This window comes from Urocitellus parryii, chromosome 12 (genome assembly GCF_045843805.1).
Source record: "Urocitellus parryii isolate mUroPar1 chromosome 12, mUroPar1.hap1, whole genome shotgun sequence".
In the NCBI taxonomy this organism is placed as follows: domain Eukaryota; kingdom Metazoa; phylum Chordata; class Mammalia; order Rodentia; family Sciuridae; genus Urocitellus; species Urocitellus parryii.
This window is the reverse complement of record NC_135542.1, coordinates 77,593,702-77,737,880: the sequence shown is the minus strand read 5'-3', so window position 1 is coordinate 77,737,880 and position 144,179 is coordinate 77,593,702.

The window sequence follows — 144,179 nt, the reverse complement described above, 5'->3', positions numbered from 1 at the left end:
CTGACAGTACTGGATTCTTTTTTACCTGCCTGTGTACTCTAGTATACACACCTGCCAAATTCCCTAGAAACTTGATTCACTCTTTAAAGATGAAACTCAAGTACCAATCCTTTTAGGAAATCATCTTTAGTGTTGGGGAGGGAGAGTACATTTCCTCCCTCTGTACTTCTTTAGAATTGTGTTCTTCCTCTTAAACAGTGTAATTTTCACTCTAGTTTTTTTTTTTAAATTATTACATGTATAGCTCCTCCACTGAAGTTTGGGGGTACATGTCGTAAGTTCAGAGCAAGGTCTTTCTAGTCTTTATATTTGGGGAAAAAGCAGAGTTTTAAGAAATGGTGTAAAAATCAGTAGATACATACATTTTAAAAATAAGCAAAATTAACAAAGTCAGGAAAATTATAGCAGATGATTTTCCTAAAGCTTCAAAAAGTTTGAAATGTTTTTAGTACTTGTAACTTCTGTACTAAAAGTTTTATGAGAGATAAAAGCGAAATAAAACTTGCAAAATAAATCTATGAACAAATATAGTTTTTTAAAGTGATCATTACTTTTTCCAAGACAAATTTTATTTCAATTCATTTTTAAATGATACATGATCATTTAGTACAAGGAAATGTGTACATATGAAAAAAATATGGTATAAGAAAATAGACTAATATCTAGAAATAAATTAACATGGACAAAAACATTTCTTGTCATCACTTTTTTTTTTTAATAATAGCACAACATACTGGTAAGGACATTCCAGCATACAATGTTTGTATGGACAGACAGTATTTATTTAAAAACTATGAAATTCTAACAGACAACATAATTGACATTTCCCTCAAAAAATCTTTCAAATATTTAATTCTTTTTTAATATGTATTTTCAGATTCAAATTTACAAATTCAGAAACAATATTTTATCCAGTTCAAATGGACAATGGTATTATATAAATAAATGACCCACTCAATGAGGACAAGTTGAGGCCATTTTTTCAGAATTTGCTATGGCAAGGAGATCAGCCACCATCACTTGTGTCTGGCAGAGCTTCAAAGGTAAACAGGCCAGTGGGAAAACTTTAAGGAAAAAAAAAAAAGGATGATTTTAGGAGTGTTCTGAAATTTGTTGGTAGGATGATGCTGGAGTTGTCCTCCTAGAAGCAGGGCTTCTCATATGATTGGTTTGAGGAGCATAATCAGCTTTTCTAATTGGTCCTGAAGTGGACAAAGTAGTACTGAAGCAAGACCAAAAGATAGGGAAGCTGGAAATTATTGACCAAGCACTGACTATTCTCAGCTGATGGATGCAAAGATATGGTTTGATTCCTGGACTGGTTCTTGAAGAAACTGTAGGTCAGGCTTCTGTCTTCACATATGATCTGGACATTTTCCATTCATATCAGTATTCCTTCACCCAGGCTTCTTTTGAGCCATTTGCTTGCTTACACAAGTTTAACCAACTCAGTAAAAAGTAATGATAGAGATCTTCAATGCTCAGGTATTGCCTAGTTAATTCTTCTGCAGGATTTTCTGTTAATTCTACTGCAGGATTTTCTTGGCTGCTTTGTTGTTGCATCACCATGGCAATCACCTGGGGAGAAAGCAATTGGGTAGAGGTATTTAAGATTCTGCATAGGATTCCATGGATCAGTATCATCACCACTGTGAAAAAAATAAACGTAATAATTAATAGGCCTTGAAAGATACTTCAGAATCAGAAGCCCCAGTTGCCCACTCCAGGCAAAACGAACAAATTCTATAGACAAGGAGGATAGACCCAAGACTTGGCTCTCGAGAGAGAAATTTAAGGTGATAGTAGCTCATTCTACCTTCCTGTTTGGTTGATTCAATTATAGCAAGAAATATTACTTCGACACGGATGACTCTCTCCCCAAAACAAAAACAAAACAACTCAGAGAGATGTGATTGCCTATCACTTCTTATGCCAATGAATTGAGATGGGAGTTTTTCCAGATAGGACAGAGGTGATATCATTAGGAATGACACTCAGAGTCAGTGGTATGTTTCTCACAGGCTTTTCTATTTGTATGCACCACATGAATGGAAACACAGCTTTGATTCTCAAAACCAGGAGTTACCTTAAGTGTACTACCTCAATAATTAAGGGTGACCATATATTGGAACTTGCATCTGAGTCGGAACTTTCTGAATTAGTGATTTACAAAATTAAGAAATTTGTGTAGATGTGTAGAAACCAGTCTTGGAACATGCATGAGGAATTTGTATGAAGCAAACAGGAGATACAAGTGTCCTGACCTCTGAGGAAATAGCATCTAGTGGGAGCATACACAGATCCAGAATAAAAGGAGTTATTCACAGCACAAAGCTAGAAACCAAGATCTAACCTTAGCTAGCTTGTGCATTTGGTCCTCTATTAGTTTCTTCTAAGTAAAATATATTTGTCCATTGCCCTATGAAGTATGTGTTGAATCCAAATTTAGAATTGTCTTTGTTGTAATAAATACACTATAATAATTGATTTTTAAAATTATACTATAATAATTGTTTTTTCCTGAAAAACAGACACTAACAAAGCAATAGATTGATTTGTGCAGGGTCATGTTTCCATGTAGTTATAGGTGGAGATGCCATTGGCTGTAATTTCTTAAGGACTTATTTGATGGCTTCAGAATTGCTCATAATATTTTTTTAATCAAGGGAATATAGTGATGGATGGCATATTCAACAGTCATTAAGACTGAGGGTAATAAACACCATTTGAGATAACCTAGAAGAAGCATTAGAATAGGAATATTTTAAATTAAAAATTACGGTGAAGTGGAAGTGAAAAGGCAAAGAGTCTCATTACTGGTTATCCACAGGGATCTGTAGAGAATAATGAGAATGATGATAAGCAACTAGATCAATAAAAAATAGAAATAAGTGGAGGGGTTAGTTCAACATCTAGGGCAGAAGCTGTCCACCTTCCAGGCCATCTGTTTGTTCCGGAAGTCTTATGTCAGTGGTCTTTTTTCAAAGACAAGTTGCTTCTAGAGGAACTCTTGAGTTTTTACTTGTCATCCTTTCTTAGAATAGTTTTCCAGTTGTGCCAAATTCTCAATTGCTTCTTTAGTTGTAAAATGCAAATTCAAGGATTGACTCCCTGGAGTTTCAGTGTTATGTTAGAAAAGTATGTACAGTATCTAATGAGGTCCAAACTGAGGAGAGTCAACAACACTTTTGTCTCGGATCTCTCTTCCAACATACAAACATCTTGGTTGAAAATCAAGAGCAGCCTATTTAAGCAGATGTGGGCAAGCAGGCTTAATGCCTAGAGTGCATAGGACTATACATGGGCCCCTTGTAATATTTTCCCATGAATGCATAGAATAGGGTATTTTAGTCTGAATGTAAATTCTCTGATATCTCTTTTCAGTTAACATTTATAGACCTGTAAGTCTCTTGAGATGGTGATATGGTCATAATCACTACTAGGAGTCCCTTTGGCCCTGGATATTCATGCATTTTTGAATGTTTTGCTAATTTAGTTTAGGTAGGGAATTGATCCTTACAAACTTTTCAGAAGGTTGTTGGTGGTAAAAAAAAAAAAAAAGTTTAGTTTTTAAGTAAAGAGTAACTTTTTGCATATATATGTGTGGATAAGATCTAGGATATTTGAATAGTCTTTAGCTCATCAGAAAAGATTATCTTCCACCCTGTAGATAAGTCATTACCATCATATGGACTGTGTTTGGACAAAATTATAATTTAGTTTTTGAAACTTGATGTTCCTTTTTGGTAAGGCTGAGAACAAATAAGTGGAATTCTTTATGAAGGCTTACTTATTCTCTGAACAAAGTAGGAGAACATATGCATATTGCATCAGAACAGATTCACAAGGGGAAAATTCAGATGTGTTATGTCTTGGTTGAGAACCTAGGGATATTAAATAAAAGGAGGCTTCAGTGATCCCCTGGGGCATTATTATTCAAGTTATCGTTGTCCTGCTCAGGTAAGATATTGCTAGTGCTGGACAAAAGACACACCAAAAGTGGAGTAGACTAAGGAGATCAAGAGAGTGTAATGAATTTGACAAATTTATATATGCTGGGTGCATATATAAATATATCACAGTGAATCCACCTTTATATATATATAAAAAATCTCCAATCAAAAATCAATAAATAAATGAGTGAAAGGAAGACCAGTATACTAAAGGAAGGAGACTAGGGAAGGGAATTGGGGAGGTAAACTAGGGGGTACTGAGTACTGAATTGGATTAAATTAAATTCCATGCATGCATGATTTTGTTAACATGAACCTCTTATATGTAGAATTATAATGCACTAATAAGAAAAAATTTAAAATATAAAATATTTTTAAAAGATGCAAAAGAAAAAGACATACTGAAAAAGGAATATCAGAAATCAATCACAATGAAACAATTAGCTTCAGGCAGAATTAGAAACAGTATGCTATTTGTTTTAGGTGCTATCAGGAAGCAAATAGTGACTATTTCATTGATGGCTTAGAGGTCCTTGCCCTTTTAGTTTCATTGCTAGTACCAGAGAAGATTACAAGGCTTAGAGCAATTTTGAGAAAACTTCTGGGCACAAGCCCTTTAACTATAGGTTGAAGCTCTTCCTTTGATACTGATTTCAAGGGATATTTGGAGAGCTTAGGTAAAATTTGGTAGAATTTATCTAGACCATAGTAGGCTCTGATCAATTTATTTTTACAACATTAATGAAATATTTAAGTCATAGAGTATCAACTATATTGCCAAAATCTCTGTGATACATATGAAATTTAATGGAGAAAGTAAAGATATATATATGTATATATATATATATATATATATATATATATATCCAGATCAGATAAAAGTTGGTAAGAATAAAAAAGACCTCTGAGACAGCAAGAAATCATCCCTCATAATTCCATTTGCAAAGTTGGCACATGAGTGGTATTGCAGGAAAGGAAGTAATGTTTTTCTATGAATTTGTTTTGGAGTCCACAAATAAGTGAGAACATTCAGAACTTGTCTTTCTATGCTTGGCTTATTTCATTTAGCTTAATGCCCTCTAAGCTCATCCATGTTGTCACAAATGACAAGCTTTCCTTCTTTTTAAAGTCTGAATAGTATCCTGTGGTGTGTGTGTGTGTGTGTGTGTGTGTGTGTGTGTGTGTGAATGTATGCACTTGTTCATACCAATGACATTTTTTTCCCTCCATTCATCTGTTGATGGATATTTAGGTTGATTCCATATCTTGGCTATTGTGAATAATGCTGAAATGAACAAAAAAATTTCAGGTGAACCTTCAACATACCGGGATTGCTGAATCATAAAGAAACTATATTATTAGTTTTTGAGATCCCTCCCTACAGTTTTCTATAATGATTGTACTAACTTACATTCCCACCAACCTTATACAAGGGCTAACTTTTCTCCATATCCCTGCCAATATTTATTATCTTTTGTCTTTTAGTTCATAGTCACTCTAATAGATGTTAGCTGATGTCTCAATGAAGTTTTTATTTCAGGGTAACTATATTAATATCTGAAAAAATAGGATTCTGCACAAGGATAATCACTGAATGTAAAGAAGGAGATTTTATAATAACAAAGGAACATTTCTGCTGGAAGACCTAATTATCACATTTGTGTATGTATTTAATAACATTGCTCAAAATACATGAAACAAGAATGGTGGAACTCAAAGGAAAAATAGACAGTTTTTTATTATAATTGGGATTTTAATACTCCTCACTCAAGAATTTTTAATACTCCTCACTCAAGAATTTATGGAATAATAAGCAGTTAATGGAAGTCTTGATAGGTTTTGTGAGAAGAAAAGTCTGTGTAATGGAACCTAATAGAGTCAATCAAAAGGGCCACATGTAAAATAAGTTATATGGCCAACAGAAGAGATTAATTGGAGGGTAGGAGAATCATGGAGAGGAAAAATGAACAAGAAAACAGAGTGGCACTTAAAACAAGGATATGAGTTGTAGAATACATCTTTCTAGAGAATTCCATAAAAGTGTGCAATTGCTGTATTCTCCTACCTATTACTATTTTCTGAATCTTTTCTCTGTTTGCTTTTCTATATTATTTTTTTCCTTTAAAGAACAGGGTGGAAAAGGGCACAATCATGAATGACAGAAAACATAGAAAAATCAAAGTTAGCTAATCAATTCTCATTTAAACTTTATTTATAGGCAAAAAAGAAAAAAGAATATAAGGACTGCTCCACCCAACAATGGTACATTAAGTATCAGGAGTTTGGAGGGTTTGCCAGGGTGGAGAAAGGGTATTTGAGAATACAGTTGGTAAAAAATAGAGGAGAGGAGGTATGCTACAGGCATACATTCTCTTCAATCTCAGATTTGTAATGAGTGTCTACACCACAAAATTGTGAATAGAAGTCCTGTGGTTTGTTGTTGTTGTTGTTTCTTTCACTCATTTGTAAGTCCTATATGTAGACTTTGATCTGTAGACTAAAAGAAATTTTATAGAGACTATGTTCTGATTTTCATTAACATCATTTTTCACTGTATGAGCATTTATCTTCTTTGGACCATTTTTGACAGGAGGACATTAAGGTGTAACACATAGACCTTGTTATGGTGTCTTCAAGAGGATTTCAAAGGTGTGAATGGGCTCATGCCTTTGGGTACATATGAAAAGGAGAAGCAGGAAAAATTGTTGATTTTGCAAACCTGGATGAAATTATTATCATCCATACTGCTATTCTGATTTCCAAATAATAAGACATGCTAATTCCAAAATGAATATTGTCTTCATTGTCTTTTGACTGACTACTTAATAATATGGGATGAATCAGTGTCCACAGCTGAATGCCATGCAGGTAGAATTTCTAAATCTAATTACTTCTTGAATTAGGCTTCCCCTCTAAATATCTGTTGTCTCTGAGACAGGAACCATCTTACTATTTTTTGTCTTTGCTCTGTACTTTGTCTATGCCATCCTTCCCTGTAGCTGCATCCAGCCAGTTCACTTTTGTTTGGAACATCACAAAATCAGTGGAAGAGGGTTTCCATGGAGAATTTTATGCCATGAACCCTTTTCCTGTCATCTATTACTTGACCTTTAAAGCATGATGCAAAACCCAAAAGTTCAGATTGTTCTTTCATTTTTGGACACAAAAACATCTAGTTCCTATGACTCTGGAGGCTTATTTCAAGAAGTCATCATTTTCATTGTTATTATCATTGTTGTAAATATCTGTGAGCACATTTGGAGCTTCTTGATTAAAGAAAAATAACTATTGAAAAGACTGTAAGCAATTATTGAATATTATCCAAGGACAGAATTTTAAAATCATATATTACATAAAATCTTCAATTCCAATAATAATACATTTGTAGAATATACTTTTTTGGCTATTTAGTATCTTTCTTATTTAATTAAAAGTGATAATGCAATGTTAAAACTATTTAAAAAATGCCTTTTGTGCATTAGATTTATAGGTGTAGCAATTACTTTATAGTCTAAATGCCACTTCACTAATTTCTGATGAACTATATATTTTATTATTTCTGAGAAACAAAAATTAAAACATGGGGACAGGCAATTCATAGACTTGTGGAAAATTGATGTATATTTATATAATAAAAAGGTTTACATTATATAAAAATATAATTGAAGGAATCACAGAATATTATAGATAATTCATTTCAAGTTATTAAAGGCAATCACATTTAATTTTCTATTTTTTCAGTTAAGGAAAATGCTGACATATGAATTACTTATAAATTCGAATACCTTAAAAGCAAATATCCAAGATTTTGTGATTTTTAAAGCATAATAATCACAGTTATGATTAAAATATTATCTCAAATTTACTATATATTATATGTAATTGTACAAATACATGTGAATGTATAAAATTAACTAATAACATGCATAGATGATAATTTTTAAGGTTGTAGTGAAAGTGAAAATTTTTATATTTCTTTTAAGAGTATAATATGGAACACATTTTGTGAATAGCAATTTATTAGTATGTGTTGAAAGCATAAATGAGTTCATAATTTTGAATTAAACAATTACATTTCTAAGATTTATAATATATCATGTGTCAGGTTTAGTAGAACATTTTCTTAAGTATGGATATTTAAAAATGCAAGCAGTGTAGAAGAGTTTAGAGAGAATGTAATTCTATATAATCCATTTGCCTTATGTTTCCCTGTTCTAAATGCTGGAGACAAACACTATTTATATTTTCTGAAGTTATTGTCTAGAATTGTTTTATGTATGCATGCACACACACATGCAAATATTATAGCTTAAATATAAAGAGTCTTCTATACATACTATTGTTATTAAACATTTATCTAACTTATTCTTCAGAAGTGTTTATATAGTTTTCTACATATGAAAATACTATAGTTTATGAAACTAAATTCATCATTGATTGACTTTTAAGTCATTATAGCTTTTTGCATTTATAAATATACTGGAATACAGTAGAATGGAGGACATAATTTTCCTATATTCATATATGAATATATGATCAGTGTAATTCCATATCATATACAATCACAAAAAATGGGAAGTTACACTCCATGTATGTATGCTATATCAAAATGCACTCCACTGTCATGTATAACTAAAAAGAATAATTTTTAAAAATAAACAGTGTAATATCTATATCTATCTATCTATCTATCTGTCTATATATATCATGGTGAGTTTTAAAGGTGTGGAGGATCAAAGTCTTCTCCAGATAGAATTGCTAAAACAAAGGCGATATGCATTCAAGTTGTCCATAGTTTATCATTACTTGGACCACTTTTCAGTCCCATCAGCAGTTTATAGAATTTTCCAAGCACTTGCCAATTTTTACTATTGCCAAAATTTGAAATAAATGTCAAATTAACAAAAAAGAGCCAACTATGTTAAAAATACAAGCTTTGAAATTGTACATTCAAAGAAAAAGCTGAAGGGAATGTTTCCCATGTGGTTCAAGTATCATAAATTATGAGAGACTGATTAGTAGATGAAGTCAAAAAGTTTGGCAAGGTACAAATTGCATAGGTCCTATTAACAGGTAGTAAGATATGAAGTCATTGGAAATACATTTTAAAAATCATCACTGGGCTTAAAGCAGAAAAATAGCATTTAATGTAAGTTCTAGAAATATTCTCTAGCTTATATATAGGGAGTATACTGTAGCAATGGAGAGTGGAAACAGCTATGGAGTTGTACATATGGTGATAGGGTTAGGTATAGATATAAGCAGACACAAAAATGTTCTAAATATTTATTTTACTAACAGCATTAATAAAAAGAAGAAATTTGGTAAATTCAAATTTAAATTGAAATTTCTTAAATTCCTTTGGTATATGAGATTATTCCTTGGTATATGAGATTATTTTAAAAATTTTTCTTTTTAATACTAATTTACATTGATTAGCTTATTCAGTAGTGAAGCAGCTGCATGCATATTCTTGAGTCCATTTTCTTAAAATTTAATTAATTATCTAATTAAAAATTACAGTCGAGCAATGATTTGTGTTTGCTTTTTCCTGTCTTAAGGAAATTTTAACAGTCTGTGCCCTTTTAATTTTTTTTTCTAGTTGTAGTTTTAAATGGTATATTTGAATTGCCCATTCCTGATTTCCAAGTTTTAAATGGTTTCATTTCAGAACTTGATTTGTAAGAGGATTTGTTTCAGTTACTATACTTATTTGCTCCAACTTTTCTTGCCATAAACTTAATTCCAATTTCTATTTACAAGTACTGGTAGTTTGTACCAAACAATTATAACTGTAATATTTTTCCATATTATAAATTGTAGTTCTTTATTCATAATATTTACATTTTTCTTTATTACTAAATCTGTAATTTTTCTCTTAAAATCACAAACTATTACCCATAAAGGCAAAATCTTGACAAAACATGAATCCATTAAATTCTAAAAGGTACCACTATTATAAAGTTTATATTGTCCATCAAATTTTAAAAACTATATAACTTCTATAGTTTACCTGTATTTTAAAACTATATGTGCTTCTCATAGAATTAGGAAAGTATGCTTCTCAGCATGTAATATATGTTTGTATTGATATATGTGGATCTAGTAGGGCCTTTAAACTTCTTCATTATATTCAAAGCATTATAGATTACATTTGATTTATTTTTGTTCCTATTGATGAACCTTTTTAAATTTGATTATTTAATTTGGTTTCTACATGGATATGCATGCTGTATCTTTTTAAAAAAATTTATACTGCCATAACACTATTGAAAATGTTCACGTCATCAACAAACATGAAATTTTCTAACTTAATCAACAATTGTTTTTAAAGCATTAAAAAAGTGTTCCAATTTCATGGGTGAAAATAAGATAGTGTATCTGTGACTTTGTAGTTGAGGCTTATGATTTCAAAATATATCAAATATATTGTAATTAGTAGGCAGTCAATTTGCTTTCCTCAGTGAGGTTTCATTTCACATAATTTTCCACTTTCCTCCTTGATCATACTATATGCTATAGTACACTTAAGTATACTATACATTATATGTATACTAGGGTAACAATAATGCAATGTGTATTTCAATATACATGTTATATACATGTAATATATACACATATCCAATATACATATCACACATATGTATGCATATGTTCAATATACTTATTAATATACATATTTTACATAAAATGTAATGTATATTTCAGTACATATACCTATCCTCCAATAGCAGACCAAAACTTCTTACTCCTACTTAACTATAATTTAGTACCCAGTGATCAAATTCTCCCCATCCATCCTTCCTTCCATTCATCCTAGCCTCTGTTAAACCCCATTCTACTTAATCTCATGCTTGTTGATGAGATGTAAGCAGAGATTTTTCAATAGTGTTTTGGCAGTATAACGACATATTTTAATATTTTTTAAAAATATTTTTTTTAATTTTTAATGGACCTTTATTTTATTCATTTATTTATATGTGGTCCTGAGAATCGAAACAAACCACTCTATCACTGAGCCACAACCCTGACTCCCTATTTTAATCTTCATAACTATCATTGAAGGTATTTTTTTCATTTCATCAAGCTCCAGAAACTGAATGTTTTTTCTGGCCACATAGCACAGAGCACCTGCTTCCAAAATACATGCCTCAAGTTTTAAATTATGTTCTATACCGACCTCCCTTAGAGATTCTTAATAAGCATTTGGATAAAGTAAGAAATATCTACTCTTTAAACAAATTTAGACAAATTTCTAATGTAGTTAAAAAATTATATATTGACAATTTTCATATTGCCTAATATAGGTGTAGAGGAAAATCCTGCTATCTTTTGCATGGAATATCTTTTCCCATGTGTTCTTTAAAATGAGTTTCTTTCAGAAACTATAGTTGGGCTTTGTTTTTTAATCTATTTATCTTAATAGCCTGAAAATAAATACTTCGTATTTAATTAAGGCAGTTTTGATTTGAAGTTTAAATGGTTTCAACAGGAGGAGAGTAAAATTCTATTGTTGATTTTTGTATTCACATCTCACATAAGGACAATATGTGAGATTTTCTTTGGACACATTGAGGTTCTTTGGGTTTGTAAGACATTCAGAAAGGAGGGGAACAGGGTAAAACTGGCAATAACAAACATGACTATAAAATCCCCCTTGAAACCAAGAACTATTCTTAAAATGTCTTACTAACATTTATAAAAAAAAAGTTACAGCTTCATTTTCCCTTCCTACTTCCCTCATAATACTTCTAGAAGTTGCTTAGTTAAGATCTACATATGTTGTGCATATTCATGCTCTTGAATTTACATTAGTTTGTAGGACACTCCTCATATGTCCTTGATAAAAACAGGCTAGACTATCAATTGTGTAACACTTTAGAAGCTCAGGGCTGCAGGATGCTATTCATTTTAATAAAATGACATATCCAACACAAACTGAAACTTCTAAGATAGAGGCATGTAGGAGAGAAAAGTTAAGATTCCGTGGATCAGTTTGTTTAAGCAAAACTTAATTTTCAGAATTAAGATTTAAAAGATTATGCCATTATTATGAGCTTTTTTCTCCTTTTTTGTTTTTTTGAATTTTGAAATTGGTTCTACAAATAAACCTGATGAAATGGAGGAACTGTCACCTTCTTATTGATTACTTTTGTGTAGGCTATGTGGTAAGCATCAGGGTTTAAGAATATCAAATAATTATCATATTTATAAAGTTATCTCCTCTTTTTCTGTGAAAGATAAAAGTAGAATACATAATGTTTAATATTTTATTGTTTATACAATTAGAATCATAAGTATCTATTACAAGGTGTTATTAAGAGGTTAAGCAATTTAATCAATGTAAGTGGTAGCTTTTTTATCTGATAGATGCATTCAGTGCATGAAATAATATCAGAATATCAATAATTTAATATAATGCTCAAAACTGTGACAATAATTAAAATATTACAATATATAAATAAAGCAATTCATAAAACCAAATTGCACGTAATATGAAAACTAATCTCCTAATTAAGTATTAATCTTTTCAAACAGGTGTTTTAAAATTTCTCTACTCATAACCTTATTACTGATTGGTCATTTGTACTAAAATTTAACATATGACTGACAAACATTTAACATTTTCCCTCTTCAAACATGAAATTTAAACTGAATAACTGAAGAATTTCATAAAAGCAAACTCCTGTCTCTTCTTTAGTACAATGGCGACTACCTTATCCCTTAGAAAACATAATAACTGCTAGTAAATTCACAAGTCAAATACAAATGCCACTCAGGCTTTACTCAAGAATTTGTCTTGCAGTGTTTAGCGTTAGCTTTCATTTAAAATTCCTTAGTAGCTGATATTCAGAACTAGAAGTTTTCATGTACCCAAGTACCTATTCTCTTTGTAAGTTAATCTTTGAAGGTTTCAATTTAGTTTTAAATTTGCTTTCAATTCTTGAGGTTTAATGTTATTCTCACCATGCTATGCTTTGGTATGGTAGTATATAATATTTTCTGCTTGATAGAATTCTTCCATCCTCTTGTATTCTGACTTAGTCCTAGCTACCTAAAAAATTTTTGCATTCCATAGGGGGTCATTTCTTCTCTTTCCCAATTTTTAATGGTAAAAATACTGTTTCTATTTTTTGTTTATATATATATTTCCTACTTGACTATTAGTTAAGAAAAGATAAATAATAGGTTAAAGGTAATAAAAATCTTTAAATTTTTAATATTTTTCAAAGTAGCCAAACACCCCCTGTATATATAAATAATATTTTTCCATACTATAAATTTTAGTTCTTTATTCATAATATTTACATTTTTCTTTATTACTAAATCTGTAATTTTCTCTTAAAATCACAAATATAAATATACAGAGATTGTGGCAAAGAGAGCTAATAACTTATCAAATACCTCTTCTCCATACTAGACTCCAAATTTTGTCTTGGACCATTGCATGTAGAAATAAAGACTACGTTTCCAATCTCTCTGGCGGATTGGTCAAGTAAACATAAATGTTGAGAAGGAATTCTGGAAAGCTTCTTTACAAGGGTATGATTTAACTGGGAGAAGCACTACAACACCCTTCTGTCCTTTCATTTTTATATTAAAGTGTTAAGTCAGACTCGACGATCAGAGCATCAACAGTCATCTTGACCTTGAGAATGGAAGCCACATGGAAAGGTGATTGTGTATACTGTTAGATAAAAGGCCAAAGTCATGAAAATATAAAGCTAATGAAACTGACTGGAGAAGGCTACATTCATTTTTTTTAACATTAGATATGAACTCTTTGATATTTTGGTATCTATTACTTTCAGTCAAACATAATTTGTAATCATCACAGAGTTTAAATTAAAACAAGAAGGAACAAAAATGTTGTTAAATGCAACATTTGTTTTTGTGTGTTTATATAAGATTGAAAAAAAAAGAAATTGTGACAGTTCTGGTACTTTTATTTAGTACGTACTACGTACCTGGTTGTTGGATAAAATACAACAACAATTTAACAAACTACCCATGAACATATTTTGGTATAGACATGTTGTGATACATGAGCTATCACTTGACAGCGTTGACTTTGGACTTTTGCAAATGATCTACTTTAGTTTCTAGAATACTATCATCACCAGCAACAATTTCTAATTTTTTAAAACTTTTTCCTCAGTATTGTGTTTGAAATTCTGTTCCCCTACATACTTTCAAATGTCATTGGCTCTGGAGAGTTTCATTCTTGACCTTTTCTCTGTTCATTTGGTTGTCTTTGCGTGATCTCTTCAGCTGACAAAATATCACTTACTTAATTTATGGTTATGTGGATTAAGATCTAGGAGTGCATGTCTAACTCTCTAATGAGCATCTCCATCCTTACACCCTTGAGGAATTTCAAAACCACCAGATGTACAAAAAACTCATTTTGTTTCTGCATTCATTCTCTGGCCCAGCCTCCTAAATTTGTCCTTCCTACAGCGCCCCCATCTTGATTATCTGTGCTACGGTCCTTCTCTAAACTAGAATTTTCATCTCCAGGATTTTCTCTCCCATCCATTATTATTCAGTCCCTAATTTCTACCTCAGAAATGGAGACTGAATTCATTACTTCTTCCCCAACAGCCTTTGAATTAGATTATTCATCACTGGAGCAGGCTCATTACAACTTCCTGCCTCCTAATTCTCCTTTGAATGGCTCATTCTCTACACGTGTAGCTTATCATGCCACTGCCAATTATCTTTGTAAAAAATAAACCAAAATAAATTTGAAGTGTTATTATGTTTATTGGTTTCCAAAATGTCAAAGTTCAGGCTCTTTATCATGCCATGAGAGGTCCATCACAATGTACCTTCAGTTACAGATTTTGTGTCCCAGCTGATATGAACTTCTTTCAAACAAACTATGACTTTTCTTGCCCCTTTGCATCATGTTCATATATCTGTCTAAAACATTCTCTGTTTGCTATTTTGTTTTTTATCTATTGTGCTCTCATTAGTAATTTCAGTTTCATCTGAAAAGTTGTTTTCTTTGCAAAGTCTTAATTAGTTCTCTCAAAGAGTTAGTGAATTTTTTATCTGTTTATAGTAGTAGTACATTATAGTATATATATGATTTTGTCTTCCATACTAGAAATGAGACTTTTGAGGAGATTGGCATTTTAAAAAGTATTATCCCTCATATTTCCCTAAGATTTAAAAGATAAGAAGCACTCCATGTTAAAAAGACCTATCTAACTTTCTTCCATTTTTTTTCCTTTACAGGGAGTAAAATGTAAATGAGAATTTAGTCAGTTTTTATATTTACGAGGCAGATACTCAGGAATGATGTTCAAGGGTCATGAATTGTCCTTTAAAACCAATGTTAGCAGGTTTTTACTGGTCAACTATGACATATAAAGGACATATATTCATAGAGATGTACTGCAAACTTTGAATGGATCTAGAAACTATAGTTTTTATTAAAGCAAAACTCATTCATTTCTCTTGTATTAATGACTGTGAGACTAGGCTCACCACTCTTAAAAAAAAAAAGTATGTCAAAGAAAATTGTCCCATGGGTCAAATTTCCATGATTACTATGACATTTTACTGTCCACAGAATTTTAAATGGATCTTTTCATCTTAGTTTCAAAGTTTGAAGAGGCTGCTCTGTAAGTTTTTCTTTTGTCTGCACTGATTGTATTATTCCTAAAAAAGACTACATTTTTTTTTTCTTTGAAGTCTAGGATCATGATTTAGCCAAAGGAGAGGATGAGAGAAACAGCTTCAGTGGGGTTTTCATTTACAGAACAACCTGACCTGATTTTGAAGCTGAGTAAGTGGGAAGAAGATAATTCTCAATCCCTGTTAATACCATTTGGATGACTGGGCTACTATCCCCTTAGAAATGGAATGGGCAGAAAAGTTCACAAAAGGCTAATAGCAATCACCCACAGTTATCTTTTCAATCAAACCAAGCATCTGATTCTTTAAAAAAAAAAAAAAAAAAACTCCAGGCCATTAGCAAATCTTGATCCTCCCTCTTCAAATCAATCAGTTCTTCTATAAAATACAATGATTCTTTTCTCAGTAACCCCCACCATTTCTTCTCTGAAGAAAGTTTGCAACATCAAAATGAAATGGAGTCAGAAATCAAAATGGGCTATCAGCAAGCATCATAATAATGTGACTTCTTTCAAGGAGACATTTCATTTTCCTAATAGATATATTTGTTCTCTAAAAGCATTAATTCTTAAGAAATTTCTGGTTTTCTCTTTGTACAAAACTTACTACTATATATAAACTCCCCTATTATACTAGTTGAAGGGCAAAAAATGATGTGTTTAACAGTTCTTTATAATATCTAACATTACAGATTTCTGCCCCATAAAGTCAACTATAAGTTATAAAAGAAAAAAAAAACATAAGCAGTATTCAAATATTTGAAAATCTTTAAGTACTTTCATTGTCCAGCCCTAATTACAATAGTTATGAAGGAGATCTTAATAAAATTTTGGTTTTGATCATGTAATAATGTGTATTGTTATGAATATTTTGGTTTACATGTCTTAAGAATCAACATTTTGGAAACATATATCGTTTAGCTTAGGAATTATGATTATCTGCACATAATGTAAAATATATATGTGATAGCCTTCAGCAAATGCCAAAATGAGTATTGTTATAACCCAATTTTACATTTAGATTATATGTTTTACCACTTTATTTTGTCCACTAAATTATATTTTGTTATATGACTGCTGTGACTCTGTTGATAGACTAGACAAACGGACAACGACAGACCATATATAGAAACAGAAACCTGACTCACAACCTGCATCAACCAGTCCATGAAGCCAAACCACTTCCTGCAGCCATTAGAACAGGAAGCCAAAAAAATAACCCCCTGGTGCAATTGTCCATAAATGGCCAACATTTGAACAATAATCAACAGCTTCCTTAGTTATTTTCTTTTTCTTTTTTTCTTTTTTGTTTCCAACTTAGGAACAAATGGAGAAAGCTAAATATATTCTACAAGCTGTCACATTTTGATTGGCTTTCCTGTAGCTTTCTCCTCACATCATCTTCCAATTAGGATACACCTGTAACCTACCTACCTACCTTACTTTCCTTCTTTACCTCCCTCCCTTCCTCCCTCCCTCCGTTCCTCCCTTCTTTCCTTTTCTTAACTTTAAAGCTTTTCCCCTTCATTGCCTGCTTTTGCTTCTCTCAGCCAAATGTAAGCGATGCTGTTTGAGTCCTCTGGCTCTAGTATAATGAGGTCATTTGGGTCATCTTCGTGTATTTCTACAAAATCACTGAAATGCCATATTTCCTACTAAGCTCCACCACCATGAAATAACCACTCCAATAAATTCACCGATTGTCATTTTTAAAAATGTTTCTACATTATATGGATATATCTGTGAATAGTAGCATTTCTTGGCAGGTTTTAAAAATTCACATTTATTCTCATACAGTTTTCGTTCTTATACTTTTTCATTCTTATGTTTTGAAAACTCCCTGAATGTGTAAATATAAGTTGATTTTTCCTACACAATAATATTCAACTTTATGTAAAATTACTCTGAAAGTAATGGGAACTACTTACTCTTAAGTCAACTATATGTTACTTGTATACTCAGACTTTTTAAATTTTAGAAATATGATTATTATTAAGTTGGAAGCCATTATACTGTTACTTTTTATCTCCCTGATGAGACTGAGCATCATATTTTCATATACTTACTGGCAATTTACACCTTCTATGGTAGAAGTTATTTGATCATTTTCAATTACACTATTTGTCATTTTGTTATTGTCAAATAAAAATGCACCTATAAGGTAATAGGCAAGGAAGACTTTATTTAAGACTATTGCAATAATGGAGAGAAATGGAATTTAAGTCTGATGAAAGAAAATGAAGGGGAGAGTTTTTAATTACCAGGGTGGGTTAGTGGGAACATACTAGAAGGTAATAGGGAGTTTGGTCAATGGGATTAGGCCATCAGCTACTTAGTACTTTTAAAAATTCGAGCCCTACCTTCCACAGAGACCAAGAGAGAAGGCAGTGCTTTCTTCCTTGATAACTACATTTTAAAAAATGTTCCCATTCCTTAAGGAGACATTCCTGGACTATGAAACTGACAAGAGGTAGGTAGAAGATTTAGATCTCATAGAGGCATAGAAAGTTAATGCTTTAAGGAAAAAAAAAAAAAAGATCAAGGCTCTATCGACCAAAAGAAATCTGTTAAAATCAATCTAATGGGAAAGTGAAGGTCATCTTAGTCACTATTTAGAATTTTAAATTCTATATAAAATACTTTTCTTGTTTTTATTTATTTTTCATGGTATCTTTTTTTCTTCTAGAAGATTCAACTTTAAATCTATTAGCTCTATCAGCATTTTCCTCAATGGTTTTTGCTTCTTGTTAATTCAACAGTAGAAATATTTTTAGGTTTGCTTCACCTGGAAAGGACTGGAGGTTTACATAGCACCTGTAGTCATGGGCAGTAAATTAAAGCTGAAAGAATATATAGAATTATTTTTCTTGCTATTTTATTGTAGGTGTATTTTTATGTTTCCAGGTGCCATGGTAAATCAGTTCAAATACACGGAATGTTTTATACATCAAGTTTGCTTTACCATTCTGTATACATGGCAGGAAACTCCAGCACTGCGAAATAAGATTTATCTTTTGAAGTGATCATTTTATAAGGCAATAGCAATGGTGACATTCTCCCCTAGATGCCTGTTCTGCTTCTCTCTACCACAAAAAGCAAAAGGACTTGTCTTGTGCAAAAAGTGGGTACAGTTCAGAGGTCAGTAACAGAGCCAGTGTGCTCCAGCAATAGGAAGCAATTCTGTGTCCTGCTACTTCTCTGGCAATTTTATGTCTATGAAAAAGCCTACTAAACTGTCCCAAGGAGACACAGCTCCAAAACTACTATGGAACAAATTGCCTAGTGAGGAACCCACTTTCCTAAAGGATTTTATCTTGGATCAAAGTCTATAGCACCTACTAACTTTGAATGGTGTCCCCATTTCCTTCTATTGTAGCTCTCATGATAGCTACAATTTCCTGAGCTCCTATGATCTACCATTACTGTTTAAAAAAAAAAATTCAGGTACCAGGGATTAAAAGCAGTGTGGCTTGCAACTAAGCCACATGCCCAGCCTTTTAAAAAATATTTTATTTAGAGACAAGGTCTTGCTGAGTTGCTTAGGGCCTCACTAAGTTGCTGAGGTTGAATTTAAATTTATGATCCTCTTGTCTCAGCCTCCCAAATCACTGACATTACAGGCATGCACCATATTTTTTTGGAAGGCAAATGAGGGTGTTTAGCATAAAGTAAAAATTAAATGGATATCCACCCAATTAACTTATTCTCAATTCTAGAGTTCAGTTTTTATCATTAGTAGATGTTAACTTTTTACTCTTGGTAGATGACTTTCATTTCTCCTAGTATTCTTAGAGTTTTTAACAAAAATGGGTTTATAATTATAACAAATGCTTTTTCTGTATCACTTGAAATGCTCATGTGGCTTTTCTCCCTTATTCTGTAACTGTGGTATTTTAAATTGATTTGGTTTTTCTGAAGTCAAACTGACCTTCCATTGCTGAGATAAATTCCGCTTTCTTAGATTCAATTTGCTATTTTGTTTTTGTTAAGTACTTTTGAATCTATATTTATGAGGAAGTTGATTCATGTTTTTCTTTCTTTAAAATGTTTTTGCCTGATTTTGGTATTATGATCATTTTGGCCTAACAAAATAAGTTGGGAACTGTTCTTTCCTCTATTTTCTAAAAGACCTTTTGGTAGAATTGGTGTTCTTTCTTAAAGTTTTTTTGGGCTTTGGGGGGACTGGGGGGACTGGACCTCTGAGCCACTTCCCCAGCCCTATTTTGTATTTTATTTAGAGACAGGGTCTCACTGAGTTGCCTAGAGCCTTGCTTTTGCTGAAGCTGGCTTTGAACTCGCTGGGATTATAGGCATGTGCCACTGCACCCGTCTTTAAATGTTTAATGGTTTCCTAGTTAAGCTATCTTGTCCTAACTTTATGTCAATGTTTTAATTGTGATTTCAATATGCTTAATATATTTATAGGCTATTCGTTTTTCAGGTGTTCTTAAATATGCTTTAGTAAAGATGTTTTGAAAATATTTTATCATTTCTTCTAGGTTGACAAGACTTAATTAATTGGACAATATTTATTTAATGAAATTATTAATATGTTGTATTCCATATTGTTATAATTGTTGTATTCCATATGTTATAATTATAAACCCATGCAATACCAGGATGATTCCTGGTATTATTTTCCTTTCGTACAAATTGGTATCACATTTTACCATAAAATTGTTTTTAATATTCTCTAATTCTTCTTTTTACAATTTACACTGATATTCCCTCTTTAATTCTTGATCACTTTAGAGTTATTTTTATCAATGTCATTATTTTCACAAAATACTTTAGCTTTATTTATTTCTATTTGTCTGTTTTGTGAATTAATGATGATCTTTATATTAGTTCCTAAAATAAATATTTAAATTATGAATTTCCCTCTAAGTTTTAGAGTTTAGTGTTTCAACATCACTCAGTTCAACCTGTTTTCCACTATTTATTTTCTGATCCATGGGCTTTTTCACAGTCTTTTTCATTTCTGTTCTTTCTAATGTTTGTTTTCATCTTCCTGAATTTTGTTTTTTTTCTAAGTATTTTGCTGAATAAATATTAACTGTTATTTCATAAGTTTATTGAGTTTTATTTAATAAATGAGTATAGGAATAGCCTAGTAAATGTTTTATGGTTCCATGAAAAGGGTGTATGTATGTTCTGCTATAGTTGAATGTGGTTGTCCAAAAATATTAAACAGAACAATCTGTTTGATAATGGCAATTAATTCTTATATTTTCCTACTAAATTTGCATCTACTTATTTTTACTATTATTGAGATAACAGTAATGTAGTATCAATAATAATTGCAGATGTTTTTATTTTTCCCTCAGATTTGTTAGCTTTGTCTATGTATCTAGACATACTATTTTAAAGTGCATATGTATTTAGAATTTCTCTTAATAGAGTTACAATGTTATAAAATGTCTCTCTCCTTAGATATATTCATTTTTCTGAGTTTTACTTAGGGTAATATTCACAAAGCCTTTCAATTTCCTCATGATGTGTCTTTGATGATATATTATTTTGTCCTTTTTATTTAAACTGTTTTTAATCTTTTCATTTAAAGTGTGTTTCCTATAATCACATATAGATTGTACAGATTTTTAAAAATCCGGTCTGACAAATTGTTTTGAGTTTTCACTTAGTATTAATTATCAATATGTAGCTGTCAAAGTCGACTATTTAGTTATTTGTTTCCTATGTATGTCATCTGTCTCTAGTCCTTATGTTTCTTTTACTCTCATGTATTTTTTTTTTATTTAGTATTCAACTATATGTTCCATATTGGGCGGTTAGGCTCATTCTTTTTCACATTGTAGCACTTTCTCTAATGCTAAAAATAGATATCTTTAAATTATCAGAGTATTCTCTGAATATTATACTACTTAATGTAAAATGTATAAAATTTTAGCAAATGTCCTTTATATCCTCTTGCATCATTCATACTATTATTATTATACCTTCTTTCTCTACATGTTATAAAACACACACATGCTACACTGCTGCCAGTTTTTACTTAAACAGTTACTTTTCAAGAAAACCAAATGAAGAGAAACTTATTTTCCTTTTCTATACAGTTACCATTTCTGAAATTCTTTATTTCTTTACATATAACCATGCTTCTATCTCCAATCATTTGTTTTTTTACTTGGAAATTTTTTTTATATTTTTTTAAAGGATGGGTCTGCTGGAGATGAATTTTTTTCATTCTACCTTCAAAAGAGTTTTAATAGATCAATGGACCATTTAGAGAAAAGTTGTTAAATTTGTATTGGCACATTTTGTCACTTTTAAAGTATTTTTTTTATCATCTTCTAGGTTGTTTCATTTACAAGAAGGCTGCAGTTATTCTGTTTTTACCTGTTTCTAATGTGCCATTTTTTTTTCTATTTTTCTATTTTTTCTATCTTTTAAATGTTCTTTTTATTCTGGGAGTTTAATATATTGACTTTTTATGTCTCTCATTTTTATTAAAATGATACACTGTTATTATTATCACATAATAAAATTATCCCTCTATTTTACAAAAAAAGTTCCAAATTATTACAGCATGACCTTAAAGTCCTTGAAAAAAAATAGATCTCCTTTTACTTTTTCTTAGGAAAAATATCTTCTTCAATGATCATTTTAACCAGAAGGGTGGGAATAAAGGCAGAAAATAGCTTTTCAGTGTTTGGAAATATATTATTCTAAATTCTCTGACTAAAGGCAATCACCAGGGAGGGAGAGGGTGTTTGTTAAGTCAGTCTTACTCTTTCATCTTGTGTTCCTACTCCTCTTCTAGAGTCAAATCTTCCCTTGTGCCCTTTTTAGGAAGACCTTTGGTGTTCACCCAGATAATCCATGATAAGCTTCCTAACTTTACTTTTTGAAGTTTTGGATTTCAACATGAGAACTGGGAGGAGGGCAACATTTAACCATAAAAAGCTGCAAAGTAGAAAACCATTGACTTAAACTGGCCCTTGTCATTATTAGTGAGAGTTCAGACGGGAGTGGGGTTCTGGCAAAAAAAAACACAGTCCATGATAGAGTCTTAGCTGGGATAACAACCCAGTATTCCTGATTTCTATATCAGAACTCTTTCCACATTATTGGAATTGATTCTGTCTTGAATAATTAGAGATACAAATCTGACATTTCTTAGATAATTTCAGCTGGGCGTGTACTCTAGTAATGCATGTTTCATACAAGTAGCACAGCCTGCATTTAACATTTTCTGACAAGAATTTCAGCCCAAGAGACACTTGTGAGATTGCTTCATAAAAGAAATCTTGGCAGTTCATCCCATTTTGATTGTAATTCTAAAGAAATTGCCCATCAATTTTATATATGCCTTCGTTTCTGCCAAACAACTTGATCATGTCAGAAACGGCAACAATGATTAATTTACTTACATGACAATAAGTCATCAGGGGAGGATCTTACCATTTTCTCCATCTTTGGTATTTCTAGAAAGTGCCTACCCACTAAAACATTTTCAGGCTTAATGAAATTTCTATGATAGCAACAATTTAGCAGCTTAAAAGCCCAATCCTGAGAGCTATCTTCAGAACTCATCAGAAACCAGGCTCAGAATTCAGGCAGATAATAAAGCTTTAAAATAACACGTGACTAGATCATTTTGACAGTGTGAAATAAGTAGCATCTACATTATTTAGATTTCTTCCATTTTCACCTTTTTTCAATGACAAAACCAAGAGATTTATTTATCTGTCTTAAAGTCTGTTTTTGTTTATCATTTATGATGCTCAATATGAAACTAGTTAATAGTATATAGAACAACTGAGAATGTGTTGCCTGGAGCTACAAAGTATTTTCCATAAATCCAACACAGGCCCAAGTGATGTTCGGAAATCCTAGTTGTTAGTGAGACCAAAATAATACATCCAGACCCACAGAGAAGCTCCCTTCCCGCTCAATATTCAATTGTAATGAAACTGGGACCAGGAAGAGTAAAGGGAGCCTTGCTTATGGGGAGACTGAAATGGTATGGGATTGGGATAATTTATTTATTTTTTCCTTTAGGGTAACCAATTTTTTCTTTCTAAAATAAGAATATTTGATTCCTTATCATAGGTTGGATATTGGAGAAGAAACCAGGCATAATTGCAGAACTCTCCATCATTATAGTTTTAAATTGAAGACATTTTAGGCTAACCCTAATACCCCAAAACCACTTAAAATAGAGCAGAAACTCTGCACTTAATAGATTTACTTTCAGTCTTCTAAAGATGATAAAATTATAATATAGATAACATATACATTAAACATATAGAGAAATATTTCAAATAAGAAAAATAAGGGTATTTTTCTTTTTGAAAGCTAAGAAAAAATTTTTCATTAATATCTTGAACCTTCAAATATAAGAAAATATTAAATGTTTAAACTCAAATTTTGATGAGTTGTAGATGTATTTAATGTAGAAAATTAGCATTTTTATAAGTAATATTTACTGCTTATGATTGATAATTTGATAAACTTAAATATTTAATCAAAGGAGATGGAATATTTTCACCAAATTTATATATCAATTGTATATCATGAAAATAAATAGCATTTACTTTAATGTCTTATATTTTGAGAACAAGAGATTAAATTATTATCATTCAGAAAGCCAAACCTTTTTATACCTAACTTGCTTCTTTTCCAAAAGTGGAACTTTTTCTTTTATCCTTCAAAATTGTTTTCATAGAAAACTACATAGGTTTGAATTTCAAGTTGATAACTATGCTGACCAATAATTAGCATTTGAGGAGGTAAAGTATTCATTTACCTCTGAATGTCCTAGGACTGTCTTGTATTCTTCTTCCAAAACTTTTTTCTGTTATCTACCCAAAATGGAAAAGTCAAAATATCTGTCGAAATATTTCCCAAGGGATTTTCTTTATCTATAACAAGGTAGCAAATGTGTGTGCTATAAAAGAAATAAAATGTACTTGGATAGTGTTGCCTAGATATTTTCTGAGAGATTTAAAACTGAAAAGGGACATGAAGATTCTAGGTATATATGTGAGCTAAATTTATTTCCTAAACTCACAAATTCAAATTTCCCCCTGATGAGTTTTAAGAAATGCAAATATACTAGCACCACAGAATGGGTTTATAAAGTAGGAAAATGTAAGGGACTTACTAAAAACAAGTTCTGAGTATATCCTTGACTGTTATTAGAGTCACATAAAAGGAGTCAATTCCCTTAAGAACAATCTGTTTGGATTCTCTCTACCAACTTTGGATGAAATAGAATTCTGTTTTTTTAGCCTAGAGATTTTAACTACCTAATTAATGTCTCATTAGTCATTAAATGGTCAGGATAAATGATCTATAAGGCCTTTATGTTCACCTCTCTGATCTGACCCTTGCTCCCAATCTGGAGGTGGTAGACCCTGTGTCAATGTAAGCCATCACTGCCATAAGCATTTCAAGGTAGCCAACATTTCAATCTTTCAAAAATATTCCATTTTCTATCAGTAAAAGTTAATTCTTTCCTTAAAAATAGTAACAAGTCACATTTTTTTATTTTTACCTTTGAATATAATCTCAGGAAGCTTTATATTTTAGGAAATTGTTATGTTTGCTTCTTAGTAAATCTTAATATATTTGCTTTCAACAAAGAGACATATTAACTTTATTCTCATTCACATGAAAGTCAGATGTTCATGTAAATGTTGTTATTTTTATTTACTTAATAGAGTGGAAAAGGAAATGATAAGGAATATAAAAGAAAACCAGATTAAAGAAGAAAATTGTTTCCTTCAACACTGAATGCCCCTGAGAATATATATCAAATGGAGTAGACAAGTTCTTAAAACATGGATTTATGATTTCACCCTGCTTTGGAGGAATTGCAATGTGAACATGGATGTCAAATTATACCTAAGAATATTCTAAGTATGTTAATTGATGTTCTCATGAGTGCAAGTATCAAACCCGAAGTGAAATTTAAATTCAATAGGGACTTTTTTAAAAAAAGATAAAGGGTGTCCCACTGAAACCAAATATAGAGATATGCCTGGACTTTATTTTAGTTATTTTTATTTACTTAGGACTATTACTGGAAATAATTTCATATCAGATCATACAGATATTTTAAAACTATTTATACAGCTATTATAAATTTCTGTTTTGTCATCTCTATCACACTGCTCATGCCCAGACTTCTTGGAATGGGTATCAATTTTTTTCTAATATTTTCTTTTACATATAATGCCATGACAGTTAATCTTGTGCATGTGTTATTTCCACATAGTATGTATATGTGTTTAGTATGAGTTTTTAGTAAGAGAGGTTAATTTTGTGTTAATTGTCAGATTATTTCTACTGCTGTGGTGCAATGTTTCATTCCCACAAGAATAAATGAGACTACTACTTTCTTTACAGACTTGCCATGAAGCATTTACCTTATTCTTTCTTCTAGAAGCTTTAGGGTTTGATGTCTTATGTTTAAGTCTTTCATAATTTTCAATTAATTTTTGCATGTGGGGTAAGAAAAGAATTCATTTGCAGCAGAATACAACAGACACTAGTATGGCAGTTTGTATAAACCTGGCTGTATAACCAATGTGATCCTGCAATCTGTACACATGGGAAAAATAAGAATTCATACCCCATTTGAATCAAATGTATGGTATATGATATGTCAAGATCATTGTAATGTTTTGAGCAACTAATAAAAAAAGAATTCATTCTGGTTATGTGTAGATACCCAGTCTCCCAGTACCATTTTTTGAAGAGATTATTCTTTCCCCATGTGTATTCCTAGTACCCTTGTCAAAAATCAACTGACTATATGGACAAGTTTATTTCAGGTCTCTTTCTTCTGTTCCATTCATTAGTGTATGTGTCTGCTTTTATGCCACTACTATACTGTTTTAAACACCATAAATATTTATTTTGAAATCACCTGTGATGTCTCCACCTTTGTCCTCTCAAATTTTTTTTCTTTTGGCTGTTTGGGTTCTTTTGTGTTTCCATATGAATTTTAGGAATTTTAAAAATTCATTTGAAAACCCCATTGTAATTTTCATAAACAATGCATTGAGTCTATAGATAGCATTGGGCAGTAGATGGATATTTTAACAATATTAAGTCTTACAGGGGCTGGTTCATTGGTAGAGTGCTTGCCTAGCACATGTGATTCAATCCTCAGGACCACAAAAAATAAATAAATGTATTGTGTCCATTACAATTTAATTTTTTTAAATTATCTTACAATTTATGAACATATTATATTTTTATTTGCTTGTCTTCTTTAATATTTTTATGAATGTTTTGTAATTTTAAATGTACAAGTCCTTTGCCACTTTGCTTAAATTCATTCCTATTTTATTCTTTTTTGGTATTATTGTAAGTGGAATTGTCTTCTTAATTTCCTTCCCTGATTGTTTGTTCTTCTTATATGAGAATGCAACTGATTTTTTTTTCTATTTCTTTTCCTTTTAAATTTTTTATTAACATGTATTAACTGTGCATTTTAATTAAGATAGATTTTACCAGTGCATCTGATTTTTGTTCGTTGATATTGTATCTGACAAATTTAGTGACCCATTTATCTGTTCTAAAAGTATTTTTGTGGCATCCCTAGGGTTTTCTATATATAAGATCATCTCAGGAAACAGATCTTTTTACTTGTTCCTTTACAATTTGAATGACTTTTGTTGATTTTTGTTACCAAAATGCCTTGACTAGGACTTCCTGCAATGTGCCAAACAGAAGTAGCAAGGATATGTTTTTTTGTACTTGTGCATGTAAATCCTAGTTAAAGGATTTACTGCTTTCTTTTGGGGAGGAACCTGTTATCTCTTATTCTAGACAGTGGTGGCATGTTCCACTGCTCTCCTCCATCTTTACCCAGTGGAGAACCCTCAAATTCTGAGCCTTCTACAAATCAGTGACCTGTGCAATGTATAGCAGCTCTTGCTGCTTTCCCCATGTGTTTACCCACTCCCATGCACACGACCTAGGTTAATTCTATAAGCCTCTGTGAAGCAAGACACAGACAGACCCCTCAGGCAGCACACTGGAAGACTGGGTGCTAGAGGCACATTCTACTCTCTTCCCAAACCAAGGCAGTCTTTCTTGGTACTGAGGGAGAAAAGTAATTTCTGATCATTCTTGAAAACTACTATAAATATGTGTCAAGTGAAAATAAAAATGTAATTCCTTTTTTTTTCCCAATACTAATATATTTTGTTTCTGATTTTATACCCCTCAGGACAAAGTCAAATAGTAGTAGGGTTTGTTCCCTGTTTTTTGATATTAAAGGTAATCTCTTTAATATACCATATTAATTAGATTTCTCTTTGTAGTGTTATAATGTATGTATTTCAATATGTTAAGAAGTATCCATACTATTCATGAAGTCCAATTTTATTGTTCATTTAAAAAAATATAAGAATAAATAGTACATTTTATCAATGGTCTTTTCAATATTAATAGGTATAATTGCAATCACTTTTCACAGATTTATTTATATAGATCATTATATTAATGGATGTTCTGATACTGAGCAATCTTTTCATTCCTTGAATAACTCCCTCTTGGTTATTTTTTTTTTGTTTGATTAATGATTGATTTTGACTTTGTTAATATTTGTTAGTATTTTACTAAGATTTTATATCCATATTCATATTAAATATATTTATTATTTCATTTTCTCTACTATCTTTATCAAGTTTGGATATTTAAACTTACATTTACATAATAAAGCTATTAGAAGTTTTACTATGGTAAATTGTATTTTAGTTTTTAGGGTTTATGGGCTAGCATTGGTTCAAAATGTTCATAGTGGATGAACGCTTTAGAACAATATATTGTAACATTTACATTAGCTTGTCTTTAAAGGCTTGGTGAGATCTTTGAACTTGGTGCTCTGATATTATATAGTTCTGTCCAAAATATTTGAAACTATGTATGAACTTAGTAGGTCTCAAATTTCTATAGTTACAGCAATTTATTTTCTTGTTTAATAAAATCTATGTTATTTGCATTACATTAGGTTTCTATTAATATATTTTATTGTTGAATCTGATCTAGTTTATTAATTGCATTTAGTTTTTGTCTCCTTAGTCTCCTATAATTGTTACAGTTTTTCAATCTCATGTGTTCATGAAGTTGAAAATTGTACAGATACTGGAAAGACGTTTTGCAGAACCATAAATCTGTATTTACCTTTTATCTTTTCTCATGAGTAGATGGGGTCTATAGAGGTTTAGAAGAAGCAGTGCAGAGGTGCAGTGCTATAGTGGCTTGTCTCATGGCTTCTTTTCACAGGGTAATGGTATCTATGTGATGTCACTAATGATATTAACTCTGATCCTTGTGCTAAGGTAGTATTTGTTAGGTTTATTTTCTGTAAAGTTGGTATTTTTTCCTTTACCTATAATATTAAATCGTAGTGAGTCACTAAGTTCAGCCAGTTCTCAACGGGAGGGGGAGATATTTTTGAACTCTGTGTCTTTTTTCCCTCATATATTTATTTATTCATCATTTTTATATTAGTTGAATTCATTAATATTTATTTTATGCTTTGAGTTATAATCCAATGTTGCATTATTTATTCTGTTGTTCAAATAATTCCATCTTTGGCCACTGGGAGCTCTTTCAGATTGGCTCATATGTTCTTTTCAGATCTCACCACTTTTTATTTGGAGGGTTTCTCCAGTTTCTTGAACTACAGGTATTCCAAGCTCATCTTGCATATTTCAAGCCTCAGCCCTAAAATCTTCCATTTCTCCACAAAGCCCTGTCTTCATTTGTCCAAGAATGGCATCTGAAACCAAGAGTTCTGCTCATTGCTTCCAGGGTGCCATTGCTTCTAGGTCCACTAAGCAATGGGGTAGAGATAGTTAATCTATGTATATATGATCATTAGCCCTAGTGTGTACACACAGCTAGAATGTTCTCTGCATCTATATTTTTGTGTATATATTCAGAAAAAACTGAGTCCATACTGCAAGATTCATTCTAGCCTGTTCTCTACTATCCTTCTCTAACAGGGAGAAACATAGTACCCACCAATCAACATTTATTTAATTGTTCAATACTGGACACGTAAAAAATTCAGAATTGTTAACTTATAACACAATGAGAAGTAAATCTACTAACTATAGTGATATTAAAGTACAGTTTCTTTGATTTTTTAGCCTGATAATTTTGCAAAATCATGTAGCTCTGCTTCTTTTCCTCCCATTTATTTAGTATGATTGTGTCATACATTTGTAATATTGTAACACAGATTCATTTGCACAATCTACATTGTGTCCTGAGATCCCAGACATCTTTATTGATGCTGCTGGAGTTTTGTTGTTTTGTGGCTTGCATACATTAAGTCATTCATTATGACAAAGAAGTCTGGATATTAAGAAATGCATAAAGTCATTGTATATACCATCCTCGCTTCCTGGGGCTAATTTTGATGATTGAGTTTTCTTAGTAAATTATTCATTTCATCTAAGCTTTGAAATTTATTTACATAAATTTCTGAAAAACAGTTCTATCAATCTATCTATCATCTATTTGTCTAATTTGTTCTTCTCTGTATAATAGGTCTGGTAATTCTATTTGTATTTACTAGTTTAACTGTTGTGTTTGGGCTTAAATTTGTGTAATGTAACTATGTAGTCTTTTTCTGGCTTTGCTAAGTTGGACACTTTGTTTGGAACTAGGAAGACTTATACTTTTAACTAGTGGTTACCTTTGTATTAACAGCTTTTATGTTGTTCCTGGTCCCTTTCTTTGTAATTGATACATAATATTGGAGCATAGTTATGGGGTGTGGCATGAGTCATTGATAGATGTAGTTAATATGTAGATAAAATCAGGGTAATCATCATTTCTACTTTCTCAAACACATATACCTTTTCTATACATTGACAATATTTAGACTCTCCAAATTATATTTGAAACAGAAATACCATAAACTGTTGTACACTATAGTTATCCTATTACACCATAGAACAGTAGAACTAACTCCTCCTTATCCAACTTCCCAGCCTCTACTAACCATTATTCTACTCTTCACTTCTATGAGATAAACTTTTTGGAGTTCTGCAAATGAATGAGAACATATAATACTTGTCTTTCTGTGCATGACTTATCTCACTTAATATGGTGTCTATCAGTTCCATCCATGTGGCCACAAAGTGGTAGGATTTCATTATTTTATGACTAAATAGCATATATAGGCAAAATGAGCTTGGAATACCTATAGTGCCAGAAAGTAAATAAGCCCTCCAAATAAAAAAGAATGGTGTTTTATTTATATATATATATATATATATATATATATATATATATATATATATATCCCCCATAACTCTCTACCCATTCATCTATTGATGGACAGCTTGTTTGATGTTCTATGCTAACTATTGTGAATAGTACTGCAAAACTTCAAGACACTAATAAAGGCAAAGTATTTTATTTTAATAAAACTCTGAAACAATAGGCAACAAATGTAAAAATAGACAAATCAGATTATATCAAACCAACAAGCTATTTTACAGCAAATAATACAGTGAAAAGATAACCTATAAAACAGGAGGGAGAAAATATCTGCAAGCTTTTCATTTAATAAGTTATTAATATCTAGAATATATAAGGAACTCAACTGAACTCCCAGGAAAGTAATTAATTTAAAAAAAGGGCAAATGACATGGATAGTCATATCTTAAAAGAAGATATACAGATGACCAACAAGTATATGAAAAAGTGTACATTTCTAATCATAAGGGAAATAGAAATGAAAACTATAATGATATATCATCTCCCCCAGTCTGAGTGGCTCTTATCAAATGACAAAATTACAAGTGCTGGTGGGAATACAAAGAAAGGGGAACTTTTATTCATTTGTAGGAAGAATGTAACTATGTATAACCATATGAAAAGCTTTATTGGAGTTCTTCAAAAAACTAAAATGGAATTACTGTATTATCAATCAGACCACTTCTGTGTGTATATATCCATAGGAAATAAAATCATGTTCTCAAAAATATACTTAGATGCTTCTCTCCCTCTTTCTTACCTCCTTTTTTCTTCCTACCTTCCTTTCTTTATCCCTTCCTCTATCTCCCTCCATCCTTTCTTTCTTACTTTTCTTTTTTTTAACTTAGATTTCTGTTATGGAGTTTCTCACTTTGAAGTTATTTAATTTTAGCTATTCATATTTATGCAAAGTAGTATGCTAGTAAAGGCTTATTATTCAGTATCTAAGTAGGTTGAGAGGGAAAAATCTCTGGTTTGTTGACTTTCATGATAGAAATATTCCTACTATGGCCAGTGTCAAGCTGTTGATTTGTCTTAGTGTATCAGAAAGAGATGCATTAAATCATACAGTCTATTTTTTCTATTTTTTATTAAATTTTCTCTTCTTTTCTTTCTTTTTTTTCTTTTTTTTTTTGTTTTTGTGATATTAGGGATTGCACCAGGAGTGTTGGGCCTCTGAGCTACATCCCCAACTCTCCCCCTTTAAAACAAATTATTTTGAGCCAGGGTATCACTAAATTACTGAGGCTGAACTTGAACTTGTGATTCTCCTTTCTCAGCCTTCCAATTTCCTGGAATTACACACATGTGCCACCCTAGCAGTGCCTCACTTCTTGCAAACCTGTCTGAGCCCATACCAGTAGGTCATTGCCTCTGCAGTGTTTGTGAGTTCATCCTACTTTTCATTTCTTTCTTTTAACCCCCCAAATTTTGGTTATATTATTTTCTACTTTACATAAACTGACATTTACATGTGTTTGTTTTACACTTGTACTTTACTTTGATTCACTCACACACACAAACACACACGAGATAACATTTACATGTATTTGTTTTGTACTCTAGTTTACTCTGATACACGCACATATAATATCCCTTTTTTTCTTTTTTTTTGGGGGGGAGGCATTATTCTTTGAGTTCTCCTTTGGTGGGAGAAATCTCACCCTCTGGTGAAATTCTTGGGAAGGCATATTGACCAGTGTTCACATGGCTTGGAAGGACAGAAATCCACGGTAGAGTGTTTCTGAGCCCTTTCTACCCTTAAGCTATCTTTTTACAGACTTGATAAGGAAGAGATTGGTCAGATATGAAAATTTTTGGTCAAATTGTTTTCCTTGAGTTACTTGACATTGTTTCATTTTCTGTTAGTGAGTTAGTTATATATACCATAAAGCCAAGATCAGTTTTCATTTTCTTTATATTCCGTTGCTTTCATTATTATATGATTCAGAGTTGGAATTTCAGTTAAATTTTCCAAACAACAATTAGAACAGTGAGACTTTTCAAATGCCATTTCAAATATTCTTTTATTTCTAGAATTTTGAATTATAATTTAAAAATATTAGTTATTCTTCACCACTTGGCTAATTTTTATTTAGTGTCTTCATGTAAACATATATTGGATTGTGTTGGGTACCTGCTATGTCTATCCCTTTTTTCTATGTTCCTTTTAAATTTAATATTTTCTTTTGACTACCCATTTCTATGCTAAGCTATTTTAATTATTTTTCTATTAAATCTATATATCCTTAGGAATCTTGTTATTGACATCAGATAAATATTGGCATCCGATTTGCCATTTTAGGTCAGGAGTCATTCTATCTAAAGTTTCCAAAGTTTCTATTCTGAGACAATGCTGCTTAACTTCCTGTAAGAACATGTGCCTACTAAAACAATCAACCCCACACAAGGTTAAACAGTTTACAATCAACCCAGGTTAAACTCCTAAGCAGTTCATGAGATTCTTCTTGTGGGCTCTAAAGCTGCTCTGTGAGTGCCAACAGGCTGCTGCTCTCCTCGAGGGACAGCCTTGTTGGTATGCCACCTGTTACTGACAATAAATCTCTTGCATGATGTTCAGTGTGTGGCCTGGTGTTTGGACTTAGTGGATTCTGCAAGTGTCCTTTCACTTGTTACTTAGCCATTTCTGAGAAAATTTTGTCTTTTTAAAATATCTTTCCTCTCTGTTCACTATTTCCCAGAGTTTTAACATCGGTGTTCTAAATGTGTTTCCTTTTATATTGTTAAGTTTATGTTTAAAAACATGTAAATTGATTGGGGTTGTCCTGTTAAAGTTTTCTTCCTGCTTCGTAGTTGGGAGATGGAGAAAGAATTCTGTCTCTTTTCTTCCACCGCTACTTTTAAATCAATATTGCCTAATGTTTTCTGTACATTTTTAAATATTTTATGTTTTCCTGCACTAGAAATTAAAGCAATAGGGAAAAAAATGTGTTTACTCATTTTCTAATTTTCAAAAGTGTATTTTTCTGTTGATAAAGTGAAATGCAAATTCTGTACCAAAGAGAACCCTTTTAGAATTGGGGTAGAATTATAGTGTTGGTTCCCTAATGTGATTGCAGTAGATTATCTAATTACCACTGTTTGCTTTTTTATTCTGTGTACTTTTAAGAACCCAAGGATGGTATTCTCCTGATATGTTGCCATCTCTCCTCTGAAAGACTTTCCAGTTGCAGGGAAACATTCACATCTCAGACTTATTCTCAGAATTTGTAAGTTAGAAGAGATGGCCCTCTGTCTTCTGGGTGAGAAGGATTTCTCCTGTTCACTGACAGATACTCTCTTCTACCATCTCTTTGCCAGTATTAAACTACCATCTCTTTTAATGAAGACTCAAGAGCTAGCTCTTTTGGATTTTGACGTTTATCTTTTTACTTACATAATTATTAAAGTTGATTTTGTTATTGGCTTATTTCCCACTTATGAACAGTAAGTCATGTGTAGTTTTATTTGCTCTTCTGTTGCACATCTATGTGCGAATATCTATGCATGGAATTATATGTGGAGCATATGTGAATAGATTTAATTGAACTTCTTTATGAAAGAGAAAACTGGAGGGATATTTTCACCTCATACCCCCCAATAGTGACTTTTAAAAACAAAACAAATTGAACTGTGAACTTATATGATGGATTTTAATCATAAATAAGCAGTTTTCTATAAGATTTTTATAGAACCAAAAGATTTTCATAGAAATTAACATCTCCATAAAAACAAGGAAAAGCATAGATGAATGCTAAAAACTACAGGGAGAAACATAAATTCTAGTTCTTTCAAGAAATTTCTAATAGACAAACCTTAGAATTAAAGGATCCTAGTGGGCACACTTACCATATTTTTGTCAGTGAATCGATAATTTACATTTAAATGGGAGAATTAACTAGATGATAAAAGATCTTTATTAATGCATACAGGTTAGCTCACAACTCACCAAATATTAGAATTAGCAAAAACAAAGCAATAAATATGCAAGCATATGCTTAATTAACATAGATGTAGTCTTAAAAAATGAAGTGGGGTAGGGATCAATCTAAAGAAGTGAAACTCAAATTCTCTGTAGTAAATTTATAGATACAATAAAAAGCAAATAAAATATTTATTGTCAACTAAGTCCAGATGGTGTTGCATTTATGATTTGAACAATCATTCATAAACAAACAAATCAGGACAAGAAAAATAAAAGCATTAAAGATAAAATTGCTAGATCAACATAAACACCAACACAATAGGTACTGGAAACATGATTATAACTTCTTGGCCCCTAAGTGCCAAGAATCATGCTCTTTCTCTAGTATGGGCTAGTGGCCACATCCCAACTCTTAAGTCATGCACTCTACTCAGGTCTCTGAAGAAGTCTTCACCGTGGAGTTCTAAGTTCTTTCCACTGGGATCCATAACCCTGCATGAATGTTCACAGAGGAAGTGTCTCTGCTCCTACTGCAGACCACTTCACCCTTGTGCAGGAGCTCTCAACTCATCACTATAACAGCGGTCCACTTTATGTTTTGAATATTGTAAGGTCAGGCAACTCAGCAACCAAAAGAAGGCAGATTTTAAAAGGCCACTGAACAAGGCTTTATTGAGGCTCCACTCTTGTCTGAGGAGAAATGGAATGACACAAGACTGGAATTTTATGGGGCTTACAGCAGGAAGGGAAGGACTTGGGACAGGCAAAGGGATTTTTAGAGTCCCTTATCCCAATGGAGTTGGTCGGGGGAACAGGCTGAGATCCAGGATTGGCCAGGAGACCCTGCTGATTGACAGGAGTTGGATAAGTGCCTGATTGATATTTCTTTTCTTTCTTTTGTTTTTTTTTTTTTATTTGTTGCTCAAGACAATACAATGATCTTGACATATCATACATTTTATTCAAATAGGGTATGAATTCTCATTTTTCCACGTGTACAGGTTGCAGGATCACATTGGTTATACAGCCATGTATATACATACAGCAATACTAGTGTCAGTTGTATTCTGCCGCCCTCCCTATTCCCCCCTCCCCCACCCTCCCCCTTTAGCACATGCCCTGGTTGCTTGGTGCTTTGTTCCTAAATCACCACCACCAACCTCACAAATATAACACTTGCTGCCCTGCCACTGCAACTTATTTTTACATGGACTTGATTCTTTCTCTTCCTCTCTCCCTGTTTCTCTCTAATGTCTCCCCCACCCCCTAATCTCTGGGGAAACAGGATTACCTTTCTTCCCTATTTTTGGCAGATTTATCTCTCCCTGAGTACACACCCACCATAGGAAAGAAGTAATCCAGACTTGGAGAAGGTACCAGAAGATCTCAGAAATGACTGTCTCTCAAATAAACAAGTGAATTACAACTCCAGACATGTGGAATGTGGAATGTAGACTTTGAATCACCTCTTAAAAAGCCCCCTGTTCCTGCTGATGGGGAGAGTCAGAACCTTTGGGACAGGCGTCCCCTGTGTTTCTCCTTTGCTAGCAAAGCTGTAAAGCCTTCATTTTCCTTTTTCTCAAAACCATGTTCTCATTATTGGATTGGCATCAGGAACAAGGACCAAGCTTTTGGCAACATCTCCTTTGCATATATTTTTCCAATTTCCCTTTGTTCCTGCTGTAGTTAGCTTCCCTATATTTCACTATAGGGAAATATACTTATAGGTTATAATTTCTGAGTTTTGCTTTGTTCTTATTAATATTGTCATTAGAAATATTTTGGTTTCTTCTTGAGTTAAGGATCAATATATATATATATATATATATATATATATATATATATTTTATAAAAAATATATATATTTTAGAGGGGGAGTATTGTAACTATGCACAATCATGGGCTTGGTGGTCACAGTTTTATATATGTATACTATAGAACAATCTACTTTGGTCATTGGTTGCCCCTTTTTATATGTTCTACAATGAAACATTTAAAATGGACTTCCCATTAAAATGTAAATATTTGAAGAGTATGGAGAATTCTTTCCAACACACACACACACACACACACACACACACACACACACAGAGTGTTTGATGATGTTTCCTTTATTTTCTTTTATTTTTTCCTCTATGGTTTTGGGTGTATTCAGTTTCACTATGTTAATGATATTCATCTTTATTGTTGCATGTAGCAAATATTTTAGTATGACTAGACAGCAATCCATTGTATGAATGAGCTAATTTATATTTATCCAATCAACTTTTGGTGGGCATTTGAATAAGTTCTTTTTCTTTCTTTCTTCTTTTGTTTTGGGGGGGGGGGCTACTGGGGACTGAGCTCCCCAGCCCTATTTTTTTTTATATTTTACTTAGAGATAAATAAAATGAGTTGTTTAGAGCCTTGCTTTTGGTGAGGCTGGCTTTGAACTTGAAATTCTTCTGCCTCAGCCTCTAGCCCAAGCTGCTGGGATTACAGGTATGTGCTGCTGTACCTGTCAAGTTCTGAGTTTTGACTATTGTGATTAATACTTCCATGAATATTCTTGAGTAGGTGTTTTGTTAACCATCTTCTTATGTATTTGAATACATACACATTTCTAGTTTTCTTTATATAGATATATTCTTTTTTTCTAAACATGAGTATTGTGTTATATATATATATATATATATATATATATATATATATGCCTATGGTATGTCTTTCACCAATTTTATTATATATCTTGATTAACAGAACTTTTTGATTTTAAGGAAATCTGATTTATCAATTTTTCATGATTAAAACTTTTCAGAACTTGTTTAAGAAAACTTTGCTCACGGTTAAAGAAAATATTTTTTTCTTCTAAATAGTTGGATATTTTTCTTTCATACTTAAAAACATGATCCATCCAAGTTAATTTTAGATAATGTTGTGGAGTAGGGATCATTTTATATTTTATCATCAATATCCAATTTTTCAGCATGCTTTAAAAGATTATCCTTTCATTACTAACTTGAATGTATTTTTATTATATATTAGGATAATATATAAGTGGAGTCTGTATTCCATTGATTTGTTTGGCTGTGCTTGTGTAAATAGCATACTGTCTTTAATTATATTACTTTTATTTTGTTTCAATTTGTGGTAGTATAAATTATCCAACTTATTATTATTATTATTATTATTGTTTTGACTACTTTAGGTACATTGAATTCCAAAAATACTTTAAACTGACAGCTTTTTAAATTCTGGAAAATGGATATAATCATTGTTTCATTTAGTCACAGATATTATTTTAATTGATTGTTTAATTGATCTACTAAATGTTACCAGCAGAAAGGATCCTCTTTCAAACATAAAGAGGGTTTTCACTTTTTCCCAATGTAAAGTAGATATGTACAATATCTTACATTTCCTGAGAATCTGTGTCTTCCACTTTTTTCTTTTTTAAATCTGCTGCCAGTACATATTTTTTTTTCAGTAGTCATTTTTATTCAGCTAAAAGTAAAGAGTTTGTGTCTAGATATAATACTCAGATTTACTGGGGAGAATTCAAATGCTCATAACTTGACAGAGCAAATTTTGGTTTGGGAAACAGCAGGAATCTGAGCATCTCTGAGGACTAGAAAACAATAACTACTACTATAGTCTTATTGCAGGACCAATCTGGTCAGGCAAGTGCTACAAGTAGAGGTGAACTTTCAAAATGACAATTCCTGGAAGGAAATGTCAGATTGGTCAAATTTGTTGGCACGCCCACACTTCTCTTCCTCAAATATGCAAGTAATAAGGTAAAGTTGAATGGAATCTGTCCCTCTCAGCTTTTATAGTGAGTATTTTATAGAAGTTATATTTGTTATCCAGACAGAATTTTATAGAGAGAGGCCAGGGAGCAATTCCTCAAAGTAAAATCAGAATACCATGGGGAAGAGGAACCATATACTTGATGACTAAAACATGACAGATGTCCACTACGGAAATGAAATGACCTTCAGCAATTGAAAAGAATAAGGCATTGCTGTCTGTATTAATAAAAATGTGTCTTTGAGACATAAAGAATGAAAAGGCAAGCCCAGAACAACTTTTAAAGCAATAATATTGCTTTATAAAAATAATACCTATTTTAATCTGTAGGGATCATGGACATATTTATAAACTTAAAACAGTAGAAATTGTTTTGGAAGCCTAATTAAATAAAGGTTGTAAACTACCTATATTTATTTTTTTTCCAAGGATAAAATATTTGTGTACAGTTGTGTAATTTTAATTTGAAATAGAATTTCAGAACAATAGTTTTATGCACTCTTCTTTCTTGGCCTTTTTATCATTCAAGTCCAAGATAGCCTCTTGCTTTTTTTTGACATCTGTACAGTCCTAATTTGTCTACTTACTTCCTCCTCCTATATCCAATTTACTCTTCACTTTTCTTCTAGAATTATGCATTAAAAGCAAAACTATAATTACTTCACATTTCTAAAGAAATGACTCCTTAAAATGATTTCAAAACCCAAAACTGTAAAGTCTGATTGTTTTCTCTGTCTCCAGCCTAAATTTTCCTCTTTGAAATAGGGCCAATCCTTATAAAGCACATCTTATGATGCATAAAATTTTATGCAATATTATTTTTATCTATTATGAAAATATTGCTATATAACTTGACTCCTCATTTTAGTAGTGAAATAGCTAAGAGTGGTGAAACAGACATCTTAATTCATTAGTTAAAAGCAACTCTATGTTACTTATGAAGAAAATTTAAATTCTCAAATAATCACCATCTCTATAAAAGCCTTGGAATGTCTCCAGGAGGAAAAAAATGATCCATATTTATATGAATACCTACCTGAATATCTAGCTCTCCAATAGTCGATTTTCTATCTATAAGGACAAGGTAGACAAGCAAAAGAATATCTTAATTCCAAGATGAGGTTAAAGTTGTATTTGTTTCCCAAGTGTTTCTATTAAATCATAGTTCTGTGAACCTGAGATAGTCTGTGGGAACCATGATAGACATTTTTTAATGTAATTTGTCTGAAATATAAACCTCAGAAGTCTGATTGACTTCTCGACTTTTCAATCAACATACCTAAATTATGGCCTCAAAGGAGCAGACAGTTTATTCTTTAGGTCTGACACAAATGTGGTTGGCAGGCTGCTCATCTTCCCATCTACCCTTCTACTTCAGTTACTAATCCATCAATCCATTTTAGTTGCATGGAAATAAGGAAAAGAGATAGTACCTCAAAAGAGAGGTAATTGCTCACTAATTCAAATTAAATCCTTTGGTAATCAAACTTGAAGATTATCTGAGTAATTATTAATATCTCTCTTTCTCTCTCTGTCTCTCCCATACACACACACACACACACACACACACACATACAATGGAATTTTCCCCAGCCTTTAAAAGGAAGATCCTGTCATTTTTGATTATGTATTGGCCTGTGGGGCATTATGCTAAGTAGAATAAGCTGGCCAAAGGAAAAAAAAAACTGCATGAGCTTACTTACATGAGGAACCTAAAAATGTTGACTACATAGAAACAGAATAGAACATTGGTTACTAGAGAAGTGATGGGGGGGTGGGTAGAAAGTCTAAAGTTACCAAGTTTTACTTGAGTAGAATGAATAAGTTTAGAAATCTAATACATAACATCATTACAATAGTCAATAATATTGTATTACATGATAAATATTTGACAAGAGAATAGATTACGAGTGTTCTTTTTTAAAAAATATTTTTTAGTTGTCAATGGACCTTTATTTATTTATTTATTTATTTATTTATATGTGATGCTGAGGATCAAACACAGTGCCTCACACACTCCAGACAAGTGTGCTACCAATGAGCCACAGCCTCAGCCCCAATTACAAGTGTTCTTACCAAACACACACACACACACACACACACACACAAAAGTAACTATGTAATGCGATGGATATTTTAATTTGCTTTACTCTAGCAATCATTTCACTTTGTATAATGATTGTATCATGTTGTATACCTAAAACATGCAATTATATAAAGCAATCATTAGAGCAGGAGGGGAATGGAATAGACAGCAGTCTTACGTTCTCTCCCCTACAAGGTTCTATATTTACTCTAGCCTAGCTTTAAAAATGATAGCAAGTTTTCTGATTGTGGATTTATTTGGGGTTTACATAACAAAATATTGTATATATGCACTCATTGAAAATTACTAGATAGCATAGATTAAAGTGGTTACTGCTGGTCATGAGGGGCACTGAGTAACCTAATTGTCCCTAAGGATTTTGTCTTGCTTTTATGGCCAATGCTTACTTCTTTTCCTACTATTAAAAACAAGCCTTTTCTCCTTCGTCTGAGTTGTAATCTAAGATCAAGCTTGAAATCTAAGGATATTTCCTTAAAATTTAGCAGAATCACTAAAACTTCATGTTATCTTTAGTTCTATAGTTTAAATCTTCTCTCACTTAAGGGTTATTAATTATTATTGTGCTAAATTCTTATCTGGAGGCAACATTCATAGAATATTATCTGCCAGAAGCTTAGTATAACTAAATGGATTGAGAATCATGAATTTTTAAAATATCATATTGCCTAACTGATTTTGTAAAGATAAGAAATACATTTCAGTATACATAATAAAAATCATAACTCAGTGATTTGGGAGAAGTGATTCCTTTTCTCCTTTTAAATAGGTGCAATAGTCTCTTTAGTTAGATTTACCAATAACAGAGGTATGGAGGAGGCCAGTAGCAGTAATGATCAATAAAAGCAGATATTTCACATTTTTAAATAATATTTTAGAGGGTTTATAAACATTTCTGATAATGAACATCAATTGATCCTTAAGATTCCAAGGCAATTCTATGATGCTTCTGCAATTGACTTACTGTCCCAAACAGAATTTAAAATGTTTGTCCATTCTTCTCAAGTTATCAACTTCCTTCCATAATTCCCAGAAACCCACAGGAATAATTTCAACCCTTCCTGACTCAAGAGGGTTGAAGTTTGTACTGAGTGCCCAGTACTTCCCTTTACCTCTCCTTTCTAGTACTGCTATGATCTTGGAGGCATCTAAATTTGGATGGGCAGAAATTTAAAGGGAAGATAACAAATGGTAGAACTATCCCCAAAATGTCATATTTCTTAAAATAAATTTCAAAAACAATTTACTGTTAGAATCAAATACCAACTGAATTTTGTGGTTATTTTGTAAATTAAAAGAACAATGAAATTAAAAGAATGACTCAAGTAGAAAAATGTATGGGATGATTAAATTTTTATCCAAATGGAGAAGTAAAAATTTCCTTAGGGAATAAAATGTCAAAAATCATCCGGGAGACAAAAGTCAGGTTCCATTTTGATTTTGTTGTGAGTTGATACTACTCAAAACAATTGTTAAAAGTAATGTACCATTTCTCTTCTTTTTATTCTCCCCTTCTCTTCACATCCTTTCCTTTTCCTTTCTAAATAATGTGGTGGTTAAGATGTTAGGTGGAACAGAACAAGATAGGGGTCTGTGTTAGGGAAGGAGGGAACTTGGTGACCAGGGGCAGGGTATCAGGGTCAGATTTGGGAGTAAGAGGCTGAACAGAGTAAGAAAGGCATCCATGTGACCAGAGGGCCAGTCACCGAGTATTGAAGTCCAAGAGGGCAGAGGGGTCCATTCACTGGGGACAAGGTGATCAGCCTGCTACTGGGTGTCTGACCCCAGGGAGAGTGAGGAGAGTTGTGGACCTCCGCGCTTCATTATCAGGTGATTGGATGGACACCTGTGATTCATAGGGATTTCTTGAAGTCAATATCTCTGTCTCCGATATCAAGCTATTCAGTTTATCCAGAGAGTTCCTGGGAACTAAGTTATCCAGAGAATTTGGGGAGCTGAATGATAATGATCAGAGCGCTTCCTCTATACCTATATTTGACTCCAAATCTTTACCTCTGCTTTCTACCAGCCACCAAATCAAGACCAACCTCTATGTAATTTATCCCAGAGAATAAGTTTTAATTTCTTCCAAGGTGAGGCTCAGTTGTTGCCTGTTGCATAGAGATAGAGAATGTATCGTTAAAGGAACATTAAAATGTTTTCCCATTGTCACCCCTACCACTCAGGATCCCTGTCTTTTTTGAAGCTCCTATCTCTAAATTCCTATTGTTTTCAGGGTTTTATAATGCATATATTCTCTCTTCTGACTTCTTCCTCTGAAGGTTCTTAAGTTTCCCTTTCTGCTGCATAGGTACAACTTATCCACCCACTTTCCTTTTACCAAAATTTTGTTGATCCTTGTCTGCTATTGTTTTCTATCATGTTCTTTGTATGCAGAACTACGTCCTTTTAAATTAGGTTTGGAAATGTTTACTCTGGCTTAAATGGTTTGGGAAAGGGAGGAGGTAGTGTGAGCACTCCATACTTCACATGTACCTGCTTTTTATTCATTCTTCCCAACAGACTCCTTACTTCTCTGACTTTAATTTTTCCTTATACAGCATTGCAACTTGTCACATTTTTATTTTGCAATGAATTGTTTCAAATTGTTGTTCTTTGAGAGTAGGATCAGGGTCTGTCTGGAAAACTTTATTATAGTCCCTTTTTAAATTTGTTTTTAACATATTCTCTATTCCAGGGGTCATCAGATATTTTGATAAAGAACCAGATAGCAAATATCTTAAGTTTTTTGAGTATTATATATTCTGTCACAACAACCCAACTCTATTGGCACAGTGTGAAAGAGGCTGTCAGTGATGCATAAAGTAATAGTTTTATTTATGGACAGTGAAATTTAAATACTATGTAATTGTCTTAATTGTCTCATGCCACAGATTATTGTAATATTAATAATATGGTACATTATTCCTCCTGCAACTTTTCAACAATTCTTTTTTTTAGAGAGAGAGAGAGAATTTTTTTTTAATATTTATTTTTTAGTTTTCGGTGGACACAACATCTTTGTTTGTATGTGGTGCTGAGGATTGAACCCGGGCCACACGCATGCCAGGCAAGCACGCTACCACTTGAGCCACATCCCCAGCCCTCAACAATTCTTAACTTGTGGATTGTATAAAAACAGGCAGCAGGCTAGATTAAATTGATGGGACATATTTGATGGCCTCTATTCCAAATTACTTGTGATTTTGATATTCAAATTTAACACTGGTTAAAATAGTGTCTTTGTTTGGAAATCTGTGGATTAAATTTTCCTAGGTAAGCATTTTAACAAATCTTTTCAATCTTCTGTATTTTATGTTCCAAATCTGGATAATATTGCCTAAAAGTATATTTACTTGGGGCCTTAATTGAATTAATTCATGTAAAGTAATTAAATAACATACACTAACAAATAATTCTTAGTCATGATCACTCTTGTTAGTATCTGAATTCAATAATTCAGTATGGGAGATAAAGATCTTCTAAATAAAAGTTAATATTCACTATCAATTTCAAAACATTGAAATTCATAAGTCAAAGTGGGAATGATTGAAAACAAATGGTGTGTTTGTTTTGGCTGTTGATATTGACTTTGGAGTAGATTAACTTTTCATTAAATCTCAGGTTAAATACTTTTGACCATGGTCAAAAATAAAAATATAGTTACATTCAAATCTCCTTTGTGACAGGAGTAATTAGTTATATAATGTAGTGTTCATTGTACTGTACATTGTACTTCATGTACAAGGAAAATTGTTAAGCATTATACTTCTGGAGTAAAACAACAGAAATCTAACCAACAGGGTTATTCTGAAAAGATATAAGGCAGAAAGAAAATCATCATTCACAAATAAATAATTCATTTTTATCTGTTTATTTTCTCCCCACACCAATTCCCTCCACTTCTCCCACCATTTCTGCAGAGAGGATAAATTGCCAAAGGGCTAATTTTTGAGCTAAACTGTATGGTTTAAAATTATTGCTGAAATTGCATCTTGTTTGGCTTTGCATTTGCATTTTTATTAAATATTTATTGTTCTTCCTCCTTCTAAAAGAGCATTATTTAGGGCACATAATTTGTATATATTCCCACTTTCTTCTAGATTACACATATAAAAAATTTTCTCCTTAGAAATAAATGCACTCAATCATTTAAGAATCTTAATCCTCAAAGCTCCTGAAGCACATTTTCTAAGATTTCATATTCTTAAATACATTTAGTTCATTTCCGTATTTCAGATTCAAAACACTATTGATATATGCATGAGTACACAGTATGGACAAATAGTTTCCACATTTTCTGAATTTTTCCTTTAATTTGGAGAAAAGATATACATATAGAAAATCCTCTTCAAGTGTCAGTGCTAAATGACCCAAAATATATTATGCTTTTATTTCTATACCAGGGAGATTTAGGAAGAAATGCCATTTTTAGAAAATGGTACTATAAGCAGATTGTTTCAAACAACATTTTATGGCAGTTCTTTGAAGTTCTGACTTGCTCTGTCCAGCTTACCAAACCAACCCTGCTGAAAGTGGTCAACTGTCATAGTAATAACTTCCTTTAGTTGATAAGCTCTTGACTGTATAGAAAAAATGTCTGATTAAGTTGTTTATTTAGCAATATACCAAGTTAGATCATTCAAATAATGTTTTCATTTTTGCTAAGCCTCATACTAATTTTCATGGCTTTTTTAAAAATAAAATTTTAAGGACCTGGGGAACACACCTAGAAAACTAGAATCATATGTTTCCCACTTTTGCATTATGGATTAGTCATTATTTCTCCTAATGAATGGCTTGGTTGACTGAACATAGTTTCAAGCCATGAAGAATTCTTTTCACTAACTGAGATAATGATGGTAGTGTTTGGATCTGAAGTGTCCCTCAAAGACTCATGTGATGAAGGCTTGGTCCCCAGACCAACAGTATTCAGAAGTTGGGCTTTGGGGGTAGTGACTGGATCGTGAGTGTTCTGACCTCATCAGTGGATTAGTAGGTTGATAGCTGAATGGACTACTGTGAGGTAGTCGAAACAGAAGTAGGTCACACACGGGGTTTGCCCTACCTGGGTATTACTTGGGTATTACTTCTCCATCCCCTGTGTTTCCTGGCAGCCATGAACTGAGCAGGTTTTCTCCATGGTCTTCTGCCATGATATTCTGCCTTATCTCAGGCTCAAAGCAATGGAACCAACCAACTATGGACTGAAACCTCTGACACTGTGAGCCCAAATAAATTGTTCCTCCTCTAAGCCATTTTTCTGAAGTGTTTTTCATAGCAACAAAGAGCTAATGAATACATGCTATCTCAGTCTATATTGTTTTTGGAAACTTTTGTTGTCTTAGTATCTTATCATAATGGGAAACTATGAGGAATAGTCCTAGATGAAACTTTATAAATTTTGTTGTAAAAGGCCAGCAAGCTTTTAGTGCCCAGAAAGAAATTGCTTAATATTTTCCTCAGAGATGAACTACAAATTAGTACTGTTTTTATTTATTTTCAAATTGTTTCCTGTACCATTTTGAACAGCAGAGGTTCTTGAGAACTAAAATCTCTTGCTTTGTTAAACTATTTTCCTTCAGACACATTGCTTACAGTTAGAAAATGAATGCCATAGCACTCTCTAGTATAAGGAGGGTTAAGGAGACAAAGTTTATGTCTAGTTGGCCTATGTACACATGCATACACAGGCATAAACAGTAGTATAATATTTGTACTTTAAAATAAATGAAATTATATATAAACAAAAACTAGAAATAGAATCTGCATGTTTCTCCTACATAGAAATTAACATAGTTAACATTTTTAGTGACTAACCAGATTCCTACTGATTCCTAGAGTCAACTGTGTACATCATTTTTGAATTAAGTGTTTGGTGACATGGTATTGTGAGTGTGTAGAATACCACATGGCTGATTGCCACAGAGGAAAGGTATGCCAGCATACTATTATAAATATTCCTCTAGAGCTTTCTCTGTGTGTGTGTATACACACACACACACACACACACACACACACACACACACTTTTTAACAAAATGAGATCTTACTATATATTCTCTCCTGAAGTCTTCTGTGGTTTTTGTCAATGATTTCTACCATGTATTTTTTAAAAATTCACCAACCACATTTATTTTTTTAATATAAAATATCTTTCTGTATCACATTTTACTGAATAATCATCACCTTGTTTTCTCAGTCCAAAAATTGGTCTATAACCTTTCACTACATAATTATTGTATAGCATAATTCCATTCATCATGCCACTTAAAAGGTAACAGAGGAGCCATGTATTCACTAATAGTGTATGGATGTGCATTTGTTTTATAGCACACTGCAAGCCACAAACCTAGAATACTCAGCATGAGCATTGCCACTATCTTTATGAAAACCAACATTCATGGTTTATACTAAGGGTAAATATAATTTTACATGAGTGGCACAGAGGATGGTGTGTCAGAGTATAAAAACAATGATAGTGGCACAGAATCTTTGGACACAGACTAAATAAGTCCATACTTTGCAAAAATATAGTAAATTTTCAAGTGTAATATTTCAGCTATAATGAACATCAATAATAACTAATGTGCTAATTTTTTCAGACCAGAAAAATGTGCACTAAACTCTCACAAAGAAATGATGCTCTAATTTGAATTATTCAATTTTAATGAATATTCACAAGTTTTCTGAGCATCCTAAATGTGCACAAAAGATAGTTTAGTAAGAAATTATTTTAAATAATACCAGCACAATTAAAAAAAAAACTTTATGCATTGGTTACACCCCATTGTCACACACAAAAAATTTTTTTGACAAAACTCTGCAGTGATTTTGCAGAAAAAATATGGTACTTTTTTTGATCTTACAACCATATAAAATGTGAGAATTTTTTAAATCTTGCAAAAGGTGTTGCTTATAATTTTAAAATGTTAAACTCTGGAGCATTTTCTATTTTACCCACTTCAGATTTGCCCTCATTGGTCTTTTTCCAGGCTTTCTGGACTTGTATAATTTAAATTACTTTGTTTTTGTATCAGAGGAAATGTAGGGTAGTGATTAATGTCTGACAACCCTAAATCTAGATTGCAGACCTGTCAATTGCTCACCCTAGAACTTGAGAAATTTGTATAACAAATTTGTATTACAAAAAACAAATGATAATGACAAAGCCTGTTAATTGATTGTAAAATGCAGTTATATTTTCTAGTGTCCTTGCTGAATCTCAGGATCCATAACATAGTTCATTAGCTTTGCCTTATTTCTTAGTGGCACATAGGAATGGCTTATCTTAGTTCTTATAATTAATAGTATAATGGTTTCTGAGATCAAAAAAGACATGGGAGTGTTTTCTACTTCATAGTCTGATATACTAACTATATAACGAATATAGATACATTCGTGAGTATCTGTGTTTTAGAGAGCCTAGAACATAGAAAACAATTAGAATTAACTATTTTTATTATCGATAATATTTATGTGGGGAAAATGAATTTAGTTGAAATCTTCTGTTCTACCTTAAATCATATGGTCTGTTAAAACTCAATATTTTAGCAGATCAGTTCCACCAAACTTAAATAAATTTATGGAGAGATATTTACTTTTATTTTCTTTTATGAAATGACCAGATTTAATGAAATAAAATGTTTTCTGTGGAACTTCTAAAAATAAGAGGGTCCGAAAATACAAAATATTTAGAAAAGAAATACTCCTACGGTTTGGATGTGAGCTGTCCCCAAAAAGCTCACATATGAGACAATGTGAGAAGGTTCAGAGGAGAAATAATTGGGTTGTTAGAGTCAACCCAATCAGTGAATGAATCCCCTGATTGGTATTAACTGAGTGGTAATGGAAGAGGTAGGGTGTGGCAAGAGGAGGTGGGTCTTTGGGGTCGTGGCTTGGGGGTATTTATTTGTATATCTCTCTGCTTGCTCATCAGCATGAGGTGAGCTGCTTCCCTCCACCACCCTCACCTCAAGCCTAGAGGAATGGAGCCAGCCTTCTGTGGACTAAGATCTGAAACCATGAGTCCTGAAATAAACTTTTCCTCATCTACAACTGTGATGGCCAGGTGTTTTAGTCACAGCAGTGAAAAAGCTGACTAAAACAAGTGGGCACTGTAAAAATGAAGATGATTATCAAATGTGGCTGTGTGATGCCTAAACTAAGCATTTAATATGACACAAGACTTTTAAATTTCAATACTTAGTCATAGAAGCTTACTTGGCCATAAATTTAAGTAGTTTATTAGCCTGGACACCACAATTAATGATAGTTATTTTATCCTGTATTTTTAAATTGTAAACATTATGCTGAGATTTTCAAATTTGGTGAACCTTTACTAAAATATTCAACCAATTTCAAGAAACCCATGAGAGGGCATACAGGAAGTGAAGCTAGACCATTTTATAGATATTAAAATCAATGTGAATTTACTTTATAACCTATACAAAGTTCATCTTGATATACTTTATTCATTTTATGACAACCCACGTGACATTTACTCAGTTTCTCTGAACTAGGGCAGTGAGTCAGATTAGAAATATTAAAAGCATGAAAAATTGAAGAAAGAAAGACAAGACATGGAAATAAGTGCAAATCAGGGATATGGTGGGATGATCCAGCGCTGATGGAGACTGGATCTAACAACAAAACAGAACCCACACACTTTATTTAAATGGGTAGGAACAGTAATGGGATTCAGTGTGAAAAGTTCCTAAGGAAAATTGGATGAAGATGACAAAATCAATTTGCTTGGGGCTCAACAGGTTAAGTTCATCTCCTCTACTTCTGAGTTGCTGCATTTGAACGTAGGGCTATCTGATCCATGGGCAGGGTGTCATTGAGCAGTCTCAAATTAGTGGGACTTCACTGAGTTCTCAGAAGAGAAACGCCCCTACCTTGAGGCTCAAACAAACCCATAATTCATTCACGGGCCCTGACACATATAGACTTTTATGTTTATATTTGAAACCTAAACAATTGGTGCTCTTTCCATTGGTCTTGTAAACGTGTTAGTGAAACAGCTAAATACACTTTGTAATTAGGTACTATAAACCTTTTATACAATTTTCCTTATTTTCCCCAATATTGTATTAGATCTTAAACAGAATTTTAAGACCAAAAGTGTTTTTGAGACAGGTCCTGACAATGCTCATGTCATAAAGTGAGTAGGTAAATATGGCAAGAATATTATAGTGCAGTCCTTTGGCAGCCAATTCTTTTGTTAAATTTTCTCTGGTGCTTGAGTCCTAGGTAACCTAATCAAAATGTCATTTCTTTACTAAGAAAAAAGTGCAATCCTATTAGTATCTCAGGAACATGTTATGCAAAATAGAAAAAAAAAAGATAAGATACACTTTAGGCATCTCTGGTCCTTTCTTCCCCTACTGGTATTATTATCCTTAATATGAAATATAATTTTACCAAATGATTTAAAAGTTAAAATAGCTTTAATTTCAATAAATATAATTAGGTTGTTAGATTTTTAAGCTGTCTAAATCAATCTGATGATCCAGAATCCATTGATGACGATTTGATGGAGCAAATTAAAAGTAAGGGTTAGAAAAAAATAGTTGTCCAATGAGTAGCAATGATCTTTAGGAATTCCTAAACTCATGAACTCTCCTGAGCAGCTCTTGGGATTTCCTAGACAATGTGCTTTAATGTGTATTCCAGGAAAATGTCACCGAAAATGGAAAAGCACATTCAGTTTTACATATCATCATGCTGATTTATATTCAGTGACTTTTTCTTTAGAGAAGAAAAAAAGAAACATATTAGAGGTGAAACATATGAAAGACAAATTTTTCAAAGAGACTCTTATAATTACTTTCCTAGATTCATATCTGAGTGGATACAATAAAAAATAGCCATAAGAATAACTTGCTTTCCAATGATTAGCCTTGGATGTTAAGTTCAATAAAGAACCACTACACTACAGCTTTTTCTCTTATTTCTGTCACTATAAGCTATTATTTTCCATTCATTTATTTTTTACTAATTTGAATAAGACCTCAGGATGCTTTAAGAACACACAGTTGGAAGGAAATTCAAGTGCAATATTTTTATTTTACATCCAAAATAATAAAGGAACATGAACTGAAATTATCTTCACATGGCCACAATGATGCCTAGCTCTAAAGACAAAACAGGTACATGAATTTTCTAAATTTAACTTCATTCGTGTTTCAGCAATGTAATTTTTGCCACTCATGGATACAAATTATATTCTTTAGCCTGATAATATTGTCATTAAGTTATCCAACTTCAAAAATCTTGGAGAGAGGTGATACAGAAAAGTATTTTATAAACCTCGGCCAGAAAAAAATTGTTCTGATCAATTTGAGACTGGTCCTTTATCATAATTTAGCCATACCAAGTTCAAGATTTCTCATCTAACTAAAATAAATTATTTCTAAGTTTCTACTGAAGTGTAAAGATTTAGTATTCATGTCACCTTCTGGTGTGTGCTCAAAGAGGTCATGGATGTATGTGGGTGTGACCTTATAGTTCTTTTTCTATCTATATTCTTTTGGCAAACCGGATTTAGTCATTCCTTGGAGTACTCTCAAAGAATCCTACAATGTTCTGTATACCAATATTATTGTATAATTTTTCTTCACTGAATAAACTTTAAAAGAGAAAATTTCAGATTTAGATGATTACATTAATATAAGTATCACATTAGGGGAATCTATAACTAGAGTTATAAGTAAGTAATCACATTTAGTTTGATAATGAATCAGAATTAATAGACCTATTGAGATGGTTTTACCTAAAAAATTTAAAAATATTAATAAATCTGTGCCATTGAAAAATATAGACTATGTAAACTTAATATTTGATTGCTTCCATGAAATTCTAAAATATCCATAGTATCAATCATTAAATTTACATATGTTATTCTTCTTCAAGATATTTAATCATATTAAAAACTTTGTTTATATTTATAAAATCAAAAGAGGCCTCAATCATTCTCTAGGACTATGGAATTGGAATTTAAAGGCTTATTGAAAATGTCAACTTATCTCTGAGTCATAAACTCCAGTTCTATGGGATAACCATGTTGTGAGAGGTACAGAAAGCTAGAATGAAGTGTGTTGGGGAAGAATACATAAAAATAAAGTCTCTTGATAATGTAGCAAACAACTTTACAAAAGTAACTGAGAGAAAAAAAATTAAGGCTTTTATTATTCACTGAGAATTAAACCAGATTATGAAGTCCATTATAGTTGACCCACTAAAAATATCTAAAAGTGGAAGAAAATTTCAATGTTTCCTAAGATAAAAATAACTAGAACCAGGTATGAGCGTTTGACAGCATCATTTTGTAGGAGTAGAGTTGTACATAGTTCATCCTAAATTCACCTGGTAAATAGGGTAGTTAATTTATTTATGTGAAGGAAGAATAAATTTCTTCTGTGAAAGGAGATAGGTTTCAACTTGGAGCCAGGTGTCAGTTGAAGTTAGAATTTTACCTGCTCATAGTGCCCATGTTTCCCAATTTCTATCTTCCTTAATGATTATATTTTTTAAAAAAATGGTATAAGTCCTTGAGAAAAATAAGCCTGGATTGTAAAGCTGACAAGAGGCTTATTTAGCTTTTAAAAAATATTTAAAGATACCTCAAAGGGATACAGAGAGAACACATCTACATTTTTCTAAGGCAAGTGCACATAGAAATATGATAAGGGTGAGTCTTAATTTTTCACCTGGTAGAATTAAAGTGTATTTCTCTTATTTTTAATTTGTTTTTGTCCTTACAAAAGGCATAGGTACAAGTCTTTTATATAGTCCATGATATTTTCATGAATATTTATTCCTGACCCTAGTTTGAAAGATTACTTGACTTAAATTTACAAATACAACATATTTAATATAAACTCAGTCATTCCATTTTGAGATTTCTGCTTTCAGCTCTTCAGTTGTTACCTATCTTTAGCTTTATTAATTACCTATCCATTTTATGACAGTGTTTGATGTCTCTTTGTATGTAAAAAAGTCTTATAATCTATATTTGATTCTGTATAATACAAAAGGGATACTATTATTGTTTATCTGGTGGAAGTCTTCTTTTAGGATAGACTTGATTGATGGACATTATAAAACAACCAGTCACTTCTGAGTGCTGGTAAATAATATGAAGCTCTAATATCACAATAAGATTTGGTATTAAAATCAGCATATTTCCATTACATTATGAGACTGATTTTCTTTTGTGGGTTTAACCATGATCCAAAGATAGTGTTTGGAGAGTTTTATTTGTTATTAAAAGCACTTTCCATAGTAATATTAAAACTGGAGAAAAAGTGAAACATTCTAATTGAAATAAAACATATATATACAATTGTGTAAATTTTGCCAGTGCCTTCAATATTTTCTATTTTATTGGAGTACAAGTTTTCAAAATAATTTCTAATTATCTTCTGTATTTCTTTAGTGTCTGTCGTGATATTTCCTTTTTCATCACAAATGTTAGTAATTTGAGTTTTCTCTCTCCTTCTCTTTGTTAGCATGGCTAAGGGTTTGTCAATTTTATTTATTTTTTCAAAGAACCAACTTTTCAATTTTTTCAATTGTTTCTTTGTTTCAATTTAATTGATTTTTTAGCTCTGATTTTAATTATTTCCTGTATTCTATGCTTTGGTGTTGATTTGTTCATTTTCTAGGGCTTTGAGATGTAATGTTAGGTCATTTATTTGTTTATTTTTTCTTCTTTTAAGGAATGAACTGCATGCAATGAACTTTCCTCTTAGTATTGCATTCACAGTGTCCTAGAGATTTTGATATGTTATATTAGTGTTCTGATTTACCTCTAAGAATTTTTATATCTTCTCCTTGATGTCTTTTGCAACCCATTGTTCATTCAGTAGCATATTATTTAGTGTTCAGGCATTGAAGAAGTTTTTTTTAATCATTGATTTGTAATTTCATTCCATTATGATCTGATATAATTCAAGGTAGTATCTCTACTTTTTGTATTTGCCAGGAGTTGCTTTGTGACATAATATATATTTTAGAGAAGGATCCATGCGCTGCTGAGAAGAAAGTGTATTTGCTCCTTGAAGGATGATATATTGTATATATGTCAGTTAAGTCCAGGTTATTGATTATATTGTTGAGTTCTGTAGGTTTTTTATCCAGATTTTGTTTGGAAGATCTATGCAGTGGTGAAAGAGGTGTGTTAAAGTCATCCAGAATTGTTGTGTTGTGGTCTATTTGACTCTTGAACTTGAGAAGAGTTTGTTTGAAGAATGTAGATGCTCCATTGTTTGGGGCATATATATTTATAAATGTTATGTCTTGTTGGTATATGGTCCCTTGAGCAGTATGAAATGTCCTTTATCCCTTTTGATTAACTTTACTTGAAGTCTACTTTATTTGGTATGAGTTTGGAAACCTCTTCTTGCCTCTGCAGTCCATTTGAGTGGTATGATTCGCAACCTTTCCTCTTCAGTCTGTGTGTGTCTTTTCTTATAAGAGGAGTCTACTGGAGGCAGCATGTTGTTGTGTCTTTTTTTTTTTTTTTTTTTGATCCAATCTGCTATCCTAGGTCTTTTGATTGGTGAGTTTAGGCCATTAACATTCAGGGTTATTATTGAGACATTATTTGTATATTCCCAGCCATTTTTGTTTATTTTTGTTATTTAACTTGTCTTGGTTTCTCCTTTGATTAGTTTTTCCTTTAGTGTAAACCTCCCTTTGCTAATCTTCATTGTTGTTTGCATTTCCTCTTGGAATATTTTGCAAGCATGTTCTGTGCTATAGGTTTTCTAGCTGTAAAATTTTTTTAACTTTCTTTTATCATGGAAGTTGGCATTCATTTTCTTTCAGAGCTTGATATATGTTGTTCCAGGATCTTCCAGCTTTCAGGGTCTGCTTTAAAAAATCTGCACATAACCTAATTGATTTCCCCTATATGTAATCTGATTCCTTCATCTCATGGCTTTTAATATTCTCTCCTTACTCTATATGTTAGGCATTTTCATTATAATTTGCCTTGGTGTAGATCTATTGTGATTTTGTACATTTGGCATCCTTTAAGCCCCTTGAATTTGGTTTTTTAATTCATTCTTCATGTTTGGAAAATTTTCTATATTATTTCATTGAATAGATTATTTATTCCTTTGGTTTGGAACCCTATGCCTTCCTCTATCTGAATGACTCTTAAACTTTTTTTCCCCCTATCCCATATTTCTCAAATGTTCTGCTCATGTATTTGTTTTATTTAATTTTATTTACCATTTTCACTATGTGGTCTACATGCTTTTCAAGATCATATATTTTGTCTCCATTGTCTGAGGTCCTATTTTTCAAGTGTCTAATCTGTTGGTGATGCTTTCAATTGAACTTGCTTTCTTATATAATGTTTCAATTCACAGAACATTGTAATTATGTACATCCTTAACTCCTTCTCTGTAATTTCTTCTGCTGCACTGGCCATGAATTCTAATAATGTGGAATCTTGATTTGCGGGGGACACTTTCCTCTCTTGTCTTTTCATGTTGCTTGTGTGTCTTCCTTTCTAGCTTTGTGGATCTGTGGTATTACTGCTTTTACCCTATAGGCCTATAGTGCCCCTGTAGGGTTCCAATACCTCTCCTTTGAGGGGAAGGACAATGTTAACAGATCACAATATAAAACATTTACAGCCTAAAAACAAATAGTTGCTATTAAGACATTTACATTTTGGTCATAATGTACAGAAATGATGAATTCTATTATTATCTACAGTATAATCAGTAGATTTGTAAAAGGGTTTACAGTTTCTTATGGTAGACAAAGAATCAGGGGTGAGGTGTGGGATTATATGCTTAGGAGGTAGGATGTGAGGATATAGAGTTATTGTGTCTTAGAAGTATAAAAGAGAAGTGTAAAGAAGAAGATTAGTAGCAGGAAAATAGAGAGGAAATAATTTTGGGTAGACAAGTAAGTGGGAAGACAGGCGAGTACATAAAACAAACACACATATATATTAAGAAAAATTTAAAAATGTTAAAATAGTAAAAATCAGAGAAAAAAAGAAGAGTAACAGAATATACAATACAATTGTAATATACTATTCACATGTTCTGGTCCTCAAAATCCTAATTATGGTTTCACATATGTTGGGGATGTAAGGGCCTGAGAATAATCCAGAAAAAATCCAGAAGGAAGAAACAAGGATTGTTTGGGCTGAACATCAGTATCTTTCCTTCTCATCCAGTAAGTGAGGTCATCTTTTGTTAGGTGGTATTTCTACCCTCAGGATGGTGAAGGTAACCAGGGTGTCATTGTGCTGGGTTAACAGCTGCTAGGGAAAGGGGGGAGTTAAAAACTGGGTACCTGGCCAGCCAGAGTTCCAAACTGGGAGTTGCCCCCACTAAAGATGGTGATGAAGGTGACCCAAGAGGGAGGAGGCTGCTTTCAGTAATGGGGTGTCAGGTCAGGTGGAGGGAGGCAGGCCATACACTGGATGCAGACTATGTGTTCAGAGACTGCTCTGTGGTGTGCAGTGTGTGGCTGTCAACTGTCTTCAGAGCCTGTGTGAAGTTCCCAGGTGCAGGCAGGCTACTGTTTGTAGGGGTCTATCTCTGTTGCCATAGTCTCAAGATGGAGGTGACGAGGGTAGCCCCATGTTGGTAGATGGGGGTCCACATGGGAATGGCAGTCCTGTATGGGAACTGCATCTGGGATTTCTCCTGGGGTAAGGGGCCGAAAGTTCTGTATGGGTCCTGATGCTGATGGTCCCCCTCAGGCACCTGGTAGACCTGTGTGGGCAAGTAGTTGGGAGACCTATTCTGACACTGAGGCCTGGGCCCAATGGCTGTGATTCCTGTGCGGGAGCAGGAATATTGATGGCAGATAAGCAGTATCCTCACTACTTGAGTCCTAGGTCATGGAGTGACACAGAACGTTGCCTCCCTCTGGCCTGCTGTCTTGGATCCTCTGAGGTATATATTGTTTTATATGGCAAATGGAAACCTCTCTCTGCTTCTTGATCATCATGTGAACTGCTTCCCTCTGCCACACTCTTCCTCCATGATATCCTGATATTCAACCTCACCTTGAGCCCAAAGGAACGGAGCCTGTTTTCTATGGACTGAACTATATGAAACTATGAGCCCCCAAATAAACTTTTCCTTCTCTAAAATTGTTTTGGTATGCTCTTTTAGTACAAGCAGTGAAAAAGCTGACTAAAACATTAGCATATTTTACAATTTTTTTTACTTGATGTTAATCAAATGTCTGCTTATTTTTTATTTTTATTTTTTACTCAAAACAACAATATAAACATTTCATTTATCACTAAATTCTCTGAAAACATTCTTCCATTCCAATGGCTTAAAATACAAATTCCAGTCACCTTAGCAATCATGAGTATTGATTTGTTTTTGCATTGGCAAGAAAAACTATTATACATTTATCATCTATAAATGGTATGCAATATATATATATAGAGAGAGATGTAGATATAGATATAGATATATGCACACACACTACATTTCTGTAAAATTTGTATTAAATTTATGTATAATAAAAAATAAATTCAGGCCACAGACATCCTAGAATGCAAATGCACAGCACAAGGATCAATGAGGGATACCAGATCCATGTCAATTACTGCCTCAGGAAGGCAGAATGTCACTGTCTTGGAAAGTCAGGCAGACACCCAGTCTAAAACTAACTCTGAAAGGCAAGGGTACATAAGAAGCTTATATAAATGGAGAGCTATCTTGAAGAATTGTGCAGAATTGACAAATGATATTAACTTCTTTAAGATTTTCAGATATTCTGTATCTTACATTGTGACTCTATATGTTAATGTTTACATTAAGATAATTTATCTTACTAATATTTTGAAAAATTAATACATTTTTGATTATCAGGTTAAATCATACATTAAGTTTAACATTTTTATTTTTTTTTTATAAATCAGGCAGATGTTAGGTCCCCAATTTAAGAAATTTAACATTGTTTAAGTTACTACTCATGTTTTAAGGCAGGGCTGAATTATTTAATAAACCTCTATGTTCTCATAAAATCCTGAGTGGTTTTGTTATCCTATTAAGGCTATGTGATTACTTTGTAAAAACTATTTTATCCTATGTAGGAACCCCAAAATAAATCTGTTCCTTCAGGGAAGCAGAGAACTTAATTTTTTACCCATTTGGACTATAAGCAAATCAAGCAAAACAGAATTTTAGCCACATATTATGTATGTATACTTACATTGTAGCTAAGATCTGAATTCCATAAGTTGCAGGATTTCAGAAAATCATATATTTAAGTGAAATTCTGTTTAACTTAGGTCTTGGTGGTTCAAATACATTTGGAAATCTAAGAAAAAAAATCATTAAACTAGTTTTCTTAAGACCTACACATAGTTCACAGATCCAGTAGAAAAGAAACTAAGGCTGTGTCTCATTAATGAGCACAGTTTTACCTTGTTTGTCTTTTAAAGAAGTAACATAAATCAGCTCTCTCTCTTAAGTATTGAGTTTGAAGTTTCATCCTTAGAGTTTCAATCAACAGTCAGCCCTGAAATGGAAGGAGAGCTGCACTTAATGTCTCTTCCTCAAATACTCTGATTGTCGAATGTGTTGGGTTCATTAGGCAAGGGAAGGGAGCCCTGTGCTTTTATTTCTATTTGCCCATCATTATGGAATTTTATGAACCTAAGAATGTGCAGGATGGTGTTGGATCAAAGCTATATTTCAGAAGATCAGAAGATTCTAGGACTGATTGGAGTTTTATTCATCAAATTCATTGGGGGAATTTAAATAATATATTCTCTCTGTGTGTGAGGTTGGTGAGAGAGAAGTAGAGGAGACAGAAAGAGAGGAAGGGATAGAGGAGTTTTGAGAGAGAACAACTGATACATCATATTTCCCTATTAGATAAGAAGCTTACAGAGAAACTCTTTCTTTCCTTTATATTATAAAATATTTACAAAACGCCTGAGAAAAACAGATAATCAATTAATAATATTTGAATACATAGTGAGTAGTCAATGATACTTGAATAGACCCATAGTAAACACATTATTCCAGAGCTGTGGAATATAATTATAATTCTGTTTACTTCTTAATTTCTACAAGATAATTATATTAAAAATAAAATGATGATATTATGTTCCATTAGTATGTTTCTTTTAACTATAGGAGGGTTTGAATAATCCAGACCTAGACCTACTTAGACTCTGCTGATTTTTTCAGTTAGCACAAGAATCAGCCAAAATGACTCTGGTTATTGTTCTCTGTCCCACATACCTTTATCTTTGCTGTGGCTCTGGTAATATTGAAGGCTTTTGGAATCATCTGTCCTTCAACTTAATTCTGTTAATTGTCAACAATTCCACTGACTTATCTTCTAGTTGTCCATTATTTTGATGTTTTAATAGTCTTCTATTTATTTAGTATTCTTCAATATTGTCTATCCAGTCACCTTCTAATCAACAGTTGATTCATTTTAAGTTGTTGTCTTTTGTGTGCAATGTTGTCATGACCATTCACATAGAGGTTTCTTGAGGGACACATTCTTTTCTTTGTGTACATGGCTAGGAGTGAAATTACTGCCTTGTATGCTATATATAAGTTTAACTATAAGCATTATTATAAACTATTCCAAAGTGCCTATACTAATGCTAACTTTTGCTTTTCCACCAGCAATATATGAAAGTTCTAATTTCTGCATATTCTTGTCTACATTTGGTATTATCTTTCTTGATCTTGACAGTCTTATTAATTTTAGTATTTCTAATAGGTGATTAGTGGTATATATTTATATATAAATACTTTCAAAACTGATTTTAAGTACACAGAAACATTTACAAAAATTGATGAAGCTGCAGTACTTAAAAAAATGCCTTTATCTTTGCTAATACTCTGTACTGAGATTTAGCTAATTTACTATTTATATCAGCTTTCTTATATGTACAATTAGTGTGGTATATATTTTTCTGTTTTTTACTTTTTTATGTTTAGGGATCTACTTTGTCTTATAATCTCCAGTTTTAAAATATTAGACATATAGAAAAATTGAAAAAAGAGTTCACAAGTTCCTATATACTTTATTGATTGATTGATTGATTTGAGCTGGGATTAAACCCAGAGGCTCTTAACAACTGAGCCACACCTCTAGCCCTTATTAAAAATATTTTGAGATAGGGTCTCACTAAGCTGCTTAGGGCCTTGCTGTGTTGCTGAGGCTGGCTTTGAATTCACAATGCACATGCCTTGGTTTCCTGGGCTACTGCAATTATAGGCATGCGCCCTTGTACCCAGCTTCTATTTACCCTTTACTCACATTTTTGTAAGCTTAATAATTTGCATAGGCATAGTGCAACTAATATAACCAATAAATTAATGTTGTCACACTGCAATTAACTAACCTCTATGCTTTATTCAGATTTGTCCAGCTTTTCCAGTGATGCTATTCTCTATTCTGGGATCAAGTATAAGGTCCATATTGCACTTATTTCTCATGCTTCGTTAGTCTCCTCCAATATGTAACAGTTCCAAAATCTTTTTATTTCATGCCCTTCATGTCTTATAATGATACTGCTCAGTTCTTTTGTAGACCATCCTTCAATTTGGATTTGTTTAATGTGTTCTTATGATTAGATTGTGCTTATGCATATTTGGATAGAAAAATCAATGAAGAGGTGCAGTGACCAACATGGCCAAAGTAGCAGGTACTGGTGAGGGGCAATGGGGGATTAGAAAAATAAAGACTCACATATGCAGATTTTGAAGATAACAGCTGGGATTGGGTGGAGCTGCTCTCTAATGGAGAAGCAGGTCTAAAGAATTACACCAGCCATCTGGTATATATGTCTCATTAATTAGACTATAGACTATGCAAGAATTACTCTTTATATTCGTGAAAGTTACAAAGTTAGAAACATTATGCAGTTTGTTCCTCAGTTACATATTACAGTTGCAGTGTGTAATGTTAGAAGCTTTGTATAGCTCTCAAAAAAGTCCATTGTTTAAAATTACTGTTCTAAGAGCAGGTTCAGGAGCTGCAGAGCCCAAGAAACATTGTGGTTGTCTAGCAAAACAGTTCCTTTATTCCCAGGAGTTGTGTGCCTGAGATCAAGGTCAAGGCTGATAAGACTCTAGCACAGAGCCTCCTAATGAAGGGCATTACCATAGCAACTAGGCATCCTGTATGTTTGCACAGAAATGTTCCCAGGCACCAAGCATGCCACAGCCATGAAGTCATCAGGCATCCCAATTTCAGACACTGCTCTCCCATTCACTGTCACCATTCTCCACAAAGTGGTGTGCCCCCCTCAATGCTTCATATCAGAAGTGATGTGATGCCATTATTGAAAAAGCTGACCTTGAACACTCAGTTGAAACAATGTCTTCCAGCTTCCTTAGCTGTAATATTGCTATATTTACCTCTGTCATCAATAAAAATTTGAGGGAGAAATAAGGAGACTGTGTAAATATCTTTTCTCCTTTAATTTTTACTAGGACCATCGGTCTACATGTCTGTTTTTGTGCGAATACCATTCCATTTCTGTTACCATACCTTTGTAGTATGATTTAAGGTCTGGTATTATGATGCCTCTTGCTTCATTTTTCTTCCTAAGGATTTCTTTGGCTATTATGGATCTCTTATTTTTCTAAATTAATTTCATGTTTGTTTTTTCTATCTTTATGAAGAATATCATTGGGATTTTAATAGGAATTGCATTTAATCTGCATAACACTTTTGGTAGTATGGTCATTTTGACAATGTTAATTCTGCCTATCCAAGAGCATGAAAAATCTTTCCATCTTCTGAGGTCTTCTTTAATTACTTTTTTTCTTTAGTGTTCTCTAGTTTTTATTGTAGAGGTGTTTCACCTCTTTTATTAGATTAATTTCCAGGGTTTTTTTTTTAAAGATCTTGTTAATGGAGTAGTTTTCCTAATTCCTCTTTCAGTGAATTCATCACGGATGTATAGTAATGCATTTGATTTATGAGTGTTAATTTTATATTCTGCTACTTTGATGAACTCTTCTATACAGGTTTTCACCTATAGGTTTTATGGTGCAATTTTTTGGATTTTTGCTCCTTTTCCTATTTGTATCTCTTTAATTTCATTCTTCTTGCTAATTGATCTGGCAAGATTTTCAAGGATGATGTTAAGTAAAAGTGGGGAAAAGGGCATCCTTATCTTGTTCCAGTTCTTAGAGGGAATGCATTCATTTTTTTTCCATTTAGGATGATGTTGGCCTGGGGGTTAGCATAGATAGCTTTTACAATGTTGAGGTTTGTTTGTACTATCCCTACTTTTTCTAGTGTTTGTACATAAAGGGGTGCTGTATTTTGTCATATGCTTTCTCTGCATCTATTGAGATGATCATATGATTCTTATCCTTAAGTCTATTGATGTAATGAATTACTTGTGTTGATTTTTGTATGTTGAAACAACCTTGCATATCTGTAATGAACCCAACTTGATCATGGTTCACTGTCTTTTTTAGTATGTTTTTGTATGTGATTTACAGAATCAATAACGGTTAGCTATATTTGCCTAATATATTGTAATTTATGATGCACTTCATGACGTTATCTGAACATGCATTCTAATATCAAAGAATCTCCCTGTTTCTAAGGAATATTATATGGTGGAAAAATGACCATAGAATTACTCTAAATTCATTCAGAAGCTATAAGACTCAAGCCCAGGTCATCTGTTCAGTTTTCCTCCACACTCCTGCTAAGTTATGCTAGTTGAATGCCAAGATGCAGGAGGCAGTGGCGTTTACTTTTTTCATCCTAAATTAATAAATCAGACTTTATGTATTCAAGGTTCACCTGATTTCTTTTCAAGGAATTTCTTGAGTGAGGCCCACTATTACAACTATAATGGAAAACTTAAATAAGAACCAGAGTCCCCTTTTAAGAAATTGAGTGCTTCCAGGTGCATTGGCACACACCTGTAATCCCAGTGTCTCAGGAGCCTGAGCCTGGAGGATTGCAAGTTCAAAGCCATTCTCAACAACTGTGAGACACTAAGCAACTCAGTGAGACCCTCTCTTAAAAAAATACAAAACAGGGCTCAGTGGTTGAGTGTCCCTGAGTTCAATCCTGGTACCAAAAAGGGAAAAAAATATTGAGTGCTGGGCATGGTGGTGCACACCTGTAATCCTATTCATTTGAGAGGCAGAAGCAGGAGGATTGCAAGTTTGAGATCAATCTCAACAACTTAGAGAGACTAAGCAATTTAGTAAGATGCTGTCTCAGATTAAAAAATACAAATAAAAGGGTTGGGGATGTTGCTCAGTGGTTAAGCATCTCTCCTTAGTAACAAAAAGAAAAGAAAAAGAAAAATGCAGCATTATCTGCATGTATAAGAATTAGGCAGGTAAAGCATTAAAGAAAAATAAAAATGCAAAGAGCAGTTCAAGAAGATAGCACAATATGTGACAACAAAAGGCATAATCAATTGTCAAGTTTACTGGTCATAAGACTGTGCATAAATCATTTCAGAGGAGGTCATTTTTTATATATGATTAGCAGAATAAGGGAAATTGTTTGAAAGAATGTCGTATGAAAGAGGTGTTTAAGCTAGAATTTCTGTTCACTACTATATCAGAGAGAAGATGGAGAAAGGTACTTATATAATGATGGTCCAGAAGCAATTAGATGTTTTCAGTACAAAGAATACCTAAGCTTACTTAACATGGAACCATTTTTTTCAAAATATTAATGCAAGGAAAAAGCTTTGTATGTTTTGTTATTAATATGGAATTTCAAATTGCTAAGAAATAATTATCTCCAAGAGATATTTCCCAGTAAAATAGAACAATTCCAAATAAAAATATTTTATGGAGTTGGAGAGGTATAGAAATTTTTATTTTTAAGTGAACTGTTATATGTACAAAAAGTCTGAAGATCATTAGTATATGCAATTTTGACAAGATTAAAACCACCTTAAGTATCTGTAACCAGTACAGAAATTTCTAATCTATCTCCTAGTCCCTAATGAATGATAATCACTCCTGGGATTTCTGTTATATAGTGGCCTAACTTCTGAAAATTATCAAGTAAAATAACACAGTATGTACTTTACTATATCTTATTTATTATGTATTCTAGAACACTGATGCTTGTTCAAATAGTTTCAGAATTTTCATTGTTGAAGCATTTGATATATTAGTATGAATAGCTGGTCTTTGCTACTTGTATGAGTGCTACAGAAATTTTATCAACATTTTTGTATATGTCTTTCTGTGCATATTTTTGTTGGGTAAAATTTCAGGGATGAAAATATTGAGTCATAAAATAACTATTTTCAGCTATATTATATACTACTAAATTTCCAAAGTAGTTGTATTTATTTACATATTTCTAGTCAATATGTGACAACATTGATTTTCCACTTTCTTTTTTTTTATTCTTTATTGTTCTTTTTAGGTAAACATGACAGTAGAGTATATTTTGACATGTTAAACATACATGGAATATAATTTATTCTAGTTAGGATCCCATTCTTGTGGTTGTACATGATTTATACTGGCCATATATTCATACATGAACATAGGAAAGTTATGTCCAATACATTCTACTGTCTTTCCCATTCCCATATCCCTCCCTTCCTTTATTCCCCTTTGTCTAATACAATGAACTTTGTGTATTAGTATCCACCTATCAGGGAGAATATTCAGCCTTTGGTTTTGGGGGATTGACTTATTTCACTTAGCATGATAATCTCCATTTCCATTAATTTATCAGGAAATGCCATAATTTTATTCTTCTTTATGGCTGAGTAATATTGCATTGTGTATATATGCATTTTCTTTATCCATTCATCTGTTGAGGTGCACCTACGTTGGTTTCATAGTTTAGTTATTGTGAATTGAGCTTCTATAAACATTGATGTGGCAGCATCACTATAATATGCTAATTTTAAGTCCTTTGGGTACTAAGGAGAAGCATAATGGGTCAAATGGTAATTCCATTCCAAGAAATCTCCATACTGCTGTCCAGATGGGTCACACCAATTTGCAGTCCCATCAGCAGTGTATGAGTGAACATTTTTCGCCACATCCTTGATATAACTTGATGTTGTCATTCTTTTTGCACCCCAGATATTCTAGTGGTTATGTAGTATTATCTTTTTGTGATTTTAATTCATACTTCAATGATGGATGATTAATTTGAAGCATCTTTTCATATCTTTTTTTTTTTTTGGTCAGTTAGAATTTAAAACGTTTCCATGAAATGTTTTTGCCAATTCTGCAATTCAGTTTTAGTGTTGTACATTGATTTGCAAAAACTGTCTTATATATTATTGATTTGAATTCTTGGTGATATAAATAGTTTGCTTATTATTTCTCCACCTAAAGCTGGCCTCTTTTATTGATGAAAATTTTGGTGAAGAAAATATTTTAATATTGAAGAAGTTCAATTTATTATTCTTTTATTTTATTATACTTTTTATGTACTACTCAAAAACACTGGTCTTCTCTGAGCTAAGTATACTTTCCTATATTTTTGACATGTTGGTTCACAATTTATCTGTAATTGTGTGTGTGTGTGTGTGTGTGTGTGTGTGTGTGTGGTGTAAGGCATTGCTTTTTCCATATGAATATCTAATGGTCACAGCATAGCTTCCAGAAAAAGACTATCATTTCCCCATTCTAATTCAGTGTTACCTTTATCAAAATTAATGGTCGTATATTTATGGGATTGTTTTTAAGAGTCTATACTATTGCACCTGTCTGTCTATCTATCCCAGTACTAGTGTCATATCATCTTAACAGTTGAAGCCTGATGATCATCCTTGATACTTGGTGAATTGAATCCTTCAACCTTGTTGCTTTCTTCAGTATTGTCTCAGCTCTGCTTGGTCCTCTGTATGTCCAAGTAAGTCATAGCATCAGCTTGCCAATTTAAACACACACACCCACACACACACACACACACACACTCACCACTCAATCTCTCTCTCTCTCTCTCTCTCTCTCAGTTGTGGGCAAGATGCTGACATTTTTATATGGAATTTATTGAATCTATTGATCAGTTTGACAATGAAAATGTTTAAAATTGACTTATCTAATATTTTAACATGTTTTATCTTTATATTTACTTAGGTCTATTTTTGTCTGAATGATATTTTACAGTTTTCTTTGCAGAAGTCCTGCTCATATTTTAGCAGATTAACTCTAGATAGTTGTTTCTAAAATTTTTATCAGATAAATATCAAATTGCAACTTAGACAAATTATCGCAAAAATGCTACAATAAATAATCATATTATGCCTTTCAACATTATTGATTAATCTGGCACCTGGTCAGATTAGTTTTAATACTTTACTGTCCAAGGAGGAATTGAGGATAAGTGTCTTTTATCACTTCCCGTCAATTTTTGATGATTATCTCTTTCAATTTTTGTTTATTATATATATATTTTTTTACTAATTTCTATATATGTTTCATTTCCTAGATATTTGTACTTTCAAAACTTATTAAATATTTTGCATAAATGTAGTCTGTTTCTATGAATACTCCATGCTCATTTCAAAAGAAGTCTTACTCTCTAGTATTGGTATGGAAAGTTGGATACGTATCTCTAAAATCTGCCTTTAAAATGATGTTGCTTGGTGCATGCCTGTAAGCCCAACAGCTTGGGAGGCTAAGGCAGGAGTGTTTCGAGTTCAAAGCCAGCCTCAGTAGAAGTGAGACACTAAGCAACTCGGTGAGTTAAGACACCAAATAAAGCTGGGAATGTGTCTCAGTGGTCATGTGACCCTGAGTTCAATCACCAGTACCCTCACCCTGAAAAAAAAAAAAAAAGAAATGAAAAATAAATAAATAAAAATGATGTCAACTAGGACTCTTTTAGATTTTCTTTTAATTAAGAATGATACTTTGAAATCTCCTACTGCTATAAGTCTTAAAGTTATAAGTTTCACTTTGTCTTATATAATGATGCTTTGCCAAAATTCAACCGGGACAGATATTAAGTTTGCCACTCTTTCTTATTTCTTTGCTGTGCTTGCATATACTGGATATTTATCATTTTGTGGTTTTAGACTTTTTGAATGCTCTTAAGTGTATTCTTTTTATGCAACAGAGAACTGAGTTTTCATTTGTCATCAGAGACACTTTTTTGTTTGTTTTGTTTTTTAAAGTGACATGCAATGACATGCTTGGATATGAAGAATTTGGTGTTTGTTCAAATTATCTTGTTTTGTTTTGTGTTATATATTTATTATTCATCCTCTATAATGTAGTCTTTCTTCGAAATTGATTTTTTTGTCATTTTAAAATTTATTTGGTACTTGTTAGGATTCCTATTCATGGAGGGCAAGCTAATGTTAATATCTTTATCTTCTTCACCCAGTCTCAATTTGCTTCACCTAGAATTTTCCTAATGACCTGTTCATATAGGAACTCCATTTCTCACTTGTGGTATGATACAGTAATGCTTATCCTCTTTTCCTTTCTATCACTTATAAATTTGTGTTATTTCTATATTGTCAGAGCTTATGATGTGTGCACATTGTTCCAACTTCTGTTCCCACCTTTGCCATGATTTAAGATTTTCAATTTAATTTACCCAATGCTTTATGCCAATCACTTTGCCTGTTTTCCCATTCTACCACTGGGGTGACTGCATTTTGATATTAATAAGATTATTTGAGAAATGCTCATTCACAAAATTATTTAGTATTAGATGTTTGAAACTTCCTTTTCATAGAATTCCTTCTTGATGAAAAGCTTTGTTTGATATAAAACAAGATCCCTTGAACAATATTTTTAAATACTCTTAGATTTGACAATTGTGCAGATTATAATTTTAGATGCAGCCACAAGATAATGAAAACAGGATGTGTAATTATATGCAGAAAATGATTGGAAAAGTGGAATGACTGAAATAATTACTTTGAAATAGGGCAATAGATGAAATAAGGAAATAAAGAACTGTGAGGGCAACGGAAATTACAAGATGAATGGTAAATGAAATATATAGATAATTCCATTATGTAAATGAAATATCTAGATAATTCCATTATGTGCAGATGTTCTGAATGATCTGATTAAAATACAAAGGTTGTCAGACTGGACTTTAAAAAGCTTACTTTAAGAAATAAATTCATCCAAAGTTAAAGAAATGATAAAGATGCCACGTAAGAGGGCCATAAGAAAATGGTGCATCTGCATTATTAATCATAAAATGAGCTTCAAGACAAAAAAAGTATTTGCAGAGATATTTAAGGTCAGTTCACAATGATAAAAAGTTTATCAGGAAAATAAACTATTCTGAATTTTTATATCTCCATATGGCCTCAATATAGAAAAATGATTAATAAAAATATAAACATGAATGATTATATTGTTATGTTAGTTTTTTCATCACCATTATGAAATAGATGAGATAATTAAGAGTAAAGGTTTTTTTGGCTCCTGGTTTTAGAGTTTCCAGTCCAAGATCAGCCAAACCTGTTCTATTGAGTCTTCTGGTGGGGGACCAAATTATAGCAAGTGGGAAATATTAACATGTGATTCTCAGAAATAGAAAATTTTAAAATGATCAAGGAGAGAGTATATGAAGTAAACTTGAAATGTATGTAGAATTCTGTAACTACAAACTTTATGCATCTTCATTTCACAAACAAAATTTACAAAGATCAGTTGTGTTCTGTTCATCAAAAAAGCAATTTAATACATTTCAAAGTTTTGAATTTATATAGAACATGTTTTTTTGACCTCAAAAATCAATATGAACAACAAAAATACACCAATGCTTGAAAAATTAAGAAGAAGCTGCCAGGAATTAAAGGTCATGGTGTTTCCCTCAATAGAGTGTATAATTACTCAATTCGCTGCAAAACAGAAGGGGCAGGAGAGGGCAAGGAGAGAGACAACAAGGTATACATCTCTCAAAGTGATGTATGGTGAGAAATAAAATTTAAGATGAATAATAATAATTGCTCTCCCTCAAGAGTTTTCATTATTTCTGATTTTATTCTTTTATTTTCTTGATCCCACTTTGGTTGCCATCATTTAAAAAATATCTCTGAGTTCATTTTTCAATGGAGGAGTGTCAGACTGAATGATTCAGGAAGAGCCTAGCTCCTGATTTCATAAAGTCAGGCTATAGCTATGTCAACTTACTTGATTGGTACATTTTTCATATAGTGTCGCTTCCCACTTATGTGGCAGATATTACATGAGGATGTTCCTCTCCTCTGAGATTCGCCAATGGAAAACTCAGCCTCTAGGTCTCTTATGTGTCAGATGCCCCTGGTCTCTTATGTGTCAGATGCCCCTTCAGAACACCAATTGGATTTCTCTCAGTCCTTGAACCCCACAACCTGCTATACTCAGGCACTCTCTCTGTATCCTTCTAGTAAGTACATTTTGGAGAAATTGTCTCCCAAATGACTACAAGTATTTCCCTGCATGAGAACCACATTGAGTCTATGGTAGACTGGCCCCTGACCCCTTTTATCAGGAGAAATAAAATTTACTTTCATCTATCTCCCAACTGTGTCACCAGAGGTTGTACTAGCCACACATTTGTCCTTAGAATTTTTCAGGTGTGAGTCTTGTATATTCATTATATAATCCTAAACTCTGGGGACACCTGTTAATTTTTTTCAGGTGGTTCTCTAAAGTCCCTTTCAGTTGACTTGGTTAAAGACAGAGGAAATTCTTCAGCTCTCTGATAACTATCTTCATGTGGATCCTCTCTAGCCTCTTCTGACCCACATCCAGCAACCTAGCATTATCAAAAATGTAAGAAAGCCACATGCTAGAAAAATGGTTATTCAACTTGTTAACTTATCAAAAGCACATATTTTAGAACCTGAAGCAAGCATTTAGGAGATTTTCTGAAATTCTGTGGCAACAGCAAATGATGATTTAGCTTCCAGTTAAAAACATGAATATACAAGCATGTATGAATATGAAGTACATACAAATATTAGTGATATTACTTAATCATATATGTATTTTATATGCTATTACTTTTATATTTACTTGCAATCCAACACACAGGTGCCTGTAAGTGCACACGTAACTACAGAAACACATCCATATACACAATGATGATATGCTAATAATATTTGAAACTTCTACGTAATGAATTATCATATTTCACAAGCTACTAAATAGGTTTGTAAAATATTATGTCACTATATCATTATAAAGATAGAAACCAGTTATTCTTCCTGAATCCCTCATTTTTTGAGAATAAAAATTAATTTTGAAACGTACAAATGTAGTTGATATAAGGATCATTTTAAAGGGTATGCTATGGTTTTCATAAATATAACCTAAGGTCTATGTTTTGGTAGCTTGATCTCCAAGATGACAATATTGGCTGGTGGCAGAATGTTTAGGAAGTGAGACCTTTTGGGAAGGATTTTAGCTCGCTGGTGATGTGCCCTCAATGGAAGCGTGATTCCTGAGCCTGAAAGTCTCTCCATTTCCTGGCTTGTGATGTAAGTGTATTGCTGTACTACATTCTCTTGCCATGATGTCAAATTAATAAGGCAAACTGATCTAGAACCTCCAGAACTACAAGGCAAAATAGGCTTTTATACTCGGTAAGCTCATTTCCTCAGGTAATTCATTATAATGATGCAAAGCTGACTAGTATAAAGAATTAGTTTCAAGAAGGAGGAACTTTGGCTTTATTCTTAAAGATATGGAGAAGTTTTTGGAATTAAATAATAAGAGAAGTTTGGAAGGATTTGGAGGAGGAGGTTGTAGAAAGCCTGGAACGTATTAAGTGGAGTTTGATGAGAAATTCTGGTAAAGACTTAAAGACCAGAATGCTGATACAAGGTGCAAAATAAGGATCATAATGATGAATTTTCAGATGGAAATGAGGATTCTGTTTGGAATTGGATGAGAGGCAAACATGTTATAGCATGGCAAAGAAATGAGATGCATTTTGTCCATGCCTTGATACTTTGAGGTAAGCCAAGCTTAATGGTGATGAACTAATTTGTCTGGAAGAGGAGATTTCAAGTTTTTACAGCATGATAATTACTGATTACTTCTGGTCAATTTTATATTGGGAATCAGGAGTAAAAAGGACCAGAGCATAAAGATTTGGAAAATTTGCAATTTGGCCAAGAGAGGAGTACTTGTAAGGGTGGGGCTAAAGAAGGTATGATTGTTAAAGACAGCAGTGCAATAAAATGAAGCCAACTGCTTTGAATCTGGACAATGGGAAAGATGTTTTGAGGGTATCTCAGCAAGTTGCAAGATCTCAGAGAAGGGAAAACTTGTTTCAAAGACTTTTCATGGAAAGATCATTTCAGAACATAGCCTTAAGGTACTCTATGCACCCATGACTTCCTAAGGATTTAAAGCTCATATCCAGTTGGCAAAGCATTCCTGGTTGCAGCCAGAGTTCAAGTGAGCCCAGATGTAGTTCATGCCAGTGGCAAACTTTGGTGTTGTTAACAGGATGCTGGTTTTGTAGAGTGCAAGAATCATGGGGCCATGATGGCCACTGTTAAGATTTCAAGAAAGTTTAGGAGTCCAAACAGCATGCTGGAGGGTTCTCTGCTAGCAGCCCCCAATTGGGCTATGTGTCATAAATGTGTAGAGGTGAAGCTACAATGGATACACTAGGAACAGAGGGTGCCAACAAAATGCAATGTCCTTGACTAAAGCTGCAGGCAGTATGCAAATCTAGCCAGAGAGAATGGCCATGTAGCCTGCAATCAGCAAAGTCACCACTGGTTGGGGCTGTTCAAGTCACATCCTATCTCCATGTAAACAGTATGCTGGAAATGGAGCTTTAAGGTTAAACATTTTCTCTGCCAAGTTTCAGTCTGGGGACTCATCTCTCTTTCATATTACCATTTCTGGAAGAGGAATATTTACCATCTGCTGGTCCAACCACTGTATGATTGAATTTATTTGTTTATGTGTTTATTTTTGATTTGGGGGATCAAACCCAGGGGCATTTAAATCACTGAGTCTCATTCCCAATCCCCTTTTTTTTTTCCATATGTATTTTTTAACCCATTCTTTTTTAGTTATATATGACAGAGAATCTATTTTGATAAATTTATATAAGTATGGAATATATTTTCTTCTAATTAGGGTTCCAGACTTGTGGATGTACATGATGTACAAGATGTGGTATAGTCATAAATGTACATAGGAAATTATGTCAGATTCATTCCATTGTCTTCCTATTCCTATCCCCACTCCCTTCCCTTCATCCCACTTTGTCTAATCCACTGAACTTCTGTATTTCCCCTCACCCCCACTTGTTGTAGGTTAGCATCCACACATCAGAGAGAATATTTGATCTTTGTTTTTTTTTTTTTTTTTTGGATTGGCTTATTTCACTTAGCATGATAGTCTCCAGATTCTACCCATGAATGTCATAAAGTCATTCTTCTTTATGGATGAGTAATTTTTCATTTTGTGTGTATGTGTGTGTGTGTATGTGTGTGTGTGTGTGTGTGTGTGTATTGTGAGATATATATATATATATATATATATATATATATATATATATATATATCATAATTTCTTTTCCCATTCATCTGTTGATGGGTATCTAGTTTGATTCCATAGTTTAGCTACTGTGAATTATGCTACTATAAACATCGATGTGGCTGTGGCTATGTCACTGCAGTATGCTGATTTAACTTTTGGGGGTATATACCAAGGAGTGGGATACTTGGTCAAATGATGGTTCCATTTCAATTTTTTTTTGAGGAATTTGCATACTGCTTTCTAGATTGGTTCCACCAACAATGTATAAGTACCCTTTTTTCCCCACATTCTCCCCTAGTCCTTTTTAGTTTTTGTTTTGAGACAGGGTCTCACCAAGTTTCTTAGGCCCTTGTTAAGCTGCTGAGGCTGGTTTTGAATTTGCAATTCTCCTGTCTCAGTCACCCCAGCTTCTGGGATTACAGGCATGCATCACCACACATGACAATAATTTGTTTATTTGTTTATTTATTTGCTTACTTTTACAAGTGCTGACAGTTGAGTTTGTCTTGAGTCTTGGAGGAGACTTTGGAAACTTGGACTCTTGAGCACAGCTGGAACAGTTGACATGCAGATAGAATAAGTGATTTTACATTGTGAGATAGACATGAACTTTTGGGACCAGGAGCAGAAGGCTATGGTGTGGATGATTGTTATGGAAAGATTCATGACATAGACTTAGTCCCCAGTGTGGTGCTATTGGGAGGTGGTAAAACCTTTAGGAGGTGCAACTTTAGGACAAATTCTTAAGTCCCTCGGGGTGTGCCCATTAAGGAGACCCTAGGACATGAATCTCATGGGCATTTGGTTTTGTGGTTCATGTTAAACAGTTTGTTCCTCCTCTAACTCCTGCCACAATGCATTGTTCTTGCTAGAGCACAATTCAATGGGCCACCTGATTTTAGATTGGACCCTGTAGAATTATAAGCTAATATAAAACTTTTCTCTCATTTTATTTTTCTCTATTTATTTGTCAATTTATTTTGCAGTACTATAGATTGAAGGCAAGGACACTCTACCACTGAGCTAAATCCCAGGCCTTTTTATTTCATCTGAGACAGGGTTTTGCTTAGTTTCTGAGGCTGGCCTCTAACTTGTGATCCTCTTACTTTATGCTTCCAAATTGTTGAAATTACATGTATGTGCCACCATACCTGAACCCCAACCTTTTTTCTTTATAAATTAGTTACCCAAGATATTTCATTATAGTATTGCAAAGCTAATGTGGTACTTAATGTATTAGTTAAGAACATCAACGATGATAGACTCAGAAAGTACACAATTTAAGAAATTTGGGTATAGTTATCATGAAATTGGGTCAGTTACTTTGGTGTCAAAGCAAAATATTTTCATTGGAAAAAAATGAGCCCACCATTCTACTATCAGAGATGATGATTTGGACATTAATCTCTGGTCTATATAAAATTATAATACAAACCAGAATTTAAAGCCAAAAAATATAAATAGTACCATATGTACAGGTGGCATAAATAAATATCAAGGTTTTCTAAATTCTTTAACTGATATTGCCTTGTTATTTTCATCAAGATGAGAGAAAATAACAGGTTGGGGTGGGATAACTAAGATACACTAACATAACAGTTTGACAAGAATTCTTTAATAAAAGAAACAATACATAATGTATTCCATTATGTTCAACATCACTAGAAAAAATTTTGAAAAGAGAATCAAGAACAGCAGAGGCTATCCTTAAAACATAATAAATACAAATGCCCTCTTTCACCTACAAATTGGCCTTCAGAGTAAAGGTGGGCTGAGATGAGCACTTTATACTCTATTTAAAGGAGTGTAAATTGCTTTTTCTCTTCTGAATAGCAATTTGACAATCAAGGACTTGAGAATGCTTCATTACCTCTGTCCCGGTAATCTTACATCCGACATGAGGAAATAATTCTAAATAAAGCCTTATGAATAAAAAATATGTTGTAAGATTATTTATAAGTTATTTATGATAGAAAAATGCTTAATAAGAACAGGATGCTTAATTAAATTGTTATACTCACATTACAAATAGTAAGCAATCATTGAAATATGAGATAGTACTCATGATAAAATTGATAATAATGTACAAAATTGTAGAAAAACTATGATTCCCAGTAATGAACAAATATTTCCCTTAACTGCTGGCTGAAGCCAGTAGAAAACCTCAATAAAGGAGAATTTCCTCTATGAAAACACATTGGTTAGCTGAGCGCTGTGGCAGCTCTCAATGACTGAGGCAAGTGGATCACAAGTTCAAGGTCAGCTTGGGCAACTGACCAAAACAAAATAAAAAGACCTGAGAGTATAGCTCAGAGGTCTAGTCTAGTCTGTGTAGTATGTGCAATCATTAGTACTGGGGCACGGGGAAGAACCATTGACCTTCCCACAGATAAATTTAATAAAATGCAAATTAAAAGACAATTATAAAAATGCAAGAACTAACTAGTCCCTAACTAAACAAGGATCAAGAACATCCAGAACAACCACCAAGAAATCTGATGTAATAACTTCTAGATATACGGGGAAGAAATTATCTTTGAAGAAATAACAAAAAATTAAGAAGGAAATGTTGGAAAAAAATGTCAAATAGAATACTGAGAGTAAAATATGGCATAGACATCACATATATACACAATATAAGAGCACACGATGCAAAAAAATTAATGTATATATTAATATTTCTAAAGAATTAATATATTAAGTGATAGCACTGAATTTTGGATGATATATTCTCTTAAGGTGATCTTTTACATTTAATAATATTCTTTATCTTTGAAATTTAAAGAAAGAATTGGGTTCTGTAAGCATCCACTTAAAGAAGTGGATGAGTTTATAATCATCTGAATATATCCTAAAATACTCTTTTCTCTGATCTTAATACTCTTATTTCAAATTTTCTCCTCCTTGTGTGCTGAGGGCAGAACTATAGAAGGAGCTGAGCTGTTTGTATTGGTAATCTGCACTCATGCCTTCCTGTTGCCTGTGGCCTTGTTTTGAGCCATCATGAATGTCAAAATTGATTCTGTCAAAGGATGGTATTAGAGGACTTTATTATGATTTCCACAGAAAAAGTGAAAATCTACAAATACTGTCCTTGTAAACCCTAACTTGGTAGGGTTGGAACATCTGCGACAAGTCTGCAGAGTAAGCAGTCACCTCTAATCCAGTTATTCCTGTCTAATCCAGTTATTCATTTCATATTGAAATGCAGATATCTGAACTACATAACAAGCACTTCTTTGGTTTTTCCCATGTTCAGTAAGAAGCCTTAGATAAAATATGGGAATGATTTAGAATGGTGTTGATATTTATATTAAGCTTTCAAAAATACATATTGAATAAGTAAGCAGTACTTTCTGAACATAAAGATAGCACTAATTTAGACAAACAACCAACCAATGACAAAACACCTGTTTGTATTCTAGGTCCCCAAATTATACAACAGTGATTATCAAGTGATTATCAAGCCTTAAGAGGCTACATCAGTGAGAGATTTCATATAATGCTAGAGTCAGGAAAAAAAAATCATTGATTTGGGTGTTGGAATTGATCCTAAAGTTTTTGGTCCAAGTAATTTGTTATGATTTTTTTCATGGTGGTTCACGGTAAGAAATATGAAAGTTCCTGGATAAGACGATTTTGGAAAGTAGTAGTATATAGAATGACTTTACTTATCAATACAGAGGAACACCTAATTGAATTATTTCTTCACAAGGCAGTAAGGAATGTACTGTATATGAGGGCTATTAACTCCTTTAGGGAGTATAGTGGAGTGGCTACTCTCTGCAGAAAAGGGTTGAAATTTTGATAACACGGCTGTACCAATGGACTCCCTCTTATCTGTGGAATTGATGTGATTCTGCAATGGCAGACAGAGGCAAGTTGTATGAGATTCCTGTAAAATACTTCAAGTCCATATTTAGAATCAGGATGAATTTACTTGCAGAGATCTATGGATATGTGGGGATTGGTGGAACTTGGTTGGGGCTTGTAAATTTTTTTTTTATTTTTGGTTGTTCAAAACATTACATAGTTCTTGACATATTTCACACTTTGATTCAAGTGGGTTATGAACTCCCATTTTTACCCCGTATACAAATTGCAGAATAACATCAGTTATACTTCCATTGATTTACATATTGCCATACTAGTGTCTGTTGTAATCTGCTGCCTTTCCTATCCTCTACTATCCCCTCCCCTCCCCTCCCCTCTTCTCTCTCTACCCCCTCTACTGTAATTTATTTCTTCCCCTTGTATTATTTTTCCCTTTCCCCTCACTTCCTCTTGTATGTAATTTTGTATAACCCTGAGGGTCTCCTTCCATTTCAATGCAATTGCCCTTCTCTCTCCTTGGGGCTCCTCTCATCCCTGTTTAATGTTGATCTTCTTCTCATGATCTTCGTCCCTACTCTGTTCTTAGTTACTCTCCTTATATCAAAGAAGACATTTGGCATTTGTTTTTTAGGGATTGGCTGGCTTCACTTAGCATAATCTGCTCTAATGCCATCCATTTCCCTCCAAATTCTATGATTTTGTCATTTTTTAATGCAGAGTAATACTCTATTGTGTATAAATGCCACATTTTTTTATCCATTCATCTATTGAAGGGCATCTAGGTTGGTTCCACAGTCTTGCTATTGTGAATTGTGCTGCTATGAACATCGATGTAGTGTGTCCCTGTAGCATGCTCTTTTTAGGTCTTTAGGGAATAGACCGAGAAGGGGAATAGCTGGGTCAAATGGTGGTTCCATTGCCAGCTTTCCAAGAAATCTCCATATTGCTTTCCAAATTGGCTGCACCAATTTGCAGTCCCACCAACAATGTACAAGTGTACCCTTTTCCCCACATCCTCACCAGCACTTGTTGTTGTTTGGCTGCCAATCTTACTGGAGTGAGATGGTATCTTAGGGTGGTTTTGATTTGCATTTCTCTGACTGCTAGAGATGTTGAGCATTTTTTCATGTACTTGTTGATTGATTGTATGTCCTCCTCTGAGAAGTGTCTGTTCAGGTCCTTAGCCCATTTGTTGATTGGGTTATTTGTTTTCTTATTGTCTAATTTTTTGAGTTCTTTGTATACTCTGGATATTAGGGCTCTATCTGAAGTGTGAGGAGTAAAGATTTGTTCCCAGGATGTAGGCTCTCTATTTACCTCTCTTATTGTTTCTTTTGCTGAGAAAAAAACTTTTTAGTTTGAGTAAGTCCCATTTGTTGATTCTAGTTATTAACTCTTGTGCTGTGGGTGTCCTATTGAGGAATTTGGAGCCCGACCCCACAGTATGTAGATCGTAACCAACTTTTTCTTCTATCAGACACCGTGTCTCTGATTTGATATCAAGCTCCTTGAGCCATTTTGAATTAACTTTTGTGCATGGCGAGAGAAAGGGATTCAGTTTCATTTTGATGCATATGGATTTCCAGTTTTCCCAGCACCATTTGTTGAAGATGCTATCCTTCCTCCATTGCATGCTTTTGGGGCTTGTAAATTTTCTTATAAGTACCACGCGCTAACCAATTGCGCCACTGGAGCTCCTTGGGGCTTGTAAATTTTCTAACTCTGTGTGTACTTCATTTATATAAGCAGAAAAAAAACAGTGGGTAAGGAGAGTGTTGAAGTCATCTACTATCATGGAAAAATTATGGCCTACTATCAGTTCCCAGATATCATTCAATTTAAGCCCATTAATTGAGCTTAATGAGAAAGCAAAGCCTGCTTAAGAAAAGAAAGATCCTAAGAGTATTTTTTTCTTTCAGTCCAATGTTTCTCAGCCATTTTTTTAAATTATTGCTATCTTAAGGAGCCTGTTTAGACATTTTTATCCAATCACTCCTCCATTGCCAGTTTTATCCTAATCACTATTTGTGGAGATTTTAACTCCACAAATAGTGATTATATTTGCTTATGTGTTATATGCAGGACCAGCTTCATAGGTGTAGGACTGGTGTACTCTACTATGTTGAAAAGGGACTCATGCTTGGAAGGGCCTGTACTTAGTTTAATACTCTTCTGTGGTTGTCTTGAAGTTCCTAAGTGTTTTGTCTTGAATTTATGTTTTATTAGTAAAGTGCCAAGGGGAAAACAGAGCCTGTGTGGGAGCCAAAGAAGTATGTGCAAAATGCAGGTTTCCCATTCCTCATTTGTATGCTGTTCAGGAAGGGCATAGAATTACAGTGACCCTGATGTACAGGTGAGTTCAGTTAGACTCAAAAGAAGTACAAAATAAAAAGAGGAAGAGGGGTATGACTGAGAGCCCCAAGATGACAGGCTTTCTGTTACAACTAGATCAGAAAAAAAAATTGAGGACACTTTAAGAAACAAGTAATTGCTCACAGTTGGCTCTGTGTTTGTCAACTGCTCATATGAAAATGGACACACAAAGAAAACGGAATGATAAAGCAAACCTTTCATTTTATCCTTCCTACTTCATTAGTAAGTCAAAGGTAGAGAGTTATTAGTATATCTACATATGAAGAAGTAAAATAATACCAAAGCTAATAAACATTGTGCAATGTTTCTAGTGTTCCAGCAAACAGGAAATACATATGCATATATGAGCCATGAAATACAAGTTGTATAATTTTAGAGCTTCCACATATAAGCTAAATGTTCTTTTATTGGCATTTAAAACTATCGTTGCATAATATAAAGACATATGGCAAAATTCATCCAACAATTTAAAGTTTTAATTTTTCTTTGCTTTTGAATGACATCACATAGCAAATAAATACCATGGCAAGTAAAGATCTACAGTACAAAAGAAAACATGTCTAATATTTTAATACCTTCAGTGATACTATTTTTATTAAACAAAGTGCCCTACATTTTCAGTTAGCACATGACCTCACAAATTATGTGGTTGGCCTTGTGTGTACATTTGACATCTCTACCTATTATCTACCTACCATATGTCAATCAGTCTATTTATCTATATATCAATCATCTATCTAATCTTGCTTAAGTGTAAGAAGCTTTTGCCAATCCTTCTCTTCTACTATCAAAAACCAATATTCATACCCTTAGGGGTCCTATCACCCCTGTTGAAAATGCGTGTGGTAGTATTTCCACTAATATCTGCAGCTATTTGGCAGAATAAGAAAACATTTTGGGGGCTCTGATGTGGAATCTGACCTGATACTGACATCAAAGACACGAGGTGCCTTTTTTGTCCTCTGGGTAGAAATGGAGCTTATGAAGGGATAGTGGTCACCTCATCTTGGCCTGTCGACACAGTGACCAGGATGGTAAGCACATTGCTTCCTCTGCTTCTTTGCCTCTCTTTGCTTTCCATAAATCCCTCACAATACACTGGGATAGTATGTTACAAAAGTATTAGAACATTAACTTTGCCTTACACTGCGTTTTCTAGGAGACTCCACTCTACATTACTTAATTTCTCTTTTGTTTTTCCTAGTGCTTAAAATTTCTCTGATAACTTACTCTTTTCAACCTTTAGCTCTTCTTAATTTGTGACTTTCAGCTTTAGTGAAATTCTGAACCCAGTGACTCTCAATGTAAACAATATAAAGATGTTTGGTAAAATTCATCCCCAAATTTTGTATTTCATCCTGATGTTTAAGAAGTAGGTTGACAAGAAAGGTTCAGATAAATGATTATAAAATCATACTTTGCTTCAAATCATTGGGGATAGAGAGAAAAGCAAGTTCTCAGCTTTGGGTGAGCTCACTTTTTACAATGATGCTGGGATTTAGGCATGTCCTGATGTTTCCCTACCATCCTGGCGTCATGGTCTGGAGTTGTTGCTTTCTTAACCTCTAATAGGTAAATGGGAAAGACAATGATTAATACAGGACAAGATGGAACAAAAAAGTGGAAGGGAATGGAATGTGGTACTGTTCCCATTTTCCATCAATGACTTCTCCTTTTCTATGCTACCACTTACTTTCCACATCTTGCTTTTCTAAGACTTTTCTAGTTTGTTAAGTGATGCTATCATCTAGGATACCAGACCCTTCCTCTAATTTTGGTAGCATTACCAGCATTGGAGTATGTAGAAGGAGAGCCCATATTAGTTTTACAAAGATGCAAAGCTATTGAATTTAAAACTTTTAACACCAAGCAAGGGAGCAAGAAAAAATAATTTATAATGCCATGTCCTGTTTGTTTCTCATTATGCATACTTTTTAAAAGGATGCATATTGAAATAAGCTGTAGCTTATTCTCTTAGCTTCTCATGAGACCCTTCGGAGTTATTCACTTTTTCTGCTATCATGGCATTATAATACAATTTAATAACTAAAGGAAGAAAGATTGCTTGATGGATGATGAGAACATCAATACACAGTCTATAAATATATTGTAGCAAAGTTAACATGGGTTAAATGCAATCCTATTTTCATGTAATAATCAACAAATATTAATTATAGGATATTAAAGGTTGAGAGGAAGCTAAAAGATATCTCTTTAAAACATTCCCCAAACCTTAGAATCCATTATAAACTCATTGTATAGAGAGAAGATAAATGACAAGAACAAAACTTAAAACATGTTTTCTGAAGAAAAGCTGATGAATCAGAAAATATGAAACAATTATGAAATATTTAGGATACTTTAACTTAAAATAACTTTTTATTGCATTATTTTTTCACATATAAAGAAAATGCCAAAACTATAGCATCCTAATATTGTTATTCTTTTGTAGGACTTCAGTGTGGTTTCTGTTACTCAAAATCTTATGTTAGAGGTTATTTTAAATCTATAAACATACATGAACTCAATATAATAATAGAATTATAATAGTTTTATTATGATTACTCAAAATTTCTCTTCTAAATTAAAATCTTCTATCTATCCAGACTTTCGCTACTCAACTATAATATTGTATGCATTAGAATTTAAAATTTCACTTAAATACCACTTTACAGAAGCATATTGGAAAGGCAAATAGGTTGTGAAAATCATTCCCTGCATTTTGATGAGAAATATGGGGGAATTTTGAATTACTCTTGATTTTGTGTTATCTGTTCATTACCTTCCACAATCAATGTGTTCATTGACATTGGCTTTATAAAGTGCTGAGTCACCACAGTACATAGCTAAAATGGCTTGCAAATCTATTTATGTAATACTTGCTTAAGTTATTTTTAGCAACTTGTCCTCTTTAAACAAGTGAATAGGTTTTTTAAGTAGCCATGAGCTTTATGATCATTTGTGAAAGCTATACAATCTGTTAAAAGATAATGTGTATATAGAAATAAGATCAGTCTAAAAATAATACTTTACTATTTTCTGCCTTTTCCACATTATTGTGATCCAAGTGTCTCAAAAAGAAAGAATAGAGAAATGTAATGCTGCTTGCTTCCAGTATAATATCATGCAAGTTTAATGGTCAGTTAATAGTTTTAGGGCCCTTAAAGCTCCTGTCTTACCTGTGCAACCTTACACCCATCACTACTCCATTCTCATATTGTCTGTGTTGCTTCTTCATTACTTTCACTTCAACTAATTAAATAGTTCAATTGATGCAAGCACAAATTTATGTTTTATTGTTGATTATATCCATTTAAAAGTGTCAGGTAAGGGATTATTGCAGACATTAAAATAGATAATTCAAGCAGTAAAAGCATTGAATAGTCTCCTTTATTTCCAATGAATGTAAATAGGCTGCTTAATATAAATTAAGTATAAAAAAAGCCAAATTGTACAATTTCAGTGTATGTTTAGAAAGTTCTTAAAATTCAGGAATGGTATATTATTCTTAGTAATTATATAAGTATGTAACTTTAAGTGTGTTTTACATGAGGTCTTTTATGACTTTTCTTTGGCTGGTTTATATATTATATAAAATAATACCCATATTATTTTGTAAAATTTAAGAGGATAGCCAGGTGCATTGTTGCACAACCTTAATTCTAGTGGCTCAGGAGGCTGAAGCAAGAGGATCACAGTTCAAAGTCAGCCTCAGCAACTTAGCCCTGTCTCAAAATGAAAACATAAAAAGGGCTAGGGATGCATCTCAGTAATTAAAGGCCCCTTGGATTCAATCCCTGGTACAAAAAAAAAAATTCAGGAGGATTCTTTAATTAACATGCCTACATACAACTCAAGAATCCTATGAAAACACAGATTCTAGTTTTATAGTATTGGAATAGGGTTTGTGTGTTTGCATTGCATTTCTAAGAACTTCCCTGCTGGTGCTGATGTTAGTGTTTAAGTCCTTCAGCAGTTATAGTGTGAATGATAAAAAAAAAAAAATTTCCTTTAATGTTTTTACTTTTTGTTTCATGTACATTAAAACTGTTTCCCCTTTAAAAAAACAAATTATTTCTATTAAGCTTATCAAAATTAATTTTAAAATATTTCTATACCAATTATATTATTTGCTAAATAAATATACATAAATAACTATTTATTTGCTTAATAAAAACTGTTGACATTTTGAATAAAGTCTACAAGTTGACATTTCTTTATTTAACCAACTCTATGTCTAGCACTGAGGTTCTAGGAGTGGTAAAGAATGCTAGGGTATTGTACTCATAGGGCTTATATCTATAGTCCAGACCTAAAAAAAGTAGGTGGTTTATTAAGTGCTTTGTTTTTGTGTGTTTCAGTACTAGGGATTGAACCCAGTACCACTGAGCAACATCCCCAGTCCTTTTTTTTTTTTTTGTATTTTATTTAGAGACAGGGTCTTGTTGAGTTGTTTAGGGTCTTGCTAAGTTGCTGAGGCTGACTTAGAACTAGCAATCCTCCTGCCTCAGCCTTCCAAGCCACTGTAATTAACAGGTGTGCATCATGGCACCAGGACTACTAAGTGCTTTTTGACTGCACTGATAGTTCAAAAATGACTGACAGGGCTGAAAATGCTTTAATGCAGATGTGTACTTCTGGGTTGTCTCAGGTTATGTTTAACTTTCTTACAGACGTCCAATAATAGATGAAACAGGACATTTCAAGGTTAAAAAGAAAATAAGTTAATCTTGAGCAAAATGCAGAGTATGAATATACCAGTAAAAATAGTTGGAAAAGATTATGAGTGATGAAGAATGTATATAAGGTCATTGGACAGGTTGTGCAGGGATTTAGCTTCTAGAGACAGGCTGAAAGAAGAAAGAATGAGTACAACTAGGAAAAAAACTCTATAAATACATTTCTATCTTAAATGAATTGTGGGCTTTGTTATTATTAAGAACTGCTGTATACAACACAATACACAAATAAAGCATACTAACCTTAGAAAGGGTTTTATTACTATAAGGTAATAAAGATAATATTTTACATATTATTCTGAAGCCTATTTTTTTCCATTAATGGGAAACTTTTCTCATTTAATACATTTTTCCCTATATGACAGTAACTTAATGCATCTGTTTAATAATCTAATAAGCATTTCTTGGATTATTTTCCATTTTAAAAATATTATTATATTCAGTACTCAATTGACAATTTCTACCACATTATTTTTCTTCCATTTTTGTATTCTGTATGATAAGTTTCTTTAAAGAGAACATTTTTGTATTAGTTTAGTAGGGTTTCCATAACAGGGAACCATAGACTGGGTAGTTAGAACAATATAAATTAATTTCTTACAATTCTGGAGGTCAGAAGTCAGAAATCAAGTTGTGGCTAGAGTTGGTTTTTGAAGCTTCTCTCCTTGGCCTACATATGATTGTCTTGCTCCTGTGTCATTACATGGTCTTTCCTCTGTGCTTGTCCATGTTCTAATCTATTCATAAAGACATTGGTCATATTGAATTAGTACTCACCTTAGTGTCTTCATAATAACTTAATTACCTCTTCAAAGGTACTATGTCCATATACAGTCACACCCTGAGATACTGGGAAGATTTCAACACAGGAATTTGGAGGATAATGCGAGTCAGCCCATAAGAGTCTTGATCAAATGCTTTATACATTTTGATTATTTGCTAAATTTTCCCAATATTGCTTTACATAAATGGCACAAATTTTTCCAACCATTTTTTCTTCCCACTTGTTTTTTTTTTAATCATCATTTGCTTTTTTCTTTCGTGTTAATTGAACAGTGAAGGAATTCAGCTTTTGTGCTGAAGACAATACACCATCACATTACACTGTTGATCACTTTACTTTGTTCATTAGGAAGATTATAAATGAGAATGTTTTCGGGATTCATTGCACAGAGGAAAAACTCAAAATGAGTAGAATCTAGTTGTATAGCTCTTGCCACCCTTCATGTTTTAAGTAACAATAGATTAAAAGAGCTAATGGCAGTAGGAATGACACAAAGGCTAATGCTAAGAGGGAAGAACAACAGTGATGGAATCACCTGCACAGAAATGATAGTTTTATTTTTCAAAACATATTTTGGAACAGATGATCAATATGGGTTTCAAAAAAGCTAATGGCTTCTGAGCACAAGCTATGAATCATTCAACAAAGTTCAAATATGTCCTAATCTCTCTGCGGAGAAGAGGGCACCACTGGTATTCTGAACAAAAATGAATTGTTGGAACATGTACAATAGGAATTAAAGTCTATCAAAGTGATAGACTCACTGAAAGTTGAACATGATTGGGAAGATGTTTTACTGTGTTTGCCTCAGAGCAACATTTTACTTTCCCCCAAACAGTAAATTATCAGTTAAGGAATCAAACAGAGAATCTGTATGTCTGCTTTTAAGGACAGTATACTCTAGAGAAAGCATACTGACTGTGAAAGCAAGTTCTGCAATTTGTTAGCTGGGTGAATTTAGGCAAATCATCTCCATCTTTTTGGACTTCGGTTTCCCCCATTACAAAAGAAGAATTATAATATGTATTTAAATGCATTGTCGACTTTTATTAAATCTTGTAAAGGAGCATGATCCACATAAATAACTTTCATCATTTATGTTAAATTGGCACTACTATTTTTAACCTTACAGATTTTGACTTATATAGTCTGCTTCTGTAACTGTCACATAAGCTACTTCAGATCAGACTGCCCTACTAACTAGTGTGCACGCTAGCCCCCTTCAGAGGTTTGTACACACTTGCTTTAGAAATTATTATCTTGGAAGTACAGTTAGGCTAAAAGTAGACACATGCTATATTTGGAATGCAGGAGAAAGTAGGAGAAATCCCTGCAACTCAGAATCTAACACAACTGAGAAATTCATTTTTAAAAATGGAACTCTATTTTGAAATCAACTGTGAGCCCTGGTAGTATTAACAGAGATGACTGCTCATACATTCTACACTCCTTGCTGCTCCTGAAACATTTTTCCTCAAGGTTCATCATTTTGAATACTGGATCTCCTCTGAGTTATATCATTCCCTAAATGATTGACAGTCATTATAGTTCTACCAGGTGTAACTGAAGATAGCAAATATTTTAATACCTGGATATTAATATTAATAAAAATTTCCAGGAGGTGTTCATACATCAAAGAAAGTAATTCTGAAAGCTCGTGTATTTAATTTCAGAGAATTCAGAGGCGAGTATGGTGACTATTTTCAGTTCTATGACTTGGGAACATTTTTATATATGTAGTATATGTGTATGTGCACTTAGGTGTGCATATATATATATATATATATATACACACCATGGATAAATACATAACAACTAATGCTGAACTGGGTGAATTATTACTAGAAAGGAGACAGAAGAAAGGAATCTATTTTATTTTTAAGTAACCAATAATTTTCAGTATTTTCATGAACAGAATTAATATATGTTCTGAAATTAAGTAGTGGTACACTCAAAATTAAACAGCAACTATGTCATGCTGTTTCTAAAACAACACAAACATGAAAGAGCATCTGTAAAGTAATGTTAAATTTTTATAAAAAGTTAACAGTAAAGGAAGACATAATAACCATTTTAAGAATTTTTTTTTTGTAGATAAGAGATACAAATCACTTCTTTTTACTGGAAGTTGCATAATGACTCCAATTCCAAACAGTATTTCCAATTCATTCCCTGTAGTCTTTCTGTCAGTACAAAACTTAAAAGAATTTCTTGTCTAGCAGTGTAAGAAGCTCTCCAGTCCTGCTCTTCAGCAAAAAAATGGTAAAAGTTATTTTGAAAAATTGAATCTCTGGAAATTGACCTAAGAGCATACAGAAAATGAAGAAATATTAATCAATAAAATTCACTAAAACTTGATAAAAGCAGTGTGACTCTGTGAAATTAGAACTATGACCCACTCCTTTCCTCTCTGCTCCCAGCTCAGTGAGATGAAAGTTACAAGTTCAGATTCTTAACAGCCAAGAACAAAAGGGCTCCTCTTTCCCATAGAGATTAATCAGAGGGCAAAATTCCCTAAAGGGCTGAGTGTTTGAATTTCTCATATTATACCCAGATGGTTGTTTTTGAACCTAAATTCCAGGCTTGTGTAAGAGTAGCCCAGTTTCCCTAGAATTCTGAGAACCTTTTTAGGAAATCAAATTCTCTTCTTACCTCAGTGGGGAATCTAGAGAAAAACTGAATGAGTTAGACCAACAACTAGAGCCAGATAAAGAATGAAGCAAGTAGGCAGATCCCACAGAGCTGCTTAGAGAAAGCACAGCATCCCTGGATGCTCAACCAACAAAATTGATCTGGTCACTCCCAGAAAAGGTTCAGGAAGTGCTACTTGGTTTGAATCCCTGCCTCAGGCCAGCCTTCAGGTCTAGGATCAATCCATACAATGGAGGTACCAAGGAAGGGAGAAGAATCCCACAGCAAATTCTAAAAGCTAAGCCGTACTTTGAGTTTAAACAATATTTCTTGTGGCTGAGAAGACCACCCCCAGACATATCCAGAGCTGGAGAAGATCAAAGCTGCAATTAACAATAGCAAATCCACACCTATTCTTACACACCTAGGAGTTTATAAAGAGGGCTTCTGTGGCCCTAAAGATTACTTCCAGACCTTGGTCAGGGTGAAATTAGTTCAAAGCTGGAAAAACAATGACAATACATGGCTGGAGTAGAACAAGGCCAAAGTTGAAATTAACAACATCAAATAGTATAACCTGGTTCTCACAAACCGGGGGCTTAAATAAAATGCTTATTTTATTTCCATGCCCCAAGCACAACTTTAAGACACCACCCAGGGAGGAACAAAGCCACCACAGTGCCATAAAATACCTGCAGCAGCCCAACCAAATCAGTTACAATTGCAGTGCCCACCCACCCAGTTGTTAGGGTCTATAAACAAGTCTGGATGGTGCCTGGCATTTTGCCAGGGGGAGTGGTTTGTGAGGTGGCGCCAGCGAGCCATTAAGTGTGGAGATTCCTTATTGGTTGACTGCTGTATCTAGTTTATGTAAATTAAGATAAACTGTGTGTAATGTATATATACCCCTCTTGTCCTATAATAAATGGCTCCCACTCCTGCTGTATCAATGTACAAAAGTTGCTCGTCACCCCGCCCCCCATTATTTTGCTGCAGCCAGACTGCGGCACCCAGTAGCTCAGCCTAGTAGCATACCACAACCAGTGATCTTGCCAGACGTCAAATAGTCAGCTGCCACACTTGAATTCAGCAGCCCAGACCCCTACAGAATCTGAAATCAAATTTTGCAAGTCCAGAGACGTTACACTGCACTAACCAGAATCACAGGTAGAGATAAAGAAGGACTATCACTTCCAAAGAATACCTGCAAAGTTAGTAATGTGGATACCTACACAAATGTGTAAGCACCAACACATGGACACAGTGTTAAAATGACTCAGGAAATAGGAAGATGAATGTTTCCCAATGTATCTTATGAAATCAGTGTTAATTTAATACCCAAACTGTACAACCATATTGCAGACTGGTCTAAGCTCATTCTCTCTTCTTGTTTTTTTTTTTTTTATTTTATTTTTAGTACTGAGGATTGAGCCCAGAACTGTTCTACCTCTGAGCTAACATTCCCCCTCACCTGCTTTTTTTTTTTAATTTTTATTTTGAGATAGGGTCTTCTAAGTTGCTGAGGCTGGCCTCTAATTTGCAATCCTCCTGCCCCAAACTCCTGAGTTCTAAGGATTACAGGCATGCCTCACTGTGTGTAGCATCACTATCTTTTATAAATACTTATGCAAATTACACAACACAATATCATCAAACAGAATGCAACAATGTGTAAAAAACTGTATATGAACATAAACAATACCACCAACTGGAATGTACTCTGGGAATGCAAGATTAGCTTAAGATCAAAAATTAATTAATATACAAATTAGCAATAGAATAGAAAAATCAATTTTATATTAAAAAAATCTTTAGGTAAAACCCCATAAAGGCACTCAAAAAACAAGAAATAAAAAAATCCTTCAATGTGATAAAAAGCATTAAAAAACTGTGATTAATATACATAATGATAAAAACTGGATGCTTTTCCACTATGTTTAGAAAAAAAAATGATGTTCCTTCTCACCTCTTCTGTTTAACATCGTATTAAATGTTTGAAACTGAGCAATTAGGCATGAAAAAGTAATAATAAGCATTGTGATTAGAAAGTAGAAATAAACCTATCTCTATCCACAGATGATATGATCCACTACACATTAAAACTAAAATATAAGCTCAGTTATCTTTTAAAGTACAAGATAGATTTTTAAAACAATTAACTGTATTTCCAACACTTGTAATGAATAATTCAAAAGTGAAATTAAGAAAACAATTCCATTTATAGTAGCATCAATGAATAAAATACTCAGGAATAGATTTAACAAAAAAATTTGCAATTTATAATCTAAAAACTACATTGTTAAAAGAAAATTTGAAACAATAAATGAATGAAAAAAATGTAATGTGAATGGATCAGAACCTTAATATCACTAAAATGGCCATACTTCCCAAATTGGTGTGTGTGTGTGTGTGTGTGTGTGTACGTGTGTGTGTGTGTGTGTATATATATATATATATATATATATATATATATATATATATATATATTTACTGACATACCAATAACAATCTTACCTGGAGTCTCTAAGAAAACTGATGATATGCTTTTAAAATTAATATGTAATTATAAAAGACCAAAAATGGTCAAAATGATCTCAAAAAAAAAGTAGCAGAAATCATACTTTCTGATTTCTAAACACATTACAAGATAATATTAATTAAGATGGTGTGGGATTGACATAAATATAGTCATAATTATCAATGAAATATAGAATTGAGGGTTCAGAAATAAACTTAAGTTTCTACAAGTCCTAAGAAAATTCAATAGGAAAATGATTTTTTTAATTATAAAAGGAAAATAGTAAAAAGACAACTAGAAAACAACACGCAAAACAATAATGATGGACACTTACATCATACCACATACAAAATTAAATCTAATGGATCAAGGATTCAAATGTAAGAACCAAGACCATGTAATTCTTAGAAAACAACAGGAGTAAGTTCTTAGGAGGTCATATATGACAAGTGGTTATTAAGGGACAAAAAATAACAGATAAATCAAATTTTATCAGAATTAACTTCTTTGCTTCAGAAGACACATAATTGTGAAAGTCTTAAAAACAATCCATGGAAAGAAATGAAATATTTTTAAATCATATCTAATAAAAGACTTGCATCTATAATACATAAAGAACTCTCAGAACTAAATATTAAAAAATCAATTTAAAAACTATCAAAGGATATTAGCAGCCATTTTCTCCAGAGAAAATGTACAAATTGACATTAAGGATATGAAGAGATGCTCGATTCATTAATTGTAAGGGAAAAGCAAATCAAAGTCACTGGGAGATACTGCTTCATATCTAGTAGGACAGTTATAATCAAAACATCAGTTCAGAAATGTTGGTAAGGATGTGGGAAAACTGCTGGTTGGAACATAAAATGGTACAGTACCTTTTAAAAACAATTAGGCAGTTCCTCTGTCTTCAAATGCTTAACAATGGGATAATGGGATAGCAATATGATATGCATCTTGCTTTTTGGGATTAAAATATTCTAAAACTATCTGTGGTGATGTTTGTAATTATCTCTGAATATGTTGACTGTCATTGAATTATGCAATTTAAATGAGTAAATTTTATGGTATGGAATTAAATCTTTATAAAGCTGTAATCACTCAAAACCTCATTAACTTGAAATTTATTTCAATATATGATATAATCTACTGGAGTGTTAGTATTCTTGGCTGCACATACACATAGAAAATATCACTTTAAAATTAGGCATGTGAATGGAGAACATGCTATTAATATATATTTAATCATGCTGACTTTTATATATTTCATTTATAGCAGAAATCACTTACTCTCATTTTGAGGAATAGCATCTATTTTTCACGATGCTTCATTTGGCTTAAATCCATCTGACTTAATGTAATATTTTGCCTGAACATATTCTCAGTGAATTTTGAATCAGAATTCACTCAAAAACGAAAAAATATTTATAAAAATTTTGTCACTCATTTTTGTGACTAAAATTACAAACATATATAACTTTTTAATCAGTCAACTTCCCTCATATATTTTAATAGAAAACTTATTTTAATATTCTTGAAAGTAAAATTTTGGAGCACAAATCTTTAGTAATAATTATTGAATCACTACTGGTTGCCTTGTACTCAAGAATGCATGTACCATATTCTGTGTTATCACTTTTCTTTGAATCTTGAAAGTTTCCTTTTGATCTTGAAAGTTGCAGATTTTACAATTTTACTTGAGGATTTTTCAACTATATGCTTTGTTATACACGAGAAACCCACTTGAATTTACCAAGTCCTTATGCAATGGAGGAGGTAATACAGCAAACAGTGAGCAAAAAATGTCTCACTCCCAGTATAATCTCATTTATCCACTCAACATGTTGTCATCTTTGGGTGGTAGTTTTAAGTGAGTTTTAAGTTTTATGTGTTCATATAAGCAGCCCAGTCACAGATAAGCTGTAGTGACACTATTCCTGATTTAATCTGTGGATAAGTATTGCAATGTGTAATTATCCCCAAATATTTCTCTGACTAGTTTGTTAACTAGACAAAAACAAAGAAATAAAAACTTGAACTTTTTTTGTCCTTATGCCTATAATGGGGGACAAATGCAAAGAAGCATTCTGAGCCAAATCATCTGATTCAAAGTTCCTTTTTAAAGTTGGGCAAATGAGAAATTATGGGAGTTTGAATATGTCCATTACTTGTATTTTTTTTATTTATGTGGAAATTTTTACTTAATAATTAGCTTTTGTTAAAAACACTTATATGCCGTTTTCTAAGCATTATATAAACACAATTTAATTCTAAAGAGAATCCATGAAATAGATATTATGCCATTTTTTTTTTTTTTTTACTAAGAAATTGAGCAACTTGCCTAAAGTAACTTATATAGTGGGTGGTAAAACCAGTCGGTTAACTGAATACCGGGTCCTTAAATGGTAGTCATAATAGTTAACAGTAGTCCTATATCCATGTCCACCAGTCTGAATATAGCATTATATGCTACAATTAGGTAAGAGAATATACTACCCAAGGCAATATTGTTACCCATTTGCAACTCAGAAATTACATTTAAAGGAAATTTCCATTATAAAAGGAAAATAGACTGTTTTCAGTATATTTAAAAGTGTAGCACAAAACAATGTTAGGCATTTCACAACTAACACAGAATTGAAGAACTAGAAGGAAGTCATCACATACCTTAAATTCTCTATTATTTCCTCCGGAGGAGTCACCCCTTTATCACTGGACCTTCTTTGTCTCAATGTGCACGTTTGTTTTTTGTTGTTGTTTTTTTACTTAAAGTCTATTTTATCTATTGTGGGTTTAGCTACTCCTACTCTTTTTTGGTTTCTGTCTGCATGGAACACCATTGTCTGTTTTCCTCCTTTCAGTCTATGATGAGTTCTTACAAATGAAATGTGTCCCTTGTGGGCAGAATGTAGCTGAGTCTTGTTTTTTATCCATTCAGATATTTTGTGTTTTAACTGGAGAATTTAATCCATTTATATTCAAGGAGGTAATTACTGGGGGGACTTACTACTTCTATTTTATTGTTTTGGGGTTGTTTTACAGATGTTTGTTCCCTCTTGGTTGGCTGTTTTCTTTTGTGATTAGGTGGTGTTTTTGAGTGAGTGACTTTGATTCCTTACTTTTTTATCTTTTATGTATCAACAGTAGTTTTGTGATTATGACGTGGCTTACATAAAACATCTTATAGTTATAAACTATCACATTAAAAACAATATTTTGACTGTACTCCTTCACATTTTGGCTTTGATTTCACAATTTATATCTTTTTGTGTTATCATTCCCATAACAAATTATCATAGCTATTACTATTTTTATTCTATTTATGTTTTAATCTTCAGATTAGAAAATTATGGGATTGGTAGGCCACCCATTACAGAATTGGAGTGTTCTGACTGTACTTCTGTCCATGAGTGCTTCGTGTTGTGTTTTTGTTACTCATTGGTATACCTTTTGTTCCCCTTAAACAATTGGCTTAAGCATTTCTGTAGGAAAGCTCCAACAATGAAAATAAACTCCCTTAACTTTAATTTTTCTGGGAAAATCTTTTCTGTCTCTTTCATTTCTAAAGGACAGCTTTTCCAAGTGAAATGTTCTCAGTTGGCAGTTTGGGGTGTTTTTTTCCTTCAGCACTTTGTGTGCATCCTGCCTCTCTCTCCTGGCTTGAAAGGTGTTTGCTGAGAAGTCTTCTACTAGCCTTGACTCCCTCTCATATGTTGGTGCTACCTTTCTCTTACTGCTTCTAGGATCTTTCTTTTGTTCTTGATTTTTGACAGTTTGATGATAACATTATGATATAGTTTGTTTTGATTGAATCTGTTTGTTTGATTGAATCTGTTCCCAGACATGGTTAATCATAATTTTTCCAGTTTAAAAAGTTTTCTGCTGTTATTTCTTTAAGTGAACTTTCTCTTTGAAGTGAACCTTCTCTTCTTTGAAAACAGTGATATATATTGACTATTTGCTCTTTGCTTGTGATCCTATATGTTCTGTAAGTTTTCTTTATTCCTTTTTATTCTTTTTTTCTTTGATTTTTTTTTTCTTCTGCCTCTATTACCAGAACCAGTCTAAGATTCAGTATCTAGGTATGTTCTAGGGCCAGGCCAGCCCCAGTATCCCCAGGATTCTGTCTGATACTGAGTGTATTCTGAAGTAAATTTGTCTTTGAGTTCACAGATTATTCTTCTTCTTGATCAGTTCTGCTGTTAATGTTCTCTTTTGCATTTTTTAAAAAAATTTCATTCATTGTATTTTGCATTTCTAGAATTTATTTGGATTTTTCTTTTATTGTAGTGGCACCCCCTTTCTCCACAGAAAAGTCTTAATTGGGCTTCTCCAGAAATCTTCACCATGGCTGATTTTGGGACTATCAGCAAAACGGTCTCTGCAAAAGAGTTCAATGTAGATAAATTTCCTATTTTCGTATTGTCCTATCTTACTTGGCCACCGGCTGGGAAGAAATTGGCACTCTAGGTGCTGGACACCCCTTACTAGGATCCAGTATAGTAGTTTGTAGACATGTGCAAACAAAGCCTCTGGCCTTGATCTGGGCTTCACAGAGATGTCTACATTTTTAAGATAAGAGAAGTTACCAGTTGGGCTCCATGGTAACAGCTGGCAGGGGGAGGAAAGAAAGGGGAGAAGAAGCTCTCCCCTTCTCAGGTGTTGTCCTTGAAGGTTTAACTTGCCCAGAACAGTGAAAGAAAAAGCTGCTTTTGTGTGAACTTCTGCAGACTGTGTGTGAACTTCTGAGCCCCTCCTCTTACATGCTGGGTATAAAATTCTGAAACTCCCTGAACTCGGGGTTCAGAGGATTGACTGATTACGGCAAAAGCTGTGCCCTCTGAACCTGGCTGCAGCCAAATAAAACTGTTTCCTGCTGTCTTTGGTGCCTTACTTCTTCTGTCCCTACAGCATTATGTACATTCTATATTTGTTGTTTTTAGTTATACATGACAGTAGAACATATTTTAAAATGTTAAACATACATGGAGTGTAACTTGTGGTTGTACATGATGTGGAGTTTCACTAGTCATGTATTCATATATGCACATAGGAAAGTCATATCCTATTCATTCTGTTGTCTTTCCCATTCCCATACCCTCCTCCCTTCCCTTCATTACCCTTTGTCTCATACAATGAACTTCTATTCCTGTTATCTAAATTTCTTGGTTACATTTCTAATTTTAGTCATTAATCTTCTCATTCCTTTGAATTGGTCCTCAATTTTCATGAAGGTCTTTGAACTTCCTTAAAATATTTTGTTTTCTGTGTCAGGCAATAAATATGTCTGGGTCCTTGGGGTTAGTTGCTGTTGCTTTTTAGGGTCGTTGTTGCTACCATTCTTTTCATATTATCATATTTCCTTGATTGTTCTTGATCATTAGTCCCATAAACTGGCATCTGCACATTTGAAGTAGGAGGGAATTAATCTAGGCTTTTCCAAGGTCTGGTGAAGCAGACCTGGACCCAGAGTGTTCTGGAATATGGGACTGTAGGATGTCTAGAGGTCGGGACTGCATGGACTGGCCTAAACTGAGAAGGACTGGAGCCTGTGTTCATGGGTGCCAGCCTGGTGCCTGATCCTATGGAGAAGTGAAGCCTGGGTCATGGTCTAGAGCCTGGGGCTACAGAAACGAATCTAATGAATGGGCTACAGGAACTGCCCTGTCCTTGAGGTGGGGTGAGCCTGAATCCTGAATCCATGGGAGCTAGCTGGAGACAGTCCAGAGGATGGGGCCTCCAGAGCTGACCTAGTCCTGGAGTGTATTTAGACCCTGAATCTTGGGCTAGCCCTGCCTGGTTTACAGAGGCAGGACTAAAGGCCTGTACTAGGGTCATACTGGAGCCTGGGCTGTGAGGGTTAGCCCAGCACTTAGACAAGTTCTATCAACTGTTACTAGCCTGAAATATGAGTCTATGGGAACTTGTCTTGTCTTGATTTTTGCTGGGACAGGCTTAGTTTGGGGCCTGGGAGAAATCTCATGCTCATTCTGCTCATTCTTTACCCTTCCTCAAGGTAAAGGTTACCTCCTTCCATGCTGTGATGCCTGGTACTGGAGGAGAGGTGACATGGGTGATATAAAGCTGTATTTCCTGAGGCTGGAGTTAGCTCAGTTGGTAGAGTGCTTGCCTCACATGCACAAGGCCCTGGGTTCAATCCCCAATCCAACAACAACCCCAAAGTTGTCTTTCCTGCCTTCTTCAGTGCATCTTATTACCGCGGTAGCTCATATACTAAAATTTCTCACATGTTTTCCTTAGCTCTTGTTATTTTCACAATACCTTCATGGATAGTATAAATTGCTGTTTCTGTGGGGAATAAGCAACATATTTATTTTCTTCCATCTTGTTCCTTTCTCTATTAATAGGATAAAAATGTAAAGTTTTTGTAAGTTTGCTATGTAACAATTGACATTTATGTTTAATATGTATTAACACTGTGATTTTTCTTCTTAATGGCTTGTCCCTTTTAAACAATATTTTAACTTATAGAATTATTAATTAAACATGAATTAAATAAAAATTTTAAAATGATTATTTTAGGAAGGAGTAGCATCTTAATCTAACAAATTAATCTTAAGAGCAATGAGATTTGGGAGATATATTTTGCAATAAACTGCTTGAAAAATATTTATTGTTTGTTATTTAAGATTCTGAATAAGTGTTAAGTCCAGTCTGTCAAAACTAATGTATGATTTTGTCTAGAAAATAAATGTGTTTCAGTGTAAGGACTCTCATCTAAAATTGTGTGAGAAGAAAAAGATATAAATATTATCCATGATAAATATGCTATTATAAAATCAAATATATGCTTATATTTTGGGGAACTTCTTCATATAACTGACTTTATTATTTAAATGCAGTTTCTTAATCTTATCTCTAAGACATATATGATATTATATTACTCTAAAATTATTGCTATTATTCTTTACAAATTTATGATGTTGTACATTACAGAACATTTATATAATGGCACAATTCTCATAAATGCTTGAATAGAAAATTTAAAATGAATAAACCACCACATAAACTCCAACTAAACAGATTCTTTAAAATGCCATGTCTGTAATAAGAGCTTCCTATGATGAGAAATGTTCCTCTCTAGTAACAAAATGTGGAAACACAGAGGAGAAAGAGGTATGAAGGAGAAAAATTTAATTACATCGATTTTGATGTTGTGTAACAAAATATGAGTGTTTAGTAGGTAAGTGAAAATACAGGTTTAGAATGTGTGGACATGTCTGATCAAGAACTAGATTTAGTATTGTTCATTGTATGCGTATTATAATTATTTAAATATGATAATATGTGAAGTGTGTCCTACACAGAACTCAAGTGCAGAGCATATGGAATTGAGTGATCACCAGTGAAAACAGGATGAATAGGTCAATATGCAAAGCCACAAACTGACATAAAGGGATGAGTGCTATACTGAGGAAAAAGAACAGATTGGGGGCCAATGGGTCTGATGGCCAGAAGAGCTGCTCTATTAAATGTAAGGTAAAGGGAGCTTAAGAGGTGGCATCTCAGACTGCAGTTAGTTATTCTAGATGATTCTAAGGTTTAGACTGTCCCACTCCATCCCAAATTATTGATGAAACAAAATCAAGCATCTTAGAGTTGTTGGAAATACCATCTGAACAGTACATATATGACAATATGTGTAGGCATTAGGGTGAAGAGGGAGGGTTTTTAAATTAGGAATGACATTCTTGAGTAAATTGGGATAAGGACCTGAAAATAAATTAGTGAAAATGAGGAGCTATCTTATTCTCAATGACTGCAATTATAAAAATCCAGTCTTATCTAGCTAGTGTATTAGTTATTGTTATTTTTTGTTTGTAGGATTTTGGTGGGGGGCTCAATTTTATAAATTTAGAGATTTGAAATGTTCAAGTCACTATACAGTAGTCCTCTCTTACCTGCAGTCTTGCTTTTTGTAATTTCAAGTTTCCCATAGGTCAACTGTGGTCCAAAAATATTAAATGGGAAACCCAGAAATAAAGAATTCATATGATTCAAATTGTGTGCTGTTCGTTCTGAGCGGCCTGATGAAATCTTACACAATCCTGTTCCATTTTGTCTGGTGTATGAATCATCCCTTTGTGTGGTGTATCCATGCTATATATATATATATGCATCTGCCCATTAGTCACTTAATACCCATCTCAGTTATCAAATTAACTGTCATAGTGTTACAGTGCTTGTGTTCAAATAACCTCTATTTTAGTTAGTGACATACCTAAATTTCCAGAGTAGTGATGCTGTCAATTAGGATATTCGAAAGAGAAGTTGCAATGTGCTAAAAACATAGGGTTCAATATTATCTGCAGTTTCAGGCCTCTGCTGGGGGTCTTGGAATGTATGTACTATAAGAAGAGACTGCTAGTAAGAATACTTTCCAATAGCTTTCTCTAAAACTCATTTATATTCTAAGTGTGTTATAGCTAGAATGGGATTTGCTATGCTGAACTGCTAGACTTCAGCAGTGAAATGACAACTGTAAGAATTTCATAACTACATAGCAACCCTTTCCTTTAGAACTGCTTCCTGTTTCCACCAAGTAAATATATGTTGACTGAAGTGAACGTTCAATATATCTGCTGCTCTCCTGATGTTTAGTGACCAACTATTCCAAGCTCATTATATGTAAATTATTTAAAAATCTTTGGGAAATTATAAAATTTACAAAATTCTATTATTGGCACTAGCTTCAGAGAAATTCCTCAAAGTAAAATGACCCAAGTCTTTATTTTAAAAGTATATTGAGCAGAAAAAAAGGTAGATCTAAAACATAAACAGTTGTGCTATTTATATTTACTTTAATACTGGGAATTGTTTTAATTTTCAAATATTAAATATGTGTGAGCAAGATTGAAGGAAAAGGAGGAAAAACAGATATACCAATGTGTTTTGCAACTGTTTAATCAAAGGATGAGCAATTTGAGTCACCCAAAAGAGGAAATGGATTCCCATTTATTTATCCTATAAACCACAGTCACTTCTATTACCCTACTATAGAGGCTGTCCATTATAATTCACGAGCGAAAATATTATTGCATTATTTTGTTATTTTGTGTCCACGTGAAAATTTGTTCAGCTTAATTACCTTAGTTTACTTTATACTTCAGTGAATAGCAGTTATTGTGCCAAAAAATAATTTATGGGGAAAAATAGATAGAGAACCTGGTTACAGAGTCCCCTTTTAAATGAATTCTCAAAGAATCAAAATTCTAGAGCCAATTCAAATATGGCCAGTCTCCTAAAATTTGTTTTACTGGCATAAATCCTAAAAAAAAAATTACATAAACAATCACTGTAATGTGGCATCATTTGTTGAGTATATAATAAACTAAATTCTAGAGCTCATGTTGAAAAGGCTGTCAATGTAGTTTAAATTCTTAGTTGTAAAATAGGATCCAGAGTCCTGTGTAGGGTTGTGGGGAGAGAATACTGTGCATGACAAGGACAGAGAAAGTTGATGAATATCTATGATTTATAGGAGAACAGACAGCTTTCCAGAGCAATTATTCCATTTTAAGGCAAATGGATCTTTAACAGTTTTAGACAGATTTACTGGAATTAAACTTTCTATTTATCCTGAAGTTTTCAACAATACTTTAAAATCATAATTTCAATGATTAAACATTGCTACTCCCTCATCATTTTCAAATCGTTACAATGGAAAGATTAAAAAGACACTGTTTTTTAAACAAGTAACTGATTTTATTTAATGTTTTAGAATCTATATGAACTCATAACTATATGAAGAGTCCTGATTTGTACCCTTTTCAAACATTTTCTCCTGTTATATTTCTTAGCCAGGTTTAACCTTTGTTGATGCTTTTTATTCCACTTCATGTACTTGTTCAAGTTGAAAGTGATGATGTTTTCAGTGAATCACTGTTTCTGAGGCAGAGTGTTTATGATGGTAAAGAGTAATTGGATAGCACTTCTTCAACCTTGATACTTTTAAAGTTTCCTTTTCTCCTTAAGTACTCTAAATTGTCAGGTAGGGAAGATCTATTTGAAACATATAACATAAAAGCAGTTCTGAGAGATTTAGCTATTCAGAAACATTTGGCTGCTAAAGGGAATCATATTTCAATCTGTTTACTGAGTATTCAGCTTGTGGGTATGATATAAGCACTGTGCAAGATAGTTACTGAAGAAGCCCTCTAAGATGAATCATATCATTTGTAGGAAAATGGATAGACTGAAGATTATCAGGTTAAGTGAAATAAGTCAACCGCAGACAAGTATTGCATGTTTTTCCTTCTTATGTGGAATCTGGGGTGGGTGGGTGAGGCAAAATAAAAGTAGCTGGAAGATTATTAGAGAAAAAAGAAATAAGAGGAGTGCAGGAAGGAGCATAATTGGAGGTGGAAATGATCCAAGAATGTTATTTGTATGGACACAGAACATAGAACCCAGTATTTTCTGTAACTAAAATATATTAATTTAAATGAAAAAGGAAAAAGGGAACTAACTCCTTCCAAATAAATTTGCAACTTAAAAGAGGAGGTAGTTCACATTGATAGAGCAATCTAAGCCCTTTACAAATATGAATGCATTTAATCTTTATAATAATCATAAGAGGAAAGTATCATTAGCAGTCACATTTTCTAAATAAGAACAAAAGGACAGAGATAGATTAAGTGACTTGTCCGTGGTCCCCAACTAAATATACACTTAGCTAACCTGTGAAGTGATTGCAGCAAGTTTGAAAGAGCTAATATACAACATCTGTTTTTTTTTTTTAACTTTTCTAAAGTGAAACAAAGTAAGAAATAGACATATATTGTTAACTTGTTACATAGAATGCTTGTGTTCAGGACAATGATATTCAGTCTCTTAAACAACCAGAATTGCTAATATTTTTTTTTAAGTCTAAACTGAACACATTTATCCTTTGACATGTGCAACAATATATTCACAAGATTGGGATGTGGACATCTTTGGGAGACATTAATGTGTTTAATATGCCTCCTGAATTCACTAATTAGAAAGTGGGAACTGGAAAGGAATGAATAAAAAAGCAAAGGTTAAAATTGTTACTTCAGCAAAGCGCAGTTCACATGATATAACATCAGAGAAAGAGGTTCCTTCCCCAGTCAACCTTCTGCATTATTCCTTTCCCAGTGAGCTTAACCATTAAGCTCCTTCTCAATCAAAGTCGTAATGTCTCTCAGAACAGGAAATCATGAGTGAGTGGCTAAGAGTCTATTAACCTACTTTCCTTTACCAGATACTGTTGCTTTATATATCTTTGGGGGACCATTAGTGTATGGTGGAGGTTATAGATTCCCCTGGATGTCTGTTATAACTATCAAAAGAATACCTTAATTAAATTATGTCCAAGGGCACTTTTTCCACAAGGCAGAAAGTTTTATTCCATATTCTTTTTCTCACCCCAAATTAGATACAGACACGTGGTCCACATGGTTCAACTGAAGCTATGTAAATCATCACATACACTTAAAAGTTAAATAAATTTGGACATAGCTATAAAAATAGCAACAACAAATGTAGGCTTTCATGGTAATGTAAGTCTTGTCCCATTATAAAATTTTTGATAAGTCTTGAAGAGCAAAAATGTAAATCTCCTACAAATTAATTTCTTTAAAAAACAATAAAATTTCATCTAAATTATGAAATCCCATTATCTTGTTGGAATTAAGCTTTCCAATAACTCTAGCCCAAAATATATTCCAAGCAAGTCTATAATCATTGATTAGCTGAATTTGTGATGTCTGAATAAATCATGACCTTCTCTCATCTTCATGCTGGATTCTATCTTATTAGAATGGGTACAAATGAAAAAGGAAAAAGGGAACTAACTCCTTCCAAATAAATTTGCAACTTAAAAGAGGAGGTAGTTCACATTGATAGAGCAATCTAAGCCCTTTACAAATATGAATGCATTTAATCTTTATAATAATCATAAGAGGAAAGTAAGTACAAATAGTGCCTAAAGACATTTTCTTTTAGGTCACAATTGTAACTACCCAAGTACCTGTAAAAATTAGACTATATAAGTATATTGGTTTACATTCATGTAATAAAATTTACCAAAGTTTTTTTTTAACATATAATGATATAAAGATGTTACAAAACAATAAATGTGAACATAAGCTCCTCAAGCATAAATGTCAGAAGAAATAATCTCAGAAAGGAAGAGTGTGCAGGTAAACAGAAATGAATAATGAATGAAAAAAAATAATGAATTTCGTAGTTCAAAGTATAAGTAGTCCTAAAGGGGAATAGAATGAAATCTTCTGGGATTCTAGCATTATTAAGTTAAAAAACTGGTCATTTGCAACCAACTTTAATAATTTAAGAAGATATGCTTAAATAATCTTTGTAAGTCCATTAAAATAGTTGTAATGTAACAAGTTAAAAGACGAAAAGTAAAATAAAAATAAATCTTTGATTAATCCAGAGTAGAGTAGCTAAAAGATGGAAAAGGTCATATACATGATAACACAGTGTGAGACAGTTATAAAATGAGAGATAACTAGATCTGTCAGTATTTATGTTAAATATAATGAAACTAGAGAATCCAAATGTAAAAAGTGAGAAGTAGCAGTCATACAATAGGACCACACTGTGATAATCTAGTGAGTTCTTTTAACACCTTGAATTCTTTAAAAAGTTATATCAATAGACTAACAAATATGAGTTTTAACATTTCCCAGTAGTTCATTTCTCTTTTATGCTGAGTAGTATTCCATTATGAGGAAATTATGTCATGTGTTCCTTCATTACTCGTTTGGGTTGATTTGGGTTTGGGACATTATGGGGAAAAAAAGTACATTAGATGATCCTTCGTATAGTTAGTCTTTTAAGTTTGATCCATTGTAATAACTATGCATCTCCTTTTGGTTTTATTTGCTTTTCTTCAGTGATTATTGAAGATAAAATCTTGTACATGCTTCTTTTTCATCTCCTTATTTTTTGATGCATCTGATCAAGTACTTTGTCCATTTTAAGAGGGCTTTTGTCTTATTAGAGTGTGAGTATTTATTTTTTTATTTTGGAGGAGGGAAAAAAAAGTTTGTGTTGACTCACATTATATATCTGTCCTCACATTAGTACCACACATTCATGATTATAGTCACTTTGCGGAAGTGTTAAAATTGAAAAGTATGAATAATTCAACATAGTTCTTCCTTTTACCAAGTATTGAACTCATGGGCACTTTATCCCTGCACCACATCCCCAACCCTATTTTTGTATTTTATTAGAGACAGGGTCTCACTGAGTTGCTTAGCACCTCACTAAATTGCTGAGGTTGGCTTTGAACTTGCCATCCTTTTGCCTCTAACTCCCAAACCGCTGGGATTAGAGGCTTGCACCACCACACCCAGCCAGTTCTTCCTTTTTGAGAGTACTTTGTCTGTTTTTGAAATCTAGCATGTCCACATGGATCAATCTGTTAATTTCCATAGAATGTTGACATTTTCACAGGGATGCCATTGAAACTCTAGGTAAACTTTGGGAATATTGACATCTTAAGAAATTACCTTCTAATACGTCAACATATATTTCCATTTATTAACTTCTAAATTATTTATTGAACAATATCCTATGGTTTTCACATACAACCCTAGCATTTATTTGTTAAATTTATTTCTTAATATTTCATTCTTTAATTTATGGGACACAATATAATATTCTGGAAAATGTTTACATTGTGGGCTTGATTAAGTCAAGCTAATTAACATAGTCATGATCTTTCATACTTTGTGTATGTATGTATATGGTGAGAATATTCAAAATCTTTGTCTTAGTCAATTCAATCTTAAAATAAAGGTCTTTGCAATCTCAATATAGGGTAAAATATTATATCTATAGTCACCATACTGTAGAAGAGATCTGCAGCATTTATTCCTTACATCTAATTTATAATTTGGACGCTCATTCTCTGGCTTGTGTCTTTACTCTGTTAATCTTTGCTGCAAGAAATCTTTTTTCCCCCTTTTAGTTTGATTTAATCTCATCTGTCTGTTTCTGATTTAATTTCCTGTGCATTTAGAGTTTTATCCAAGAGATCATTGTCCAGATAAAAGTCATAGAGCCTTTTCCCTATGCTTTTTTTTCCTGTTTCCTCTGTTTATCTTTGCAGTTCTTAAGCCTTTAGTTGATTTTTAAATATAGTGCGAGATATTCCCTTGCATGAGGATAAACAATGTTTCCAACATCATTTATTAAAGAGATTCTCCACTATTCCATTGTGTGTCCTTAGAGTCATCGTAAACAATCAGTCGACTGTAAATACTCATTTATTTCTGGGCTTTCTATTCTGTTCCATTAGTCAGTATGTCTATTCTTATGCCATTATGTTGCTGTTTTGATTATAATATCTTTTAAAAGATTTTAAATTAGGAAGTGAGATGCCTACAGCTTTGTTCTTTTTGTTCAAGATAGTGTGGACCATTTGGGGGTCATTCTTGATTCCATTCAAATATTAGAATGTTTTTTCCTACTTCTGCAAGAAAGGAATTAGAATTTTGACAGGAAGTGTATTGAATCTTCAGTTTCCTTTGGGTCATATGTCCATTTAAACAATACTAATACTCCCAATCCATGAACATGGGATGTTTACCCATTTATTTGTATCCTCTTCAGTTTCTTTCATTTATGTTTTATGGTTTTCAGGGTACAGATCCAAAGATCTTTCACCTCCTTTATTAAACTTTCTGATGCATTTGAAATTTGCCCCATTTCTAAGTTTCCCAAATTATTAGTTTATCATGTTTATTTATGTTTAATTATATTTAATTTTGATTTGATGCTTTCAAGGATAAGTGTAAATAAATCATGTATGATTCATATAATTTTACATTTAGAACAAGGAAAAAATATATAAATATAATTTTAACTCGGAATTTAGCTCTTTAGAGAAGCAAATCAATGTATAATTGTAAGCACAACAAATCTGATTCACTAAAACATTATTATTTATCTTACCCAGACTGAGACTCTAAATCAATATTTTCCTCAATATTCTTTACTTTTTTTAAATAAAAGATTCTTCTCACAACATTGCAATATGCAGCTCTTCAATATATTATTTTTGTATTTTACAGATAAAAAATACAACATTTGTCAGCAAACATTCATAGGCTTGCTGCTACCTCTGTCTTCTTTTCAAGGCTAAAATCATCTGGCAATAATAGGCTCCAGGGAGGAAGTAAACAAATTATGGAGGAACAACACAATTCCTTACAGCCCATAGGCAGCATGGATTCTGCATCTCAGACTTGTTACACTCTGATGAAAAATCTGTAAAGAAGCCATTATTTCTTGTCAAGGGTAGCATGAGCAGCATATAAAGGCTGATATTCAGCTCTGACAAATTGAACTTGCTGCATTGTTTAAAAATAGCATGGTCAGATAGAAGTAAATTTTTAGGTGAATAATATGCAGATATGTCACTTTGATTTGCTGAATTTGAATAGATAACATCTCCCTTCTCTGAGCAGGAATGAAAGGATGAAAGAAACCTGGATTTCAATTTGTAAGCCCTAGATTTGAGTCACAGATCTTATATGTATTATTAAGTAGATAGACAATTTAATCCTTTTGGTATTAAATTCTGTTGGATAAATAAAGAAAATAAAATTCTACAATGCATATCCCCAGCAGATCCTCCCCAACAAACTCACATCATTATAAATATTAAAATAAGAAAATTACATAAAAACACTTGGAAACTCCGAAGAAGTATACAATAAGAATTTATTATTATTAATATTTAATTTGGCTAAGTTCAAGAGGTATTATAATGGTATAAAATTTTGTATATATGTAAGTGACAAAAACAATAGAATTAGGTAGTAGATGGGAAACTTAATCCTTCCTCACTACCCCAGTTGACCTTTTTTCTCTTTCCATTTGACTCATTCCATCAGTGGTGACATTCACTTTATGATTTCTTGAATAATGTAATTATGGAGATTTCTTTTAGTGCTTTGTCTTTACTGTGTTCTTTTCATTTTTAAAGCATTTGGTAAATATAAGATTTTGGTCTGCTAGCTCATTCCTTGATTCATTAATTCATTCATTCATTCATCATTTTAAAAAATGTTCTCCTTTATTCTTTAAAAATGCTTTCCATGTACATTTACAATGAATAGGTCTTTGTAGTGTACTCACACATTCTCGCTCTCTCTTTCACACACACACACACACACACAAACACACACACATTTAAGCTCCTTTATGATTCCATCCCAGAAGTTATTTGCAATTTAAAAGAAAAATGAATTTGGTACATGAACAACTGTAATGAAAGGGGGAAAGTAAATGACCACTATAAGTGAAGGACAGGTCAATAATGAGAATGAGAGAAATGGGAAAAAATATCTCAAGTAATGGGGGACATGAAGACTTATGAAGTATTTGAGCTTCTATATGAAATGAGTAATGTGTTTGTTTGGAGACATTGACAAAGAGAACATGTGAGAGTAAACTCAGGTGTGTGTGTAAGTTATAAAGTATGGTTGGAAGAAAGCAAATATTTCAGGTCATTTTTGTTTAAGGTGCAGGTAACAGAACTGTAGCAAGTAAATTTGGGAAGGTTAGATTATATTAGGAGGGCTTGAATGCTGTACCACAGAATTTTTATTCCATTCAGTAGAAACAAGAAATGGGAAGCTGGACACTGATAAAATAAGGGATTAAGATGACAAAAGAGTGAACCAGTGAAAAGGTTATGTGTGAGGCCAAGGGAATTCATGTTATATGTCCATGCACATGGAAAAATACTTAGAGGTTGGTCAACCAGGATAAGACTTTCAATTATTACATTATTCCTCTGTGCCAGGTGCTTCAAATACATTATTTAATCTTAACCTCATAATAAGCCTAAGGGAGGGGCTATTGGCTCCATCTCACGGAGAGGTAACTAAGGCCCAAGACAGTACATCTGGGAAGCAGGAGCTGAGGTTTGAACCAGCTATCTTATTGCAGAGCAGGTATCTGTCTGCTCTGCATTTGCGCCATTCTGGTACCATATGACTGATAAAGTAGCATGAAAAAGAATTCTGACATGATAGGAAAAGTTAGATGATTGGAATGTTGTGGATAATTACAGAATAATGACATGAATAGGAAGGGACATATAGTGAATTCTGTTTGGGATGTGCTGAATTCAAGCTCTTTATGAATCATAAAAATTGAAATGTCCATCAAACATTGGAAATGTGTGATGAGCTCAGGAAAGGGATTTGGAGTGATTTATTTCAGAATTTTCTAAAAGAAGGTGATAGAAGATGTGGGGGATAGTTTAAGAAACAGGTTGGGAAGAGAAGTAAACAGAAAATTCAGGCTAAAGGAAGGTCCTTGGGAAAGTCAGAAAAGCAATAGCAATTTCAGCATGAGCCATAAGCATAATTTCATCTCGGGGAGCTTAAACATCTTCTGCAGTAGCAATTCTCTCCTACTTGGAGGAACCACTGCACTGTGGGGCATCATGAGCCTGTAAATCAATTAAACCCACATTACAAAGTGAGACAGCATCTGTTCCCATCATGACATAAAATCTGCTAAGATGAAGAATCTGTGGCTGGAATAAGCTAAAAATTTTATAAGTTGCCATCCCACTGAGCTGTTTTTCTTCATAAAGTTTCAATAACATAGAGGCAGCTTTGGGGCCAGTAGGGTCCCAAAAGATCACCTGATCTGACACCCTCTTTTTATAAGTGAGAATTCTGAGGCTGAAAGATGTGACCCCAGGTCACAGACCTAGCTTTTTCATAAACAGGTTCATTTGTATTTACAACCACTAAGTGTTTGGGGACCAAGCAGTTTATATTTTGTAAAGATACATACTTGAGAGTATTATTGAGAAGAAATGTTTATAATGTGTGGCTACAAAGTTTATTGAGATTTTAATTTGGGTTTATTTTTTTTTCTCCCTTTTCCAAGAACAAAGCCATCATTCTGTGTTGTTTTGTTTTATCCCCAAGGAGACTTTGATTTGGGTTTCTGGGTTGAAAGCAGAAATTACTCACCAAAATATATATATTATGGTTTCTAAGAAGATCTGAGCTCCTGGAGAGGATAGGGGTAAAAAAGAGGTAACTTCAGTCAAAGGAAAGGAAGAAAGAAGTGGGTAGGGAGAGAAAAGGAGAGGAGTGAGGGGAAGAGAAACAGACAGGTAGGTACCTAAGCAATTAGCTTCTATTCTTCACTCTTGATAAATAACCCGCTGAGTCTCTGCCCAATAAAAATCTTTCATTTATACAACAGTTCCTCTCAGCTCTTCTATATGCGCTCTCTAGATATCCTGCACCTGTCCCCCACTACATAATCATCTCATTATTTAGGAATAGAAATTACTCTTCCAAACTTATTTTTTTTTCTTTAGAAGACTGTACATACAACCAATTTTATGAATCAGCATCAACATAGAGTCTGAAGAAAACACATTCATATCACTACTTCCTTTTATTCTTGATATAATTATAATTTTATCCTAAGTAACTTGAACAATATTTTAAGTACATTATGATCACTATGCACATTCTTCCCAAATATTCATATAATCTTATTTTATTAGTAAATTGAGCAATACATTGTATCACCAAAAGCACCCACACACAGAGGATCACATCCCTCCCATATGGGAAGTATAGGAAGTTTGTCCAAGTTAAATCAGTCCTACGGGGCCAAGGCATTGGTGTAAGCACTTCTTTTGAGTTAGGTAAACTGAAATAAGAGGTAGAATTACTAATTAAGCTGAAACTCCAAAGAGAAATAACACTCTGATAGGTTCTACAAAGAAATATTTGCAGAGAAGATGGGACCAAACAGGAATGAACATTAATGTTTTTCTTAGGGACATATGGGAATGCTGAGTTTATTTTGACATATCATATAGGGAAAAGTCTTTGGGAAAATGACTGGTTTAAGAAGTAATTGAGAAAAAAATAAATTATATTTGAATACCCATTTTCCTTAAGATGTGGATTCATTCCAGATACTTTGGCAATTAACTTTTGGTGCATAACAGGGGGCACTGGGAAGCTTTTAAAAAGTGTGGGTTCCTGAACCATAACTCCAAATCAATTAAACTGAAAACTCAGGAGATGATATTCAGGTATGGATATTTTTGAAATTCTCACATGTTACAAGGTTGAACATTATTGGTCTTAAGATACTGATGGGCAGGAGCAGGAGGATGGCAGGCAAAATAATGGCCTGCAAAGATGTCCACATACTAATTTCCAATGTCTATGAACATGTTATTTTGTGTAGCAAAAGGGGTTTTGTAGATGTGATTTAGTTAAAGATTTTGAAACAGGAAGGTTTTTCAGGGTTATCCACATGGGCCCAGTATAATCACCAAGGACCTTATCAAAGGAAGGATTATCAGAGGCAGAGACAAGGTGACCACAGAAGCAGATGTTGAAGTGCTGTTTACTAAAATGACACATTTGGTAATTAAGAGAAAGAACCACAAGATGAATCATGGAAGCAGTAGAAACGCTTTAAGATGAACTTGCACCCCGTTTCCATTTATTCCCTGGTTCAAGGATGTGAACCCAGATGACACCATCCCTTATCTCGGTTCCTTTTCTTTTTTCCCTAACAGGACTCTGAACTTAATATATCAGATTTATCTAGATTATGTATTCAGTGTCCTCTGGGACTGTGTTCTTTCCTTTAGGTCGTGGTCCTCAGCTTTCTCTATCATTAGCATTTGGGAAATAAGATTGTTATATACTGCAAAAGAGTCTCACTAACTTGCAGTTACTTGACATTACATCCCAAATTTCTCCCCCCCCCCCCCGAGCATCAGCTACCTCTAGCAATAGTCATCCTTCCATATTTCTTTTACACCTGCTGGGTTGCACCTGCTGGTAGACTTCCGTCCACCCATTTACCTCTCTAGCTCACCACTTAAAAATAATTGTACTGATAACCTGTGATAGAAGTTACCCAAGTTCCCTCTACCACCAGTGAGTTGGCCCTCACTATCAGCTGGTCTATAGATAACCCAGTCTATCTGTTATTTCATTTTACTAGAAGCACAGCTGTGGGCCAGGTTACTGATAAAGTTGACTTTAACCTAGAAATATCACGTACAGAAGGCTTAGTAGATAGTGCTCTTGAAATCAATACTGGGAACAGAAAGGGATCAGACTTGCACACAGGGAAAAGTAGGGCTCTACCTGATCCTTAGTAAACTCTGCAGCTAGTACTGAGCTTCAGAAGTGTGTTCAGGGGTAGACAGCCAACCGTTAAACCTATGAACTAGTCACTGGATTTGGCAGGGAGGTGGGTATCTTGCACAAGGAGACTTTCTGTGGCTGAAAAAAATTCCTGAAGTGTTGACAGCTGAAGATTAATTAAGAGGAGCACTCCCCCAAACTGGTGAAAATTTCCTTCAATCTTGATGGGAAAATCCAAGCAGAACGCCAATATCCACTGAATGTTGCTTGAGCCAGTAAATAGAAGGCCAGCAACATAAAGCTATATCTGTTGGTAAACAGGTGAATTCATAACAAAGAATCAAAATGCACAGCACTTGTCATAGGTGAGGCACTATTTTCACAGCAATGAAACACAAATGTGCCATTACTATGATTGGCTCTCCATGGTAAAGTCCAATGGTGAAGTGACTGGGAAGAAGAAATGAGTTGGAGTGAAAGTCACCTACCTTTCAGTTTTCTTCTGATCATACTATATCAGAAGCAGAGTGTGGAAGGGTATCTACAACTAAGGAAAATTTAAAAGGAAATTGCATAAAACTGCTTATGAAAAAAACATAGGGAAGTCTTTTTTTTGCATAAACACTCTCTCATATGCACTTCTATTTCCTGTAACTGTCATTTTTTACCTTTTTGGTAGCCTCCTTTCTGAAGTGGTAGAAATTAACCTTTAAACTCAGCATGAAGTTCTATTTTGATCTCTGTGGTTTGGGTAAATGCTTTTAGGTAGCTCAGCTTCTTGATTTTAAGTGCTGAGTCTTGCCCTTTCCTCTCTCCTTCCATGGAGGATCTCTGATGTATAGTGCAGTTTATAGGATCCTTGCTGACCTTGACAGCAGTGTCTTAGTTTCCTTCTCTGAGTTTCCTCTCCCTCTCCACCTGCTACCTTAGTTCTGAAAGCCTCATACTTCAATTCCTGCCCAATAGATACATCCCCAGACACCTCTTCCTTTTTCCTCAAAATTACTAGTCTCTCTCTCCCCACTAAATCTATAACCATAGAGTGGCTGCCAGATGATTTACCAGGAGGAGAATGAAAATGTTTGTGGATGTAAATTACACATACACACACTCCTTTTCATCTATGTGTATCTTAACCAACTTCCTTTTTGATTTAAAAAAAATATATATATATATATTCTCTTATAAGCCAGGCACAGTGGTGCACACCTGTAATCCTAGTGGCTGGGAGGGCTGAGGCAGGAGGATCACAAGTTTAAAGCCAGACTCAGCAATTTAACAAGACCCTGTCTCAAAAAAAAAAAAAAAATACACACACAAAAGGTCTAAGGATGTGGCTAAGTGATTAAATAACCCTGGGTTCAATCCTTGATATATATATGTACACATATATCTTTTTTCTTATAGATTTAATTATAGTAGAGCTCTCAGATCCTACACTGAGTTACTCATTTAAAAATAGTAATAACTCCTATATTTCCTACCTAATTTTGAATAGCACCCTCAATCAAAGAAAACCCATGAAACTCTAATCTGTAACTTAAGTAGAATTTATTATCCATAGTCCTAAAAGTAAACTTCTCCTAGTGTGATTTTGTTTCCTTGCCTTTCAGAATCTTCAAAGCAAAGGTCTAAAATATAAAGTATTATTACTTTGTGTATTTTGAGATTTATGTCTATTCAATTACCTGTACTTCTTAATACTTTCTTTGCTACATACATTAGTAAAATCTACTACTCAGAGAAGCTACAGTTCCTAAAATAGTTTGATAAATTCAAAAACAAAGTACTTATTTTATTTGGTGCCTCATCAAGAACATAGGATAAATCACTAAGCTAATATTCTTAAATATAATAGCTCAGCTCAGTGCCATGTAAAAATGCTTGGGAATGAAGTTTGCTGTAATATTTTAACACCTGAGCACTATAAGACAAAGTAAATGTAATATTTTAGTTAATAACCATTACCCCAAACAAAAACATGATGTTCCTTTTTGAAATTTTGAATTATACTTACAAATTCAGGCGGTAAATGGAGCTACCCAAGCTCAAAGTCATAGCTCATTTTTATTAGAAGGATGTTTACAAAACCACATTGTCCCTTCTATATAATTGAAAAGACATTAAAACCTCAGTTGTACTAGTAAGAATGAGAAACAATATAAGTGATCTCCATCAGAAGAAATATATCCATACATTTTATCATGATACAATTTTCACATGTTAAACTAGTATTTGCTCAACTGCAAATTTTTTAATCATATATTTATGAGTCTTATTTACATAAGTCCAGACCCAGATATCATGTATAACAAATAGACATAAGTTTTCTTCTTAGAAATTTGTGGTTTGGGTTACATTTTATATATATAGCCAATATTAATTCCATGAGTAGCCTCCAAAAGAAGCCCTCCATTAGTAGATATCAGCTTTGACTTCAATTTGAATCAAAGAGGAGAGAATTTTTTAATTTGTTTGTTTTAAATACTAATGCTTAGGCCACACCCCTCAAGCCATCCTGATTCAGTTCAGGTGGGGTGAACAGGACACTGGATTTTCTCTGACGATCGAGAATCACTGCCTAAATTTGCCATGTCACATGTTGTTTGGAAAACCCTTAAAATATGAATATTCAACCTCAAGTCTCAAATATTTTTGGATCCCTAAAGTCTGACGATTGGATGTTCAAAGTGTCAAGACATAGGAAAAAAATTAAAGTCTTAGATTTACTACTGCAACATATTCATAATAATGCTACATTTTAACATAGCATCCATCTTGGCTTCTTTCTTCTTCAACCTTGAACTTCAGAGTAAATCTTGAGAAATAAATTAATCCACAAAAGATATATCAAGGAAAGAAAAATGGGTCATCTTCTAACAAAAGTCCCATTCATTTGTAAGGTAATACACAGAATATATCTTAGTTCTATAAATTGAAGTAGTAAAACAGTGGAAAACCCAAATTTTGCTATGTTTAAAGACTCTGATCTTTAGGGGGGAAAATAACATTTAAAATATATCAAATAGTGCTACATACATTTCATAATGAAAAATTTTCATTCATATTGAATTGTAAAATTTTAGATTTATCATATACTTTCAAAATAGTTGACTTACTATTTTATAAGGCACAAGATGATTAGTGTAGCTTCAAACTCAATTGTAATCACAAATCCTGTCTTAAAAATAAAATTCATTATTCCTTCTTCTCTTTGAAATGCTAAGATTAGTCAGACCAGTGAAACAAATAAAAGGGATTCTAAGTTGATAACTTTAAGTAAGTATGTTTGGGCTGTGTTGTCCCATCCCTCCTTGTTCTCTTAAATCCACTTAGCCTGACAACTTGACACAACAACTGTCTTTACTGATAAGGCACATATCACCCAGGACAAACTTATGGGTTTAAAAAATGTTCCTGTCATAGGAAAATTTATCCCTGGTCTACAAGCTGTATGTTCAGTCATATTTTATGATTTTGTTTTCAAAAACTGTGGTTGCTAAAATTGATGAGCTGCGCTGGTACACACAGCATGAGCATCTTATTTCTCCAAGCAAAAATCTGTCATATTGTGAAGAGAAACCAGGTCAGGATGCTGGTGTCATGTGAAAACACAGCCTTTTCCATCCAGTTTTGGGACAGTAATGGAGCTGTGCAGGCACTAACCAAATGCACTCATGGACTGTGCACGTGGATATGGAATGTCCTCTTGACTTGGTCTCACAGTCCCCTGATCTGCTTCAACACTATTTCTAGTCAGAAACCAGTACCTGTGTGGAAAAGGGCAGAAACCTGAGGACTGTAAGTGAAGCCTTCATTTTCCAGAGATTATGAACATCTTTACCATGCTGTGCTTCTCTAACAAGCATGTGGATCACCCAAGCATCTTGTTTTTGTTTTGTTTTTTTTTTTTTGGTCCTGGGAATTGAACCCAAGAGCACTTTACCACCTGGGCTTTTTTATTTATTTATTTTTATTTCATGACAGGGTCTGCTAAGTTGCCCAGGATAGCCTTGAACTTGTGATCCTCCTGCTTCAGCTTCTGGGATGGCAGGTGTGCACTACCACTCTCCATCACTCAAGCATCTTTTTGAAGGGCAGGATTATTTAATAGACCTAAATAGGGACCCGAGATTTTACATTTCCAGCACATGCTGCTAAGATAACTGATCCAATGACTGGGAGCACAGCTGCCAAATATTCTCTGTGCAAGTGCACCTCCAGAATCAACTTAACACCCTTTTCCAAGACCTGTGGTCAAATGAGACAGAGAGGAACACTGGGCATTTAGAACTTGATTGTTTATTCTTTTGCCCTATGAGTGGATATATAAGACACACTGATCATCCTTAATTAAGCAACTGTTGCCCTAGTTAGAGAAAAAAGAACGTGCTCTTCAAATCTCTGGACCCTGCTTTACCTAGCATATCAGACCTTTCATCATTAAAATTTCATATTTCAACAGGAAATTTCAAATAGTGATCTAATGAGCTGGTATTAAAACTACTTTCTGCCACTGGAACTGTATTCAGAGTTGAATTAAGATTTTGCCCATGTGTAAAGAAACAGAGTAAGTGGCAATAAGTTAATAGGTTCTGTCACTTGTGGAGCAAACTAACTGCTTTTTAAAAATTAACCCTGAACTTTATTCTCATTTCATAGTAATGGAACCGAAAGTAGGAATACTCCATGTATTATTTATAATATAATAGGAAAATTAAATTATTATTTCTTGGCTTCATTCTCTCTCTATGCTTAACTTTCAGTTTTTATCATGTTCAGACTTTACTGAATTTGAATCAGGGATTGTTATGGAGTGTAATTAGTTGCAGGATTTATGGAATGCTTAATGTGATCAGACATATTTATGGAAGGCTTAATGGGACCAGTACATAAGGTATTATGCTCAATGAGTTTCCATGAGATTTGTACAATTATTTTTATTTCCATTTCAAAGGTAAGAAAACTGAAAACTGAGGGATTGACTGTAATTTACACAGCTGGTAAGTATCAGAAGCAGAACTTGGCCCACGGAGCATCTGGTGGCAATGCCCATGTAAGCCATTGCTTAGTAATTCTGGATTGTTTGTTATAATAGGTATAAGGAATAACTTCAGAGAATCCAGAAATGCTCCTCAAATACAGTCCCTGCCTGACCCATATTCCTTCAAGAGAAATCAAAGCTACAGATACTTGCATTTATCTTTCTTATCCATTTCCTTATTAAATTTAGCACAGATAACCTAAAAGCACTTGCCTACTGTATCCATAAAAGGAATAAGGACCTTGTATAAATGCAACTATTCATCTTCTTCCTCCCTAAGCCCCAGGTTGCCCCATCCTGGAGGAAAAGATGCATAATGTTTCAGCTGAAGTTATTATACTCTTTATCTGCAGCTTTAGTTGGATGCTAAGATTGTTTTAGAAACCTTTCCCTTCAAGACAATTTATATCATTGTCACTCCCTTCATCCCTGTCTTCACTTTCTTCTCACTCTCAGCAAATGTCCGTGGCTCTTGTTTCCCAGGGACTATTGAATCCATTAGATGTGAAGTACCTTTAACTCTCAAAAACATCCCTGTGTGCTTCCATCCAGGTAGCATTTCCCCTTTCCTTTCTGTTCTCCCTCCCCGGGTTGTTCCTATCCTCTACTCCAAGATCTCCCTTTGATTTTCATGAGATCCCCACGTCCAACGTGCACACACACCTTTTCTTTTACTTTTTCCTCTCTAGCTCCCACATAGGAGAGAAACATACGAACCTTGACCGTCTGAGTTTGACCTATCTTGTGTAACATAATGTTCTCAAGTTCCATCCATTTTCCATCTGTAGATCTTTACATCTGAGTCATCTCTTATTCTTTCTTCAGCCTTTGCATTTCTTGAGTTTGCACTCTCTAAATCACCAATGACATCATATTAAAGTTTAGTGAATATTTGCTTTTTTCTCCTTCCTTTATTTTTTAAGATTTTAGTTATTTTAATTCTTTTTATTTGAAATTCCCTCCCTTATTCTCTAGGATAACATTTTGCTCATTTTTCCCCTGGTACGTTGGGAATTTTTTTTTTTTAATGAGGGCATTACAATGTCCTATTTTTCTTTGCTATGGCTCTGTAGAATATGAAGGCATGCAGGGAGAAAATCATTATTTTGGTCACAGTCTGTTGCTTTGCAATCTTCCTCTAAGTGACAGAGAAGGATTTGGAAACATCATTCAGTATCCCTCATCCCTTCAGCTGTCAACAGTGTTTCACCCTGTGAAATGGGTCCAGTGCAAAATAGCCAGATAGAGAAAAGGCTCATCTTAGGTAAAGTGATGCTTCTTTGACTCTCATTGATCATCTCTGTGTGTACAATTCACCATCATAACCAAAGTCAGAGAACTTCACATGGTATGTCAAAGGGCATTGTATTTTTCTTCCACATTTAGCTAGTTGATGCTAAAGTCCTAAATCAAACCTAGAATTGCCTTCCCAGGAAGGCTATTTGGGGAAAATCTGATACAGTTGCTTTCTAGATTTACATGTACCTGATATCTCATTTGTTATTTGAAGAGGTCATTTTTATAGATTAAGTATCTGTTTCACTTATTGTGATTTTTTTTTAAATTCCCAATTCCTGCTCAGTCCCTAAGTTCATTATTTCTCTATTTCTGTTTTCTAATCTGTAAAATGACTACACTAATAGTACTTACCTCAAAGGGTTGTCTTATTAAATCTGTAAGTTCATTATGCATATTTAATTATTATTATCATTTTGTCCTTTCTCATTTTCATCACTTATATTTTGGGTGTCAGATCCACAGCAAAAGCATTCAGAAGTACTTCTCCTACTTTTTAAACTGATTCATTGCATGCACAAGTACAAAGAGGCAAGCAGGCACTTTTCATCTTGCAAATGTGAGAGAGTAAGACTCTCAGGTGATCTCAGATTTCCTGAGAAGACAAGACAGCTGCCTACTAGAATTGTTGCATGGATTAAATTTTGAGTTATGTGATATACTCAGTTGATAGAATTACTTCATTATTTAATTATGGCAATTATGATGAGCAGAATCATCATTTAGGGCTATGATTCCATGTTCCATTCTATTTACATTAATATATTATTTACATTTACTGTTGGTAGTGGTGGTGATGGGAGTATTAACAACTGTGAGTTCGATTTTCTTATTACTCTATCAGATTAAAAAAAATTCAATTCAGTCCTGACAGTGTCCTTCCCATGTACCTGCTTTTTTTTTGTATTGATCATCCTTGCTGTTCTTTTTAAGCATTATCTCTACTATTCCTCAGACAGATTTTTTTCTGAAAAATTGAAAGAAAACACTCCCCCCAATTCAAGATACAATGCTGGTTTCATTAATCTATATAATCCAAATAACTTCCTGTCAACATAACCTTTCAGCCTTTTGATAATTTAATGTTCAGAAAAAAAATAGTTTGTAATGATTCTAGAAGTTTTCCTGGTTAATGTGTTCTTTTACTTTCTGGTGGGAATGCAGGTGTGTGTGTGTGTGTGTGTGTGTGTGTGTGTGTGTGTGTGTGTGTGTTGTAGTAGTAGTAGTAGCAGTGAAATAGATTCTAAAGGTTAAATATTCAAAATAACAGAGAATGAATAGGTTAACAGCAACTAATTAATAACAATGATCTAACAAAGTCTTTATCAAAGTCTTCCTTTTATTGTTTTATGTTGCTGGGCACTACTCTGATTTCTGTGGGTATTAACATTTGTGCTACTTTTAAATCAGGTGGATGTGTTTTTAAAATACCACCTTAATTCAACTTTAGTAATATTCATACAGTGACAACTTGTAGAAGCAAAAGCAAAGCCACCATGAATAATGTCCATTGAGATATTTTGGATAGCTTACTGCTATAAACTTAAAACAAAAAGGTGTTAGACAAAGGCATTAGATGAAGACATTCATTTTCTTTAGAGCAGCATATCTTTCTTTCAAAGTGAGACATTTGCTTTCTCTGAAGCCAACAATCAGGAAGAATACAAAGTACCCACCTGTGGAAAAATAATTAAGTTCTTTATACTAAGAGGAAAAAGTAAAGTGCATACTTTTCTTGTATCTTGGCATACTCTGGGGTAGAGTTAATGATATTTGCCTAACTTTATCCTGTGTGTGTTTTTTTTTTCAAAATTATTTAAGCATGAATATGCATTACATAGAACTTTCATGAAAATAATTAACATTTAAATCCCACAAATGTTTTAAAATCTATAAATACCATTGGGTAAATGTCATTTTAGGTAGTGAGATTTTTTCTAGGTAGTTCCATAGTTATTTTTAAAGTTATTCTCTTTTTAATTCAAAAATCTATTAGTATCTTATTTTCAGTATTTCATAATCCCCCTTATATTTGCCTGGCATTTAAATTTACAGAACACTTTTATCTGTTCTCTCTTCATCCTCACATTTCCCATACTACACTACCCAGAATCTATGCTGTTTGGTACCAGCAATTGAATCCAGGGGTGCTTACCCACTTACCAACATCCCAGCTAATTTTATACATTTTATTTTGAGGCAGGGTCTTGCTAAGTTGCTCAGGGCCTCGATAAATTGCTGAGACTGGCTTTGAACTTGCAATCCTTCTCCTTCAGCCTTCTAAACCATTGGGATTACTAGTATGCCACACCCAACAGGTGATGCTGTTCTGATTTGATTTTCCAAGACAATTTTTGGGGGCATTTTGAGGGTATGGAATATATATCTTTTAATTCTTTTTTTATTTCTTCATCATCTATACTCATTAGGGAGAATACTTTCTTCCTTTTTACCCTTCTATTTTTTCATTAATAAAAATTTGAAACCCAAGATAATGACCACTTTACACTAAAGATTATGCTCAAGCATTAAGGGCAGGTTTCCAAATTACATAGACATAAGGCATGAAACGCAGGTCTCGAGAAATCCTACTAAATATCGAACACCTGTTGATGTTTATCCTTACTTTTTGTTACCCCTTTTTGCTGATGTTATTATCATGCCCTCAGGGCATTACAATTACTAAACAATAACCTGACAGTCATTTGTTTATCACTGAATTTCCAAGCTTATGTATCCGTAGTAATTTTGTATGTTCCTGATTCTCACATAACATAGTATTCTCAAAACACTGTGCTTATGTCTCAGGCAAAATATGGGGCTCAGTCCCAAGGTAAGTGTTCCAAACATACTTACAGAAAATGGGTAAATGAGCAATTAAAAGGATACCTTTATAATTTTTAAAAAAAAAAAAACAATGTCTACCAACAGAAACAGCAACAACAAAAAACCCAAACTACCTTTAGCCAGAAGGCATATCTGATTATCTTCTTGGAGGCATATTGGTGGGCACTGAGAACTGAAAAGATAGAAGAGCAGGAGTCTCTGAGTATCCAGCTTCCTGGGAGCCACCTGAGGACCCTATGAGAGCTGCTAACTGAACAGCAGCTCCTTTAAACAAAGAGATCACTGGATCCATATTAGTTACAACCCTCTGGTTCTCTTATCTGTTTATGAAATCTCTAAGTGTATAAATATATAAAAAAAACTTTATCCAAATAAGTTTTGTTATATAATCACATCATCTAAGTGTGACTTTGTTTTATTTGTACTGACAGTGAAACTACCTAGTGGAAATAGGGAAAGGAAATTAATGATTGGTCAGCATCCATTTCCATCAAAAAACTACACTAGGTACTTTATGGTTTGGATGTGAGGTGTCCCCCAAATACTCATGTGTGAGACAATGCAAGAAGTTTCAGAGGAGAAATGATTGGGTTGTGAGAGTCCAATCAGTGTGTTAATCCCCTGGTAGGGATTAACTGAATGGTAACTGAAGTTGTAGGGTATGGATGGAGGAAGTGGGAATTAGGGTATGTCTATGGGGTATGTCTATTTTGTATCTGGAAAGTGGAGTCTCGCTCTCTGCTTTCTGATCACTCTATGAGTGGCTTCTGTCTGCCACACTCTTCCACCATGACATTCTGCCTCACTCAGGCCCTGAGGAATGGAGCTGGCCTTCAATAGACTGAGCCTCTGAAACTGTGAGCTCTCAAATAAACAATAAACTTTTCCTCCTCTAAAAGATATGACCAGAACAATTGTATGACCAGAACATATCTTTTAGTCACATCAGTGAAAAAGCTGACTAAAACAGGCACTAAGCTATTTTATTTAATATAAATTTTAAGAATTATTTAATATATAAGGATATTTAAGCATACTTAGACTAGTTAATACTGAAGATGTTTAAGGTAACTGATTTTATTCATATAGGAAATAAAAATTTTAAATACATTAAAATATACAATAAAACAATGATAATACAGGAGAATTGTCGTCATTCAATTATTATATTTTATATCATGGCCTAGAAAGTTAAATTGAAGACTTATTTTCAATTATAACTAAATTGCATTGCCAAATATGCTTAAATTAAGCTATCTTTAATATTTAAATGATATTTTAAAATATTTAGCAATTTAAATTGACTCATCAGGGATTCTTATTTGAATAGTCCTGAAAATACTGTAGACTGGCAATTAGAAATTAATAACGGAAGCACAGCAGCTTCACATAGGTTTCTTACTAGGAATGATGTGATATGAATTGACTAATTGTGTACTTTTATGTAATAAAATGAAATTCACATATTTGTAATATATTTTATAGAATTTTGTTATACAAAATAAACTAGTTTTGGAACTCTTTCAAATAAAATTGGTGGAAGTTTAATTTCACTGGGCCACACTGAAGACTTATGCCTCAGAGGTTTCCCAACTGAAGTGTAAATAGGGAGGGCTTTTACCATCTAATCCCCACCAGTCTTTGGTCAAGGGACTGTTTTCAGGGAGACTTGGTCTCTGGTATTTCTAACCTGTCAGCTCTGTGTGCAGTTCTAGTTCCTGTACAATTCTGGTTCTGGATCAGAGAAAGTCCTTTGACAACAATATTCAGATGCTAGATTCTGAATGATGTGCCAAAAGGTGGGTTAGTATGTACAGAATGGTATGTGAAAACAGAGAAATATGTTACAAACAATATTATGTAATGAATAATTGTATGGTCACTAGAGGCTGACAGACCTGGATTCAAACCCAAACCGCCATACCTGTCTAGTTAATCTTGGGAAAGTTATTTAGTTTAATTTTTCTTGGACTAGGTCTCTTTGTCTATAAAATGAAGAATGTGGAAGCTATCTTAAAATTTATGAAGCTTAAATGAGTTAAGATTGAAGAAATGATTCATACAGAATGTAGCACTCACTAATTAATAAATATTAATGCATTCAGAAGGTAGTTTTATATTTAAAAATACTGATACTCTTAATATGTTATTTAACAACCTTGTTCCAAAAAATGTAGAGCACCTCCTTGCTACACAGACTCTCATCTCTGGTAACTGACAAGAACTTGAATATTTACAGTTATAGACATAGACAATCTAAGGGCTTATTTTGGTTTCTCTCAGCACTAATGGTTAACATGTTTCTTTTCTTTTTTTTTTTTTCTTTTGGTTGGGGGGCCAGGGGGCTGTGTACCAGGGATTGAACTCAGGAGCACTCAATCCCTGAATCACATCCCCAGCCCTATTTTGTGTTTTATATAGAGACAGGGTCTCACTGAATTGCTTAGCCCCTCCCTTTTGCTGAGGCTGGCTTTGAACTTGCAATCCTCCTACCTCACCTTCCCAAGTGGCTGGGATTACAGATTTGCGGCACTGTGCCCAGCCAACATATTCTTTTTTTTATGATGGAACTTCCCTGTAAACAGTCTCATAGATTAAGGAGATGTCATTTACATAACTCTAAAATTTTTGGAAACTCTGGCAACAGAACACATGGAATATCACATTCTGTCTGTCTAAATGTTACAGGTAAACCAAATAGCCAATTATAAGATTTTCTATTGTTAACAAATGCTGCATGATGGTGCTTATATGTAGAATCTAAAATAATCAAACAATAGAAGAAGGTAAATGGTGGTTACCAAAGACTTGGAGGAGTAGGAAATGGGAAGGTGTTAGTCAAAAATACAATTTCAGTCATGTAGTTGATCCTGGTGGTGCACATATGTAATCCTAGAGACTCCAGAGATTGAGGCAGGAGGATCACAAATTCAAGATCAGCTTCAGCAACTTAGAGAGGCCCTGTCTCAAAGTTTTAAAAGGGGCAGGTCTATGGCTCAGTGGTTCAATCCCCTGAACCCCAAGAAAGCAAACCCAAAGTTTCAAAGTTTCATTAATGCAAAGTAAATAAATTTCAGCTGTCTACTCTACCACATAAAATATGCATTAATAATAAAGTATTATGCACTTAAATTTTTGCTAAAATTATGTATTTTATTTAAGTGCTTTTACCATAAAAGAAAAACAAGGCAAATAAAAAAGTAAAAATGCAGACAGAAGGAAATTTGGGGAGGTGATAGAAAAGTTTGTGGCATTGATTATGATGATTTCATGGGTGATATTTATCTTCAAATACAACATATTCAGATACAATTAATATTTAAAACTTTTTCTATGTCATTTATATTTCAAGAAAGTGGTTTAAAATATCATTGTAATTGAAAAATTGAAATTGATAAAATACCACTTTTTAGAAGACTGAAATTTGGTAAAATACAAACTGATTATGTTGTGCATTTTGTCAGTAAGTAGGTCAATAGCATTTGGATGATTAATAAATTAAGGCTGACATAATTCATATATTTGTTCCATACAGTCTTGACTTTGATTTTATCAATGTGAACACTTCTATTGTTATCCTTCTAATTTTAACATATTTTGTTTCCTTAAGAGTAATATCAAATTAGCTAATTTTTCAAAACAAAATTTTAGATCATTTATTGAATCAATAGTGTATTATTAGAGTTTAAAGGAGAGATATTGCATTGTTTTTTAAAGTCAATTTTTGAAGTGTAATTTTTATATTGTGATATTTACCATTTTTACATGTATAGTTGATAAATTTGACTTACATGTAACCACCAAAGCAGTGAAGTTAATGTGTATTTCCATCTTTCCATGAAGTTCCCTTATGCATCTTTATATATTTAATTCCCTCCCACAACTCTCATCCCCAACAACTCTTGTTAAGTTATAACAGTGCTTGTTATTTTATTTTTGTAATTTCAATATGGAAAACTTTAGCCTACAGAGATAGTACCAACTGGAATTGTCAATAAAATCCTTAAATTGCTAGTTGGATTTTTAAAATAAGCCATGGATTTTAAATTATATGCTTAACCATTGTGATAGAGTAGCAAGTAGTAAAACATCTTCACAGAAAACATTACAGAATGTTTAAATTTCATCTTGTAAATTGCTATCTCAGCTTGCAGTTTCTGCCATTTCTTAGAGCAATTATCTAGTTCCATAGATTATTGTTTGCATTCTTCCTTCAAATTTTTCAATGCTAGAATATTATAAAGAAAATGAAAATAGCAGTATGATGCCCAATTAGTGCCAGTTTTTCTTCATATTTTCTGATCTATAATTGCCAGAAAATGTTATTCTCTATAGACATGTGTGGAGATTATTTGTATATGAATCTTAAGAGATAACTTGTAGGTGAGTCTTATTTTTTATAGTGATGAATATTGTATTTATTTCCTTCTTTTATTTACCTTATATTTTATTGGAATTCTATATATATTGAGTTTTTTCACATGCTGTTTTTTTCATTTTAGGAAAAAAATAATTTTCTCTAAAATGTTAGTCATTTTAATCATTTTTAAAGTGAAATAATTCATAGCTGATTTTGTTTGCTGCTTTACTGATATTTGTACAAATTGTTGCTTTAAATTATAATGTGGATGGTGTAAATTAAAAAAAAAATACTTTCTGCCCCAAACCATCCCCTTTTTCAGCTTTTTTCCCCTATTGCATCATATATCTTACCTAAGATAAATATAATCATTTCATTATGGTGATTATTTCTGCAATCCCCAATTGCAGAAAGAAGGGGGGGAAAAAACAACTTGGCATGACCATCAAAAAGTGCTTAGTTAATGCACTTTTGGGAAGTTTCTTTTGGATGTAATAATATCACATTGTCCTTACTATTAAATTTAAAATTGAAAAACTGAAAGATCTTTTCTCTACTTTCCATTGAATCTGTTATTAAAGATACAGGCTCTCAAGTCATTCAATGGAGATTAAAACAACAATGTGGAGAACATGTGTAAATAAACTATTACCAAAATCAGAAGTGCGGGTGGGTAACAATAAAGTTCTGTGATTGTTCAGCCAAGTGAATGAGATTCCTTCTACCACAGTCCCAATGGGATAGATCCTAAAGGGAGAAAGGCAAGTGTCTATTAATGTGAGGTTTCCAGCCAATAAGGAAGAAACAGAAGTTTTAGGTGGAGTTTGTCCATCATGAAGAGGAATTCTTAGCTTGAATGGAGCTGAGATTGGAGTAGTGTGATTTTAATATGAGGAGGGTTAACAGGACAGTATGGAAATTTGGGAGAAGATGGCAGTTAATTGTGGATCTTCTATGTAAAGTGTCCAGGATGGGTAATTGATTGGACATAGGAGTACACTTGAACGTAAGGGAAGTATTTGAAAGAAGCCACGGCTTGGTGGATCAAGCAATTCCAACCATCTTCACAACACCTATTGTGATATGTTGTCCATGTAAATTTATATCTGTAGATGCAAGTACATAGAGATTAAATCTTACTTTTACAGGATATTATAAACTATATTTCATGAAAAGAGATTAAATTAGTTACATCCAAAAATACTTCTATAATATTGAGATTTCCCATGGCATCATTTCAAACAGTAGAGAAATTCATATCAGTTTTGCATATTATAACAAATTAAGTTTTATATTATAGTCCTTACCTGATGGAAAGGATTAGCTACATAGGAATAAGGGAATTTTAGATATTAAAGTACCAACCTAAAAGTTACTGTGATAAAGAACACTTTACAAGCTATAAAAGCACAATAAGTTGGACTGAATACATTGGCCTAAATACTTTCAATAATAGACTAGACCTAGTTTTTATGCTTGTATGCCAAGGAAGACTATATGCTATTACTAACATTTCTTCCTGCCTTGTAATATCACAGGAATACTTGAGTCATCCATAAGCAAATGAAAGGGAAGGGCAACTTCCATATGAGAGAAGTAGACACTGGAGGTCTCTAGGACCTTTCCTTTTTATGTAGATTAAGAGATCTTGAAATCCCAGCAGCTTGGGAGGCAGAGGCAGGAGGATCACAAGTTCAAATCCAGCCTCAGCAATTTAGGGAAGCCCTAAACAACTCAGCAAGACTCTTTTCTAAATAAAATATTAAAAAGAGATAGGGATGTGACTCAGTGGTTAAGCACACCTGGATTTAATCCCCAGTATCAAAAAAACAAACAAAAAAAGAAATAGTTAGTCATGGTCCTAAGCAACTTCTAGTGCATTTCATTTGAGTAAAGTTCTTTTTTTATTTCATCTGTAGTTGTATATACTCTGGAGTCTTAAATGACACTATACATATGGCAAATTCATTTTTTGACACAGGGAATTAAACTGCTTCTCTGCTCACATTGAATACCAAAACTTTCATTCAGATCTATTTCAAAGACTATCTACAGTATATGGTGGTAAAAAATCAAAAGTAAACATGTAACCCAAGGTTTGTCCTTTCTGTATTTTTAGGGACAATAGGAATCCAGAAAATAGATCCACAGAGTTAAAGAAGAAAATATTCAAGCATCTGGCCTGCACATTCAAATGTCTGCTAGAGTCTTATTCATCTCACCATGATCTCTGTTGCCTATTGAGACTTTGAAACTGGTTTATAAATGAGACTTTGCAATTTACTTTCTGAATCAACCAAAGTCTCACACTGAAAATATTGCCTAAATTAGCATTTTTTTCCTTTTTCTCCCCTTTATTTTGCCCTGTGTTTTTCAACCAGGAATTATTTTGCTCACAAAGGGACATTTGCAAATGCAGAGATAATGCTGACATCACACTAAAGGGGTGTTGTGGGACAGGCACCTAGTGGATGGAGGCCAGAGATACTGCTTAGCATCTTACCATGTGAAAGACATCCTTACCTACAACCACATACACATACAACAAAGAGTTATTGAATCCAAAATAGCAGTGGTACGATTAGTACTATTAGTGGTACAACAGCAGTGGTACCTCTGTTGAAGAATGCTAAGCTAGCCCTTTACCTATCTACTCAGGGAGACCTATAAAATTAGTTCTTAAGTGATACATCTCTGCCTAGCCAGAAAAGCAATGAAATCAGCTTTATTTATTTGGTTGTGGTGGTCTTTGTATATTGATTTAACATTAGACATAGGATGCTTAGTGAGACATTTGTTGTTACATTAAAGCTAATCAGATTGCAAATAACACAAGAAGCTCTTCAACTGTGTGATCCATTAACTGTAGAGAACGGTGAAGTAAGTGACCCATGGTAGTTTTCATACATGACAAGACAAAAAATGAAATGAGTTTTAGGCCTCTCTTGCCACTAAATGTGGAAACTCTCATGACCATCAAAGAAGTTTAGGGGTACTCTAGCCACATCAAGGATAAAGAAATCTTAGGTTCAGTACAATCTCAGTTATGTCCGGGAATCAACTCTCCTATTATCATCTAAGCTTTCTTGGGATTTATTTTTGAGACAAAATCTCTTTGCAATTTTGAAAATATGTTTTAAGTTCATTTATGCCAGACTTCTGTCATAATTTTTATTTCCTACATACTTATTTCAGGTGAAAATTATTCTTAACGGTTGCTCCTGGTTTTTATTTTGGCTCACTGTGTTCTGTTTTCCTTTTTACTGCACCTGGAAGACCACTCCTTTACCATTCCATTTGTCTACTTCCCAGTCTTAACAACTGTAGCTCAAATCAACCAAAGTCTTTAATGTGATACCTGGCCATTGCACACACAAATGAGGTATCCTTCTTATTAAAATATTTTTACAATGGCTTTCTGCTTCTGAAGAAAGGACAGCATCAGAGTTCCTTAGAAGGAGGGATTTCATCTAATACTGCCCTCTACCTATATGCCCATGGTCTAATCATCTTTTGATCCTAACCCAGAGCCTTAAGAAGAACACCTCCCTCTTAGAAACCACAACCTGTAGCATTTGTTTTTGAGAACGTATTATATTTTTACCTTTTGACATCAGTATTATTGATTACCAAATCAAACTATGAATGTCAGAAATTTATGCAATGTCCCTTAGTAATCTCCATTTTGCCTGGTACATCTGTATATCAAATAATAAATACTTTGTTAAAAGCATATAGTTAAAGACAATGAACAAAACAACCAAACAAAATAAAACCTCTTGAAGGCCATAGGATGATATTCCCAAACTTAGTTCTATGTGCTGTTATATAGCAACATGGCTCATATTAATTAAAGTGCTTTACAGCATGACCCTTGATAAAATGAATGTGAAAGAAAACAGTTTAGATTTGATTGCATTAATAATTTATTGGAAGCAGCTAGGCAAATTGTAGATTGGTTGTAAACAGCACACAATCAGTGGCTATGGATAATTCTGGCTTTCAACAAGTATTTAGCTTCCTTCAGGAGCAGTCACAAATTTGTAGAAAAATAATTCAAACTTCTAATTTTCTACTTTAAACAGTATCCATTCAATTAAGCAGTCTAGTTGAGTATAATTATGAAAACGCACCAGGTTTTTAGCAGCAACTTGCACATTCTCCTGTGGTCCAGATTACTAATAGACTCAGTGATGTTCTTTCACAATATCAATGTCAAGATTTTTAACACATGAAACCACTGACAGAGATCAAACATTTTAATTCCAGAGAAAAATGCTTTCTCCTTTTCTCTATCAACATGTCAGAGAGCAAAATGATTATTCATGGCTATTACTTTACTATGTTTTCAAAATATATTTGCTACTTTAATTAGGTCATCTTGAATTAATAGATGCAAATGTACTTTGTAACATAAATACCAGCTCTTTGAGGAATGGTAATGCATGGCTTGAGACTCTAAAGTACTACAGTTTGTAGTCTGTACATTTACAAGGAAACAATGTGGTGTTCTGCTATCAAAGAGATCACAGTCTATGATTGGGATACAGGATTAGCTTGAACATTCATTAAGATACAAACTGGTCATCAAGCAATGGGGACTAGATATGGTTAGAGAGAGAAAAAAACATTTAACTGAGGGAAGGATTAATTTTTTTCTTAACTTCAAGTCAACTATTTCATAAAAGAGTTGAATTTCTTTCTCTTTCCTTTAATCATTAAATTCTTAATCACTATTAAAGTCGTTAGTAGATGCCAGGAAAAACTATAGTCATCATTAGCTGGTTCCAGCAGTCTCCACCTCCCTAGCCTTTCTAATTCATTGCTGTTTTTGAACATTAAATAAGAGATTTCATTTTTTCCTCCCAACCCACACTCTGACTCTTATACTAGATTTCCCACCCCCTTACTCACTATTGCCAGGTAACCCTCAATCCTCTCTTTAAAGGATGTTCCATATTTAGGACCTTTCTTATACCCAGGTTCCAAATCAAAATACTCCTTACTATGCCCTTTTCTTTTACATCCTCCTGTTCTGTTAGATTAAATCTAGATAACATGATAGAATAACTGGTAGTGATATGATAAGTTAGTATTACTACGTAACACAAATCTGTTCTTTTGAGTTTCTCTGAACAATTTGTTGTTTGTGTTTTTCTGTTAAGTAGGAATTTTCAGATTTTAGGATTATTTTTAAGCCAGAAAAGGCATCTAGACCTGGACAAGTCTCCAATTCATCATATGGTATTATCATTCCTCACACTCTTCAAGAAGTCATCCATATACCATATACACTCTTATATTTTGCTATGGAAGAAAATAATGTATTCTATGTATAGGACACATCAGAGGAACTGAATATATCTTAGACATGATTAAAAGCTAGGGTAAAACTTATTCAATCTAAATTTGTCCACAGATTTCCTCAGTCCTTAATTATGTCTGATATATTACATATCAACAAAGAATGTTACTTTTATATATCACAATTTAAATATTTTTGTATTGCATCACATCCTATCTTAGCTTCAAAACAGCTATGTAAAGTGTCTAATAGCATTTGAAATCATGTTTCTTCATATCATGTTTTTCTATCCCTGGGGATCATGAAAATCTCAGTAGGCCAAATTTTAACCTATTTATCTGCCTTTATAAAACAGTTATTTTTATTATAGTGAGGGTAAATAGTTTCTAAGACAAAATATTTCTATTAACTTGAATTCTCAAAGGAAAAATATAGTAGTTTTTCAATAATATCTTATACTTGAAAATTAGGACTTTCTATGCAAACAAAAAAGGTTTCTTGAAGAATCTCCTAGATTCTTCTAGAAAAGGGTTCTTTACCTTCATAGAATACGAAAATGTCTTGGAGCTTTACAGGATTATGGTGCCTAGACTACATTCTTAAGTATGAATCTGGTAGGTGTGGGTATCAGCACTTGGTGAAACTCTACAAAATCAAGAACTACTCTTCTAGAGTGAAAATAATACCAATCATTTTGACTGACATTCTGGCCTCAGGCACATGAGAAACACTAATACTGAGGAATGTGTCAGGAAAAAAAATCCCATCCCCAGATGGAAATTCAAAAGCAATTGCCCTAGTTGATTTCTAGGCCCTAAGCATTTTACAAAAATGCAAGGAGGAAAGAATTATGGGAGTCAAGGCTCCAAATACAAGGACCTTCAATGCTAAATGAAATTAGCCAATCTCAAAAAACAAATGACAATGTTTTCTCTGATATAAGGAGGCTGATAAGTGGAGTTGGGAGGGGAAGCATGGGAAGATTAGATGAACTCTAGATAGAGCAAAGAGGAAAGAGGGGAAGAGTAGGGGTAAGTAGGTTAAAAAAAAAGATGGTGCAATGAGATGGACACCATTTTTGTAAGTACGTGTATGAAGATATGAATGGTGTGAATATACTTTGTGTACATCCAGAGATATGAAAATTTGTGTTCTATATGTGTAATATGAATTGTAATGCATTCTGCTGTCATACATAATAAATTAGAATAAAAAATTTAAAAAAGAGATTGGTAAGAAGCTCACTTGCTATTGAGTAGACTTGAAGACAGTGACAGAAGGAGAACCACTGCTCTTTATGGTTAAGAGCCACGTCCTCAGCTACCCACAAAATGATGGGACTAAATGTTGATTTTTTTTTAGGATAAATTCACAGAATAATAATAGGTCAGGATAAAATGCAAAGGTTTTGACTTTTTCAAAAATTTAAAAATCATTAGTAGCCTTTGTGATAAAATAGCAATGGACAATATTGCCCTGCTGACAATGTGGGTGACAGATCCTAAGAGAAGGTAAGAGTCCAAGAGTCCACAATGAAAAGCAGCACTAGAACTGATTTACTTACTGTGTGCCCTACTTCATGTCTACTGAGATCTTTGGACAGTGAAAGAATTAATATATTCATCTTGAAAGAGAAATTTAATGTGCCTGTATTTAAGTGTAACTTGTCAGTGCCCACATGATAGCGTTGGGGTAATAAAAAATCTGGATTGTCCATCTTCATTTGACATTGCTCTTTCTGCAAAAAAAAAAAAAAAAAAAAAAAAAAAAAGAACAAAACCAGAAAACAAAAACAAACAGAAAAACTACAAAATCCTGTTGTAGGAAAGCAAAGAATAAAGTAACTAAGCCTTGCATTTCAGATAAATAAATATAACTCTTATATATCAGTGAAGTGGGGACACTGGGTTTATAAAACAGTAAATCTAGATCTGCATTTTACACTGAAGGAAATCTAAAAGCAACCATTTGTTTTCCTGAATTATGCATTGGAGATAGGAATTTCTGGAATGGTTGGCATTGACTATTGCTAAGGGAATACTACAGATTTAGCTGTACTCTTAGGTGAGATAAATCGTGCTCACAAGAGCAATTACATATGCCCCAACCTGCCAAGCTCAATTCTCTCTTTTAATAGATTTGGTAAAAAGTATCTAAAGATCATCCATTTTACTTGTAGTTACCTACAAGTTTCATATGCCCTGGTAGCACTTTTAACAATAAATCTGTGTAATAGATTGTCAGTATAAAGCATGATCTCTTACACTCACTTTTATCTTTTACATTTCTCTTATAGATGCACCTTCTTGATAAAGAAACAGATGTTAAAACCAAAATGGTATAAGCAGCACTAATTAGATGTCTTTGCTTTATCCTTCAAGAGAAAGGTGTGTTGTTTAGGAAGTAGCTGTAAATTTAACATTTCCTATGATGTTTATGTCTACTATTTGTTCCTAATTAGAATATTCATGTTATACAGATATATATATATATGTATGTATATATATGCATACGTGTATATATATTTCCTAAACATTAAATGTAAGTTTTCTTTATTTTTCTATAATTAGAGACAAGATTAATTTTTCTTAAAGAATAAAAATTCATAAACTCCTCTATAGAGTTAGCATCACCAATGTGAAGGCAAAATTACACTAGCTCACAGAAAACAACATCCTTAATCACTCTCTGCCTCTCTTATTCATTTCCAACTCTTTGTTTCACTGACTGATCTACACTGAAATTTGTAACTTAATACTATTAAGCTTAATTAGGTACATAAGGAAAGATTTATAGTGTATCTTTTGATCAGCATCCTGTTATACATAGACTTGAACTGGGTTCTTAGAAGTTCATTGTCAGGAATCAACCCATTCCTTGGGTTCAAGGAACATATAAGGAAAAGGTTTTCCTGAGAAGCATTAATAGCTGAAACCTAAGCACAATCTGTTGTTAGTGTTCATGGTTCAGGGTACTTGTCTCATACCTACTTAACCAAGAGTTTGCAGAGCTGAAAACCCTTCAGGTCAGTTTTCTAAGTTAGTAGTCTTCAATAAGTTTGGAGGCTCCCATTGGTGTATATAAAAGTCTTACAAGTTGCACTGTGGCATGTATTCTGACCAGGATTATTTTAAAATCATGGCACACTGTGGCGATTTTCTTGGAGAGGGATATTCTTGGTAGAAATGTAATCATTTGGGATCCAAGAGGAATTTTTTTCCAGAGCTTATGGAGACTCTCTGAACAGGACCTAATAAAAGAATGAAAAAGACCAGAGCTCTTGTAATTTCATTTGGAGGACATGCTGTGAAGTTCTTGCTTAACATCTAGACAGCCAACCACTATTTTAAGAAAAGTTTCTGCTTTCTGCCCAAGGGCATTTCTGAGAAAGGCTTTCCACTCTCTCATACCAACTCCACCCTTAACCGGAGGCAGTAGGACCTGCCTGGCTCTAATCCCTGAGCCTGCCCCATAAAAGTCCAGAAGCGCAAGCCTGTTTTGCCTCTCTCTGTCTATGGAGAGATGTGCCTTTATTTGTCATCTCAGACAAATAAACTCTCATGTGTATCTCTTCCTGGTCTCTATCCTGGTTCTTCACTTTCCTTTCACATGCTGTGCTTCAGTCACCATTTTATTAGATTATTTCCTAGAATGCTCTTAATCCAAAGTGATAATAAAAAGAGTTTTGCATAATTGATCTATAAATCAGATTTATTGAGTCATACTTGAGAATAAAGTTGGAAAAAAATGAACTCAGTTGAAATGTTATTAACTTTTACTAAGGAATGTGAATATATAAAATTAATCTTTATATTATCATTACCATGACTTATATTAATAATGTTTCAATGAAAATAATTCTTAACAAAAAGATTAAAAATCAAATAAGCAAACTCAAACTATATAAAAAAGTATGTTAAACAAGAAAAAATGTATTGAAGATTCAAAACTGGTTAAATACCATTCTATCTTTCTCTATGTTTGGATTAAATACTTTGGAAAACTCATATAAGAAATATCTTTTCAAAGATAATTTAGACATAGAACTTTTATACAATTCTTGCTAAACACAAATCTCCTATATTTTTCAACTTAATGGCAAATCTTCATACGGAGAAAATAGAAATAGATCTAGATAGACAGTAGAGACTTCTGGATACAGATGTGTAGATTTTCATAGGTATATAGGTATATATGAATAGACATATAGATGATACATAGAAATGTATGTAATTATAAAATATTAATATTTAAATTATACAGTGCTAGGGATGGCAGGAGATTCAAGTGACACAGGCTGAGATTTCAGTATAAGATGTGACATTCCAACAGTTCTATTCCAAAACTCACCCCCAACTATGGGTATTGTGGAGACTCCTATGACAAGAATCTCAGGCATGTCTGAAGATACAGAGGTTTGGAACACAGCTTCTGTTTTGATGTGAGACAGAAGGTACTTCCTGGGAGGGTATTGTCCCAAAGTTAAGGAAGCTGCATTAAGATGCAAAATCACTGAGTGGTGACTTTTGTGGATGTTTCCCAACTTTGCTATTCTGATGATAATTATATGTTTTTGAGAACTTGTTAGCTTTCAGGTTTTCACCTTCAAAACTAACTAGATTATGGGCCTAAATTTCCCCAAGGAGTGGGGTGCACTAGCTCGTCCTAAGAAATATGGGAAATAGCCATGACAAAATGAGGGATGTAAGTGAATATGATTAACAGTGTCTTAGATTGGTGTCAGTGTTGTTTAACAATGCACAGTACTGCATGATATCGGTAACAGGGCCCAGACACAATCACCTAGGTACATTAAAGAAGCTGAAGACAATCCCAGGCATGTAGAGCAGAAGTAACTTTGCAAAGAGAACATCCAAATTATCTTTTATAGAGGTGGTCATTAATGCAACTAGCAATATTATACTTTAACTATTTATGTGACCCTATTTACTAACTACTTAGTCCTACAATCCTTACACTTTTATTATGATAATACCCCCAAAAAAGGTCAGGACAAAAATAATGACTGTGAATAGACACGGTGAAGTATAAAACTATTTATAGACTGTACATATTAATTAAATTAACTTACATAGTCCACAACTACAGGACTAATACTGGTAAAGATGAGTGAGTGCTATCTAATTTTGGCAGCTAAAGAGGGAAATAAAGACAGCTTTATAAATGTGCCAAAAGTTTTTAAAGCATAAGAATTGAGAATGGCTGAAGAAAAAGGGAATTGATAATATGAAATATTGGGAAGCAATATGGATGATTTCCAAGTTTATGAAGGCTTTTTCTTTAAATACTAAAATTCAGTCAAGCCACAAATATTACTTTGCATCTGTGATGGATCAGGCCTAGTGTTGAGGCATCAATAAACAAAATGGGCAACTCCTATTTCCAAAGAGAGTGAATCCACCCATGCTTGAGAACACCTTGCAGGAATATTACCAATGCATTTTCTTTCCTTTTTTAAAATTTATTTCCACAGATATATTGTTTTAATATTTAACTTATTTTTAATTGACATGCAATATTTCTATATACATATGGAGTATAGAATAATAAATTGATACACATACTGAAGAGAAAATGAGGAACGAGAGACAGGTAAGCAAGAAATGAAAGACAGAGATCACAGGAGAGTTTATTTATCAGAGCTGACAAATAAAGGCCATCTGTTTATAGGAGAGAGAGGGAAAAAAAGTCTTGAGTTCTGGGACTGTTATGGGGGAGACTTAGGAATCAGAGCCAGGCAGGTGCTCATGCTGTGATTAAGGGTTGGTCAGCCTTTCTCAGAAATGCCCTTAGGTGGGAAGGTGAAACTTTTTCTTTAAAATGGCAGCTATCACTTAGATGACCATCCAGATGCTAAGCAAGGACCTTATGCATACACAATGTGGTAGTTAATCAGGGAACTTTACATTTCTATCTTTTCAAACATTTATCATTTCTACATTTTGGGAAACTTCAAATGCCTCTTTTCTAGGTATTTTGAAATATTTCATAAATTGTTATAGACTGTGGTCACCCTACTGTGCTATAGAACACTAGAATTAATGCAACTATAATTTGGTACCCATTTTCTAACCTCTGTTTACTCTTACCCCTACTTCTGAGTCTCTAGGGACCACTACTCTACTCTGTTCTTTTCTGAGAACAACTATTTAGCATCAAAAATGAGTGGTAGCAGTATTTATCTTCCTGCGCTTGGCTTATTTCACTGACCATGAGGTCCTCCAGTTCCATCCATATTGCCACAAATAATGAGAGAAATGGCAGCATTGTGAAAATGCAATAAAATAAAAATGTATTAAAATTAAAGATATGTGTAAAGATTTGTAAAGATTAGTTATCCACAACTGTCTATAAAATTTTATTAAAGATATACATAAAGGTTTGTAAAGATTAGTTATCCACAACTGTCTATAAATTTTAGTTATACATAACATTAAGGTTCCTTTTGACATGATGATGTAAGCAGGGAATGTAATTTGCTCTAATTCAGTCCCATGTACTTCCCCTTTTCCCTTCCTTCCTACCTCTCTGTTCCCTTTCCTCTTTATCAATTGTGGAAATTGATACTTCTATACTTTATCAATTATGAAAAACTAAAATTATTTGGGGTTAGGCATAAGATTTATAAAGATTGGTTATCTACAACTGTCTGTTTTACTGGTTGTGAAAAACTGAAATTCATTTTTTTTGTCTTTTCAGAAAAAGGAAAAAGAAGGTTTATTGTTTTGCTAGAAAAGAAGAAGTACAGGGGACTCCTGTTCCAGAGACTGTGATTCTCCCCAATACCAAGAACAGGGGGCTTTTAAAGAGGTAATTCAAAGGCTACACACTCTGTGTTCTCTGTTGAAGTTGTAATTCACCTGTTAATTTGGGAGATAGCCATTTCTGAGATCTTCTGGTACCATCCCCAAGTATGGATTACTTCTTTCCTATGGTGGGTATGTACTCAAGGACAGTTATCCTTGGGGAAGAAATGTAATTCTGTTTTACCCTGAGATTAGGGAGGTGGAGAGACTGGGGAGGAGCAGGAAGAAAGGAAGAGAAAGAATCACTTCCATTTAAAAAAGAAATAAGTTGCAGGGGCAAAGCAGCAAGGGCTATATTCAAAGCATAAAGTAGACCACTTTTACATTTGTACATTCAATTTCTACATTCCATTTCTATGGAAAAATGGGCTACAACATCTCCAAACTCCTCCCTACTAGAAGGGAGTGAAGTTGGTGGAAGTAACGCTAAATTCTTATTCTCTGTCAGGTAGAGCGTGGACAGTTAAGGGCATTCAGCATCAGAGCAGTCCAGAGATCCACAGTAGCAGATGTCAGGTGACTGGACAAGGTATACACAGGGCAGGGACCATGCTAAGCCTACAATAAACAAGACAGCAAAGCATTCATTTTTTTTTGTTGTTGTTGTAAACAATTGGCATAAAAGCAATTAGTATTTCAGCCAGTCTCTGAAAACCAGGAGGATAGTAACTCATAATCTTATCAGTAAAAAACAGATCAAGTTTATCAATGTATGAGGTTAGGAAGATTTGTGCATCTATGAGATCAGACTCAAATTATCTCAGGACAAATTTGTGACTCTAGAGTCCTTTGTGATCATTATTATTAGGAAATCTCACACAAGGACACTTCCTTATAGCCTCCAACTTTACTTACATTCAGTAGGGCTGACACAAGTGTACATCTGAAGTTATGTTTAAAAAAAATGTTGTTTTTCTTTTCAAATATCCATGTAGGACTGTACTTAGGCTATACTGTCCTGCCAGATATTTCAGACCAAGTTGGTCAAAACTGACCTTGTTCCTATCTACTCTTAAGAGCCAGATGAGATTCCTCAGAGATCACACTTGGGGACATGTGCAAAGCCTCTTGACTCCTTTAGGTTTCCTCTACTTAGTGATGCCATTTGCCAGGATGAATCAGAGTTCTGTTGGCTTCTCTTGGAAGCACAGGGGATGTTTCTGTCTCTAATGACCCTCCTCTCTGCAGAATGTGTGCTGGTTGGCTTCCTGTTCTCTAGAGTCCTCTCAATCTCCCTGATCAGCAGATCAGGTGAGTCACCAGAGTTCCAGGGCCCAGAGAAGGGTCCTGTCATTCTCTGGGTCCTATCTGTCCTTAGAGGGCAAGGGCCAAACTGTTGGCAGCTTTTTTCTTGATCCTTTTACTTTCTTGACTTTGGTCTCCAAGAAAAACTGAAATTCTTTGGTAAGCATCAGATTTGCACAGATTAGTTATCCACAACTGTTTATATTTTACTAGTGGTGGAAAACTGAAATTCTTAGTGGTTACTATGGGAACAATATAATCAAAGTAAGGCTTTGTTTTCCGTTGTTAATGAATCCCCAGGACTCCCAAGTCAGGTCCCTCTTTTAAATCAGTACATGGCTTAGGTTTCAGGTTTAAGTAGATCACTACTTCCTTTGAATTCAAATTGCAATTGTAATAATGTTATTTTCAGGTAGATGGAGATGGACATGAAAACTCAGGACCAGCAGCATATTTAGCAGATACATTTCTGGCATTTGGACAAACTCAGATTAGAAAGCAAGCTCTGTTCAATTTAGCTGCCTCATAAAGTCCAAAATAAAAGGAAAGGTGTTAAAGCTGGATAGCTCTGTTCTAGGCATCAGGGAGTCAACACCATCAGGGGTGTCCCTTGTAAGAAACAGCATTTGAATCCAGGATGAAAATGTGACCCAATGAACGTCCTAGCTTTGTGCAATAAAAAAGCTGTTCTCTTTTCTTTGATATTGTCTAAAGTTGTAAGCTAATAATCCAGGAGTGAGAACATGGAACAAGGTAGTCTCTTGCCCCATAAACTTGTATTTAACAAGTGCAATAGCTTTTCCCATCCTGAATGCTAACTCATTTGGAGTGTTTTTAAACAATCACAGATACCCAATGCTTATCCTCTTTCTGGAGAATCAAGGGGTGAGAATCACACTTAATGTATTTTCAAATAGCTCATGAGGTAACTGTGGTGCTAAGACCAAGTTTGCACATCACTACTGTAAAGAGTTTGTGAAAAGTTAGGCCTTAATTTCAAAACTCATTGACTTGATCCACAGCAGGGCGTGTAGGGATGATAGCTGTTCCAGGCCTCCCCGTCTCCTGCAGACCAATGGGAAAGGGCAGAGGACTGGCTTGTCAGCAGGTGCCTAAGGCTTTAGCCACCTGTGTAGTCCAGGTCTGGTGCAGTAGTCACTGACTCAACGCCACATCTTCATCTTATGTACTAACTCATGATTTTAGGTGGCTAAGAACCAAACTACACAAAGGAAAAAAAAAAAAAACTGGAAAAGAAATCTTTAGCTTTTGGCAGCAGAACCCTGCCCAACAGTAAGATTGAGTACCCATTTGCAATAGGCTTCTTAGAATGATTGCCTCTCTATGATGACTTCACTCCCTCGGCTCTTATTCATTGTTTGTTGTTAAAATATTTTATTAATGCAGGTCTCCCTAAGTATCCATTTAAATCAGATCTATCCTAAATAGTGTGGGTTCCTTAATTTAAAACTATAATAATGTAATTATACTCTAAATTCTCTGCTGTATAAATCAGTTTAACCAAACCAAGTCTACAGTGAGTATTTATTATATGATATTGTCTTATGTGTGCTATATTTTAATAAAAGAGAATCAAACTTGAAGTTGGGAAATCTGAAACCTGCCCCAATTTTTTACCTCAAGAATTATAAGTTTAAGGAAGCTATTTCATCTCTCCAAGTTATAGTTTAACCACATTCTATTCCAGTGGTAAGAGATTAGTAAATTTTGTATATGTGGAAGAATTTCAAATATTTTTTCAACTAATTGTCCTTTCTAAAGAGGCTTTTAACAATTCTTCTTATTATTTATTGCTCTTAGAAAGATAGTAATTTATGATATTTAAATCCTGTGACCATGTGTCATCTTGTATATGCTTTTTATATTTATGCCAATATTATCTTCACGATCATTTAGCTTTTAAAACCTCTCAGGTTTATTTTTCCTTATTCCAATACTCTCTTCCATTTTTCAGTTTTTTCCTTTTCCATCATCATCTGCTATTTTGGATGTTATAGATCTTCTTTTTAGCAATTAAAAATTTAACATATATTTAACTGTATGTATTTCTAGCACAATCCATTTTTTTTTAACCCAAGACTTATATACTTGAGTCCCCTCTAAATACTTCTATTATCATCTGGCAAATTGTTATTGCCTGAAGATTTAGTTCCTGCATTTTTGAAGGCTTCTACAAAATGAGTCACATATTACAGCTAGTAATAAACATTCCTGAAATATTTTACTGATAAATTCGCTCTGCATTATTGATTATATTTCACTTATTTTCCATGGATTTAATTTTTACTGTGAATGTATCCTTTGTATATTCCTTTCAAATTTTGATGAATTATTATGTGGCTTTCATACCTACAATTCCACAAAAAAAATGCAACTACTGGTGTCATTGACAACTCCCATATCTCTAAACTCAACTGGCGCATTCTTATTATTCATCTTACACCAACTCTCAGAAGCAGTCACCCAGTGTCTGTCCCTTTTGCTCTGAGCTTGTCTGCCTTTTCCTCTGTAGTCACACTCCTATTTCTTCTGGGCTCTTCCTTTGAGCTCTAACTGCTTTCCTCTTTTCCTTTTATTTTAAGACCTTTATTGACCATCTCCTCTATTCCTTTGCCTTTAGATGCTGTTCAGATTTATACTGACAATAAAGACAGAGATAGTGCTGATCTCTCAGTACTGTATATCTTGATCTCTCCATAGGGTTATCTCCTATTTATGAAAAATTGGCTTGTCCTACGTTTTACTCTTGAGTTTTAGATCTTCCAAATGCATTTCTCCTCCAAGCTTCTCTCTCTGCAAGGCTCCAGCATGTACTTGCAGTTCAAACTGACCTAGTGATCAATAGTGACACTGGAGCCTCACTCCATCCTCGTTGATCCCAAGTATGAGTCCCATCTTAACCTGCTTGATTCTCTTCCATGTCCAACGTCACACTTCCTCACTGGGCAACAAATGGTCTAATATTATGGACTTCCTAAGCAAATTTGCTACTCCTCTTATCCTCAGAAAAAATTCTTCACTCAATGACTAGAATGAGTTTTTGAAAAATGTAAATTTGGATCCTACAATCCCTTTATTGAAACATGAAAATTATTATAATGACTCTGGCAATAAATGTAAAATCTTTAACATGGCCAGTAAGTTCTTATTTACCTCAATTGTGAAGTTTTCAATGTTTTTTCCTCTCTCTTTAATACTTTATCTGTATTCTTTTTCACTTGTTTTTATTAGCACATTATAGTTTAACATAATTATGGAGTTCATATTTTGACACACTTTTGAATATTTTGACATATTCATAAATAAATACAACATAATTGGCACTATTTGAGTCCCCAGTACTAGCTCCTTTTCCCCATTCCCTTCCTATACTCTACTGGTCTTCCTTCCTTTAATTTTTTTAATTGGAGCATTATATATACATGAAATTGGGATTCATTGTGATATATTCATGCATGCACATAGCCTAATTTGATCAGTTTCATTCTGTAATTTGTCCCCTTTCCCATCCCTCCTTCCTCCCTGTAGAGCCCCATCCTTTACTCCATTATCTTCATTTTTGACCTGGTTAAATGCTACACCTAAGGCTAAAAGTTCAATGATGAAATTACCTTTTTTAAAATTTATTTATTTATTCACTCATTCAATAAATTTTTCTTGACTTTCTTTTGTTCATGAAGCTTTATTCTGAAATAAACTAATAGTCAAGTCAGGAAAGAAAAGGATATAGAGAGGTAGATAAATAGAATATATAATTCTCTTTCTCTGTTGTAATATTCGTTAATGGCTGTGAAGTAATGTCCAAGAGAAGCCTTGTCTGGTACCAATTTAAATCAGATATATTTTTTTTCGTTTTCATAAAATCTTGTTTAATTTTTAAAGAATTTATAATAATTCATTTATTTTTTTATCTGAAGAGTAAAATGTTTTCATGTCTCAGGTGGTTAAGGATTTTTATAGGAATCCTTAGAAACCAAGGAAACTTTTATTTCCCCCAAATTAACTAAATAAACAAACAAATGAAAATAGGGCAGCTTTATTTGGAGTATCCTTCCAAATGTGGACTTACTTCAAAAATCTGACCCATGTTTTATTTGGGAGGCAATTCTACAATCTATCTCATGCTTCCACAAGTCTTAGAAGGTACACCAAGAATACAAGAATGGCAGCTCTTTGCCTTGGCCATTTTTCAGGATTATATTTGTAGTGAGCAATCTGGGTGATGAGGTCATGTCTCCTTTTGGGACAAAAAGCAGACTTGCTTTCTTCTATGCCAGTCAAATTTTCCATATTCAGTATTTTTCTTTTGTAATGCAACCTATTGCATGTGTAACTACCATCTAAGCCCCCTGCATTGGCCCTACTGGACAAGTGGAATGAGGAAAACCAACATAAATATGATGCTTATGCTGCTACAAGTCATAAAGGTCTTTACCTCTGACCCAGAATCTCATGTCTTTTGCCAGATCCTGAAATGGTAAGATCAAATACCCCCAGGGCCTGACAATTTTCTTAAATTTTCAATTCATGTATAACATTGACAATTTAACAATACCTTGGATGTGCACTATAGTTTCTAGACCTGCAATAAGGATAATGTTGTTATTTCTCCTATTGTTCTTGCTTATAGGTCATTGAATTATCCTTACTGAGGGCATTCAGATGCAGTTGATATTCAAATGTGTATGATATATGCCTTTAGAAGGTATTTGCCTTCCCAGTCTATGCCTGTAGTGCTTGTCAACCCAATTGCCCTCATAATTTAGAGAAACTCTATTAGAGCAGAAGGGTGATTGGAGTAGGCATATAGTATTTCTAGCAGAAGTATATTGTAAAGCTTTCCTGAAATCCTCAATATTTCCCAAATGTGTCACACAGATTTTACACACATTTGTTTCTTTTTCTATCAATCTGTTATCTTTCTGTTCATTGTTTTTAGCAGACTTGAATATTATACTTCTTTAACATCTCTTCTGACTTTACCCTATAAAAGCTAAATTAGTTCCTCCCCCATAGTTTGCTCAACTGTTAGTATATACTTTTGGTTAAACCCGAAATATTCCTCTTGTGAATGAGAAATGAGTGGTTATCAAATTATACCAAAAAATACTTAGATATTTCAAAAAAAATCTGTTCATCAAAATACAATCCACTGTATATTTAGTGTTACACAGTGGAAGTATTTATATCTGAAAACTGTGAAACTAAGTAGTTGATTTCTAATCCCCATATCTCATTTTATAAGCTAATGTGCTACTAGAGTAGATCGCAGTCCATTATGTCACAGAAGTAGTTGATACTGTCTCAGTCATCCTTGGAAAAAGAGGGCAACATTAAATAAATCTGGAATATTACTCAATTTACATCTATCCTACTCTAGATTATTTCTAAACTGAGCTTATGTTAAAACATATATTATCAAGTTGATTCTGAAATTAAACTACTCCTAGGATCATTTTGTTTTATTAAGCAAAGAGTATAGAAAATTCTAGTTGGAAAAAGATAAAGTAGGTCGAAGTATATTTTGCCTTCACTGATTTTTTTATGGTCAGTTTTTCAGCTTCTCTAATGGGAGGATTAAGTGACAATCTGTATTTTAGAACAGAATAGAGATATTTGATGTTTAGTTAAGCTATAAATTGAGCACTAAGTGAAAATTATGCCTAACACCAGACTTATTGTTCAAAACATTTTAAACAATTTAGATTATTTTTTCAAATCATTAATTAAGAAAATAACTAATTTAATTATTTTTTCATCTCTCTCACATGAAAGTTTATGTTCTTTTCCATCTCCTACATTTGAAGCCAAATTTGTGCCATGCTAAGTAGCAGTAATTTATGAATCTACATGTAAGTTAAAATAAATTCTCTAACATTTTCATGAAATTTCAGTTTTGATAAAATAATAAGTTTAAAATAGTTGCAAATAAGGTATATGTTAACAAAATTTGTAAATTTTCACTTTTTAATTTTTATTTCTTGTTAATAAATATAGACTGTACACATTATTGAGATTAATTTTAATATGTCCATTCATGCATTTGAAATTTTAAGAGGAAAACATTGTCAGTCTGAAAAAGGTAAATAAAAATTCTCTTCTAAACTGTGACAATTATGTTGGGAATAGCCAGCAACTTCAAACAGTCATCCATTCACATGACTAATATTAAGCTGTTCAGTGATGAATCTCATATATAAGAGCTGAGTTTGGGTTGGTATGTGGAAAGGTGCCTATTGGAGTATTTTAAATGATTAACTAAATAAATTAAAAAGCACCATGCTGGGCAAAGGTAAGAGTGTGTCATTAAACATAATTATTATAGTCATTGCATATGAGGTCTAAAAGAGAATCAAACAGAAACAATTCATTTTTCCATAATTAAAGAGGGAGAAAGCTATTCATATAATTATGTATTTTAGATATCTTATTTCTTTAAGTACCTAAGTTAGTATTTAATCATTTCTAATGACAAAATCTTGAAACTGAATTACATCTAAATGGAAGATAATATCAACAATTGGATGTTCACTTGACACAGAATTTAGATTATTACAATCAAATATCAACTCCCTATAACTAACTGCTGTTATTAATGCATTTTTTCACTTTGTCCCAGATATGGAATGTCTATAAAACTTAAATATAATATATATAATATATGATATAATTATATAATATTTAATATGGTTTTATAGCAATATAATATACTAATATTAATTGGTATTAATATATAATATCTGTATTATATTTTCCAAACTACTTTAATGAACTTGTGTCAATTTCATTGAAATATCTGAAGATTTATAAACTTGGGATTTAATGGAATAATCTGTTAACCTCTGTCAAGTTTCCTAATTCAAATTTCCAGGACCTCATGTAGTGTAGATGAAGAAATTAGAAAATCCAAGATTATTAATAAGCACTTTTTGATGAATAAGTCATCAGTTATTAAATTAAGTGAGCACTTTTTGATGAATAACTCATCAGTTTCTATTAATGACTGTTCTTCTTGAAAGTGGATTTTCTCCCTTGTCTTGTAGTTTCAATAAAAGGATGTATAGATTCTAAGATAAGTAGACATTTTATTTTACATTGTATTGGACATGGACATGACTTTAGGTCACCTTTGTCTTCGTTTTGGAGCATTGATTTGATCCAGCTATTAATTGAGCTGCATTTGGGATTTATGTTTACTATGGTTACCCTCTCAAACATCACCTGCTTTAAGTTTCTAAAATGTGACCTTTTCAGTCTTATCTTTAGGTAATCCTTTTATACCACAAAGCAAGTCTCTCTCCATTCTCTTATTTTAAATCTTATTTTCATTTTTGAATATCATGTATGTTAATATGTAATTTTACATATTAATGGGGGTCTGTGTGATATTTCCATACATGCATAGTGTGCACTAATCAGATTCAGCCTCTTTTTTTCTACTCTACCCCTCTGATAAGCACTACTGTTTATTCAGGTTGATTTTTTTTAACATCCACATATGACAGATAATGTGATATCTTGCCTGGTATTTCCCTTGGCATGATGTCCTCTAGCTCCATCCATTTTGCTGTAAATGGAAAGATTCCTTTATTTTACTATCACTGAATAATATTCTACTATGTATACATCTCATGTTTTATTTATGCATTCACCCATTGATGGTCACCAAGGTTAAATCCATAACTTAGTTATTATGAATAGTGGTGTAATAAATATGGGCATGAGGTATCTCTTTAGTGTACTGATTTCAAAAATGAATTAATTTTCTTTGACTATAAACCCAGAAGTGGGATAGCTAAATCATATGGTAGATCTATGTTTAGTTTATTAAGGTGTCTTCATACTTCCCCATAATATTGGTATAAGTTTAAATTCACTTCAAAATTTTATAAAATTTTACTTTTCTCCATATTCTTATCAGCATGTAACTTTGTTTGTTGTTTGTTTGTTCCAAGTAGCTATTTTAACTGGGGTAAAATGATATTTCATTATAGTATTGATTTGCATTTCCATGATGGTTAGATGTTGAATAT